Source organism: Taudactylus pleione, unplaced genomic scaffold (assembly GCF_031769625.1).
Source record: "Taudactylus pleione unplaced genomic scaffold, aTauple2 ptg000906l, whole genome shotgun sequence".
Taxonomy (NCBI): domain Eukaryota; kingdom Metazoa; phylum Chordata; class Amphibia; order Anura; family Myobatrachidae; genus Taudactylus; species Taudactylus pleione.
In genome coordinates, this window is record NW_028285307.1 from 2,054,470 (window position 1) to 2,198,648 (window position 144,179).

Below are 144,179 nucleotides of genomic sequence, written 5' to 3' on the forward strand. Positions count from 1 at the left end.
TCCCTCTATCTCGCACTGCTCCCTGTCTCTCTCTCGCACTGCTCCCTGTCTCTCTTTCTCTCGCACTGCTCCCTTTCTCTCTTTCTCTCGCACTGCTCCTTGTCTCTCTTTCTCTCGCACTGCTCCCTGTCTCTCTCTCGCACTGCTCCCTGGCTCTCTCTCTCTCTCTCTCGCACTGCTCCCTGTCTCTCTTTCTCTCGTACTGCTCCGTCTCTCTCTCGCACTGCTCCCTGTCTCTCTCTCGCACTGCTCCCTGTCTCTCTCTCTTGCACTGCTCCCTGTCTCTCTCTCTCTCGCACTGCTCCCTGTCTCTCGCACTGCTCCCTGTCTCTCTCTCGCACTGCTCCCTGTCTCTCTCTCGCACTGCTCCCTGTCTCTCTCTCTCGCACTGCTCCCTGTCTCTCTCTCTCTCGCACTGCTCCCTGTCTCCCTCTCTTTCGCACTGCTCCATGTCTCCCTCTCTTTCGCACTGCTCCGTGTCTCTCTCTCTCTCGCACTGCTCCCTGTCTCTCTCGCACTGCTCCCTGTCTCTCTCTCGCACTGCTCCCTGTCTCTCTCTCTCACACTGCTCCCTGTCTCTCTCTCTCTCGCACTGCTCCGTCTCTCTCTCTCGCACTGCTCCCTGTCTCTCTCTCGCACTGCTCCCTGTCTCTCTCTTTCGCACTGCTCCCTGTCTCTCTCTCTCTCGCACTGCTCCCTGTCTCTCTCTTTCGCACTGCTCCCTGTCTCTTTCTCTCGCACTGCTCCCTGTCTTTCTCCATACTCACCTTTCAGTCCTCCAGCATCTCATGGTACCCATCTCTTCCTTTATTGAATATTGACTTTATAGCCACTACATGATGATGACATGATGGCTTTATTCCTACACAAACAGGCGGCTTCCAGACCATGTGCTCTCCTGCATGAGCAGTGAATACCGACTCAAGACGCTGCCTGTCCAGAAAGGATCAATTTCTTCAGAGGCTCCCCATTGCAGAGCAATCATATAGGTAAGAAAATACTCATTCACAATGCATGCTTGCTTGGAAGCACATAGCCACGCCCCTTGCCACAAAACCACGCCCCCTTTTTTGGCGCGCGCCTTAGGCGCGCGCATATAGAGCCACTTTTGGGAAATTTTCCTTGGCCACTCTAAGTTCCCAATCCGCCCCTGAATATGAGATATATAGATAGATAGATAGATAGATAGATAGATAGATAGATAGATAGATAGATAGATATGAGATAGATAGATAGATAGATAGATAGATAGATATGAGATAGATAGATAGATAGATAGATAGATATGAGATAGATAGATAGATAGATAGATAGATAGATAGATAGATAGATAGACAGATAGATAGATATAGATAGATATGAGATACGATAGATAGATACATATTAGATAGATAGATAGATAGATAGATAGATAGATAGATAGACAGATAGATATGAGATAGATAGATAGATATGAAATAGATAGATAGATAGATATGAGATACGATAGATAGATACATATTAGATAGATAGATAGATAGATAGATAGATATGAGATAGTTAGATAGATAGAGATATGATAGATAGATATGAGATAGATAGATAGATATGAAATAGATAGATAGATAGATAGATAGATAGATAGATAGATATGAGATACGATAGATAGATACATATTAGATAGATAGATAGATATGAGATAGTTAGATAGATAGATAGATAGATATGAGATAGATAGATACATATTAGATAGATAGATATGAGATAGATAGATATTAGATAGATAGATAGATAGATAGATAGATAGATAGATATGAGATACGATAGATAGATAGATAGATACATATTAGATAGATAGATATGAAATAGATAGATATGAGAAAGATAGATAGATAGATATGATATAGATAGATATGAGATAGATAGATAGATAGATAGATATGAGATAAATAGATATATAGATAGATATAAGATAGATAGATAGATAGATAGATAGATAGATAGATAGATAGATAGATAGATAGATAGATAGATATGAGATACGATAGATAGATACATATTAGATAGATAGATAGATAGATAGATAGATATGAGATAGTTAGATAGATAGATAGATAGATAGATATGAGATAGATAGATAGATACATATTAGATAGATAGATATGAGATAGATAGATATTAGATAGATAGATAGATAGATAGATAGATATGAGATACGATAGATAGATACATATTAGATAGATAGATATGAGATAGATAGATATGAGAAAGATAGATAGATAGATAGATAGATATGATATAGATAGATAGATAGATAGATAGATATAAGATAAATAGATATATAGATAGATATAAGATAGATAGATAGATAGATAGATAGATAGATATGAGATACGATAGATAGATACATATTAGATAGATAAATATGAGATAGATAGATATGAGATAGATAGATAGATAGATAGATAGATAGATAGATATGAGATAGATAGATAGATAGATAGATAGATATGAGATAGATAGATAGATAGATAGATAGATAGATAGATAGATAGATAGATAGATAGATAGATATGAGATAGATAGATATGAGATAGATAGATAGATAGATAGATAGATAGATAGATAGATAGATAGATAGATATGAGAGATAGATAGATAGATAGATAGATAGATAGATAGATAGATAGATAGATAGATAGATAGATAGATAGATGGATGGATGGATGGATGGGATGGGATATACACCGTGGGCCTGATTCAGAGGTGGAAGTAGCAGCAATGTTGGACAGAGAATTGCAGATCCCTTTGGGTGTATGCAGAACAAATGTGGACATTGGGAGAGGCAATGTCAGTAGGCGTCCTGGGTGGTAACGGGGGATAACGGGTAGTGCCCAGCCAGATGTTTGCATGTTGCGAGCGTGTTATGGTCAGTGACTGTGGCTTTCTCCGCAGTTGCACTGATTCCCGTGACTGCGCTCAGACGGACATCCTGCTCCCCCATAGATCTGGTGCAATGTCCGATGCTGCATCTTTGCACGCAAAGCGGCGGATTAGCACCACAATTGGTGGCGTCTCTGCACGAATCCCATTGGCTGCTGCATTAGCCTAAAGGCGCAGTCGCGGCGTCATTATCTTCCACCACTGAATCAGGCCCTTTGTGTGAAATACTGATGGATAATTCAGGAAGGTTTATGCCACATCTGATTACATTACACAGCAGCTTGGGGTCAGATACAGCAGGTTACGTGGATGAGCCATTATGTGGTGCCTCGTGCCTCAGACAATGGCACCTGATGAAATGTTATGATAGTTTATCTTGTGCTGTGCACTTGATGGGCGACATAAAGTCTGTATTGCTATAAGAACATGTACCTATAGAGCTGTCACACGCTGTGATTTAGGGTGAGTGGCCCTTTAATGCAGTAAGTGAGTGGAGAGACCCTGCGGGGTGACTGTCTTAGTGATGCTGCGTCTGGATGTTACCTGTCACCCTCTCTATTATATTTCCTTGGTTACTTTCCCTTGTGTGTTCCCCGTCTCTACAACCCCATAATCATCTCATCTCATCTCCGCCATCTCCCTGCTCTCTCTTTCCGACTGTTCCTCCTGGGGGCCGGGCCTAGCAAGTTCCTCTTTATTAGGGGCAGATCGAGCAGCTCTCAGTAATGTGACAGTCACAGAGCACGGAGAGAGCAAGGAGGTGAGCTGGTGATAGAAGGCTGGACCCTTACAGGCAAGACGCACAGGGTGGGGAGGCGATGAGCTCCCCCCCATCCACCTCTAGAGGTAAGCCCCAAAAAACAGCCGCCACAACATTGTATTTGGTAGGGTGCAGCTGAGAGTGCAACAATGTAACAGTAATCATTGTATTTCTATATAGAGCTCTTCTCACTAAGGACTCAGATGCTTTACACACTAACAGATATATCTGTCCAATCTGTCAGGTGGAAAGGAAAATCTGGTCTGTCTTCCAGGGTTTTGGAGCAAATTTCTATTGGTATTTGCTCCCATACATTACCAGATTTTCCTTCCCACCAGACAGATTGGACAGATATATCTGTCAGTGTGTACCCAGCTTTACAGAAACCATGAACAATAGCAGAGAGTGCAAATGTAACAAATGTGGAGGGTTGGAGAGAATTCAATTCAGCGCAATGGGCAGAAAGTACGACCGGGATGGTAGAGGAGAGGAAAATTCACAGATCATAATATAGCTCATTCTCCCTCAGTCACCATAGGGGTGCGCAGGATACTTAGCGGAGTTTGGCTGCCATAGTAAGCGATAATGAGCGCAGACGTACATTGCGGTGCCACATTGCACTTAAATTCTGCCCTTATAATAACTTCAATGCACCGATCTCAGCACCAGCTAGAACACAATCACAGGAGTTTATTATGTATAAAAGTTTTGCTTGTTTTTTTCATTTATTTGTTTCCTATTAGTGCCGGGTTATTATATCAGGTTATTTTACTGGGCTATTATATCAGGTTATTATACTGGGTTATTATATCAGGTTATTTTACTGGGCTATTATATCAGGTTATTATACTGGGTTATTATATCAGGTTATTATACTGGGTTATTATATCAGGTTATTATACTGGGTTATTATATCAGGTTATTATACTAGGTTATTATATCAGGTTATTATACTGGGTTATTATATCAGGTTATTATACTAGGTTATTATATCAGGTTATTATACTGGGTTATTATATCAGGTTATTATACTGGGTTATTATATCAGGTTATTATACTGGGTTATTATATCAGGTTATTATACTGGGTTATTATACTTACAGTTACATGTTTGCAACAAAACAGCTGCCAAATTTAAACAATATAAGGCAAGGCATGCTGAGAATTGTTGTTCAGCAACTGTTGAAGAGAATATTGATACTAGCAAGGCATGACTGGACTTGTAGTTCAACAACAGATTGCGGGACACAGATTGCTTATTTATGCTGCATTATTTGAAAGGTGATACTAAGATATACATATTACTGGGCTGAATAACCTGAATATCCTGCAGATTATTATTATTATTATTATAATTATTATTATATCTCCATCATACATTGTAGCACTTTACAGTTGGCATCAGTTATATCCAGGTGCCCAGATTGGCAGGCGCGCTGGTCTCACTACTAAAACGGATAATTATTAAGAAAACCGTCTTTGTCATCAATGACTGAATAGAGTAAATGAGACAATTATTTGGCACAATCTATACTGTACGTGTGAAACGTTGATTCTGCAATTAATTTCTGCATTGAAATGTCTGACCACCAATTAGCCCCTATATAATATGTGACCTCGTCATAGTATTTTATTATTAATCTCTGGTTTTCCGGAGACTGATGAACTACAACTCCCAGAATGCTCTGCTCCAGAGTGGTTCAATTATATTTTTTAGGGAATTGATCATGTTCATGTAATATATACATTTGATGGGTATGGAGCCATGGTCTTGTCTGGTGCTAATATCAAGCTAAAGTGGTTTCTTCAATGTAAGAATAAATGGGATAAGTACTGCACCAGGGGCCCCTTATTGCTGCTATAACGCCTATGGCTCATTATAACTGCCTAGTGCATTATAGAGCGCTCCCACATAACGGCAGATTATAGTTATAGGTTATAGGGGAGATCCAGGAATTCTGTCTGCATGATAAACCACTGGGGTCGTATTACAGTCTGTGCTGCTGGTGTTATATTAATATAATACTCTGGAAAGAGGGAGGGGATCGGGGACATTTCTTTAAAAAGTGGAAGACCCCTGTAATACCATTTGCTGGCTGATAACGTGATCGCCAGCTAAAGTGCGCAGTCAATTCTAAAGTGCTGTGAATTCCTGTGAGTAACTGCGACTGGCAATAATTTGATTAACAAATTTTGTAAGTACATATGACGCAGGGGATGGCACACTAAGCGTTTACTTTGTCCCCATTGCAGTTACATAATTATCTAAGCAAATATATATTTACAGGTATCTCAGACAGACAGATATGTATGTATGTGTGTATATATATATATATATATATATATATATATATATATATATATACAGTATATGTAGATAAATGTGAATTAGATATATCTCAGATAGATAATAGATGGATAGATGTGAAATAGTTATTTAATATGTAATAGATTTTAGGTATATACCAGACAGATATTATATGGGATAGACTGATATAAATATATGATATAGATACATAGATAAATATGAGCTACATATTATATATGAGAGATAGATAGATAGATAGATAGATAGATAGATAGATAGATAGATAGATAGATAGATAGATAGATATGAGATAGATAGACAGATAGATAGATAGATAAATAGATAGATAGATAGATAGATATGAGATAGATAGATAGATATTAGATAGATAGATAGATAGATAGATAGATAGATAGATAGATAGATAGATAGATATGAGATAGATAGATATGAGATAGATAGATATGAGATAGATAGATAGATAGATAGATAGATAGATAGATAGATAGATAGATAGATAGATAGATATGAGATAGATAGATAGATAGATAGATATTAGATAGATAGATATTAGATAGATAGATAGATAGATAGATAGATAGATAGATATGAGATAGATAGATAGATAGATAGATAGATAGATATGAGATAGATAGATAGATAGATAGATAGATAGATAGATAATGAGAGATAGATAGATAATGAGAGATAGATAGATATGAGCTACATATTATATATGAGATATATACATAGATAGATATGAGCTACATATTATATATGAGATATATACATAGATAGATATGAGATAGATAGATAATAGCTACATATTATATATGAGAGATATATACATAGATAGATATGAGATAGATAGATAGATAGATAGATAGATAGATAGATAGATAGATATGAGATAGATAGATAGATAGATAGATAGATAGATAGATAGATAGATAGATATGAGATAGATAGATACATAGATAGATATGAGCTACATATATATGAGAGATATATACATAGATAGAATCATTCCGTCCAGCAATGATGGCGTGTGTAGCCGGAGGGGGTGTCACTCAATCACGCAGCAGAACGTGTAATGTGGATTTCCCAAAACATTGAGTCACAGGCGGGGATTCCTCTCCACGCTTCAGTGACAGCCGCTGCCCGTCGCCCCCACACTGCGCCCCTCCCCCCTTCACTACGTAGTGACACCGTGAGCGACAAGTCAGGGAGAAATGAAACCCTCATATCACAGAGGCAGCTGTGACACGGGAGCCTGAGCTGCAGTCACATTGTGTCAGGGCTGGGGAGTGGCTGGCTGGTTCCCCTGCTCACACTGCCGCTTACATGCATGGGGGCTGACGCTGGGGTGACAGCAGGAACTGTGTACCCGGCCAGACCATGCTGCACTGCGGGGGGAAATACATGTATTACGTTTGCATGCAGGGTAATTACTGGCTGCTTCTGCATGTACAGGAGCCCACAAATGCTGCACAACTTTAGTTTTGCACTACAATTTAGATTTCAGCATGGACACGTCCTTCCCAAATCTAAATCTCCTCAATCTCTCAGCATGTGTTACACGCCCCCCTCCCCGCAGTGCAGCATGAATCGCCCCTATAGTCTCACACATAGATCACAGCTGTCATTTGGTTTTATCACTCAGCATTCATGTAGTATTAATCCAGAACAAAGCAGCTTGTATAATATGTCTGTATAACGCACGTATGTGTGTTTTTTGCTTTAATAGCATTTGTGTGCGAGGCCTCACAATATAGCATGCAACACGTTTGTAACAAAAACGTGAGGTCTCTGCCCCCCCTGACCTCACCATACCTGCTCCGGGGACAGTGGCGGGTGGGGAGTGTGACTTGGGCTGTACACCTGTCAAACCGTAATGCAGGTGTCCTAAGATGAGCTCAGGGAGGGCAGAGACCTCCCATGGAGCAGATGGGCCCTTCTGCTCTACAGATTTCTGCCCCCCCCCCCTCGAGCTCGTCTTCCCAATATCTACAGTTTTGCACACATCCAATCATTATCCCACTGTAGTGTCTGCCTTAAAGTGAGTGGTAGGATCCAAGTGTTAGGAGGGTACTAGGACTAAGGTTAATTAGAAGGCTACTAATGGGACATGAAATAACGTAGGTCACCTTAAGTGGGGGTGAAGAAGGCTTGTAAAAACTTTTGGCTTCATGAGGCTGAAATAGGTGATATTCAGTAGTGCAAACAGAAGGGAAAGACTTCTACCTCTAAATCCATTGTCTGTACACTCATAACATAAACGTATTACAGCATTGTCTCATTATTGTACCAGTATTGTACCAGTATTATATCAATATAATACAAAATTTACTGCTTGGTGCTTTGTAGAAAATTTACTGCTTGGTGCTATTGTAGAAAATTTACTGCTTGGTGCTGTTGTAGAAAATTTGCTGCTTGGTGCTATTGTAGAAAATGTACTGCTTGGTGCTTTTGTAGAAAGAACAATGATCCTGCCGGACCTGCTCCCAATGTAATGATAGAGGAGACTGTGATTGCAGTGATAACATGGGCTAGCGCATTTCATTCCTTACTGCAATTTAGATAACCATACACACTGGCCCGGGACATCACAGCAACTGCCCCCACAACTGCATGAACAGCTATTGGTAGCCCAGACCGTTGGCAAGGGAATTGTGACCTCACCTGCCACATCTGTTTGTAACGCCTTATCCAACATTGATTCATCCTTAAAAATGTAAAGAGCTGTTTCCTGGCAGGTAGAGGGTGTATTCACCAAACACTCACTACGGTCCTCTTCATGATGTCATTGGTTTGTGCTCTGTGGTTACACCTTGTCAGCCTTAGACCAGAAATTGAGTCATTGACCCTGGCAGCGGGCGTGTAATCACAGTGATCAGTCACCGTGCAGCGTAATTTACATTGCGTGAAAATGAAAACTCTCAGATCTGCCATGCAAATGACATGGTTGATCATTTATATGAAATGGTGGTTAATTGAATGATTAATGATGCCAAAATGCTGAATGTTACAGTGCTATAGGGAATAAACCCTTCCTACCCAATATATTATGTGGCACAGCTGCTACAGTATTATAAGTATTCTTTGTCTTATTCTGATAAATCTTCCCATAACTAATTACACAGGTTTAGCCTGTCCGTATGACCAGGGGATCCACCTGACTCTCATGCATGAAAGTTCTACACTCAGAACCCACGGGAAGGTAACTGCTGCACTCTCCAACACAGAACTCGACAGAAATCTGTACAGTACTTCTGATTCATTCTTCCTAATACTAGCGGCCCGCTCCGGCTTCGCACAGGAACAATTTGTTTCATTCTTCCTAATACTAGCGACCCGCCCCGGCTTTGCATAGGAACAATTTTGAATTTACGGCAATAGTCTTTATTAACCGAGGTCTTATAAGATTCCCTTGTAGACGACATTAGTTGTTTTTTCTCATGACGTCAAATTGATTTAGCTTTGAGTTACGTAACACACGAAAGGTTGTCCATGACCAAAACAGTCTCCAGTTAGGTCAACTCCAGCCACGCTAAGGGTCTGTCTTCTTTATTTATGGTCATGCCAAAGCCGACTCTTACCGAGAATTGGGCTAGTTTGAATTAAATAATCATTTTTTAACAGAAATGAAATCGGATCGGTAATAAGGTAATAAAGAGGAAAAGCTGAAATTTAGTAGCAGTACACAGGGCTTACTGTACATCACTTTTTCTGGAGGAACCAGTTAATGCATATAAATCTCTACATTGTATAACATAAAGTCCACTGTTGTGATATATCTTTAATGGTTTAGGCAGCGAAAGCCAAGAAAACGCTGGGACGTCTGTTTATTTCTTTGACTTGCTTCACTAAAATCGGCACTGCTCGGCTCCCTTCTCTCATACGCTATGTAGACAAAAGTGATTGGACAGCCCCACGTGAGAAGCATTCCATGCACACGAGTTCCAATTGGCCACTAATGTGGCGGTTTTGACAAGATCACCTGATAAGGAGGCCCATGCACTTGTAGTTCTACGGAAATAATTAATATTTTTATCAGGACGACAATGGCACCTGTCATGTTTCCAGGGCGACGCTGGACTGGTATACAGAAAATTCGGTAACCCGGATGGGCTGGCCAAATCAGAGTCCAGATCTCAACTCCATTGAGAACCTCTGGGATGAATTGGAGCGAAGGGTTGTTCTAGGCCGACTCCACCTTCCTCAGTGTCACAGTGGTCACTGTACATAAGGCGGAATAATGGCAGAACATACCGCCTGCTGCTGTTATCCAGGAACTTGTGGCCAGTTTGCCAAGAAGGGCGTCTGCAGTAATCACTGCACGTGGTGACCTACACAGTACTGACGGCGATAACATCTATTTGCTGTCAGTGTCCAGTAACTTTTGTCTACATAGTGTAGATAACAAAATTATTCAATACAATATAAAAAAAAATAATATTCCCCAATATTGGAAGATATTTTGTAATTTTTTTGTAAGTTTGTTATCAGTAATTGAAAGTGTTATATGTTGTAGTGATATATTGTTGTGATATATTATAGTGATATGTTGTAGTGATATATTGTAGTGAATTTATATTATAGTGATATGTTGTAGTGATATATTATAGTGATATATTGTAGTGATATGTTGTAGTGATATATTATAGTGATAAATTGTAGTGATATGTTGTAGTGATATGTTGTAGTGATATGTTGTAGTGATATGTTGTAGTGATATATTGTAGTGATATGTTGTAGTGTTATATTATAGTGATAAATTGTAGTGATATGTTGTAGTGATATGTTGTAGTGATATGTTGTAGTGATATGTTGTAGTGATATATTGTAGTGATATGTTGTAGTGATATATTGTAGTGATATGTTGTAGTGATATATTGTAGTGATATGTTGTAGTGATATATTGTAGTGATATGTTGTAGTGATATATTGTAGTGATATGTTGTAGTGATATATTGTAGTGATATATTGTAGTGATATGTTGTAGTGATATATTGTAGTGATATGTTGTAGTGATATATTATAGTGATAAATTGTAGTGATATGTTGTAGTGATATGTTGTAGTGATATGTTGTAGTGATATGCTGTAGTCAGGGCCGTCTCTTCCATTGGGCTTAATGGGCAGTTGCCCAAGGGCCCTAAACTTCAAAGGGCCCGCCAGCCCCCCTGCTGCCACGGCCACTTGGTAAATGTTATTTTTTTAGCACTGTGTCCCGATCCGCCAGCTCCCCCCAACCCCCCCTCCGTGACGAGTGACACCACAACCGGCCCCGCGGTTGACGAGTACTCACCACCAGGGACGGATTGGGCCCCCTGTGTGGCCGCCCTTCATTCCCCACTGCTCTTCTCCGCCGGCCTGGCTGGCCGCTGCTGCGATCAGAGTTTAGCTCCGATCGAGCAGCGTACTGTAGTTAAAGAAAAATGGCCGACGGGGGAGCTGCTCCGCATGCACACCTGCAGCAGCTCCTCCCATAAGCCTTTGCGGAGCCGTCAGTCACCACTGACGGCTCCGCCTCCAGTCCATCCGCAGCCCGCCTCCATCACCCTCTTCATCTGCAGTGCAGCCCAGCCTTCCCTGCACGCACAGCAGCAGCAGGGGTAGCCGGCAGCCCACGGTGTACACAGAAGGAGGAGCAGGAGCCAGCGCCGGCCAGTAAGTAAACTTTAACAAATCTGCCTGTCCGACTAGTGTCAAAGGGGGGTGAGGGGGGGTGTTGGATACACAAGGGGCTAGGAAAATCTGGGGAATGGTGAGGATGGGGGATGGAGAGGCTAAGAGACACGGGGCTGCGGAAGGTGCTGAGGGGGGAGAGGATGGTGGTGAGGGGGAGAGGATGGTGGTGAGGGGGAGAGGAAGGTGCTGAGGGGGAGAGGATGGTGGTGAGGGGGAGAGGATGGTGGTGAGGGGGAGAGGATGGTGGTGAGGGGGAGAGGAAGGTGCTGAGGGGGAGAGGATGGTGGTGAGGGGGAGAGGATGGTGGTGAGGGGGAGAGGATGGTGGTGAGGGGCTGAGGAGCAGAGGATGGTTGTGAGTTTACAAGGGCTTAGGGCGGTGCTCAGTGCCTGGGGGGAATCAATGTTTGTGATGTTTATTGTTTTCCCTGTGAGGGCAGTCATTGAATCAATGTCTTATTTATTGCTGTGTAGGACAATGTGTGTGGTTTGGGGGCTGTTGTGTGTATTTTTTTTTTCCGCATGGGGGCCAATCTTTTTTCTTGTCGGGGGCCATTGTGTTTTATTTTTTCCTAAGGGGGAATGGATGTTACATTCTCCACTCCCACTAAAAAATAAAAAAGGGCAATAAATACCACCAGGCTAGAATAGAATAGGTGGGTAGGGGCCCCAGTGCATTGCTTTGCCCAGGGCCCACACTGCTGTTAAGACAGCTCTGGCTGTAGTGATATATTATAGTGATATGTTATAGTGATATATTGTAGTGATATGTTGTAGTGATATATTGTAGTGATATATTATAGTGATATGTTGTAGTGATATGTTGTAGTGATATATTGTAGTGATATGTTGTAGTGATATATTGTAGTGATATGTTATAGTGATATGTTGTAGTGATATGTTGTAGTGATATGTTGTAGTGATATATTGTAGTGATATGTTGTAGTGATATATTGTAGTGATATATTGTAGTGATATGTTGTAGTGATATATTGTAGTGATATATTATAGTGATATGTTGTAGTGATATGTTGTAGTGATATATTGTAGTGATATGTTGTAGTGATATATTGTAGTGATATGTTGTAGTGATATATTTTAGTGATATGTTGTAGTGATATGTTGTAGTGATATGTTCTAGTGATATGTCGTAGTGATATGTTGTAGTGATATATTGTAGTGAATTTATATTGTAGTGATATGTTGTAGTAATATGTTGCAGTGATATATTGTAGTGATATATTGTAGTGATATGTTGTAGTGATATATTGTAGTGATATGTTGTAGTGATATATTGTAGTGATATATTGTAGTGATATGTTGTAGTGATATATTGTAGTGATATGTTGTAGTGATATGTTGTAGTGATATATTATAGTGATATTTTAGTGATCTGTTGTAGTGATATATTGTAGTGATATGTTGTAGTGATATACTGTAGTGATATATTGTAGTGATATGTTGTAGTGATATATTGTAATGATATGTTGTAGTGATATGTTGTAGTGATATGTTGTAGTGATATATTGTAGTGATATATTATAGTGATATGTTGTAGTGATATGTTGTAGTGATATATTGTAGTGATATATTACAGTTATATATTGTAGTGATATATTGTAGTGATATATTGTAGTGATATGTTGTAGTGATATATTGTAGTGATATGTTGTAGTGATATATTTTAGTGATATGTTGTAGTGATATGTTGTAGTGATATGTTTTAGTGATATATTGTAGTGATATGTTCTAGTGATATGTCGTAGTGATATGTTGTAGTGATATATTGTAGTGAATTTATATTGTAGTGATATGTTGTAGTAATATGTTGTAGTGATATATTGTAGTGATATATTGTAGTGATATGTTGTAGTGATATATTGTAGTGATATGTTGTAGTGATATGTTGTAGTGATATATTATAGTGATATTTTAGTGATCTGTTGTAGTGATATATTGTAGTGATATGTTGTAGTGATATATTGTAGTGATATATTGTAGTGATATGTTGTAGTGATATGTTGTAGTGATATGTTGTAGTGATATATTGTAGTGATATGTTGAAGTGATATGTTGAAGTGATATGTTGTAGTGATATATTGTAGTGATATATTGTAGTGATATATTGTAGTGAATTTATATAGTAGTGATATGTTGTAGTGATATATTGTAGTGATATATTGTAGTGATATGTTGTAGTGATATGTTGTAGTGATATGTTGTAGTGATATGTTGTAGTGATATGTTATGTAATGAGTAGGGTGCTGGGCATAGTGCCATCTGGTAATGACCTTAGTACCCACATTCAGTTTCCAGAGCTTGATGAAAGGATGGAAGGCCTGATTCAGAGATGGAGGTAAAGGCGATTGCGCACGCAATGGAACTATTGTTTGCAATTGTGCATTTGTATAAGCTGCACTGTGCGTGTGCAATGATCGCATTGCAATTACGGATGCACAGAGGATCCCATGACAGAGTGAGTGACAGGTTGCTGGCATTTGGGGGTGGAGACGGGGTGGTTAGAAAAATGCAGGGTTGCCTGTCCGTCTGAGCGCTGTTACACAGACGCACATAAATTAGTCACTGCGAGTAAATACGCAGCCCTGTGTGTCTGAAGAGCTCCCAAGGCTGCGGCAGGTCAGACCTGCAAAAGGGTAAGATGGCTGCCGATATGCATCAATGTTACTGTTATTTTTTCATCGTTGTGCGCAGGTAAGAAAGCCGCAGTGGGCGTCTCTATGCTATGGGTGATCTTTGCTAACATTAGAATATTTTCACAGCTGCTTTCCGTAAGAAATCGCAGCTGCAATTGCATTATGAATCAGCCCCAGGATCCATATCGGACGCCAATGATGACTGGAGACCAGTGATGCCATGTGTATAACGGCCCCATTCACCTTACAGAATAGGCCCCTAATGTCTCAAAACCATCAACTCATTTAAATATTAGTGTAGATTATTATGTGTCTGGGGCCATACACGTCACACAAATCATTAATATATATTTAATTTCATAAAAATAACATGTCATATGTGTATAATATGTATAATAGTAAGATGTCATATGTGTATAATATGTATAATAGTAAGATGTCATATGTGTATAATATGTATAATAGTAAGATGTCATATGTGTATAATATGTATAATAGTAAGATGTCATATGTGTATAATATGTACAATAGTAAGATGTCATATGTGTATAATATGTATAATAGTAAGATGTCATATGTGTATAATATGTACAATAGTAAGATGTCATATGTGTATAATATGTATAATAGTAAGATGTCATATGTGTATAATATGTATAATAGTAAGATGTCATATGTGTATAATATGTACAATAGTAAGATGTCATATGTGTATAATATGTATAATAGTAAGATGTCATATGTGTATAATATGTACAATAGTAAGATGTCATATGTGTATAATATGTACAATAGTAAGATGTCATATGTGTATAATATGTATAATAGTAAGATGTCATATGTGTATAATATGTACAATAGTAAGATGTATACTGTTAATGTCAGTGACTGGGAATGGTCAGTTGTTATCAGTATGTTGAAGTTTGCCCAGAGCTCGGCAATATGTGCAATGTTCAATTTTTATTAATGTGGAATATTTCCAGCAGCTTCTATGATCCATCGTCTCTCTGCCTCCATCTGATTACAGGACATTGTCTCAGTGTATTGTGCTTATTGTCACAGATTGCAGGTCCTACTGTTCCCCTCCTCAGACGGTGAAAAAGCTCCTGGAGCAGAAGCGGCAGCACAGCACAAGCCAGGTACGTGTCTAATCCTCAGGGGCACTCGCCGGTACTCAGCTGCTCCCAGGTCTTACTCAGCAATCCCTCGCCTATACATGTATCACAGCCAGAGAGGGGGGATGGGGGTGGGAATAGGAGCTCCCAGGCCTTACTCAGCAATCCCTCGCCTATACATGTATCACAGCCAGAGAGGGGGGACGGGGGTGGGAATAGGAGCTCCCAGGCCTTACTCAGCAATCCCTCGCCTATACATGTATCACAGCCAGAGAGGGGGGACGGGGGTGGGAATGGGACCTCCCAGGCCTTACTCAGCAATTCCTCACCTATACATGTATCACAGCCAGAGAGGGGGGATGGGGGTGGGAATGGGAGCTCCCAGGCCTTACTCAGCAATCCCTCGCCTATACATGTATCACAGCCAGAGAGGGGGGACGGGGGTGGGAATGGGACCTCCCAGGCCTTACTCAGCAATTCCTCACCTATACATGTATCACAGCCAGAGAGGGGGGATGGGGGTGGGAATGGGAGCTCCCAGGCCTTACTCAGCAATCCCTCGCCTATACATGTATCACAGCCAGAGAGGGGGGACAGGGTGGGAATGGGAGCTGTCAGGCCTTATTCAGCAATCCCTCGCCTATACATGTATCACAGCCAGAGAGGGGGGACGGGGGTGGGAATAGGATCTCCCAGGCCTTACTCAGCAATTCCTCACCTATATATGTATCACAGCCAGAGAGGGGGGATGGGGGTGGGAATGGGAGCTCCCAGGCCTTACTCAGCAATCCCTCGCCTATACATGTATCACAGCCAGAGAGGGGGGACGGGGGTGGGAATGGGAGCTGTGAGGCCTTATTCAGCAATCCCTCGCCTATACATGTATCACAGCCAGAGAGGGGGGATTGGGGTGGGAATGGGAGCTCCCAGGCCTTACTCAGCAATCTCTCGCCTATACATGTATCACAGCCAGAGAGGGGGGATGGGGGTGGGAATGGAAGCACCCAGGCCTTACTCAGCAATCCCTCGCCTATACATGTATCACAGCCAGAGAGGGGGGATTGGGGTGGGAATGGGAGCACCCGGGCCTTACTCAACAATCCCTCGCCTATACATGTATCACAGCCAGAGAGGGGGGACGGGGTGGGAATGGAAGCACCCAGGCCTTACTCAGCAATCCCTCACCTATACATGTATCACAGCCAGAGAGGGGGGACGGGGGTGGGAATGGGATTTCCCAGGGCTTACTCAGCAATCTCTCGCCTATACATGTATCACAGCCAGAGAGGGGGGATGGGGGTGGGAATGGCAGCTCCCAGGCCTTACTCAGCAATCCCTCGCCTATACATGTATCACAGCCAGAGAGGGGGGACGGGGTGGGAATGGGATCTCCCAGGCCTTACTCAGCAATCTCTCGCCTATACATGTATCACAGCCAGAGAGGGGGGACGGGGGTGGGAATGGGAGCTCCCAGGGCTTACTCAGCAATCCCTCACCTATACATATATCACAGCCAGAGAGGGGGGACGTGGTGGGAATGGGAGCTCCCAGGCCATACTCAGCAATCTCTCGCCTATACATGTATCACAGCCAGAGAGGGGGGACGGGGGTGGGAATGGGAGCTCCCAGGGCTTACTCAGCAATCCCTCGCCTATACATGTATCACAGCCAGAGAGGGGGGACGGGGGTGGGAATGGGAGCTCCCAGGCCATACTCAGCAATCCCTCGCCTATACATGTATCACAGCCAGAGAGGGGGGACGGGGGTGGGAATGGGAGCTCCCAGGCCATACTCAGCAATCCCTCACCTATACATGTATCACAGCCAGAGAGGGGGAACGGGGGTGGGAATGGGAGCTGACAGATGAGGTTCTGACAGATGATGATGATGATGGCGACAAACACCGCCTTCACTTCTACGCCTTTTCCATTAACCTGGATTTTTATTATGTTTTCAATAGAAATAAAAAGTCTATAAAGTGAAGAATTTGTCTAAATTGAGTTTTAAAATTAACCTCACCCACCTATAGCCTCCGGCCAGGAAGCTGCCGCCCGGATACTGGTGTGTGGTGCAGGGAGATCGGCACAGCGTACGGTATCCCATGGTCAGGGGGAATGACACCGCAGAGGAAGTGAAGAGCAATATGTCTACTAATAGTAAATGTCACTGACAGTCACCTGAAGCAGATGGGGGAAGGGGGGCGGAATCAGAGGGGGACACACATTTATACTAATTCCTACTGGGACATCCGCTGGCCGTGGCACTATTCCGTTGCTGTGCGCATTAATACGCACCATTGGTCGCACCATCAGAGATTGCACCAACCCCATGGCTGGTGCTATTTCTCTGTCTATCTGTCTAATCATGGCTGCTGGGGTCAGTGCTGTCGCTGACAGTGACACGCCCACGTCTGGCTAGCCACCCCCCTGGTACCATCCTGAAACGCATAACCGAAATGGCATCTATCTGCGTGCAATTCCAACTGTAAGGTGCAGCGGAATATACTGGTGCTATATTAGAAACTGATAATAATAATAATATATAATGATTTACATCTCCATTCTTGTGCAATAATCATCAGGCGCGTGCACAGACAGGAAACCTTACTACATCCAACATCACCGCTGCACCCCCCTCTGACTGAGACTGAGGCACTGACATACTGAGGCACTGACAGACAGAGGCTCTGACAGACAGAGGCTCCGACAGACAGACTGAGGCACTGACAGACAGATAGAGGCTCTGACAGACAGACTGAGACTCTTACAGACAGACCGAGGCTCTGACAGACAGACCGAGGCACTGACAGACAAACTGAGGCTCTGACAGACAGACCGAGGCACTGAAAGACATACTGAGGCACTGACAGACAGACTGAGGCTCTGACAGACAGACTGAGGCTCTGAAAGACATACTGAGGCACTGACAGACAAACAGAGGCTCTGACAGAAAGACAGAGGCACTGACAGACATACTGAGGCACTGGCAGACAGACTGAGGCTCTGACAGACAGACTGTGGTGCTGACAGACAGTCTGAGACTCTTACAGACAGACTGAGGCTCTGACAGACATACTGAGGTGCTGACAGACAGACAGAGACTAAGACAGACAGACTGAGGCACTGACAGACAGAATGAGGTGATGACAGACAGACTGTGGATCTCACAGACATATAGAGGCACTGACAGACAGACTAAGGCTCTGACAGACAAACTGAGGCACTGACAGACAGACTGAGGCACTGACAGACAGACTGAGGAACTGACAGACAGACAGAGGCTCTGACATAAAGACCGAGGCACTGACAGACAGACTGAGACTCTTACAGAGAGACTGAGGTATTGACAGACAGACTGAGGCACTGGCATACAGACTGAGGGACTGACAGACAGACTGATCCACTGACAGAAAGACTGAGGTGATGACAGACAGACTGAGGCTCTGATAAACAGACTGAGGCTCCGACAGACAGACTGAGGCTCTGACAGAAAGACTGAGGCACTGACAGAAAGACTGTGGTGCTGACAGACATATAGAGGCACTTGCAGACAGACAGAGGCTCTCACAGACAAAATGAGGCACTGACAGACAGACTGAGGCTCTGACAGACATACTGAGGTGCTGACAGACATATAGAGGCACTGATAGACTGAGGCTCTCACAGACAAACTGAGGCACTGACAGACAGACTGAGGCACTGACAGACAGACTGAGGTGATGACAGACAGACTGAGGCTCTGACAGATAGACTGAGGCACTGACAGACAGACTGAGGCTCTGATAGACAGACTGAGGCACTGACAGACAAACTGAGGCACTGACAGACAGACTGAGGCTCTGATAGACGGACTGAGGCTATGACTGACAGGCTGGGGCTCTGAAAGACATACTAAGGCACTGACAGACAGAGGCTCTGACAGAAAGACTGAGGAACTGACAGACATACTGAGGCTCTGACAGACAGACTGAGGCTCTTACAGACAGACTGAGGCTCTGACAGACAGACAGACTGTGGTGCTGACAGACAGACTGAGACTCTTACAGACAGACTGAGGCTCTGACAGACAAACTGAGACACTGACAGACAGACTGAGGCTCAGACAGACAGACTGTGGTGCTGACAGACAGACTGAGGCTCTGACAGACTGACAGAGACTCAGATAGACAGACTGAGGCACTGACAGACAGACTGAGGTGATGACAGACAGACTGAGGCTCTCACAGACAGACTAAGGCTCTGACAGACAGACTGAGGCACTGACAGACAGACTGAGGCACTGACAGACAGAGGCTCTGACATAAAGACTGAGGCACTGACAGACAGACTGAGACTCTTACAGACAGACTGAGGTATTGACAGACAGACTGAGGCACTGGCATACAGACTGAGGGACTGACAGACACACTGAGGCACTGACAGACACACTGAGGCACTGACAGACAGACTGATCCACTGACAGAAAGACTGAGGTGATGACAGACAGACTGAGGCTCTGATAAACAGACTGAGGCTCCGACAGACAGACTGAGGCTCTGACAGAAAGACTGAGGCACTGACAGAAAGACTGTGGTACTGACAGACATATAGAGGCACTTGCAGACAGACAGAGGCTCTCACAGACAAACTGAGGCACTGACAGACAGACTGAGGCTCTGACAGACATACTGAGGCTCTGACAGACATATAGAGGCACTGATAGACAGACTGAGGCTCTCACAGACAAACTGAGGCACTGACAGACAGACTGAGGCACTGACAGACAGACTGAGGTGATGACAGACAGACTGAGGCTCTGACAGATAGACTGAGGCACTGACAGACAGACTGAGGCTCTGATAGACAGACTGAGGCACTGACAGACAAACTGAGGCACTGACAGACAGACTGAGGCTCTGATAGACGGACTGAGGCTATGACTGACAGGCTGGGGCTCTGAAAGACATACTGAGGCACTGACAGACAGAGGCTCTGACAGAAAGACTGAGGAACTGACAGACATACTGAGGCTCTGACAGACAGACTGAGGCTCTTACAGACAGACTGAGGCTCTGACAGACAGACAGACTGTGGTGCTGACAGACAGACTGAGACTCTTACAGACAGACTGAGACTCTTACAGACAGACTGAGGCTCTGACAGACAAACTGAGACACTGACAGACAGACTGAGGCTCAGACAGACAGACTGTGGTGCTGACAGACAGACTGAGGCTCTGACAGACTGACAGAGACTCAGATAGACAGACTGAGGCACTGACAGACAGACTGAGGCACTGACAGACAGACTGAGGTGATGACAGACAGACTGAGGCTCTCACAGACAGACTAAGGCTCTGACAGACAGACTGAGGCACTGACAGACAGACTGAGGCACTGACAGACAGAGGCTCTGACATAAAGACTGAGGCACTGACAGACAGACTGAGACTCTAACAGACAGACTGAGGTATTGACAGACAGACTGAGCAACTGGCATACAGACTGAGGCACTGACAGACACACTGAGGCACTGACAGACACACTGAGGCACTGACAAACAGACTGATCCACTGACAGAAAGACTGAGGTGATGACAGACAGACTGAGGCTCTGATAGACAGACTGAGGCTCCGACAGAGACAGAGGCACTGACAGACAGAGGCTCTGACAGATAGACTGAGGCTCTGAAAGACATACAGAGGCACTGACAAACAGACAGAGGCTCTGACAGAAATACTGAGGCACTGACAGACATACTGAGGCTCTGACAGAAAGACTGAGGCTCTGACAGACAGACTGAGGTGCTGACAGACATTTAGAGGCACTGACAGACAGACTGAGGCTCTCACAGACAAACTGAGGCACTTACAGACAGACTGAGGCACTGACAGACAGACTGAGGTGATGACAGGCAGACTGAGGCTCTGACAGATACACTGAGGCACTGACAGACAGACTGTGGCTCTGATAGACAGACTGAGGCACTGACAGACAAACTGAGGCTCTGACAGACAAACTGAGGCTCTGAAAGACATACTGAGGAACTGACAGACAGAGGCACTGACAGACATACTGAGGCTCTGACAGACAGACTGAGGTGCTGACAGTCATATAGAGGCACTTGCAGACAGACTGAGGCTCTCACAGACAAAACTGAGGCACTTACAGACAGACTGAGTCACTGACAGACAGACTGAGGTGATGACAGGCAGACTGAGGCTCTGACAGATACACTGAGGCACTGACAGACAGACTGAGGCTCTGATAGACAAACTGTGGCACTGACAGACAAACTGAGGCTCTGACAGACAAACTGAGGCTCTGACAGACAGACTGTGGTGCTGACAGACAGACTGAGGTGCTGACAGACAGACTGAGGCTCTCACAGACAGACTAAGTCTCTGACAGACAAACTGAGGCACTGACAGACAGACTGAAGCACTGACAGACAGAGGCTCTGACATAAAGACTGAGGCACTGACAGACAGACTGAGACTCTTACAGACAGACTGAGATATTGACAGACAGACTGAGCCACTGTCATATAGACAGAGGCACTGACAGACACACTGAGGCACTGACAGACACACTGAGGCACTGACAGACAGACTGATCCTCTGACAGAAAGACTGAGGTGATGACAGACAGACTGAGGCTCCGACAGACAGACTGAGGCACTGACAGACAGAGGCTCTGACAGACAGACTGAGGCTCTGAAAGACATACTGAGGCACTGACAAACAGACAGAGACTCAGACAGAAAGACTGAGGCACTGACAGACAGACTGAGGTGCTGACAGACATTTAGAGGCACTTGCAGACAGACTGAGGCTCTCAAAGACAAACTGAGGCACTTACAGACAGACTGAGGCACTGACAGACTGAGGCTCTGACAGATACACAGAGGCACTGACAGACAGACTGAGGCTCTGATAGACAGACTGAGGCACTGACAGACAATCTGAGGCACTGACAGACAGACTGATCCTCTGACAGAAAGACTGAGGTGCTGACAGACAGACTGAGGCTCTGATAGACAGACTGAGGCTCCGACAGACTGAGGCACTGACAGACAGAGGCTCTGACAGACAGACTGAGGCTCTGAAAGACATACTGAGGCACTGACAGACAGAGGCTCTGACAGAAAGACTGAGGCACTGACAGACAGACTGAGGCACTGACAGACAGACTGAGGCACTGACAGACAGACTGAGGTGATGACAGACAGACTGAGGCTCTGATAGACAGACTGAGGCTCCGACAGACAGACTGAGGCACTGACAGACAGAGGAGATGACAGACAGACTGAGGCTCTGAAAGACATACTGCGGCACTGACAGACAGACAGAGGCTCTGACAGACAGACTGAGGCTCTCACAGACAAACTGAGGCACTGACAGACAGACTGAGATGATGACAAACAGACTGAGGCTCTCACAGACATATAGAGGCACTGACAGACAGACTGAGGCACTGACAGACATACTGAGGCGCTGACAGACAGACTGAGGCACTGACAGACAGACTGAGGCACTGACAGACAGACTGTGGTGATGACAGACAGACTGAGGCACTGACAGACAGAGGCTCTGACATAAAGACTGAGGCACTGACAGACAGACTGAGACTCTTACAGACAGACTGAGGCACTGACAGACAGAGGCTCTGACAGACAGAATGAGGCACTGAAAGACATACTGAGGCACTGACAAACAGACAGAGTCTCTGACAGAAAGACTGAGGCTCTGACAGAAAGACTGAGGCAATGACAGACATACTGACGCTCTGACAGAAAGACTGAGGGTCTGACAGACAGACTGAGGTGCTGACAGACATTTAGAGGCACTTGCAGACAGACTGAGGCTCTCACAGACAAACTGAGGCACTTACAGACAGACTGAGGCACTGACAGACAGACTGAGTTGATGACAGGCAGACTGAGGCTCTGACAGATACACTGAGGCACTGACAGACCGACTGAGGCTCTGATAGACAGACTGAGGCTCTGACAGACAAATTGAGGCTCTGACAGACAAACTGAGGCACTGACTGACAGACTGAGGCTCTGACAGACAGACTGTGGTGCTGACAGACAGACTGAGGTGCTGACAGGCAGACTGAGGCTCTGATAGATGGACTGAGGCTCTGACTGACAGATTGAGGCTCTGAAAGACATACTGAGGCACTGACAGACAGAGGCACTGACAGACATACTGAGGCACTGACAGACAGACTGAGGCTCTGACAGACAGACTGAGGCTCTGACAGACATACACTGACAGACAGACTGAGGCTCTGACAGACAGACTGTGGTGCTGACAGACAGACTGAGACTCATACAGACAGACTGAGGCTCTGACAGACAGACTGAGGTGCTGACAGACAGACTGAGGCTCTCACAGACAGACTAAGGCTCTGACAGACAAACTGAGTCACTGACAGACAGACTGAGGCACTGACATAAAGAATGAGGCACTGACAGACAGACTGAGACTCTTACAGACAGACTGAGGTATTGACAGACAGACTGAGGCACTGGCATACAGACTGAGGCACTGACAGACACACTGAGGCACTGACAGACACACTGAGGCACTGAGAGACAGACTGATCCTCTGACAGAAAGACTGAGGTGATGACAGACAGACTGAGGCTCTGATAGACAGACTGAGGCTCCGACAGACAGACTGAGGCACTGACAGGCAGAGGCTCTGACAGACAGACTGAGGCTCTGAAAGACATACTGAGGCACTGACAGACAGACAGAGGCTCTGACAGAAAGACTGAGGCACTGACAGACATACTGAGGCTCTGACAGAAAGACTGAGGTGCTGACAGACATATAGAGGCACTTGCAGACAGACTGAGGCACTGACAGACAGACTGAGGTGATGACAGACAGATGAGGCACTGACAGACAGAGGCTCTGACATAAAGAGTGAGGCACTGACAGACAGACTGAGGTGATGACAGGCAGACTGAGGCTCTGACAGACATACTGAGGCACTGACAGACAGACTGAGGCTCTGACAGACATACTGAGGCACTGACAGACAGACTGAGGCTCTGACAGACAGACTGTGGTGTTGACAGACAGACTGAGACTCTTACAGACAGACTGAGGCTCCGACAGACAGACTGAGGCACTGACAGACAGAGGTGATTACAGACAGACTGAGGCTCTGAAAGACATACTGAGGCACTGACAGACAGACAGAGGCTCTGACAGACAGACTGAGGCTCTCACAGACAAACTGAGGCACTGACAGACAGACTGAGGCACTGACAGACAGACTAAGGTGATGACAAACAGACTGAGGCTCTCACAGACATATAGAGGCACTGACAGACAGACTGAGGCACTGACAGACAGACTGAGGCACTGACAGACAGACTGAGGCACTGACAGACTTACTGAGGCACTGACAGACTGGCTCCATCAGCCACATGATGACGTCCCAGAAAGCGCACACAGGCCTGTACGATGCCACATTCGGAGCGCTAATGTGACTATATGTATGTACTAATGCATACACACTTCATTCTGTCCGCTAGCATTGCCATCATCACTAGTCTCAGCAGTTACACCCACCCCATGCTGGGGGCAATAGGAACATCTGAAACAGGCGTCTCCTCAGGCTACGCAGGACTCGGCGATAAATAGGCGAGATCCGCCTGGCTCAGAACGGCACAGAGATACACAATGACAATGGCGCAGTTTGCAAAAACTCGGCAGATGCACCCACGTTTGGACCTGTGTACGACTGTCCCTTACAGATGGACCCTATCAGCCTATGGGGCATATGTATCAAAGCTTAATGTGAGCTATATATCACCAACCAATCAGCTTCTAACTTACATTTTGCAGGCTGTGTTTAAGAAATGATAGTTTGGAGCTGATTGGTTGGTGATATATATTTCACAATTTTATCTCACATCCAGCTTTGATACATAGGCCCCTATGTGTGCTGTCACCCACTGGAAAATCTCCTTTGTAAAGCACAGGAGGATGGCGGATGTGGTAGTGACTGCAGTCTATGGCCTGGATACTGAGCCAGATAGATATTCTACCCTCTCAGTATTATCCGGCCTCGCTCTGTATTCAGTAACCAAGAATCGCTCCAAGAATCGATATAACGCAAATGATAAAATGTCATCTTTGTGTACAGATGCCATGATCATTATACGCTGTTTTCTTTGTGTGTTTTTCTAGATTACTCCATCCCTGGTGGAATATAAGGAAGATTCAGGTGTGTGATTGTCAGTCCTCTGTCACTGCTCTCTCATCCTCTGTCACTGCTCTCTCCTCCTCTCTCACAGCTCTCTCCTCCTCTCTCACTGCTCTCTCCTCCTCTCTCACTGCTCTCTCCTCCTCTGCTCTCTCCTCCTCTGTCACTGCTCTCTCCTCCTCTGTCACTGCTCTCTCCTCCTCTGCTCTCTCCTCCTCTGTCACTGCTCTCTCCTCCTCTGCTCTCTCCTCCTCTGTCACTGCTCTCTCCTCCTCTGCTCTCTCCTCCTCTGTCACTGCTCTCTCCTCCTCTGCTCTCTCCTCCTCTGTCACTGCTCTCTCCTCCTCTGTCACTGCTCTCTCCTCCTCTGCTCTCTCCTTCTCTGTCACTGCTCTCTCCTCCTCTCTTACTGCTCTCTCCTCCTCTGTCACTGCTCTCTCCTCCTCTGCTCTCTCCTCCTCTCTCACTGCTCTCTCCTCCTCTGTCACTGCTCTCTCCTCCTCTCTCACTGCTCTCTCCTCCTCTGTCACTGCTCTCTCCTCCTCTGTCACTGCTTTCCCCTCCTCTGCTCTCTCCTCCTCTGTCACTGCTCTCTCCTCCTCTGCTCTCTCCTCCTCTGTCACTGCTCTCTCCTCCTCTGTCACTGCTCTCTCCTCCTCTCTCACTGCTCTCTCCTCCTCTGTCACTGCTCTCTCCTCCTCTCTCACTGCTCTCTCCTCCTCTGTCACTGCTCTCTCCTCCTCTGTCACTGCTCTCTCCTTCTCTGTCACTGCTCTCTCCTCCTCTGTAACTGCTCTCTCCTCTGCTCTCTCCTCCTCTGCTCTCTCCTCCTCTCTCACTGCTCTCTCCTCCTCTGTCACTGCTCTCTCCTCCTCTCTCATTGCTCTCTCCTCTTCTGTCACTGCTCTCTCCTCCTCTGTCACTGCTTTCTCCTCCTCTGCTCTCTCCTCCTCTGTCACTGCTCTCTTCTCCTCTGCTCTCTCCTCCTCTGCTCTCTCCTCCTCTCTCACTGCTCTCTCCTCCTCTGTCACTGCTCTCTCCTCCTCTGCTCTCTCCTCCTCTGTCACTGCTCTCTCCTCCTCTGCTCTCTCCTCCTCTGTCACTGCTCTCTCCTCCTCTGCTCTCTCCTCCTCTGTCACTGCTCTCTCCTCCTCTGCTCTCTCCTCCTCTGTCACTGCTCTCTCCTCCTCTGTCACTGCTCTCTCCTCCTCTGCTCTCTCCTTCTTTGTCACTGCTCTCTCCTCCTCTGTCACTGCTCTCTCCTCCTCTCTTACTGCTCTCTCCTCCTCTGTCACTGCTCTCTCCTCCTCTGCTCTCTCCTCCTCTGCTCTCTCCTCCTCTGTCACTGCTTTCTCCTCCTCTGCTCTCTCCTCCTCTGTCACTGCTCTCTCCTCCTCTCTCACTGCTCTCTCCTCCTCTGTCACTGCTCTCTCCTCCTCTGTCACTGCTCTCTCCTCCTCTCTCACTGCTCTTTCACTGCTCTCTCCTCCTCTGTCACTGCTCTCTCCTCCTCTCTCACTGCTCTCTCACTGCTCTCTCCTCCTCTGTCACTGCTCTCTCCTCCTTTGTCACTGCTCTCTCCTCCTCTGCTCTCTCCTCCTCTGTCACTGCTCTCTCCTCCTCTGTCACTGCTCTCTCCTGCTCTAACACTGCTCTCTCCTCCTCTGTCACTGCTCTCTCCTCCTTTGTCACTGCTCTCTCCTCCTCTGCTCTCTCCTTCTCTGTCACTGCTCTCTCCTCCTCTGTCACTGCTCTCTCCTCCTCTGCTCTCTCCTCCTCTGCTCTCTCCTCTCTCACTGCTCTCTCCTCCTCTGTCACTGCTCTCTCCTCCTCTGCTCTCTCCTCCTCTGTCACTGCTCTCTCCTCCTCTGTCACTGCTCTCTCCTCCTCTGTCTCTGCTCTCTCCTCCTCTGTCACTGCTCTCTCCTCCTCTGCTCTCTCCTCTCTCACTGCTCTCTCCTCCTCTGTCACTGCTCTCTCCTCCTCTGTCACTGCTCTCTCATTGCTCTCTCCTCCTCTGCTCTCTCCTCCTCTGTCACTGCTCTCTCCTCCTCTGCTCTCTCCTGCTCTCTCACTGCTCTCTCCTCTCTCACTGCTCTCTCCTCCTCTCTCACTGCTCTCTCCTCCTCTGCTCTCTCCTCTGCTCTCTCCTCTGTCACTGCTCTCTCCTCCTCTCTCACTGCTCTCTCCTCCTCCTCTGCTCTCTCCTCCTCTGTCACTGCTCTCTCCTCCTCTGTCACTGCTCTCGCCTCCTCTGTTCTCTCTTTGGCCTTTGCCTGTTCCTCTCTCTCTGTGACTACATTTCGGGGTGGAGGTGAATAATTACACAATCAGTGTTAATACTACAGTACGGTCGGCTGGAAGTGTCTTTTGCGCAATGTCTGTGTAGCTATTTATCTATCTATATAGTTCAACAATATTCTGCAGCAGTTGTACAATTACAGAGATGTGCGAGTCCGGTTTTATTTTTGTTCTTTTCACCAAATTAGCACAAGTTCGGATTAGCTGAGATTTATATTGGCAATCCAAATCACGTGACAGCCAGATAGCCAATAGGATGACGTTTTTTGAGATTCAAACATAACCAAGTAAAAGTGAATAAAACCGAACCCGCTCATCTCTAATATATGGTATATGTATACTGTGTGTATATATATATATATATCTATATATATATATAGTAAATGTGGTAATGCTGAATATGAGCCCTCTTCTCCCGTGTAGGCACAGTCAGTAGTGCTCCATTCGGCCACCACAGCCCCAGCCAGAGAGAGGATGACTCCCTTTTGTACCAAAGGCCGACCCCTCTCTATGCCTACTCCTCGCTGCCGGACCTATACGCTTCGAGGCCTGGCCCAGTGTACAGCCATGAGGGAAGATACGAGATGGGGAGGAGCGATTCTCAATCCCTGGAGACGGACATAGGGGTGAGACACAGTAAAGATCTATGTATACAGTAACTGATGAAGTGACCGCCATGATGGAGCGCAATGTAACGCTCTTTATAACAGCATTTTATCACGTGGACATTGAGGTTACAAAGCAAATAAACCCAACAGGGAGGATGGCGCACGCACACAAGAGAGCAAAGGCTCTGGCTCAGTGCTAGGGTCTTTGGGGCTGATTCAGATCCACTCGCAAGCGCTATGCGCTCACATTTAGGTCGATGTTCACCCCCTGCGCATGCGCCACCTCCGGCGTGCGCATGCGCGAGACCCGGCCGACGACGGGTGCTCCGTCGCTACGGGTCTCGCACCAAAACGGGGCAGCTGTCGATTGTGATTGACAGCTCACCCCGTTTTGGAGGCAGGCAGGGGGGGGTGGCTGGACAAACGGAGGCGTTCCCGAGGGAACACCTTCCGTTTGTGGGCGGTCCTTCTACTGACATCACTAGTAATGTCAGTAGATGGACATCCTGCTCTATTAGAGCAGGAAGTCCACTGGGGCATGCGATGAACGAGACCCTACCACAAGGGTCTCATCGCAAGCCCGATGGTCACGATGGTCTTAGCGAGCGGCCAGGAGGCTGGCTCAAAAAAAAAATGCCGCTCTGATTCAGAGCAAGCGCTCTAAAAGAGCGTCTGGCTCTGAATCAGGGCCTTTGTCTTCACTGCACGGTGCCATCTTCCGGACTATCACTGGGAAAATGGAGGAGAGACCCTATTGCCGGTATATGGTAAGTATATTATGGGTGCAGGGTGTACAGTGCGTGGCCCCCCTGGACACAGGGGCCCATGTGCATGGCACACCCTGCCCCCATTGTAAATACGCCTATGGCTGAGAACAGAATGGCCGGCTCACCCCCACCATATGTGTGTGTGTGGTCCACTTCATATTCAGAGACTATATCGTTAGAAGGGGGAGATGTATCAAACCTTGGAGGGATATAAAGTGGGAAAAGTTGCCAATGGCAACTAAACAGCTTTTAACTGTCATTTAATAGACTGTGCTAGATAAATAAGAGCTGGAAGCTGATTGGTTGATTTGGGCAACTTCTCCACTTTGTCTCTCTCCAAGTCTTGATACATTTTCCCCCAAGTGCAGTCAGTTTAAGAGACAAAGGGGTCAGTTCATTTAGTGGCTGAATTGCGGGAGATTCCTGAGATGAGCCTTTTCTACGGCATTGGAACCCTGAATCGTGCCGATTTCACACCAAATGTTCCCATAGTTGCTCATTTTCATTTGCAGCCCCATAGGAGTGTGTATTATAATATGTGGTGTAGGGGCTACTGTACTGTATGTGCCGCATAGGATGGCACTGACTGAACTGACCCCAAAGCTTTAGATTATGCTCTGCCCTCTAGTGGTAAATTAAAGTATTACCACATACATCTAAAGCCTCCACCATAGAGGTCGCTGCCTCTACATAAGACATACATGAGAACAGTTCTTTATATAAGAATATTGAAACATTATATATAAATAATAGATGCAGTGACTATAATTATTATTATTATTTTATAAGGCTGCATCTGCATCACACGGTTCCTACTTACCCGCTTTTACCCATGATTCCTCCTGGCTGGGACACGGCTCCGCATCCTGTTCAGCCTCTGGAGCGGAGTCCTTTCTGAGGATGGCGGGCTCCGTGGTTCCAGATATGATGCCTATGGACTTGGAGGAAGCCCGAGCACAGATTCTGGGCCTCAGCCCGGAGCAGCTGCTGCACCGTGATGAGGATGGGGACACGTGAGTGGTTTGGGGGTTATAGAAAATGTATATGTTTGTTTTCTTGTTGCTTTCTCTTAGGGAAGGGACATTAAGGGCCCAGCATCAATGTTACCATCGCCGTGTGACCATCAAAACCATGAGCCCATTGTCTGCTGAGAACATCGGCTCCTGTTACTAGACACTTTACCACACAGGGGGTCATTCAGACCCGCTCGCGAGCAAAGGACGCTCGCAAGTGGGTCGATGTTGCCCCACTGCGCATGCGCACGATGGAGGGAGCTCAGTCGAGCGCATGCGCAAGACCCGGATAGCGACGGGCTTTCCGTCACTCCGGGTCTCGCACCAAAGGGGTCGTGCTGTCGATGTTGATTGACAGCACGCCCCCTTTGGTGGGCGTGCCGGGGGCGTGGCTGCCAGACGGAGGCGTTCCCATGGGAACGCCTACCGTCTGAAGCCGGCCCCACTGACATCACTAGTGATGTCAGTGGGAGTGATTTTGGCTCTAATAGAGCCAAAATCACTCCAGGGCTTGCGGCAGTGAGACCCTACCGCAGAGTCTCCGTCGCAAGCCCGATGGTCGCGATGGTCTTGACCATCGCGACCATCATCATGGGCGCTCGCATAAGCTGTGGGTGGTCCTCCACAGCTATGCGAGCGTCCAGAAGGACGATCCATTTTCATGGAGGAGGGCCCTGATTCAGAGCGAGCGTTCTGCTCTGAATCAGGCGCACATTCCCCTCACTGCCATTTCTGGCTCATCTACTACCAGCACCGCACCCACACACTAATGTACTAAGCCTGGGGGAGAGATAAAGTGGATAGAGATAGGTACTAGGCTCTGGAAAGTGATAAATTGGAGAGTGACAAACTACCAACCAGTCAGCTCCTACAGACCCATACACACTGGGCGATGTGTGTACAGGGCGATGTCGTCAGCGGCGGGGGTGCCAGCATCGTTAAGTACATCCACACTTGCCGATGCCGGCAACAATGACTATCAGGGGGGGGCGGGGTCATGCTGTGTTTGGTGGCGTGGTATCTCTAACGATATCCCCAGATTGAGCCATTAACGATCCGCAGGAGCGCGCATCATTTGTTGGAGAGCGCATACATGCTGGGCGATATGAACGATATATCGTTCAACGATATCGTTATCGTTCATATCATTCATTGTGTACGTGCCTGTCATTTATTAAATATAGCCTGTAACATGGCAGTTAGGAGCTGATTGGTTGGGACTTAGGGCCTGATTCAGACCCACTCGCGAGCGGCTGTCCGCTCGCAAGTGGGTCGATGTTATGGACTGAGCATGCGCACGACGGAGGGAGCTCCGTCGTGCGCATGCGCCAGACGCGACGAGCGAAGGAAAGTCCTTCGCTCGTTGTGTCCGATCAAAGGGGGCGTGCTGTCAATGTTGATTGACAGCACGCCCCCATTGGTGGGCGTGCCGGGGGCGCGCCTCTCTGACGGGGGCGTTCCCACGGGAACGCCTCCCGTCAGAAGCCGGCCCACTGACATCACTAGTGATATCAGTGGGAGTGATTTGGGCTCTGATAGAGCCAAAATCACTCCGGAGCTTGCGGTTGAAAACCTCAACCGCAGGCTCCGGCTCGCAAATTCGATGGTCGCGATGGTCTCGACCATCGCGACCATCACAATGCACGCTCGTATAGCCTGTGGGTGGTGACCCACAGCTATACGAGCGTCCAGGAGGACGCTCCATGAAAATGGAGCCCGGCCCTCATTCAGAGCGTGCGCTCTGCTCAGAGCGTACGGCTCTGAATGAGGGCCTTAATCTCCGTTCACTTTATCTCCGCCCAAGGCTTAGTAAATAGACCCGGCACCCTGTAACATGACAGTTAGGAGCTGAATGGCTGGTTGTTTATCACTCTCCAAGTTATCACTTTCCAGAGCTTAGTACATCAACCCCAAAGTACCAACCAATTAGCTCCTAACTGTCAAATTCTCATACACAGCCTGTAAAGTGACAGTTAGGAGCTGGTTAGTTGGTACTTTATCTCCAACCACTTTATCGCTCTCCAGGACTTAGTAAATAGACCCCTCAGTGGCGAAGGGGAAACATATCACCAATTAGGGTGTGCTAAAGCCCACTTATCGCAGCGACTTAGGATGTCTTCACTCGAGAGGTTAGATCTGTAGTCCCCTAGTGTCACATCAATGTACGGCTAGTGATAGCAGCATTAGGAAAAAGTCGCAGACGCAGCTATGGTGAAATACACCGCAGTGCTCGCGGCAGCGTGCTACACAGACTACTCCCAGGGGCTACTAGGCTGCGCTATATTTTGCTATTTGGCCAAAGTTAGTGCTATTCATAGGGGCAGTATACAGATTACTTTGCATTTATTTATTTATTCACATTAGTATCTAGCAGCCCCTGTTATAATGTAAGGGGGGCGTTAGACTGCAGTGCAGCGTGTGATACAATAACTCATTTATAGTATAGGGTGCGTCCACTGTACATCTACTTCCACAGCAATATTTATTTGCTAAGTTGTTATATGATATTTCTCTATAGGATTAGCCCATTAGATGAGAGTATGGATCTGTCACATCAATGTTCAGTATGTAACATGGAGGTTTCTATTCCATTATTGCAGAATCCTCCACCTGTACGCGGCGAGGGGCCTGCGGTGCCAGACGTATGCCGTGGCCGAGCGCTACCTGCAGTACGGTCAGCTGGACGCCAAGGAGCATCATGGGAAGGTACACGCCTCTCAGCCCATATACATGTATGTCATCTAGTGCAGAGCTAAGTGACATCATCTGTATAGGAAGGGATGAATCCGCACTACAGATGTGACATCATACAAGCTGAGGGATGAGATCTCTAAATACAATCTCATGGGAAAAGGGAAATCTGGGCCTGATTCAGACCTGCTCGCGAGTGCATAGCGCTCGCAAGCGGGTCGATGGTGGGGTACTGCGCACGCTCGCCGCGCGCATGTGCAAGCCCCTGAGTGAGAGAGAAATTCTCTTGTTCCGGGACTCACTACAAAAGGGGCGGCTGTCGATGTTGATCGACAGCTCGCCCTGTTTTGTAGGCGGGGCAGGGGGAGTGGCTACACAAACGGAGGCGTTCCAGAAGAAACGCCTGCCGTTTGTGGGAGGCACCACTGACATCACCAGTGATGTCAGTGGAGAGCTTCCTGCTCTTTTAGAGCAGGAAGCTCTCTTGGGCTTGCGACAGACGAGACCCTACCACAAGGGTCTCGTCGCAAACCCCAATGGTCGCGACCATCTCGACCATCACCTGGTCACCCACAGCTTAGCGAGCCACCGGGAGGCCGCAACCAAAAAACAAAAAAACGCCCTGATTCAGAGCGAGCACTCTTAAAGAGCGTCCTGCTCTGAATCAGGCCCTCTGTGCTGTTACCAATGGCAACCAACATATATAAGCTCTGTCCAGTAGTATACAGATACGAAAGGGGAGTGTGTAAGATAATAAACCAATCACAGGTAGGTGGGAAAATAAAATAAATATCTTTGTTTGCCATAGAGACTAATACCACCACTGCCCCCTTATATCATACTGCACTGTGGCCCTGATTCAGTAAGGAACGCACGCTAGCAGACGCATGCACCCAGCCGCTGCGAGGATATGCTAATCAATGCATACGCACAGACGGCAGCACATGATACAGACGCCCATCCCCCTTTACTCTCAGCCTGATCAGTACGCAAGATAGCGCTAACATCGGTAACATCGACAACCATCGACCACATTTGCATAATAGTGATTGACCAGACCTCGCACAGGATCTTGGCAACTTCCTGTGTGAGTCTCATCACTGCGTCCATCGCCGCACTGCTTAATTATGGACGCCCCTAAAACAGCATCCCAACACACAGGCACGCTTGCGTTCGCCCGACCACCCCCCGTCACCACCCACAAACAGCAATTTCTGTCATTCAATATCGGAGGGGGTCCGCATGCTCGCTGCGTGTAGTCTGCGCATGCTTGCCAGACCGCACCGTATAGTTCGCGTACGCAGTATGGAAATATCGGCCAAGTGTATTCATGCGTTCTCTCCTGTGCGTTCTCTCCTCTGCGTTCTCTCCTCTGCGTTCTCTCCTCTGCGTTCTCTCCTCTGCGTTCTCTCCTGCGCGTTCTCTCCTGCGCGTTCTCTCCTGTGCGTTCTCTCCTGCGTGTTCTCTCCTCTGCGTTCTCTCCTCTGCGTTCTCTCCTGTGCGTTCTCTCCTGTGCGTACTCTCCTGTGCGTTCTCTCCTCTGCGTTCTCTCCTCTGCGTTCTCTCCTCTGCGTTCTCTCCTGTGCGTTCTCTCCTCTGCGTTCTCTCCTCTGTGTTCTCTCCTCTGCGTTCTCTCCTGTGCATTCTCTCCTCTGTGTTCTCTCCTCTGCGTTCTCTCCTGTGCGTTCTCTCCTCTGCGTTCTCTCCTGTGCGTTCTCTCCTGCGTGTTCCTTGCTGAATCCGGCCCTGTGATTCTATACCCTGATCTGTGATAGTGTAATATGCTCAGAGCACTCTGATATAACTTTATTCTCCTGCACATATATGAGCAATGTCTTCATCGTTCTCCCCTCCGTAGTCTCCTCTACTTGTTGCTGTAGCAGCCAATCAGCCCGAGATCGTCTATGACCTCATCACACTCGGCGCAGATATCAACGCTTCAGACTGCAAAGGACAGACGGCCCTACATGTCGCTGGGACCTACGGACTGTCTGACGTGCTCAGGGTAAGTTGACTCTCTACCTGTTTCCGGGTCTTGAGACATCTCCCCTATAAGGAGATCCTGTGTGTGTGCCGGTCTCCTCCATCTAATCATGATATAATTGCAGGTGTTCCTAGCTGTCCAGCACCAAAAGAACATTGACGTGGAGATGAGAAACTATGAAGGTGAGAGGAAGTTCCCCTGCCCTGTACTCCAGCAAAGGGCTTAGTGTAACCCATGGGCGACAGACTACTGTACCTATTACCCTCTGGATCCTGCACCCAACCTTATGGCCCTGATGCTTAGTGTAACCCATGGGCGACAGATTACTGTACCTATTGCCCTCTGGATCCTGCACCCAACCTTATGGCCCTGATGCTTAGTGTAACCCATGGGCGACAGATTACTGTACCTATTGCCCTCCGGATCCTGCACCCAACCTTATGGCCCTGATGCTTAGTGTAACCCATGGGCGACAGATTACTGTACCTATTGCCCTCTGGATCCTGCACCCACCCTTATGGCCCTGATGCTTAGTAAACCAGCCATGCAGAATCACACAGAGCTTGGGACGGGGAGAATAGTTTGCCGATGTCCAGTTAGCAGGGTTTTGCGTTGTTATTTACACACAGTATTTATAACAGCCACTGAAAGCAGCAATCCACATAGAAGAATTTATCTTTAAATAGCAAGTGAAGTCGATTTTTTGTAGCATGCATCATTTTCTGAGCCGGCCTCCTATTATCCATTATCTCCTTTCAAAACCTCTCTGGAAGAAAAAAAAAAAAAAGAGTATGACTGCCAGACACACACACAGTCTCACAGCTCTCAGCATGTCACATGATGACAGAAGAGGGAGGATGTTACAGAGTAGTTAGAGCTCAGATTGGGATTCTAAAGCTTCTCTGCTCGCTACATCATGTGCCATGTGACTGTGGTTGCCATGGTAGTCACATTACATTTTGCAGACTTATAAATATGAAATAGCAACCTGGAAAAAAATGAATAGTAAATATGAATATTTCTTCAATAGCCTACCACAGATACCTACAGTATAAGTCTTTTCACCAATATACTCCTCTGGAGTAATTATGGGTGAAATGTATCAAACCTTCTAAAGAGTAGAGAAGTGGACAAGTGGAGAAGTTGCCCATAGCTACCAATCAGTTTTGAGGTAGAATTTATCAAGTACATTCTATAAAATGATAGTTATAGTAGAAGCTGATTGGTTGCTATGGGAAACTTCATCACTACCCCATTCTTTAAGTTTGATACATTGCCCCCAATGTTTGCTTCTTGCCCTTCAGGTCTGTCCCCTCTTCACTGTGCTGTCATATCGCAGAACAGCGCTTACAAAAACAAGACGAGTCCGAGCAGCACAGACGCCCTGCAACGGGACCGCGAGACCCTGTCATGTATCCATCTCCTGCTCCAAATGGGGGCCAGCTGTGTCAGTCAGGTACAAGATGCAAACACCCCCATATATATACTGATACACGGGTTCCCGGCACATGCCTCACTCACCGGTACTGATTAAAGTATGGAGACTTTTACATACAGGTGGTGAATGTTTGACATATAATGGAGGGAAGACGGAACCGCCGATCCGCTAGTCGGAAACGCCGATCGGCAGCTATCGATGATTACCGATCAGTTGGGGAAAGTCTTCATGTTAAAAATATCTGATTTTCTGATCCCGATCATATTTTGGTCGGGATCGGAAAATCAGGGAAATCTAACATGTTGAATCGATGCCCCGATCCTGGCATATGGGGCCATTAGTCTGGTGAAGCCTTCTCCCCTCAGGAAGATGCTGATTGCTCCTGATAATGTCATTAATATTCTATTTGGTCATAACTTGGAGCATGGATTCAGTGAAGTTCTGTTCATTATGCATAGAAAATCTGCATTAATAACAATCACAATTATGTGGGTAAAAATAGCATGAACTATTCATAAAAGCTCTTTGAGATGGTTGGTTGGTTGGTTGGTTAGTTGGTTGGTTGGTTGGTTGGTTGGTTGGTTGGTTTGGATGGTTTATCTTTTCCTATGCATGGCAGACTTCCTGCCAGTAATCCTATCAGATCATACAATACTTCAAAGAGCTTTTCTGAGCCTTCCATAACTGATTAATTACTTAATAACAGCTCTTTTATTTTCTCAAACAGGACATCAAGAGCAATAAGACTGTCCTCCATCTGGCTGTACAGGCCGGAAACATCCCTCTAGTCAAATATTTCCTAGAAATATCTCACGCTGACCATCCTGGACTCATCAACATGAAGGTGAACATTGCCAACATTTTATTTGCTCAGGGCCGTAGGTTGAAAACTTTTCTGGTTTTCAATGTAATAATTATTGTCATATGGTAACTTCTCTCTGCCTCCCCAGGTCCTGTCTCCATCCCATCTCACTGTATCATCCTTGTCTCTGTCCATCCGATAAATTCATACCTCATGTATCTTCATGTCTCTGTCCCACTTACAATATTCTCAGTGTCTCTGTCCAACCATGTGATCCATCCTCACTGCCTCCAACCCACCTAACAGTATTCTCTCATTGTCTCCATCCCACCCGTTGTAATCTCCTAGTCTCCATCCCACTTGGTGGTATCCTCATTGTGTTCATCCCACCTGATGGTATCCTCATTGTCTCTGTACCACCTGATGGTATCCTCATTGTCTCTGTACCACCTGATGGTATCCTCATTGTCTCTGTCCCACCTGATGATGTTCTCATTGTCTCTGTACCACCTGATGGTATCCTCATTGCCTCTGCCCCACCTGATGGTATCCTCATTGTCTCTGTACCACCTGATGGTATCCTCATTGTCTATGTCCCACCTGATGGTATCCTCATTGTCTATGTCCCACCTGATGGTATCCTCATTGTCTCTGTCCCACCTGATGATATTCTCATTGTCTCTGTCCCACCTGATGATATTCTCATTGTCTCTGTCCCACCTGATGGTATCATTGTCTCTGTACCACCTGGCAGTATCCTCATTGTCTCTATCCCACCTGATGATATTCTCATTGTCTATGTCCCACCTGATGGTATCCTCATTGTCTCTGTCCCAACTGATGGTATCCTCATTGTCTCTGTCCCACCTGATGGTATCCTCATTGTCTTTGTACCACCTGGTGGTATCCTCATTGTCTCTGTCCCACCTGCCGGTATCCTCATTATTTCTTTCCCACCTGATCGTATCCTCGTTGTCTCTGTCCCACTTTGCCGGTATCCTCATTGTCTCTTTCCCACCTGATCATAACCTCATTATCTCTGTCCCACCTGATGGTATCTTCATTGTCTCTGTACCACCTGGTGGTATCCTCATTGACTCTGTCCCACCTGCCGGTATCCTCATTGTCTCTGTCCCACCTGGTGGTATCCTCATTTTCTCGGTCACACCTGGTGGTATTCTCATTGTCTTCATCCCACCTGGTGGTATCCTCATTGTCTGTCACCTGGTGGTATCCTCATGGTCTGTCACCTGGTGGTATCCTCATGGTCTGTCACCTGGTGGTATCCTCATGGTCTCTTGCCCAGCTGACGGTAATGTCCTCCTCTCTCTATGGCAGGCTCATGGTAACACGGCTTTGCACATGGCGGCAGCTCTACCTCCTAATCACTCTACAGAGTATCTGATCAAGCTCCTTCTATTCTATGGGGGGGATCCAAGCACCCGCAATCTAGAGAATGAACAGCCGGCCCATTTGGTTCCTCCTGGGGAGATCTCCGAGCAGGTAATGTTCTGACAACCCATGTATTGTCTCCTACACAGAGTGTATCATCTATTCCTATATATAACAAACATTTGGGGGCATTTATAAAAAATGTGTAGTGAGAACTGATGGAGTGAGAATGTCCTAAATGTCTAAAATGTACATTGACTATCTGTATAAATGTCTCCCGCATGCACTTGGCCCATGCAATGTCTGACCTGGCATAGGAATAGTTCTTTAATAGTTGTAGATTTTCTTTGCCCGCCCTACTTACCTGCCATAAATATGAAGCCATGGTCCAACCATTCAGCTCCATTTCCTGTTCTATAATGAGACTACTAAGTCCTTAGTAGCTCATTCAGACCCGCTCGCTAGATGCGTTCACTCGCAGCCTGCGTATGCAAATCCAACGCACGCCCAGCAAGGCATTAGCACTCCCACTACAGTATGTCTTGGCGTGCGATCACTTTGTGTATGCAGATGCCCACCAGTCATTCATAAGACGCCCACTTGCGCACGTCATCTCCTGGAAGTACATGAAAACATTGGTAAATCGGGCACCATCGGATGCGATCAGGTTGACTATACCCAGCCGCAAGCACTGCGATCACTTCAGATTGAAATCCCACCAAGTGACGTGTACAATGAAGCTGCCTGTTAATTATGCACGCCTCTGAAACGGCATTGGAACACTCAGGTACGCCTGCGTTCTCACCTCCACTCCCCGTTTCTAGTATCCTGACCCTGGGCCTGATTCAGAGCCGCTCGTAAGCTCTGAGCGATGTTCGCACAACTGCACATGCATATGGGTCGTAATGTGCATGCGCCAACCAGTCATTGCGGTCGGAAATCGAGTGCTCACAAAATAGCGAGTGGCTGCTAATTTGAGTGACAGAATGAGGCGTTTGTGGGTGGTAACAGGGGAAGGTGCTTGAAAACGGGGAGTGGTGATCCGAACGCAGGCGTGCCAAACGGTCAAAACGGGCGTTTTAAGGGTGTGCATAATTAATACAGCAGCGTCATTGACCACGTCACTTGGTTATTTCTTAGCCTGAACTGTTCGCATGATTGCGGTAGGAAAATCCAACCACAAGCACTGCGAGCAGTTCAGACGCCTTTCGATGTACTTGATTAATCAAATAAATAGCGGAGATGACGTAGGATGCGAGCGGCCAGGGGGCGTCTTTACAAAATAGCGAGCGCATGTTTCGTTCGCTCGCTCGCTCAGACATAGAGGCGTCAACAGACCGCAAAGAGCGAGCGCTCAATTTAAATAGCCGGCCCCTTTTTCTGAACGAGCGAGCGCAAATAGCGTCCGGCTCTGAATCAGGCTCCCTGTTACCACCCACAAACGGCTTCTCCTGTCACTCATTCAACTGGGCTGTCTATGCACAACGAGCGAACTCATTCTGATCTTTCGCAGTGGTTTGTGCACGCGCATTGCGTTGTATACGCATGTGCAGATCGGAACTATCGGTCAGCTACGAGCGTTCGCATCCTAGCGAGCGGGTCTGAATCAGCTGCTTCGTTTTCAATACCCCAAGATACTGTAGGTGTAACGTAGAGGGAGTATATTGCTCTGATACCACTTCTTGGTTGGTTCTTCTCCACTACAAGCACTGAATACAGATGTATCACTTGTCCAATAGAAACCCACTTCAACAACTCGGAAAACTTGACTCACAGTGGGCGTGTCCTGCATGGACCAGGGCGGAGTATAAATGAACATTTGGCCCCATATTTCCTTTAAAAATATTGGGTGTCTGTATCCTATACTAAGTAGACGCCAAACTCCATCTGATTTCCTTGCTGTTAGTAACCTCCCGGTTGCCATATGCTTTTCTCCCCAGATTAAGCTGTTGCTGAAAAGGAGACGTGTGATGTCATCGACCCGCAACCAATCAGCACATTCCTTATAGGAATCGCACAAATCAGGACTTGTTTTTTAGCCCCAGAGTCGAGATCCTTCCGCTGACGGGGGAACAATGTATCTCCAGGCGAAGCAGTTTGTCCCAGTGACACAGATTAACCCAATACTCTCATAAGTGATTTTTAGTAAGCTACATAAAGGGGGGATATAATATTATTACTGTCACCATCTGCACTATATATACGTTCTGGTTTCTGTGAAACTGTTAACCCCCTCACAGCTGGAGACTAATAGGTAACCAGGTTGGGGTGTAGACGATGCCACATAATTTATATTCCACAGCGAATCTGCAAATAACTGTTTCACGGATGTAGATCATCACAGTATTTTAGGAAATTGGTAATTATATTAGCGGCGAAGGGTTAACTCATTATTGTCCCAGTTTCTTGAACAAGAAATTATTTCGAAATCTGCAAGAACAATATCTTAGTTACCAGATTAGAGTCCTGATCTTATCCCGCCCTTCATACTGTGAGTCCTGAGTTTACAGATTCCCGTGTAGAAGGATTTCTCTTTATAACAGTACAGAGAGCTGTTCTGTGTGTGAATCTCTGGCTTATGGAGCATACACACGGTCAGATCTGTCAGATGAACGATTTGAACTATTGAACGATTTTTGACTGCATTAAAATGAATGGAATCGTCCAAGTCTGACTGCAAACACATCAGATGTCAGATATCGTTATCTGACCATCGGGAACGCGCATCGTTCAAATCGTTCATCTGACAGATATGTCAGATTTTCCTTCAGATATGAACGATTTTTTTAATCGTTATCGTTCAGATCTGAAGAAAAATCTGACCGTGTGTATGCACCATTACTGACCACCTAGCAAAGGGCCGCCCCAATCTGCGCAGCTCCTCCCAACAGAGAATGCTAAATCTTGCACCCTCACTGACTCCAAGCACTAGGGCAGAGAAATCCTTGGGCTGCCTTATTAAATCCACCACTAAACGGCATTTGTAGAGCAGCTCTGAAGCTGCACACACACACAACGATTTTGTTACCAACGATTTTATGAACGATTTTTATGAATGATTTTCTGTCAGATTATCTGTCAGATTTTTTAAAGTGTAATGAACGATTTTTATGAACCACAAACGATTTTTGCATATTCCCTTAATGAAAATCGTTAAGTTGACAAGTCTAATGGTGCATACACACGGTCAGATTTTTCCTTCAGATATGAACGATAACGATTTAAAAATCGTTCAGTCGTTCATATCTGAAGGAAAATCGTTCATATCTGACATGCCTGAACGATGGACGATCAACGATGCGCGTTCCCGTTTGTCAGATAACGATATCTGACATCTGATGGGTTTGCAGTCAGACTTGGACGATTCCATTCATTTTAATGCAGTCAAAAATCGTTCAAATCGTTCAAATCGTTTAGTCGTTCAGTCGTTCATCTGACAAATCTGACAAGTCTGACAAATCTGACCGTGTGTACGCTCCATTACTGAACTACAAACTACAAACGTGAACGCGCATGAACGATAATCGTTCATTGTTTGACTCAGAAAGTGAACGATTTTTCAAACGATTATCGTCACACAATATCGTTTAACGATAATCGTTCAAAAATCGTTGTGTGTGTATGCAGCTTAAGAAATGACTTGGAAATTGGAAGCCGCTCATGTTCTATGAACATGCAAATGAATACTTCCAGCCCAGTCAATGTGTCTTCCACGAAAACTGTTCAGTATTTAATTTGCAATATTTTAGGCATCCTTAAATAGTTTAACGCACTGAAGATGAAGTAATATGGAAATATGTTGCATTACAAAATACTATTAAGTTTTCCAGGTAATATAACTCTTGAAATGTGCTGGCGACAGCTTCTGGTTCACCAAACGATCCCACTAAGTACCATTACCATTGTAATGATAACCAGCGCAGACACATTCTGCATAGAATGGGGGGCAATGTCATTCTCACACTATTATTTGGCCTGCTGTCCCATCTGTTCTTGTCGGCTGGTGATGGCTTTGAAAGAACGAGCTCCAATCTTTATCGTTTCTGTGAAATGAATCATATATTATGGCCCATATTGGGCCACCGTAAGAAGACCAAACAGTGCCTGACTGGCTGCTTGTAGCCAATGACTGGCGAGATACAAGCTCGATATACAAATCTTAGCAGAGCAACCTGAAATAATAGGTCAGATTGTCTGTCTGATGAGAACTGTCCTTGAAGAGCTTCACTGGAATTTGCTGTTCAGCGTAACCCCATGCAATTCATTTTCTTCCTTTTCACAATGAGATCACTATTTGACACTATTATCAGAGTTGCCGATCTTAGAGGGACGAGTGCTGTGACCAACAGTCCTGAGGGATGCTGAAGATTTAGGGGTATATGCACTAAGCCTTGGAGAGAGAGTGTTAAAGTACCAACCAATCAGCTCCTAACTGTCATTTTTGAAACAGGCCCGTCCGTATTCAATTAGCCACAAAAAGTCGGAATCTGCTAAAAAGTATCGCCGATTGCAACTTTTCACCAGGTGGAAACTTATCTCCGTGTTCAATGGTAAACAGTTTTCGGGTACGCGAAAACGCAATGCAATAGACAAAAAAGATTCGCCTCTGAATAGGCGTCGAAAAAAAATGCAAAATCGCTATTTTGGGGTGCAAAGATGGGGAAACCACTCAGCACCCTTGGGACAGCCCTCCAAAGGATAACTGCGTCAAAAAAAACTAAAAAGCACTTTGAAAATGGGGGCAAAAAAGTGTTAAGTGGGGATACAAACTTAAAAAGTAGCAAGATAGACTTGTGGGGGGTCGGCATATATGGGGGAGGTGGTTTTTGGATTGCAGGTGATTGCTTCAGGTGCGTTTTTTAAGTTGTTTGAAACTTTACTTTATCCACTTTAAACCATACTTGCACCCATTTTCATGTACCCCAAATATGACACGAGTACTTATTTTCACCATTAAAAACTGCTTAATGCTATTCTTCACCACTTGTGCAAAGACGCTAATTAAAAGATATTGACACATCCTTAAGTACCCCAAATAGCTTTATTAGGGCTAATCGGGGGCACGTACATTGATCCCCAAAGTTAGTGCATCTTTTAGGGGGTATCAGGCTGTTCTCCCCAATTCTGATAGTACTTTTCGCCTGTTTGGCCAGCTTACATTCTCGATAAGTTTCCGCAGGTAAAATATGCGATGTCGGCGAAAAGTCCGGCATGCGAAAAAGTATCGCGGGTGCGAAACTAATTGAATACGGTCCACAGCCAGTAAACTGACAGGAGTTGATTGGTTGGTACTTTATCACTCTCCCAGGATTAGCACATAGATACCCGTAGAGAGTTATTAACTCTGGTGGAAGAAGAAAATCTGCAATAAAAGGCTGACAACCAATCAGAACATTTCGTTTTCATTGTCTAACTTGCAGTAGACAAATAAAGCTAATTGCTGATTGGTTCCTACAGCTTTACGCTAGATGCCGGCGGATTTGCAAACGATAGCATTGAGTCACTACCGTCTCCTGCGCATGTGCCGAAGATTATTCAGGAATATAGCCATATCATCGAAGACATCAATAGGAAATGTTACCGGTCGCTGCCCGATCTGGGTCTTTGTTCTGGGGTGAAGGGTGTGCAGTGTGGGTCCACCTTGACTCTGGGGTCTGTGTTCACTGCACCCCTTATTGATACACCCCTGATTAAGACGTCCATATACTCTAATGAGATCCTGATATTACACTGACACTCCGGTTAGAGGGGATCTCTACGTTATTACTGTGCTCTCAGTCCACAGCTCCACCTAGAGGAGAATTGGAGTAGTGCAACTATCACTGAATGTCCACAATTTTTTGCATCAAAATGTTATTTATTGTAGAATTAAGCTACAGAAACTGAGAGAATAGGGATGTGTGTAGTTTGAACAAAGGATGTGTGAACTTTGTACACATTTATATTGCCTTGTATCAACTATTGTCGCATACTGACATGTATTAATTTGGGATATTCCCAGGGGTGCAAGTAAAATAATGTTAACTCCTACATCTACTGATTATTAGATCTTTTTCATTTCCCTGTTGCAGTGTTAATATACACAGATTATTACTTTATTAACCCTGTAGATGCCTGCAGACTATTCTTCTAATATCTACTGTACTTTATATTACTAAGGATTCATTATGAGCCTTTAATAGATGGACAGTTTTGGATTGAAGAGGAAAAAATCTGTTTCTCTAAATAATTTCTTATAGTAGCGTTCCTGTGCCACAGAGGTGTCCCCAGGCACACTGACCAACCTAAGTGTAATATGAAAAGGGACATCTGTAGCTGTTGTAATGTAGAATTGTAAAATGTGGACGAAAAGCCTGAACCAAAGATGAAACATTCCAACCAGTTTTATGTAATGTGCTAAATGCAGACATATATTCTGTAAGCCATCGGAACCAATCAGATGATCTTACTTTTATTTTAAAGTTTTTACTAGGAAGTTAATACCAGAATCTGATTGGTTAACATGGAATTTGCATGTATTGACTGCACTGTGTTGTCAGCGAGGTAATTGGAAAAATCCTATTTTTATAATTATTTAAAATACTATTTAAACTGAACACATTTTATTTGCAAGTTTTATTTATTGTAGCAATGTTTTTTTAATTTATCATCATGTCACTATGAATGTAATAGGATTATCTCCTGTTTGGAATATTTGGTTTATGCTAAATTAACACAAATAAGCTGTTTATAAAGAATTGAAAAAAAAAAAAAATAAAGTCATTTTTTTTTCTCAGATCTGTATTAAAAAATAATTAAAGGAAGTGAAATCAACTTTAATAACAATGTATAATGTGGAATATGTATTTTTCCTATGACAAGGCTGCCATCTAGTGGCCACTATGATGATTGCAGAACAGGCATTTGTCTTTCCTGTATAATGCTATATTATGTATATCATAGCAATCCACTATGGATAAACAGCACACACACATCTTTCTACTACTTGCAGACAATACTTAATCATAAACTCCTACATTTTAACCACACAAGAGATAAGTGAAGACAACATTATAATGATGATGTTTTTGTTTTTAAGGTTTTATTGTAAAATAAGTTGTAGGCATTCTAGACAATTGTGTCCCAAACGTGTTTAGTGGTCATAACAGAAAAATATAATTACTGCAAATCCATGTAAGAGACCTCTATCCTTGTATTTGTCCGGGTGACGTGTATTTTAAGAACTCTTTTTTATTTACTAAAATGGGCAAACTCTTTGCCATGGGAGCAGCATTTAGTTGTCAGGGTGATAAATCGGGAAAGCTGGTGACCTTTAAGTAATGGCCGAAATATAAATAGAGGGAAGAAAAAGACAAAAGGACAGTGCAAGTACATACCCAGGTAACATACCAAACTGCTTATCCATACAACTGATTTGCGATTGGAGATAGGGGCCTATTCATCATCACTTAAATGGCCCATACAAATGCTAGTTTCTGCATAGTTTATGTAACGGGCCATTCATTATCAGGGGTCTGATTGGGCCGCATAATATTCAGTAAATATTAAGTATTGGGAGTTTGCTCGCAAGAACAAACGCCATCTTCAGATGACACCGGTTCTCGGAGCAAAGAGCGATCCGAGCTGTGACCCTCCGATCAGACATGTGAAGAAGTTGGCAATGGGGGTGGTAAGTAGCAGTGTTACTAATCGCGAGGATAGCTGCTTTTCAGAGCAGCTTTCCTTGCACCGGAGCAATGCTGAATTGTTAATTATCCCCCATGGCGAGTTGAATACTTAATTATCCGGCCCTCGATGATGACTAGGCCCCTAAATATCCAGATTATGTTAGGTGCAATCACCTTTATAAACCAGTGGGTAATATAAAACCGTCAACATGAATCCCACAATCTCAGCTGGTTGGCTGCCATGATGTGTACTCAGTGGCGCCGAGAGGAGGGGGGGGGTACTGCAGGCCCGGGCTTGCTGGAGGGACGCAGTACAGCTGTCGGCGTGCCTGTATGTACTGACACTATAGACAATTTTATTATAGCAAATATTTTGTGCCAATGTTCTTTTAGCAAAAACATAAGATGGAAAATGTTAGCAGTAAATATAAAGTCTTCTTTATCGTATATTTCTGCCAACTACTTGTTGTAAGTACAGTAAGTTACTTGGGATATGTGACTCTTATGGAGATATGGCAGCATTCAGTGAGCAACTTATTCAATGATTTCCTGTGTATACTGAGCTGTTGTTACAAAAACGTAAGATACTACAATTTCATTTGTAATACTACATATCCAACCTATTACTTAGACTTAAGGGAGTTTTTAAGCAAAAAGTACTAGTGCCAAGTTTAGGGCAATTCATGTCATTGTGGAGGGGTTCCCCATCTTTGTTTTATAAATGGCAGCTATAGTAAGGGATCTGAGAACCAGGGAGTGGATTTAGGAGTCAGGGGGCAGTATCCCCAGCTCACACTAAGTGTCCCTGTCCCCCATATGGCACTTCATAGGCTGCAGATAACGGTTCTGGTTCATCGTATACCCTGTCTGGCTCCTGGAACCTCTCCCATGGACGGTCCCCTCTCTCTCCGTCCTGCGGAGACAAAGAGGGAGGAGCTATGATTGGGCACCATGACTACATAAAAGCATTGATTTTCCTGAATGTTGAAATCATGTGACTCACCATGATGCCGTGAGGCCATTTTGTTCTGGAGAATGGCGGGTAACCTCCTTGGACTTCCTCATATTCATGGGCATCGGAAACGCCGTACCAATCTTCGTATCCGCCCTCTGTAAGGAAGACATAACCAGTGGGATTACGAGAACTGTGATTGGTTGGATGCGCTAAAGCTCATTTGTAAAAGTGGTGTTTACTCTTCAAACAGTGTTCAGGTTACCTCATTTATATCTTACATCGTTCATGAGAATGAGGGGACAGCGGGTCGGTCTTTAATTGTGATATTCTGTAACTCTACTGTAACATCGCAACAACTTTATTACAGTATACATGGATTTATTGGGTCTCTATAGACTGACGATAAGACTGAAGAGAGGTAATGACTTTCAAAGCTCCAGAAAAATAATTATTGTCTCTGGCACTTTGAATGTCTACAGACAGAAGACAATATAACCTAGATCAGATGTTGATTGTCAGGGTAGAAAAATGGGTAGGCCAAGGACCCCCCATAAACTGGCCCGGGCAGTCACTGGCCAACTGAGAAGCAGAATGGACTTCAGCATGGTCAGAAGTACAATGTGATTGATATGGATCCAAACTGCCCTGTTCTAGCAATCAAGGCAAATGACCAAATCTGTGCATGTGGTCACATTGTTCCCAAATCCAGCCATTCAGTGATCTAAGGTCAGGGCAGGCAGCAGTGGAGCAAAGTAAGGAAGCTTAGCTGAGGTCCTGATCCAAGGAACCACAAGGAAATGTTTCAGCAGAGAACCTGTGGATGGTCTCCAAGACTACTGCCCAGTGACAGAAAGACTACTCCATAGACATAGGATCTATTTGAGTCTAGTTCCACCTTGGATGGAATACTTTGGAATATATTGCATGGGTGGGAGTTGGCACTTACCGGCCCAGCTCTGGAGTCCACAGTCCCCCCTCTCGGCACTCTCATACTGAGGAGAGAGAGTTGGCTGGTAATCCCGGGTTGGATAGTAGTATAGTCCAGACTCAGAGGCGCTGTCCTAATTAAGCAGAAAATATGGAACAAACTGAGGTCTATCCCCAAGTCACTTCTCAGCCCTGAGGGCTTCCTACACCCCTGAGGGCCTCCTTCACCCCTGAGGGCCTTCTCCATCACTAGGGCCTCCTCTTACCCCCATGTCCTTCTCACCTGGTTAACACTGGAGCTCAAGTCTGAGCCGCTGTCTATCAGCAGAGTCTTCTTGGCTTGTGCGTTGATCAGTTCTCCATCTCCATACTCGTTGAGGGCACCGTGGGGCGTGCTGTATGGGTTAAAACGTAGCATTATAAGGATAGAAGAGTACCACCTGATGTACAGAGATGGGAAAGGGGACAGATTGAACCTCTGCTCTCTTGGCCGCTCTTCTTCCCACGACCTTCCAGCTTCATTTCCTGTGGTCAGTGCATTATTTATGCAGCCACCACCTAAGCAGCATTCACTTACAGGAGATGCCCAAATACCTTCACTAAGTATACACCTGGCTGCTGTCAGATCACTGCGGCCTGAGGAAGGCACCGGGCAGAAGCGTTTCACAGAGGCCAAATGAAGTCAGGAAGCCGGGTCTATATCTAATTTAGTTCACCACTTCGGTTACATCGTATGTGGCACAGTCGGACAATGATAGCACCCATAACTCTATCACCGTCATTCTCTCTACTCATTTTCTGTCAGTCCTGATCGACATCGGACGGACTCCAATAAATGTTGTTCTGGATCAGTGGTGACTTTGTGGCCATACACATTACGATTTGAGACCATTTAGGTCTAAAACTATCCATCGGGATCACAGGATACTATGCGAAGTTTACCAGCAGAAAGGGGTGAAGGTTCCGATACAGATCTTAAGCCCTTTACCTCCCAAGAGAGTCAGGTTCAGGACTTCAGATATCATAAAGAGACGCATCCCCTATTCACAAGGCCAGTTTATATTATACTGTATGTCTTTAACAAGAAGGGGATCGCGGACTGAAAGTAGTGGGCTCATTGCTGCGCTGAACGCTATGTGACGTTTAGCCGTCGGAGGCGGTCACACTTTTACTGATCCTTATTTTTTTCTTACTAACAGAAAAAATTTTAACTTTTTTTTACTGACTATTTGTTACTTTACTGACGGTTGGCAACAATAACAGCTACAAAATGATAAATAGGCCAGCAGGGACAGTAGATTGGGCAGGGAACACGCTCTAAGTTTGTGAGTTGTAGCACCCAATCAGATAACAGCATCTATAAATTCAGCACTAGACTGACCAAAGGAGATATGCGATTGGTTGAAATGCTTTCCCTCTTTCATCCATGTTAGGGAGTATTATAAACATATAGAAATGTGCCGCTAGCGCCCTCACCTGTCGTCTTTCTTTACTGCATCGTCTGCGGGGAGGGAGAAATAAACATAGATTTAAATCTCAAGAATAACGACTACACCAACAAGTAGTTCTATATAAACCAATTAATAATAACAATAAGGGGCTGAATCGGAGTTGTACGCAATTCGCGCCCCACGTACATCCGCAATGCGCGCACGAATATAAATGGGGATCTTTGCACGGATGCAGAGTGTTTATATTCACACCTTTCGCCCTGATCCTGTATCGTCTCACCAGGCAGCAGACCAGCCCTGCGTTACATATAAGGACAAAGGCCCCTCCCGCGCCTATTGCAGCGTACAGGTACGGGGTCCACACCAAGGAGTCTGGGTGAGAAAAGACAAAGAGATTTTCTGTTATCATCAGTAGCCGGCTGTAGCCTGGGGCAACATCTCCACTTCTACAAACCCGCACGTTAGTAAATACACCCCCTAATCTTAGCTCCATATGTCCATTAGGGCAACTGGATCTTGTCCTTAGAACATTCATGGTGCAAATACATCAGAGAGATGTATTTGCACCAAATACATAGAGACGTGTGCCGACACAATTATTTTGTTTTTGGTTTTGGATCTGTATTTTTAATAAATAAATAAAACCGCTAAAATAATTTTGATCTGTTTACATGCAATCCATAACCTGAACCATGGGAAAATCCGAACCAGGACTCGGTTCAAATTGGTACCCCAAAGTGATTCCCAACTCGGGCTCAGGGCCTGATTCAGAGACGGACACTCTGAACGAGCGCTCGCTCTGAATCAGGGCGTTTTTTTTTTTTTTTTGTTCGGCCTCCTGGCCGCTCGCATAGCTGTGGGTGACCACCCACAGCTATTGCAAGCAGCCAGGTTGATGGTCACGATGGTCAAGACCATCGCGACCATCGAGCTTGCGACGAGACCCTTGTGGTAGGGTCTCGTGGCCGCAAGCCCCAGAGAGCTTCTGGCTCTAATAGAGCCGGAATCTCTCCCACTGACATCACTGGTGATGTCAGTGGGGCCGCCTCCAAATGGCAGGCCTTCCTTTGGGAACGCCTCCGTTTGGCCAGCCACCCCCCCTGCCTGCCTACCAAACGGGGCGAGCTGTCAATCACAATCCACAGCTCGCCCCCTTTGGTGCGAGACCCGGAGCGACGGAGCACCCGTCGCTAGCTGGGTCTCGCGTATGTGCACGATGGAGCCAGCTCCGACGTGCGCATGCCCAGTGGGCAAACATCGACCCGGTTGCAAGCGCTCAGCTCTTGCGACCGGGTCTGAATCAGGCCCTCAGTTCAACTGAAAGCCCCTAAATTCGGTTCATCTCTACTAATGACCTTGAACTAGAGATGGACATCTGCTTCCTGATGTTTCACAACCATCAATGTTTTCCTTTCAATGACAGTGTTTCCACCATTTGATGGCGGCTTTCCTATGGTAGCTGCAGTCGAAGGGTGTGGAAGCGATGGCCATCCGATGTTAATATACACCTGAATTCAGCTGCTTATTAACATCAGGAACGGTCGTGGAGTTCTACTGCGCATGCGCTAATCATATCAATGTTTTTTTTCCATAGAATTCTTTTGATGCGATGGTTAGTTACCAACACATCGAAAGTTTCAATGGCGGATGCCCAGCCATCATTTGATGGTGGGCCTCCGATTTCCATCCCTACCTTAAACTTAGTCACTGACCCCCCACTGGTCACTTGATTTGTTACATCTTCCCTCCGCATCTCACCTGGTTTTGGAACAGCAGCAGTTGGCTCTCCGGGTTTTGGAATGTCCACGTGGGTGTCCCCTGGAACAACATTTCCCAAAAATGAAAATGAGGAGAAATGGGGCTCATACAGTGACCACGCCTTACCCCCTACCCACATCTGCCAGCACTTCCTAAGGGTAAACATGTTTCAATAAAATCTCTTTTTGTACAGTAGCAATGGACTAAACATGCATAGGACTTATAAAGAAGACCTGGCACACAAAGCCACCGGTCCCAAGCCAAAGGTCCATCTCTCACTGGGCATCACCACTGCTGCCACCCCTGCTGACTCAGTAGTGAAGACGAAAAAGAGTTTGGGAAGTAGTGATGCTTTGTCTGCTACTGCTTTACTGGCTGCTTCAGTGTATGCCAGCAGGAGCACCAAAAACAGTTCCGTTCTCGCTATGGTACTTTTGGCATAACCATGACCGATTTATAGATCACCGTGGTGGCTCTCGCTTAACAGGTGGAATAAACAGACAAATACAGTACATTCAGGTAACCTTGTGTGATGACAGTGATCACAGCCCCTCCATCTGCATAGTTGCTGTCTCCCAGCATGTTGATGGCGTTCACCGAGAAGTTATAGGCCGTACTGCCCTTCAGCCCAGTGATCGTGAACACAGTGGACTGTGGTGGGAAGACATCGACGTACATGAAGCTCTCAGAATCACTCCACCGGTACCTACAAAAAAACAGTGCAGTATTATTACTTCACCACAAGATGGCACCAAAGGACAAGAGAATTAGGATATTGCAGTAAATTAAAATTGAATGCACAGACACAGTTGCTATAAAGCTGTTTCTTTCTTTTTTTAGAAAATAGTTGAGCCAAAATAATATATTATTGATATATGTTAATTAAATATTAATTATAATTTATATATATATATATATATGTATATATATATACATATGTCCCTGTTATATGATGAATCAGAAATGGTCTGCAAAGCCAAATTACCTATTCTATTACTTCTATTACTTCAATTTGATCCGACAGCTGAGATTAATAAACATTTTTAAACAATTAAGTTGCTCAGTAAAAACACAAAGATTACGGGAAATCTATTCATGGACAAACCTAGGAGAGGCCACTAACCTGACACGAAACTTCTGCTCCAGTCCCCCATCGAACCCCACGCTCCATCCCAGGGTCACCGAATTATGTGTGAAGCTGAGGACTTTCAGATTGGATGGAGGATCAGGGCGACCTTGAGCACCACAGGGGAAGGAAAATAAGTTTTACTTTAATATAATAATATGTAAGTAAACCATGCCATATTACCTACATTTATTTAAGCACGGTAACAAAAAAAAAGACAATTAAACTAATATAAAATTAACAATATTTTCTGGCCATTCATAAACTTCTTGGCAGTGAGTTTGCTATTTCTATCCTTGTCTGCCATATTGGAAGGTTATAGGTATATCGATGACTAGTAGAGTGATGAAGTCTTACTTGTGCTGACCAGATGGATGGAGAAGCTGTCCAACCCAAGAGCATTGGTGGCTGTGCAGGTGAAGATGGCATAATCGTGCACTGCGCTCACATTCGCGATGACTAATGTGCTGGTGTGAATCCATAACTCATGAAAGGTCTGCACAGAGTACCTGAGAGCGCCCATGAATGGAGATAAGGAATTAGTAGGCAAGTGGTGGCAGGAGGTGATCTAGGAGGTTCCTATATGAACATCACAATGGAAAAATTAGTTACCTGGGGTTCTTGAAATCCATCGTCACGCCGTTCTTTGCCCAGCTGAAGGCCACGCTTGGGATTCCCTCTGCTTTACAGACAAGACCGGTTGAGCTTTTCCCATCGCCAGGTACAGCTACCTTACTCAGGTGCACCCCTTTCTGTATTTCTGGCTTAACTGCAAGGACATGGAATGCAACAATGTAGATCTGCCCATTTCTCACACACATCCCAAATTCTGATCCATTTTTCGTAGATTCTGTCAGTTCCCTTCTGTGTCTCTGCTCTCAGCTTGCTTCAATGTGGTCACTGATTTTGAGGAGTTCTGCTGATCTCCTGTGCAATCCCCAAACGGGTCCCTCATGTTCTGCTAATGGTAAGTCTAATACTGCTCCTTGGCTACAGAACTAGGGAGGGGCTGAGGCCATCGCAATTTCATTGAAGGATCCATTTGCCATTTTACCCCTATTATGCAAGTTCAAAGGCAAGGAGCTGCCACTTGCTTCCCCTCCATGTCAACGGCTGGTGCTTGGTGTGCTGACACCAGGGGTAAATATAAAGACACTGAATGAGTGTCATTATAATCAGGCTTAGTGGACATGCAGGATTGGGTATTGTAGTCCAACGGGAGCGTACCAGGTGCACATAAGATGCCTCAAAACTCACTACAAGAAACCCCATCCCCATAGCTACTGGTATTAGCAGTGATGTTCCTCATACTACAACTCCAGCCAAAGCCACCAAGAGATCGGCTGGGCCCCAGTACTAGGCCACGTTTGGGGTTCTGAGTGTGCATGGCCATGCCATATTGTAGGAGGCGTTACGTTCTCCTGACAGGACCCCGGGTACTTTCCAACCACCATATTTAGTACATGTCCCATGACCTTCTTCCTTCTTCTAGTTTATATTCTATGGCAGGCAGCCTTCTCTGTACAAGACTTGAATGTAACATATAATGATCTTTCTGCACCGCACTGAATACTGGCGTTGGTGTGACCAATCTTTAAAGACTTTCTAGTGATATTATTACATTAATTATAACCAGCAGTATGTATTATCATAACTCAACAGATACGGGACAAGGTAATAAGGGAATATACAGTATATTATAGCGCTAGAAATGGTGTTTTTTCACTTACAACGCACAATCAAACGGGCATCAGCTTTGATGGGGGGAGGGATTCTGTTATCCACGGTACACTCATAGCGCCCCGCGTCTGTCCTCTTTGTCTCATTTATGATCAGACGTCCGGTGAGGCCATTTACTTCCCGCTCCAAACTGGACAGATCCCTCTCCTCGTCACCCTGTCGTCAGGCATAAAGGGTCACTTACAAGTCGCCACAAAATATACTGTATTTGCATAAATGCAGCTATTTTGACATTGAAGCACATCTCGGGGGTACATCGAATTTCCTGGAATTCAGGATAAAGGGGGGATGCGCCTAATTTGGGATCACATACACACGCTGTTTCTGCATTGCAATTGGTGCGCCCAATCTTCCCGATTCCCCTCACCGTAATCAGGCACAAACTCAGGTGCAGGGGGAGACTGCAGGACTCACACCTTTGTGGTTTTGTTCATTACTTTTAGGGAGTGTTTCTCCACGATGTACCACTACCATGTTTGGCTACACACATCCCAGAGAATTATAGTTGCCACCGACCGCTCATTTTCATATGTACTGCTATGGGGTGGGAGAGAAAATTGGTAACGTTGGTGACTGCAGGCGTTCCAACCAAATCAACGGCATTCTGACCACACAGACATTAACGAGAATCAAGTCTCACACCTTTAGGGCCTGATTCAGAGGTTCACGCCGTTTCAATGCCATGCGCTTGCGGACGATGTTTTCAGTCTGCACTTGCGTCTGAGTTGCACTGTGCCTGCATCTCGATGATTACCGTCGGGAGCCGCAGGAAGAGGCAGTTTCAGTGGGTGCGTCTGGGTGGTAACAAGTGGGTGTGTCTGTGGCTAGCAAGACACGGGCGTGTCGCCATCAGCGAGTGCATCTTTTGGCGCAGTTGCACTGAGTTTGGCGACAATGTTCAGACGGGGATTCTGCACCTATGGTGCGACTGATATGCATCCAATGGTGCTTCTTAATACGCACAGTGGCAGATCTGTATACAGATACAGTCACGACTGCGTTAGCGCACACATCACTGAATCAGGCCCTTCGCTCTTATTCACCTAGGCCCTCATTCAGAGCCGTTCGCTATTTGCGGTCATTCGTTCAAAAACAAGGGGTGGCTATTCAAATGATCCGTTCGCACATTGCAGTCTGTTCACACCTCTAAGTCTGAACGAGCGAGCAAAACATACGCTCGTTTATTTGATAAAAACGCCCCCTGGCCGCTCGCACCATACGTCATGTCCGCTATTTATTAGATTAATCGAGTACATCGTACAGCGTATGAACTGCTCGCTATTCTTGTGGTTGTTTTTTTCAAACGCTATTTTGCGAGCAGTTCTGAGTTTAAAAAAACCCAGTGACGTGGTCAATGACGCTGCTGGATTAATTATGCACACCCTTAAAACGCCCGTTTTGACCTTTAAGCACGCCTGCGTTCGAATTCCACTCCCCCGTTTTCAAGCACCTTCCCCTGTTACCACCCACATACGCCTCATTCTGTCACTCAAAATAGCAGGCACTCACTATATAGCGTACAAACGATTTTCGGCCGCACTGCCTGGTTCGCGCATACGTACTAAAAACCGTACGCATGCGCAGATGTGCGAACATCGCTCGGAACGAGTGTACTGCCGCTAACGAGCGGCTCTGAATGAGGGCCTTAGTTTTAAAGCCCTAATGGATTCATCAGATAAAATTAGATCTTATCAGTTTTTCTGGGTGTTTGAAAGTTAAATACTGACGTCCCATCGCCTAATAATGTTATTAAGAAATGAGTATATGTCTGTACATGGCAGAGTATTCTAATGAAGCCTGATGACCCACCAGCATCTATAAAACACCAGCGTGGGGATCAATGCAGAAGCGCAAGATTCAGGGCCTGCTCAACGCATGTTTGACCAGTGCGGTCAAACAGAGGCGCCACTCCATAGAAGGCGCACCCCTACCAACATTCCAATTTCAGCGGGACAGCACCATCCCGCTGTTCCACCCATGGGCTGACGTGTCCTGTGGATGGCGTGGTCGGGAGGTTGGGCACCCCCACAGACGCAGCTGTGCGGCGGTGCCGGACCCCAGAGTAGCTGAATGGATGCTGCGTGCATGCGCGTGGCCTCCATTCAGTGCCAGGAGAGGGCTGGGGGAAGCCCAGCTAGCGACGGAGGGCTGGGCTCGCCCCCAGCCTGATGTTACACGGAAGGCGTGCCATGAGGGCACACCCCCAAATAACGTCATTTAGGGGGCGTGACCTATGGTAATTAGGCCATGCCCCCATTTTTGGTCGCGCGCTGGGTGCAAAGACTACCGATGCGGCACAGGACGCGGCTACCCCTGGAGCTGGCCCTGGCAAGATTTTCACTGTAAAGTTCCATCCTCAAGATCCAACAGAAATGTAACAATCAGGCAAAAAGCAACGACCAATAACACATTTCCTACCAGCCACCTCCACTGGAACATCGTATCTGTAGCAGGATTGGCATCGGCCGTACACACGATTTCTGCTCTTGCCCCCAGATCCACCTCTGTGGGGTCGCTAAGGCTGCGAATGGATGGAGAGTCTGCGTGGGTGGAATAAAGGCGTTATTTAGGAAGGGTCCAACTAGTGGTATCTTACGTCTGTACATAACTGTGAGCTCTACTAAAAATATCATATTAGACAACACTTGCCTAGGCTCCCGAAAATCGAGTAGTGCTCCCGGGCCGCCCAGCTGAGCATGCAAGTCTCCAGGCCGGCCGCCTACCCCTGACCCCTCCCCCCACAATTGCGTCATCGTGGCCCCGCCCCCTGCTTCACATTTCCGGCAATCTTGGCATTGTGTAGCTGGGGGTGGCCAAGATGACGCGATGGCGCGGTCATGCCCCTAGAACAAAGCATGCTGGGTAAATACTGACTGCACATGATTACAATTTGCTTTGGGGGGCACTCTAACTGAATATTATGATGATATGATTAATGGATATGAAAGGAAATAGAAAACTTCACTTTCAATAAAGAACCCTTGTATAAAATGAGTGATAACAAATACAGGGCGGGATGTGCTAAGCATCGAAATCGCAATGCGGTCCATCCCCCCCTGACTTGGGTACATACCGCGGCTCATTACTGCAGTATGTACCAAGTATATCGCAAAGGACGGCTCTCCCGATAAGAACTGTCCTTTGTGATGGCCCCGGACAGATTGACTTCCAGGTAACACCCGAAGGTCCATCTGGCGTCTTTCTGCACACGGCAGAAGGCCACGGGGTGTGATGGGAGGGATCCGATTGGATCCCTCCCAGCCTGGAGCGTCCCGGTAAGAAGCCCATAGGCTTCTATTGGGTAACGTCACCGGGACAAAGTGATGCAATCCGGTGCTTAGTACATTTGCGGAATGCAGTAAAACCCCCGAAAACAGCATTTTCGGGGGTTTTACGTCAGTTTCGCTGTTAGTACATCTCGGCCACGCTCTTTGCACGATAAAAGTGTGTCAAATCACATGATAATTGCATGAACGAAAAATGATTTGGTCACTGACCTAACGCGATACAGACAGACACCCACTAACCATGTCCTAGCTTCAGCCTTTCTTTGTTTGCAAATTGTAATCACACAAATATCATGAGATCACCACCAACATAGGGCCTGATTCAGAGCTGAACGCTCGCTCTGAATCAGGGCACTCCTACCTTTTTTTGGAGCGTCCTCATGGGCAAGCGTCCATGATGATGGTCGCGATGGTCTTGACCATCGCGACCATCGGGCTTGCGATGGAGACCCTGCGGAAGGGTCTCGCTGCCACAAGCCCTGGAGTGATTTTGGCTCTATCAGAGCCAAAATCACTCCCACTGACATCACTAGTGATGTCAGTGGGGCCGGCTTGAGACGGTAGGCGTTCCCATGGGAACGCCTCCGTCTGGCAGGCACGCCCACCAAAGGGGGCGTGCTGTCAATCAACATCTACAGCACGCCCCCTTTGGTGCGAGACCTGGAGCGATGGAGAGCCCGTCGCTCGCCGGGTCTCGCGCATGCGCACGACGGAGCTCCCTCCGTCGTGCGCATGCGCAGTGGGGGAACACCGACCCGCTTGCGAGCGTACTGCTGCTCACGAGCGGGTCTGAATGACCCCCCTAGTGTCATCTAGGGTTTACCCAGCCATAGACCATTACGTTGGTGTTAGTGAAAGATAATGACTTTCTGGCAATGTTACTTGTGTGGACTCGCTGTCTATAATACTAAATACCGGCTGCTTCTGCATATAGCCAACAAATGCTGGACAGCTTTATACTCACACTGCAATTCAGATTTCAGTTTGGACACCCCCTCCCACATTTAAATCTCATGTTGGATCTGTACCCCCCCTCACACACACACCCCCCACACCAGCAGTGCAACATGGTTTTACCAAGGTGTAAAGTTACTTCTTTCTAGCTTTGCTCCCACCTCTGAATCCTCCCCATTGTATTTTGGGGGGGGGAGTAGGATATATATATTCATGGCTGCTTAATCTTCTATAATAAATAACACTGACATATAAAGACATTGGTGCATTTTGAGACGCTTGGGTACGTAGCGATTTCCCTACTTTCAGATATATAGCATCTTATTCACATCATGGTCACATACAAAGTCGCTGACAGTGTACCAGGCACGCTATATTAGTACTCTGCCCGCCGTCTCAAGGGCTCTCCGTTCTGGTTCATAATTTTATATAGAAATGCTGTTCCCCAGTTGCTCTCCTTCTTTGAGATTAGGCACCACGGGGCTTATTCAGAGCTGACCGCAAGTGGGCGCTGAGGACACAACTTGTCTATTTTCCCACTACGCATGCTCCCGTGTACACTGGGCCTGATTCAGACCCAGACTCTATGCTGCGCTCGCTCACATGGAGCAATTTTTCGCAATCTGCGCATGCGTATAAGTCGCAATGAACGTGCGCGAACCAGTCATTGCGATGGGAAAGTGCTCGCCCATAGCCCGCAGTCGGGCCGTTATTTTCAGTGACAGATAGCGCCATTTGTGGGTGGTAACAGGGGAAGGTGCTTGTAAACGGGGGAGTGGATGTGTGAACGCAGGCGTGCCCGACCGTCAGAACGGCGTATAATGGGCGTGCATAATTAGCAAAGTAGCGTCATTACACACGTGACTGGGTTGTATTTTAGCCTGAACTGCTCGCAATGTTGTGGTGGGAAAAGGCTACCACAAGCGCTGCGAGCTGCTCCGATGGCTCTCGATGTTACCGATTAATCCTACAACTGCCGGAGATGACGTGTGTTGCGAGTGGCAAAGGGGCGTCTTTATACAGGTGCGAGCGCATAGTGCGGCCGCTTGCTATTACTTAGTGGGCGGCTTTACGCGACGCAGTGAGAGCGCATGATTTAAATAGCCGGCCCCTTTTAGCCAGCGTGCGGCCGCAAATAGCGTCCGGGTCTGAATCAGGCCCAGTGTACGCAACTCAGCAGCATCTGCACTTGGGTGGTAAGGAAGGATTCGCGTGCAGGCTAAGGTCAGAGAGGGCATGTCCTGGGAATTGCAGCCTACGCAGTATATGCATATGTGTAAATGCGCCTTATTTCAGACATACACTTTGCACCAGAGGTCAGGGTTGATGTGAGGACGCACTGATAATGATGACAGCTATGAAATGAAGCTTGCAGATAGAGGCAGATTGACCGCACAGGTGAGAGAAATTATTTATACTGTTTTTTATATATATATATATATATATATAATTCTTTGTTGGTGTATGGATGTTGATGAGGTCTTACAATGCACGTCCAGTTTCACCAAAGTGCTGTTTGTCCCCTCTACGTTCACGCAGGATACGTTATAGACCCCAGAGTCAGCTCGGCTAACGTTCCAAATCTCCAGAGCGCCAGCTCCTTGTAAGTGATGTCTGTAAGCGCCATCTAGATACATAACACACAGCCAGGTCCATGAATATGAGTTCTCAACACATGACATAGATAACAATGACAATAAACATAGGAGAAAATAATATCATTATCGAAAGCTTTTATTTTACCGGTTTGCTCATTTTCAATTTAACTAGATGTAGTACATCCTCTTGGCCACAAGATGTCCCTCTTGTAATTGCTATGTATAGATTAGAAGCTGTCGCTGCTGTATGTACATATAATGCCATTGATACTAGTTTGCATTTGGCAGACATTCAGGTCTTTCTATACTGGGCACTGGAAATACTGTATGTGATTTACAATAAACATTCACATTTTACATCACACAACAATGATATTTTAATTCTGTTACATATGTTTAGACAACACTATAATGCCCATTTTGCAAATACCTAAAAAGTACACTGATGCCAATGCTTGGCACAGCCTCTATGACACTGGTGGCAGGAACATCCGGAGGGGGGGAGTGGGTACTAATTACATGGGTCTAGATTTGTTGGAGGGCATCGTGCACGCTAGCAAAACATCACTCATCTACAGGAACATCATCATAGCGTCCATCTGTGAATTGGCCCTTTAATCATTAAAAGGAAAGAGATGATTAAAACCCCAATGGCAGAAACATGTTGGCTGGGGGGAAAATCTGCTATTTTGGGGCTCTGTAAACCCTGGTCCATTACATCTGGGCGATATTAATCTGCCGCTGACCTCCGGGTTGAGCTGACCAATGTTCATTCAATTAGTTGATGTGAAACAAGATTTTTAAATTAATTATTCAGTTAGGCCCAGGTCAACTTAATCATAAAGTCTGTGCTACGTTCTGGAGCGGGCAAATATCTCTCAGGTGAGCGGGTTGCGGGGACACGTCTGTGGTAGGCGGCGATAAATTGTGATGTGGGTAAAGGTTCTGTTTTCATAGGTTTCTCATTTGTGGCACTTTGTGCTTATAAACCATTTTTCTTCAAATCTGGCAGCAAGTGGAAAACATAAACCTTTGGATCTCATTCAGAGCCGCTCGCAAGTGCTCAGCGCTCGCAAGCGGCTCGATGGTGCTCCACTGCGCATGCGCCGCGTCCAGCGTGCTCGCTACAAGACGGGGTGGCTGTCGATGGTGAGTGACAGCTCACCCCGTTTTGTAGGCGGGGAGGGGGGGTGGCTGCACAAACGCAGGCGTTATCTTAGGAACGCCTGGCATTTGTGTGAAGCCGTACTGACATCACTCGTGATGTCAGTAGTGGACTTCCTGCTCTATTACCACAGAGTCTCGTCGCATGGCCGATGGTCAAGATTATCGCGACGGCCTCCTGTCCGCTCGCACAAGCTGTGTGGAGGTCTCCCACAGCTTTGCGAGCGGCCAGAAAAAAAAAATGTCCGCAGACCCTGCGAGCTGCCTGCAGCAGCGAGCGGGTCTGAATCAGGCCTTTGTCCCATTTATGTGGTGACTGATTTAGGGCTTAACGTTGATGAGTTGTTTGGCCAAAAGTACAGATATCGGCATCTACTCTTTAGTACGTGAACTTTGTTTGCTCATGAATTACACCCTTTGCTTCTTGTTGGTTGTAAAGTACAACATATCAGTGTAAGGAATCTGTACCCGACTAATAACCGTGGATGGAGTAGGATTGGAAATACCAGAATGCAACATAGTGAAGCTCATCCTTCCTATTAAGAAGCACCCATCCCATACTTAAGATAACCCAAATAAGACAAAGCGTGTAGAAGCCTTATTTCCCGGTCACCCTCAGCTGACATGACAGTTGTACAGAGTCATTGGAGCCCCTATAATTGACAAGTACCCAGTTTTCATAATAATGCAAAAGTGTCCCAGCTCACCATGTGTAGGCTCTGTCTACACCTAAATAAATATATTTAACATTTCATCCATTCATTACTTATTGTTCCATTGTTTTTTTTTTACCTGTTTACCCTCTCCCCTCACCTTTGTTCAGTTTCTGCCCTCGTAGGCTCCACGTGTAGTTAACCGCGGTAGGGTTGGCGCGTATATGTACCGGAATGAGAGCTGCGCCGTGCTCCACGGCGTGCACAATCTTCGGCTGTTCGTCTGTGAACTCTGGTGGGACTAAAACATGAAGAAACATGGAAAGGACCTGCAAAGATTTACCAGCTCTCCGGCAAAGCGCATCACCAAGCCGACGACACACGGCCAGAGCCGGTTGGGTCTTTTTCATCAAGATGGCGATTTATGGCACCATCACAGTTGATCTCTCTGAACAACCAAAAGCTAAGTGAATTGGTTCTGGCAGAACGGAAATATCTAATTTGCAGAAATGCTGGAGATACTCACATAGGACTTCCAGCTTGTACAAGGTGTTGACACCCTCATTCAAGACGCTGCTGTAGGCCTCACAGGAGACCCGTTTTCCGTGGTCTGCAGATGACACCGTCAGCGTGACACTACCGGAGGTGGACCTCCCGCCATATTCTGCAGCCTTGGCGCCCAAGTTCCTTCCCTTTAAACTGGAAACAAAGTCTGCGTCATTAGTTAGTTGTTGGTCCAATCGCTGTCACTGATAAAGTCATCTTTCTCCACAGCTGAAGGATAAGCTGGACTTATATAACCAAAGTAAAATAAAATGGCTTCCACTGGTCATAAGCAGACCCCGCGGAGCCTCAGCAGATCAAGGCGGGGGACATGGGAGGGTGGGCTGCATTGCTGGGGTCCCCTTACCTTTCACCGTGGGGCCCCGGATAGGGAAATATATAACACGCCGCATTATATGCTTAGGATACTCAGTGCCTAATTCAAAGATGGAGGCAAAGTCGATGTCTGACACAGTGAAACGATTTTTGACTACTGCGCAAGCGTGGCGATGGATTAGCGATGGTGGTCACAGAGAGGATTTGTCCGCAAAGTGAGTGACAGGTAGACTGGGGGAGGTAACAGGGGGGTCTTTAGAAAAGTGCAGGCGCGACAGGACCGTTTCGTGACCGTACCCCAGTAAGTTTCTGCGAATGCGCTCGCAGCTAGAGAGACCCGAGAGCCGCTCTGTCTGACACAGCAAAGGCTTACTCAGAAGTTCCATGTGTGACCCAAGTTTTACATGTTTCCGCTTTTGTACATAAGCTGCGGATGAGGGACGTCGGATGTGGGCGTACGGGTTCGCAGCTGCGACAGCATTTGCGTCATCTCTGAATCAGGCCGCCTGCCCGGTATAACTCACATGACTCCGTCCTTCACCCACGTTATGGCGGCCTCGGGGTTACTGCTGCCGGTCCTACACTCCAGAGTGACGGTGCTCCCACGTTTATACAGCTTCTTCTGGTTAATGATTTTAACATCTATCGGCGGGACTAAATAAGAGATAAGAGAAACAGGGTAAGAGCAGAGGCCTCCACACCGACCGGAGGCTGCGGGGGCCCCGTAATATGCTTGAAGATAGAGTATTTCAGTGCTGCAGTCAGCAAAAGTTGACAGACTGCACCCTCTCGGCTTCAGTGGGGCCAGTCATCACCGGTGGGTGTTCAGCATCCAGAGCTGACTATAAGTTCCACCAATATGGAAGACATACTGCTCATGGCAGCTCCTCACTGGGCCTCATCTAGTGTTGAGCATATGTACATTTTTGTAGTGTACATATACACATGCATACAGTATATAAAAATGTTCTCTCATGTAGATTTGTGGGTATCTCAGAGTTGCCTTCCTTAAGCCTGGAGAAGCGAAACGCGTAGGGACGAGTGTTAGAGGATTACAGTGAGGGAGAGTTAACATAAGAGCAGCAACATAATTACAGTTTTGTGCATCCCTAGATAAGCCTCATAGGGGGGAATTTAATTGAGTGCGATGTGCTGCCGGGCGCAGAGCACATATCGGCCAGTTATGGCAATGACGACTACGCCAAGTTTTCCCTAGCACCTCATAGAGGTAAAGGTACATCACATCCTTCATGCACAATTGGATTTCCCCCATAGAAGCAGGTCTATAGCACGTTGGTCTGGTGTTAAGATATTGGATGATGATGATGATGATGATGATCAGCACTATCTGACCGCTCCTGATTGGCTGCTTACATACTCTTCCCTTCAGCTGCTCCTGATTGGCTGCTTACATACTCTTCCCTTCAGCTGCTCCTGATTGGCTGCTTACATACTCTTCCCTTCAGCTGCTCCTGATTGGCTGCTTACATACTCATCCCCCCAGCTGCTCCTGATTGGCTGCCTACATACTCATCCCCCCCAGCTGCTCCTGATTGGCTGCTTACATACTCATCCCCCCAGCTGATAGGACATGATTCATTAGTGTCCATCTTGGCTACTGCTGGAGAGCAGTTTGGCTTTAACCTTTGGTGAACTAGCTGGGGTGTGGCGTACCCCAGCAAGATTTAAATTCACGTGCTTAAAAGTACGTGTGGGCATCTCATACCCCACCTGGTGCGGCACCAGCCTTCAGGTCAGCCCGGAGTGATCTCATTGAAGACTGAGTTTATTTTAATTATTTCTAATTCTTCACAATTATAATTTTTACTAACGACTCAAACGTGTTCCAAAGATCTTTTAAAAAAAAAATCGTTGCTACTAGAAGACTTATAAGGTTAGTTCGTACAAAAAATAGGTTTATTTTGTTTTTTGTTTTAAAATAATAAAGAATTTTATTACTTTCTTTTATTTTTATACCTTTAGGGACAAGAATCGATGTTATATGACAGTCAGAATTACTTTCGCAGTAAATGAATATACTTATGGTGAAGTATAGCATGGCGTATGAGATACCCCGCAAGGATCGCCATGTTGATTTTTTCCACCTGGTTTATGGAAGGTTAAATCAGTAATCACCAGGTGTCAATGTCTAAATGTACTTTACAGGTTCCTCGGTTATGTAAATGGTTTATCCATAGACCACCCCCCACCACCATCGATGTTTGCAGACCTAATTGGTGAATATGAGATGAAGTTTGCAGAGACAGTACTGGGCTCCTCTCAGCCCCCTGCTCAGATTCCCTATGGGACAGACTTACAGATAAAATCATCTCATTGACTTGGTCACATGATCGACCAGGGAATCCCTCAACACAGAGCCCTCTACACTTTTGTTGTTACGATATCAGAGCCCCCACTCACACTGAATATGAAGCTTGGTCATGTCGCTCAGTATTTTCTTCCCATCGTTGGTGGAGTTGCAGCGGTATACGGCCTGGTTGTCGCTCGGAGTCGTCTCCAGAATGATCTCCCTTGAGACGATCTTTCCCGCGGTGACCACCCTCCCGTCTGACACCGTCCTCTTATCCTACCGAGCGAAAAACAGGTTCTTAATGGGTAGATGTACTGAGCCTTGGTGAGAAATACAGCGGGGAGAGATAAAGCACAAACCAATCAGCTCCTAACTGTCATTTTTTAAACACAGCGTGAAACGTGACAGTTATACCCCTTTCACATCGCAAATGCCAGGTCGCACCCGGCATTGGTACATGCGTCCATCCCGGGTGCGACTTGGCTGAGACCCCTTTCAGACTGGCGGCCTGACGTCACTGTAATGGCGATGATGTCACGGCCATTACTGCTGAGCCGCCGCTTGGAAATGGGATCATCTTCCAAGCGCCGGCTCTTCCTATGCAGTGAACGGGACCCTGGTCATCTCGACCCTGGTTACCCATTCACACTGCACCACGAGCCGGGTTGAACTCGTCTCCAACCCTGCCCGTTACCCGAGTTGAAATGCCGGGTTGCTCGACGCAGGTTATACTATTTCACCTGGGCCCTTTCACACTGCGCAGTAACCCGGGTTGCTGTGCGGTCATGTACGATAACCCGGGTTTTTTGCTGGCAGTGTGAAAGTGCTATTAGGAGCTGAATGCTTGGTACTTTATCTCTGTCCAAGCTTTGATACATCTCCCCCTCGTGTCTCTAAGCTCCATTCTGCAGAAATACCATTTTAACTACATTTTTCTATGTGTGTGTTTGTGCATTTATGTGACATTTGCTCATCACAGGATCGCAGTAGTACTGTAGGTTATTTTGGGTTAGTAGCCTAAATTCTTTGCTCTGCCGGGGTCCAGGGTGGTCTCCTCTTTCATTCTTGCATTTACCAAAGCATAACGGTAACCCTTAGAAACATGCACTAAACATAAACAAAAGACTTTGAAGACTAATGAATATATTCATTGATTCATTCATTCGATCAGTCTACTGTATCAGTGCATTAGGGAATTAGAGGGAAGCTTGGAAACATACAGGTCTGGATTTGTGCCCTCAGAACTGGTTATATATTTCAGATTTTATTACCACTGTATGTACTAAGCATCGCATCCGCCTTGCGGTACATCCCGTCTGTCTTTGGGCACATACCGCGGTTGATTACCACGGTATGTACATAGAATATCGCAAATGACAGCTCTCCCGATAAGAGACCTCTGAGCAGAAGACGTGGGCCACGGGGGGTGATGGGAGGGATTCGATTTGATCCCTCCCAGGTCAGGAGTCCCGAAAAGAAGTCTATAGGCTTCTATTGGCTAACGCCACCTGAACATGGCGTTACCCATCAGTACATATGGGGAGAGCGGAAAAACCCAAAAACTGCTCTTTCAGGGGTTTTACCGCATTTTCTCCTTTAGTACATCTCGCCCTCTATACATACATTAGCTGTAATGCCTTTTATTTATTTGGTTTTTTTTTTCTTTCCGCCTCGACTCCTCTTTCTCTCGATCTCTCTTTCTCTCCCCCCCCCTGACACTTTCTCCCCTCATCTCTCTGTCTCTCCTCACCCCCCTTTTCCGTCTCCCCTACCCCAACACTTTCTCCGCACCTCTCCATCTCCCTGCCCCACTGTCTCTCTCTCTCTGTCACCGCCCCCTCACTCTCTCCTGTGCATAACTGACACAAGTGGGAGGGGCCAAAGGTTAGACTAACTGTCACCACATTCCAACGTGATGACATTATTTTATCAGCATTCGATTTTACTATATAGATTAATACTTATATTGATTATCTGCAGTAAACGTATTGAAAATATAGATTTGCTATTTTGTGCATCTTAAATAAGTTCTAAAGATGTATGTACAATAGTTTATTGTGCTCAGTGTCTCCTACAGCCGCTCCTGATTAATTAATATTAATGTTGCTTATGGCTGCCTGGGGTTATGATGACCTACAGTAGGTTGGCACACCCTCAGCGATGGGTGTATTCTTCTGAAGACAAAAAACATCTTCCTGACTGATTTAAAAATATTTTTCCATTGGAGAAAAGTCGCCGATACCTTTAGCCAGATGAGCCGAGGCGCTGGGTGTCCGCCACTGGAGAAACAGGTCATTTTCACGCGGCTCCCAGCACGAAAACGCTTGTCCTGCGGGGGTGCCTCTATCCAGATTCTCTGCGGAGGATCTAAAGAACAAGTTGTAACAACGACATTCAGTCTTATTTGCTAACAGCGAATTTATGTGCAAAATTGTAACTAAACCCCAACAACCAGCCAGGACCTTAATTTCCTTGTTTAGCGTTCCCAAGGCTGTGATCTAAATGATAGCGCCAATCCCCCCAGGAGAGAGTAGCATCAACTACTCGACATGCAACATAAGGGCCCACCCACATCCTCCAGCGGAGCGCAATGACACAGATTGCGCTGTCGATACATCGATTTCCAGGCTGTCAGGATTCTGGGAGATCTTCCACCATTCCCGGAAGTCTCTGGTTAGATTTACTAAAGCTTCTAAAACAGACAAGTGGAGCGGTTACCCATAACAACCAATCAGCTTCTGTCTATCGTTTCCTAGAATGCACTAGAGAAATGATAGATAAAATCTGATTGGTTACTATGGGCTCCAGTTTATTTTTGGAAGCTTTAGTAAATCTACCCTATGAGAGAGTCAACAAGTATGAACCATGAGCAATGTAACCATATTGGAAAACAAGATGAATTTTCCTATACAAACTATTACTAAGCCATATATGACACACTATTAGATTTAAGTAGTTAAATATGAATTGAATAATTACACATGTATTCAGAGGGTAGTTGGGGGGGGATTGTAAACTCTGTGGAAGTTTTTGTGGATTAATTTGCCAAACATTGTCAGCTAACAATAACCCAAACCCTAATGCTAACGCAATCATTAACCCTAATAGTAACCCTAAGCCTCCCTAATAGTAATCATACCCCTAATGGTAACCTTAATGCTAACCCTACCAGTAACCATACCCCTAATGATAACCCTAATGCTAATCCTAGCCCTAACATTATCCCTAACAATAACCCGAACCCTAATGGTATCGCTAACATTAACCCTAAACCATACCCCAATGGCAACCCTAATGCTAACCCTAACCCTACCAGTAACCATACCCCTAATGGTTACCCTAACGCTGACCTTAATCCTAAACCTAACGCTAACAATAACCCTAATCCTACCAGTATCCCAAACCCTAATGGTAACCCGAACCCTAATGGTAACCCTAACCCTAACATTAACCCTAATAGTAACCCGAACCCTAATGGTAATCCTAACCCTAACATTAACCCTAATAGTAACCCGAACCCTAATGGTAATCCTAACCCTAACATTAACCCTAATAGTAACCCGAAACCCTAATGGTAATCCTAACCCTAACATTAACCCTAATAGTAACCCGAACCCTAATGGTAACCCAAACGCTAATCCTAAAGCTAACATTATCCCTACCAGTAACCTGAACCCTAATGGTAATCCTAACCCTAACATTAACCCTAATAGTAACCCGAACCCTAATGGTAATCCTAACCCTAACATTAACCCTAATAGTAACCCGAACCCTAATGGTAATCCTAACCCTAACATTAACCCTAATAGTAACCCGAACCCTAATGGTAATCCTAACCCTAACATTAACCCTAATAGTAACCTGAACCCTAATGGTAATCCTAACCCTAACATTAACCCTAATAGTAACCCGAACCCTAATGGCAATCCTAACCCTAACATTAACCCTAATAGTAACCCGAACCCTAATGGTAATCCTAACCCTAACGTTAACCCTAATAGTAACCTGAACCCTAATGGTAATCCTAACCCTAACATTAACCCTAATAGTAACCCGAACCCTAATGGTAATCCTAACCCTAACATTAACCCTAATAGTAACCCGAACCCTAATGGTAACCATAAACGCTAATCCTAAAGCTAACATTATCCCTACCAGTAACCTGAACCCTAATGGTAATCCTAACGCTAACTGTAATAGTAACCCTAGCCCTAAATGATGACATTATGACAATGTCAAAATTTCATATGTCGACATTCTAGCAATAGCGATAATTTCAAGGTGTCGATATTGATGATGTCGTCATTTAACCCATATGAACACCATGATTGTTGACCTTCTGGTGTTGACAATCTTAATATCGACATTTGACTGGTGCCTTAATGGCTGCGTACCTATCTACAGTGTCAGGGTAGTTGGGTCAAACCACCACCGTGAATCGTGCCACCCTGACCTTGGATCAGCCCCACTTCTAACACCATGGGGGAGAATTGCAGACTCTATATGGGGGGATTCTGAGATATACATTCTGGGAGAGTCGGCTTGTATTTATACCTTACCCATAAACATTTCAATTTAGTAATTCTCTACTATCTCTAGGTATTGTCACAGAATGCAGGCTTTGACACATACAGTATATGTGGACACATCCATACATACCATGTATGTTTGTGCGTTTTACATAGCGTTACTATTAGCTTCCCTCAATCAAGATTTCACCCCAGCTATCACTTCCCGTGGGCCCGTTGCGGCCCGTTTCCATTACCCACGTTGCACGCTGAGCTTTACGAAGTTCGCTTTGGAGTATAGAAGAGCCTCGTTGAAAGCCTCGCAGGTCAGCTGCACCTCGTTATGGTCCCTCTGAATCACTGTGGTTATATTAGACATTGTCATCTTCCCCCCATGATCTGCCTAGAAAGAAAATCAATATAATAAAATAAATAAGATATTTCCTATCACCGGACGCAAATAGCAGCCAATATTATTGATGACACCACAGAATACTGGCATAAAAATTGATATACAGTATTTTCTAAGTATATAATGTCCCGAAAGGAAAAATACATAATTACATATATACGAAAATCAGAGATTTACATAAAAGATTGAACCAAATAAAATAAACAAAATTAACCAATCTGATTGGTTCATTTTGTTGGAAATTCTAGATAATTATTTAAGGCTTCAAAATTGTCTCCTATAGCTCAGCAGACAACGATCATCTTCTGATTATGAGAATGTTCAGTTAAGCATATAGAGCTGTATCTATGGATCAGAGTTAGGGGACCGTGACTATAGGGGAACTACATGTCCCAGGATAACAACCTCTGCAAGATGGTATGCTTTTATGGGGTCCGGGCCCTACACCTGACCCTGGTGATATTTGGGAACGGTTTCCAAGAGTTGTTGTGGAAGAAAACAATCTCACGTCTGTTATGGTGACATTGGCATCTGGCAGCTCCACGGCACCCAGCCACCAGCGGATATGCACGGGGGGATTGCTGGACGAAGTAAAGCAGGAAAAGGAGAGAGACGTATTTTCTGGGCCTCCGGGGGAGCCGAGAATTGTTACTTTACTGGGAGGAACTGAAAAAGACAGGATAAAGAAAAACACTTAAAAACTCCATAAAAGAGACACAAGTATGGCTGCGCGGCTACAAATATGTCTCAGAACCGTTATAGCTGTGACATTCGGTTGTATCAGACATTGGTGCTCACAAGGTCATTTATCAAGTGATCTGTGGTGTGGGGTGAACTTTACAAAAATATGGTAGCATGCGGTGAGCAACTTGGTCCTCTAAAAATAATGTTTTAATGTTTAGTTCCACTTCAAAAGCGTGTTTATTATGGACTCTAGCATTTGTTTCTTGGAGGACATTTCTTAAGGATGTTGCATCGATGTTCATCTAGTAAAAAACAAAATAATATCTGCAGCGCTGATAGAGAGGTAAGTATTGTGAATGGGTGCATTGTGTGGGACCCATGGGTACTGCACACCCTGCACCATACCTGCCTACTCTCCCAGAAGGTGCAGGAGACTCCCATTTTTTCGGGCAGTCCCCAGCACCCCCTGAAGAGTGTGTGGATCTCCCGCATAGTGCATATTTCCTTGTGACGTGGGCAGGATGGGGAGATAATATTGGGAATCGTCGGTCCGCAGGGAGGGGGCGGGGTTAAAATTTCATAAAGGGCCCGGCCCCTCCCCCAAAGTGATCAGCTGACTCTCAGGGCTTCTGCCGGAGAGGAGGAGATATTAGCAGGCAAGTATGCTGCCCTGCACCCATTATAGATACTCCCATGACTGGAGGCCATACTCTGACTGACTGAGATTCGCACCTAGCGTGGTGCTTCCGATGATTGTGACTGCAGTCGTACACAGTAGGCGTTCCAGCACCTGCGTATTCAGACGCGCACTTGTGCACCAGGGGAAGGGCTTTTACTAGCATTAGCAGAAGGTCGCAGACGCCACTATGGTAAAAGATGCTACAGTGATTCCGGCCTATTTTATTCAGATTTGTAATTCTGGAATACCAGCAGCTGCGTGTGCCCCTACTCAGTGTGGAGGCAGCAATTGTGAGGACTCATCCGAGTGTGAGATAGAACTGCACCACGTTACACTCCATAAAACCTATGGGGGGAGATACACCAAGCTTTGGAGAGAGATAAAGTTGAAAAGTTGCCTGAAAACAGCCAATCAGCTTCTTCATACCATCTTTTTCTCTCACATATACCACGTGGTCACGCAGAACGAGACTGCACTGATTAATCTGATGTGCGACACTTGTACACGCGAGTGCGAATGAGTCTGAATCTGTGTACAAAATGCTACCTTGCAGCGCTGTTGCTTTTTTTCACGCCAAATCCCGTTGTGCTTCATCTGCGACTCTGTACATATTTAAAACTAATTCTGGTGCGGTTAAAGTCACAGCACGGCGTCTCGGGGAGTCTCACTGCATCTGCGGTCCCGAATAAGTCGCAAAATTAAAGAAAAGGACGCTGCGCTGCACCGCTCTGCGTGGTTCACTGGCGCCACATGGCGTATTGAGGCTAGGTGTAGGATTACTGGAGCTGTCATGTATGTAGCACGGTCTATGAAATGACAGAAGCCATTTTATCTCTCTCCAAGGCTTGACACATCTCCCCCATAATGAGCAGGGCTCACTCCATGACGTTGTGCTTACAGCTAGCAAATCTGGTAACGCTCAGATGAGGGTACTCACACAGGACGCTGAGTGTGATGCTGGCGCGTAGGACCTCGGGTGACACGTGATTGGCAGCCTCGCAGTTTATCACAGCCAGGTTATATTCCGGTTTGAGGTTTATGGTCAGGTGACTTTTAGAGTGCCTCTTTGTGGCGTCGGTCTCCCAACGCGTGTAGATCACCTCATCATTCTGCAGGGGAGGGAGAAGAGTACAAGGAGTCTCCTTTATTTTCTATATTGGGATCTGCGCGCTAAGCCTTGGAGAGAGATAAAGTGGATGGAGGTAAAAGTACCAACCAATCAGCTCCTAAATGTCACTTTTCAAACACAGCCTGTAACATGACAGTTAGGAGCTGATTGGTTGGTACTTTATATCCATCCAAGGCTTAGTACATAGACGCCTTAATCAGACAAGGACAATTATACAGTATCTTAGTTGCTATCACCTCCCTCCTACCACAGACCCCAAATCCCCTCCACCCTCTCTAGCTTCCTTTCTTAATCTTCCGGCTTCACATCATCGTCTTCACTCTCTCGTCTCCTCGTTACCGATGTATTACTTCTTCATGTCTTTATTACCTCTTGCCCCTGCTGACCCCACATTTCCCTGTCTCTTTTATTTTATCCACTAGCTTAAACATTATTCGTCACCTCTCATAACACCCACTTCCTGTGTCACCTCTCATAACGCCCACTTCCTGTGTCACCTCTCATAACACCCACTTCCTGTGTCACCTCTCATAACGCCCACTTCCTGTGTCACCTCTCATAACGCCCACTTCCTGTGTCACCTCTCATAACACCCACTTCCTGTGTCACCTCTCATAACACCCACTTCCTGTGTCACCTCTCATAACGCCCACTTCCTGTGTCACCTCTCATAACGCCCACTTCCTGTGTCACCTCTCATAACACCCACTTCCTGTGTCACCTCTCATAACACCCACTTCCTGTGTCACCTCTCATAACGCCCACATCCTGTGTCACCTCTCATAACGCCCACTTCCTGTGTCACCTCTCAAAACACCCACTTCCTGTGTCCCCTCTCATAACACCCACTTCCTGTGTCCCCTCTCATAACGCCCACTTCCTGTGTCACCTCTCATAACACCCACTTCCTGTGTCACCTCTCATAACACCCACTTCCTGTGTCACCTCTCATAACGCCCACTTCCTGTCACCTCTCATAACGCCCACTTCCTGTGTCACCTCTCATAACGCCCACTTCCTGTGTCACCTCTCATAACGCCCACTTCCTGTGTCCCCTCTCATAACGCCCACTTCCTGTGTCCCCTCTCATAACACCCACTTCCTGTGTCCCCTCTCATAACACCTACTTCCTGTGTCCCCTCTCATAACACCCACTTCCTGTGTCACCTCTCATAACACCCACTTAATGTCACCTCTCATAACGCCCACTTCCTGTGTCACCTCTCATAACGCCCACTTCCTGTGTCCCCTCTCATAACACCCACTTCCTGTGTCACCTCTCATAACACCCACTTCCTGTGTCACCTCTCATAACACCCACTTCCTGTGTCACCTCTCATAACACCCACTTCCTGTGTCACCTCTCATAACACCCACTTCCTGTGTCACCTCTCATAACGCCCACTTCCTGTGTCACCTCTCATAACGCCCACTTCCTGTGTCACCTCTCATAACACCCACTTCCTGTGTCACCTCTCATAACGCCCACTTCCTGTGTCACCTCTCATAACGCCCACTTCCTGTGTCACCTCTCATAACACCCACTTCCTGTGTCACCTCTCATAACACCCACTTCCTGTGTCACCTCTCATAACGCCCACTTCCTGTGTCACCTCTCATAACGCCCACTTCCTGTGTCACCTCTCATAACACCCACTTCCTGTGTCACCTCTCATAACACCCACTTCCTGTGTCACCTCTCATAACGCCCACTTCCTGTGTCACCTCTCATAACGCCCACTTCCTGTGTCACCTCTCAAAACACCCACTTCCTGTGTCCCCTCTCATAACACCCACTTCCTGTGTCCCCTCTCATAACGCCCACTTCCTGTGTCACCTCTCATAACACCCACTTCCTGTGTCACCTCTCATAACACCCACTTCCTGTGTCACCTCTCATAACGCCCACTTCCTGTCACCTCTCATAACGCCCACTTCCTGTGTCACCTCTCATAACGCCCACTTCCTGTGTCACCTCTCATAACGCCCACTTCCTGTGTCCCCTCTCATAACGCCCACTTCCTGTGTCCCCTCTCATAACACCCACTTCCTGTGTCCCCTCTCATAACACCTACTTCCTGTGTCCCCTCTCATAACACCCACTTCCTGTGTCACCTCTCATAACACCCACTTAATGTCACCTCTCATAACGCCCACTTCCTGTGTCACCTCTCATAACGCCCACTTCCTGTGTCCCCTCTCATAACACCCACTTCCTGTGTCACCTCTCATAACACCCACTTCCTGTGTCACCTCTCATAACACCCACTTCCTGTGTCACCTCTCATAACACCCACTTCCTGTGCCCCTATAGCAAAGCTGGTCGCCACGTTTGCTTGGGAGGCTATAATTGTTGACGGTGGGTGGCGATATTTCCTGGGCTGTCACTGGGATAGATGTACTAAGCCTTGGAAAGAGATAAAGTGCAGAGAGATAAAGTACCAACCAATCAGCTCCTAACTTGCATGTTACAGGCGGTGTTTGAAAAATGACAGTTAGGAGCTGATTGGTTGGCACTTTATCTCTCTTCATTTTATCCCCATCCAAAAACCATATTCATCATCACAGAGGCCCCCATTTATCAAAGAAGCATAACCCCTTGCGCACTCGCTATAGGGGGTTATGCCACCATTTCTGGATTTAACAAACAGCAGTAATCTAAGATCAGCGTTGTTTGTGTGATATCACAGCTCTTTTAGATAGCGAGAGCAATGCGGTCCTCTTTCCAGGCACTGCCGGGTCCCCGTGTCATGCACATGCGCAGAGGGGCCGTCACTCCAGCGGAGCCCCTCGCAGAGGAGGAGGAGGACTTTGCGGGACCTCGCCAGAGGGCTAAGCATTGGTAAATAAATACTAGTGGATTTTTAGTTTGTATCATGGTGATACTAAATGAAAACTTCCACTGGTATTTGGCTTCGTTGATAAATGGACGCCTTAATTTCCACAAAAGCAGATGGAAATGAAAATTTGTTTTACCTACTTTATTAGAAATGAAGCATTGGGGCCTTTCCTCATACAGGTAACGCAGGAGATATCACATATATCTCCTGCTTACCTCTCTCTCCCATTCTGGCTAGGTGTCCTCGTCAGGGGCGCCGAGAGGGGGGCGGGTACAGATTACCCGGGCTTCCTGAGGGGCCCGGCGGGGGCCCGGGTCCAGCACCGCTCCCCCTCTCACAGCAGCCCAGCACACAGCGTGTGCTGAGCTGCAGTTGGAGACTGCTCGTGGCTACTGAGCAGCAGCCTCAGCAGTCTCCTATGCCTGTGCGGGGGAGCGATCACACTGATCGCGTCCCCCCTGGCTTTGCGCCGGGCTGAGGGGGCTCAGAGCGCCCCCCTCCCCAGCGCGCAGTGCCGCTTTGCGGCGCTGCAAATCTTTTTTTTTTACTCGCCAAGGGGGCGTGGCCACGCCTCCAGCGATTAGACCATGCCCCCTATTACTGGGGCCCGCCACAGCTCTTGGCGGGCCTGGTCCTCATACTCTAGTATGAGGACCTAATTTCATCAAGCACCGAAAATACAATATTTTTGGTGCTTGACTGTGAGAACATCCTCCATCTTCAGAAGAAGTCCCAGGTTGCAAAGACGGATCCTCTCGGATCTCTCCGCCCCTGTCCGGCTCCGTCTGCCGGACGCTGGGGCTTAGTTCATGAATATTAGTCAGGAATCATGAATATTAGTCAGACCACATGAATATTAGTCAGAGTACAGGAATATTAGTCAGACGTCATGAATATTAGTCAGGAATCATGAATATTAGTCAGACGTCATGAATATTAGTCAGGCCATATGAATCTTAGTCAGGCCACATGAATCTTAGGGGGTCATTCAGACCCACTCGCAAGCGGCAGTACACTCGCAAGTGGGTCGATGTTCCCCACTGCGCATGCGCACGACGGAGGGTGTTCCGTCGTGCGCATGCGCAAGACCCAGACTGCGACAGCCAAGCTGTCGCTCCGGGTCTCGCACCAAAGGGGGCGTGCTGTCGATGGTGACTGACAGCACGCCCCCTTTGGTGGGCGTGCCGGGGCGTGCCTGCCAGACGGAGGCGTTGCCATGGGAACGCCTACCATCTGAAGCCGGCCCCACTGACATCACTAGTGATGTCAGTGGGAATGATTTTGGCTCTGATAGAGCCAAAATCACTCCAGGGCTTGTGGCTGGGAAACCCTACCGCAGGGTTTCCGTCGCAAGTCCGATGGTCGCGATGGTCAAGACCATCGCGACCATCTTTTTGGACGCTCGTATATGCTGTGGGTGGTGACCCACAGCTATATCAGCGTCCCGGAGGACGCTCCATTTTAATGGAGGAGGGCCCTGATTCAGAGCGAGCGCTCTGGTCAGAGCGTCCGTCTCTGAATCAGGGCCTTAGTCAGGCCACATGAATATAAACCAGGCCTCATGAATATAAACCAAGCCTTCTGAATGATAGTCAGGCACTGTATCAGTGATGTCACTAGTAAAAAAAAAAATGGATAGGCTGCATAGCGGTTGGGCTCACAAAATGGCTGCCCTATGCACAGGTCACAGGTCAGCAGCTTAGTCAAGCACTGGTTAAATCTCAGACCTAAAAACCCACCTTTAGCCATTGCAGAGAAGCCAGGGGATTCCCCATTTTGGAAGTACAGGTCAGTTTCAGGACTTCATCAGCTTTTACATCAGGTTGTTCGTAACCTTCAATAGTTGGGGTGTCAGGGGGAACTATGGAGACATGTGAGATATAAATGAGAATGAGGACGAAGCAGTGAGTACAGGAAGCAAAACTAAATTATTTGCAATGTCCCCATTGACTGCACAGAGTGGAGGCGGCCATTTTGCCTCTACTATATTGATATGTTGCATTCTCGCAAACATTGGTTAAGGGCATAACATGGCTGCCTCTACTCTGCCTAGGCAACATGTGTACTGTAACAGGGATACCAGACAGCTATGTACTAAGCCTTGGAAAGAGGTAAAGTGGATGGAGATAAAGTACCAACCAATAAGCTCCTAACTGTCATTTTTCAAAAACAGCCTGTAAAGTGAGTTAGGAGCTGATTGGTTGGTACTTTATCTTCATCTACCTTATCTCTCTCCAAGGCTTAGTACATAGACCCGTGGGTATCATAATTCTTTAAATAATATTGGTGCAACAACTGAGTTTGGCTAAAGATTTGCATGCGGGTTGGGGGGGGTATAGCAGTAAGTGACAGAGAAATGTACATATGTTGTTTTGTTTTTAGGGGGCTTTAGCTCAGATCAGAGCGCTTGTAGTGTTAGCTATCCAAGGGGGGGGGGTATCAAGCCTTGGAGAGACATGAGGTGGAGATGTTACCAAATGCAACCAATCAGATTCTGCCATTTAATAGACTGTGCTGGGTAAATGACAGTTAGATGCTGATTGGTCGCTTTGGGCGGGAAAGAGAGAACCCTGCAGCCAATCAGAGCATTAGAATGTGAAGCGCACCACAGAGAACGATCGCTACTTCCTTGCTAGCTCATGTGTTTGGGGGAGATGTTAATGATACTGTATAGCATTGTCTCACACAGCACATTCATGGTGAAGCTCACGGTGAGAGGTGTCTGAAGGGCCGGGTTCAGCGCGGAGCAGATGATTAGGTTTCCGTCATCTGTGCTCTGTGGAATGACCCTGTAAGAGAGGAAGATACTCAGACCGTGGTCATACGAAAAGTGACCCTTCCCCATCAGATTCGGCTGTTTGACCAAAGAAGGTGATTTGTGGCCAATGTGGCTGCAATGGTAAGTGGCCAAATCTGGTCTCACAGCCCAATCGCCCCGTGAGGCCCAGCTAGTGTGATCTGACGATGACCCCACACACCACGTATAGTGTTCTGCACTCCCCACCAGTCTCAATCATCCTCTAACGATTCTACAATAACATGTTGATTGGGATCTGTGGCCAACTTGATCTAAGATAGTCTCATTGGCCGTCTAAAACCCAGCATGCGTTGGGGTAGCAGTCAGACCCCCGTCCCCCCCTTCCTCCCCCATGTTGTTCTCCACTCTCACTTTGCAGATACTTCTGTATTCTCCAGTTTGTCTTTGGATCCAGGACTATTGCTGGAATCTGCAGGAGCTTCCACCCCACCTGGACATAAAGAGGACATCAGAGACTTAATACATTTCTGTGGGCACACAAACCCCCAACGCAGCTTCTAACCATGTGGTAGAGTATTCTGCAGATGACTGTGGGCAAAACCCCAGAGTGTCAATAATACACCTCTTGTCCCCGCCAGCCAAGTCCACTGATCTACCTAAGGTGTTGCAGATGATTCCCTCCAGCCTAAGCTAAAATATTTCCCACCCCTTAATTACAAACAAGTCATCCAATAACTGATCACCAGTGGCAGAAGATATAACGGCAGAAGGTTGGACTGCATCACCGCCTCCCCCCTCACCCAATTGTTGCCACTATGGTAATGTTCTGAAAGAGCTAATACCCCAACCACAATTATCTGCATCTGCAATGCTTTCTCTTTATTTCCCCTCAGCCCATGTTATCATAAACTAGTCCACAAAGAGCTTCATTTTAATTACAGGGACATTACCCAAGAGAAGCCTAGAAACCAGACTTAGATGGGTTGAAAGGGGTTGGGTACGAGATGCCGGTGCTCGGGATCCCGATGCCCTAACAGGGTTAGGATACCGACATCTGTCAGTATGTATCCTAACCCTAACCCTACCCCTCCCTCTCTGCACCCTACATCTAACCTCCCCCCCTAGTGTCTAAACCTAACCCTCCCCCCTAGTGCCTAACCCTAACTCCCCCACTAGTCCTTACTTTCCTAGAGATTCCTACCCTGGGCTGAGCAATCTAGGACTGGCTGACATTATGGCAGGGGTTCTCCATGCTGTGTGTCTGTCTCCCTGCTATAGTGTCACCAGTTGGCTCAGCCTAGTGCTGGTTAGTGAAATATAGGGAGGACCCATCGTCATTTGTCCGGTATGCAGTTATGAGACTGGCGGACGCATCGCCGCCGGTCTCAATACCGACAGCATAATCCCGGCAAAGGATCTAACATAGGTGTTGAAATGCGACGCCTATGTTAATCCCGACGCCGGGACCCCGACAGGACACCGGACCAATTGTCCAACGCCGGGGCTAAGTATGTATGTAGCCGAGGATGGGGGGGGTTAGGTTTAGGCACTAGGGGAGGAGGTTAGGGTTAGGCCGCCCCGGGAGGGTTAGGTTTAGGGTTTAGGGTGCGGGAAAGGGGGGTTAGATTTAGGCACTTACGAGGGAGGGTTAGGCACTATGGGGGGAGGTTAGGGTTAGGCACCCCTAACGGAGGGTTAGGGGGAGGAGGGTTAGAAATACTTAACCTACCTCCGCTGTCGGGATCTTGTGCATCGGGCTGCCGGCATCAGGATTTGAACAGCCAGACGTCAAACATACCCATTCCCATTTGTCCACCCTATTTTTTACTACCAGCCTTGGCTATATAACCCAGAACACAAAAAAGCCCTATGGCTGGTTATGCAATGGGGGATCTAACTGGACACAAACCCGCCACTTAGTAAATTTAGCCCCAAGTGTTGGCAGCTTATGTTTTCCAAATGTTTTTTAAAATTTTTGGATTTCCTCATTGGAGGAAAGAAGAATTACATCTAGGGGTCTGTAGCCCTCCCAAGACCCCGAGGGCTGAGATAGACAAGCTTCTCTGATCCTGCTCATGTCTCCCGTCCAGGGGTGCACCAGATGCCGCCCATCCCTGGTTCTAATACTCACTCTTGGTGATGGTCAGTACAGCAGCTGGTTTGGCATTGAGGGCGCTACAGGTTACTGAGTACTCTTCCCCGTAGACCCACGTGACGGAACTGCCCGCTACATGATCCTTAAATACAGGAGCTTCAGGGGGTACTGGTAGAAGAGAGACAAAGTGACCATATTAAAAATTGTTGGGAGATAGAAAACTGACAGATAGTCAATAAGAATCCAACTATGACCTTAGAGGTACACACAATTTGCAGAGGGCCAAGCAGCACAGGGGCCTCGTTCCAGGGGGAAAAATGGACATTAAACTACAGCTGGAGACAGAGACTAGACAGGCGTGGGCAGCCACATGGATGGGTAAATGGTCAGCACATGGCCTGCACAATCCATAACATTAACGATACAACTTAAATCGGGAAGACATGAGACGGAGCACACAAGGGTGAAGGTAGTGAGACCCCCGTGGCACTTACATAGGATGGTCAGCAAGGCTGTCCTCGATATGATTCCCAGGCTGACCTCTGACCTTCCCACCTGGCAGACGTACTCGGTGTCATCCGACAGCTCACACCGCTCAATGCGCAGGTTGTGCTCCCCTGCGGGGTTCATACATAAACAGATCTGGTTAGAGAACGTAATGATTATACACTGAACGCCGGTGCGAGTCCCTGTGGTTACTCAAGCAGGATTGTCGGAATACCCTACATTATCACCTTCCTTGTTATCTAGCTGAATTGCACCAGTTATACTGGTGTCACCACCTGGGGGGCGTAATAATACATTAGCCAATCAATCCAGCACTGTGAGCCGAAACTCTTTTTCCTAATTCTAGAAATAGAAGGAACAAAAATAACTTTTTGATAAAATGTTGCACATCCTGTGACTTTAATTATTATTATTATTATTACTATTATTATTATTATCCTTTTATATATATGGAAAAAAATAAGAGAAACAGTTATTAATAGTACAAACAATGCAGGAAAAGGACTTGGGGCCTGATTCAGAGGTGCACACTATTTGCGTGCGCTCGCTCTGAATCAGGGCGTACTTTTTTTTTTTTTACCCGGCCTCCAGGCCTGCTCGCACAGCTGTGGGCGACCATCGGGCTTGCGGCGAGACCCTGCGAGAGGGTCTCAGCTCCCGCAAGCCCGAGTGGACTTCCTGCTCTAATAGAGCAGGAAGTCCACTACTGACATCATGAGTGATGTCAGTAGGTCCTCCCTCAAACGCCAGGCGTTCCTAAGGGAACGCCTGCGTTTGTGCAGCCAACCCCCCTCCCCGCCTACAAAACGGGGCAAGCTGTCATGTTCTAACCCAATGGTCTTGTAGTGAGCCCCGGAGCAACGGAGCTGCCGTCGCTCGCTGGGGCTCGCAAATGCATACGCCGAAGGTGTCGCATGCGCAGGGGCCAAACATCGACCCGCTTGCGAGTGCAATGCGCTCGCGAGCGGGTCTGAACCAGGCCCTTGGTTTATAAACATGAAATAAGTGGCAGAGTGTCAGCACCCAAGTGTTTTTAATAAGCAGAGTCCTGTTTTCCATCTCTACTAGCCCTAAAGTGTACCATAGAGTGTACCATAGAGTGTACAATAGACTGTACCATAGAGTGTACCATAGAGTAGCATTCCTCCCAACTATCCTGTCTATCGGGACTGTCCGGCCATCTTGCAGATCATGGGGTATATACCAGCAATGACGGCAGAACTTCCTGTTTCCAGAGAACCAAGTTGCCCGATGCCCGCGCTCCGTTCCCTTGCGTGCCAGCACATAAGCAGCACTGGGGGTTATGTAATGAACAGCGATTTGTCAAATTGCAGATTTTTGCCAATTCTTTCCCAGGGGGTTTAGAGCAGCAGCATTTTTAATGGCAATCCCTGCCTCTTTCATTACATTCTGCTGCAAGAATAATAATTAGGACTCCTGTAATTTGGGAGATGATGGTGCCCATCAGTGGCACTCTGTAGCTGCAAGTGCTGTCAGTGTCGAAGGGGTATTTTCGGATATTGGCAGCGTCCCATTACTTTGGAAGCGTTGTGCACCCTCCTGGGGGTCAGGCGATGGACACTGGGAAGAATATTCCTGAGAACCTCCTCTGCTTTGGCTTAGTCAGGGTCGGGCAGCAATGTGAAGACCTGACACAGATCTTTCCGCAGGTGGATGGGGAAACCTAGGTCATGTTCTAACCCAATGGAAGAGCAATGATTTATAGGGCGGCTTCCTTATTTTTTGGAAAGGCTTATTTGAATATTTTTTCCAAGGAGCACTGTCTGGTTTTTCCTGCTGCTCCTCATTGTTTTACTGTGCTTTACTAATATTACTGGTGTAAGAATTAACATAATTATCATAATATCATCATCATCATTATTAAAGGGATGGCCATCGAATGGTTTTGGATAGCCAATAAAATAAATCCGAACTAATCCGAACTTGAGCTAATTTTGGCGTAAAGAAACGAGTAAATCCGAGTAAAACCGAACCCGCTCATCTCTAGTTTAAATCAATGGCAGGAAACGATCATCACTGAGTGTTCACACCACCGATGGCCACTCTACCAGGCATGGTCTCTGACTGAGTGTAAGGTGGGGCATGGTGGTTGGCCAATCAGGGAGGGTGGGAATATACACAATGCCCCATGCGCCATGCATAGAAAAACATTGCCACACTCCCTACCATCGATGGTGGAGAACCATCAGACCTTCGTCTTCAATGGCAAAACCATCAACCCTTGGTGGCAAGCCACCAATGGTTGCTAACCATCGATGGTTGATGAGCATCCCTACATCGTCATTATGAAATCAGCAGGTTTTGCAGAAGCAGCCCCATCTAATTCCTACCTTTCTTGGGGTCTCCAGCCATACTGTAACGGGGGAACCCTGGTATTTTCCTGTCAGGTCCCAGCAGGAGCCCGTTTTTTACCCACTGCACCATCCCCGATACATGTTCCACCTCGCAGACCAGCACCTGCGTAGATCCCTGCAGAGCGGTGACGTTATCTGGCTGGACGCGGAAGGCCTGCTGTGTGGCGACAACACCTGAGGAGAGATAGGTACAACCCCCACAGTCATTATTAACCATAACGTTCTTTAGTGTTAATCCTCCTAGCCATCTGTGTGACGCTTCTCTACAACTATACGGATGAATGCTGCAGAGTTGTGTCACTTATGGGAGCTCGCTACACGCTAATGGTGCATACACACAGGACGATGTGCTGTATGAACGATATTGGTGAACGATTTCCCTTGATCTTTCTGTAGTACAGGATAAACGATATTGGGTGAGCACTAAAGGCCTCATTTATCAACCACTGACATTTTTGTTATCACTTGTTAATAATCTTAAATGGTGCTCTCTGACCAATCAGCTCCTAACTGTCATGTGTTTGAAAAATAACAGGAGCTGATTGGTTGACGCACCATCTAAGATAAGTAACAAGTGATAACAAGAATATCACTCATGGAGCACTGCATACACCATCGGACCCCAGAGCACTACATACACCATCGGACCCCGGAGCACTACATACACCATCGGACCCCAGAGCACTACATACACCATCGTGTCCTGTTTGCAGAATTTTATTAGAACTTAAGATTTAGCTTTTCCAATAGATACTATGACCCTCAATTCAGAGGCGGTCGCAAGAAGCGATCGCTCTCTCTGAATGAGGGCGGCCGCTTCATTTTTGAAGTGCGGCCTCCTGGTCGTTAGTTAAGCTGTGAGTTACCACCCACAGGTTGACGGTCGCGATGGTAAACATCATCGCGACCATCGGGGCTTGCGACGAGACCCTAAGGTTGGGCCTCGGCAGCCGCAAGCCACAGGGAGCTTCCTGCTCTGATCGAACGGGAAGCTCCCCACTGACATCACTGCTGATGTCAGTGCGGCCGCCCACAAAACAGTAGGCGTTCCTTAAGGAACGCCTTCCGTTTTGGAAAACCACCCCCTGGCCCGCCTACAAAACGGGGCAAGCTGTCGATCAACTTCGACAGCCGCCCCTTTTGTAGTGAACTCCGGAGCGAGAGAGTTTCTCTCTCACTCCGGGGCTTGCGTACGCGCAGTGCGGCCGCAGCACGTGCACAGGGCTAACTATCGACCCGGTTGCGAGCACATTGGTGCTTGCGACCGGGTCTGAATGAGACCCTATGATTTTAACTTATAAAGCCAGGATAATCAGGCTAAGCACTAAGCTATGCAGAAACGTCACATTCTATAGTGTAATTGCTCAAGATTTAAAACAAAATAGGGTCCAGTGATAGAAGATAAATCATGGGACAAATCGTTAAACCTGGGACTGTACTTTGTAATTAGGGACAGGCCCTGCCATACATACCTCCCAACATACAGAGACAGCAGCTGAGGACGGCAGTGACGGAACCCATGTCACAGGGTAGGGATTGCACCTGGAAAACTCAGGAGTTACGTGTCCTCCGCCCTGTAATGACACAGATTAGAGATGATATGTTACATGAGTGTTAAGCTATCAGGGGTCGCTTACCATAAGCTGCAATGGGGCAGGGCCACACCTTACAATAGTCCCTGTCTGATGGTAACATTTCTTTAGGAGTCTCCAATGCTTCAAAGTTCATGCACCACAGATTACCCAGGTCATAAGGTGTTATCTTGTGTATGAGCTGTCCCGTAAATGAAGGGACAATTTTGCAGCTACAGATACATTGTATAGTTTAATTAATGCTCTTTGATCCCTATAATTTACAGGCCTCCCTTCAGTTTATAACGGCTGATTTGGTCACACTTATGTAATCTACTAATGGTGCATACACACGGTCAGATCTGTCAGATGAACGATTGAACGATTTCAGACAGTATTAAAATGAATGGAATCGTCCAAATCTGACTGCAAACCCATCAGATGTCAGATACCGTTATCTGACAGGCGGGAACCCGCATCGTTCATCGTTACAGGGACACATGTCAGATTTTCATTCAGATATGAACGGTTGAACGATTTTTAAAATCGTTATCGTTCATATCTGACAACAAATCTGACCATGTATATACACCATAAGCTTAATGGCTCATTTTGCTCTTCACTAATAGTAATAAATACATTGTATCACTTTCATCAACTGGAGACATAAATCCCCCCAACTCCAAGTATTTCACTAATACCCCTTTCAGACATACAACCCGGGAAATTTCCTGCTCAGACCCGGGAATTTCTCCTGTGCAAATTCCCGGGTATTTGGTCGAGACCCCCCTTTCACACTACAGTGTCTACCCGGGAAATTCCCAGGTAGACCCCTTTCAGAGGGAACCGGTATGAAATACCGCCGGCCGCAGCAGCCCAACATCAGCAGAGTTCCGAGCAGCGGAAGCCCGACAGCGCTGGAAATCCCGATCGTGGATAGGTAAGTATTGTCTAACCTAACCCCCCTAACCCTCCCCCCCAAGTGCCAAACACTAATCCCCCCTCTAAGTGCCTAACCCTAACCACCCCCTTCCCCGCTTCCTACACCTAAGTTCCCTGGGGGGGTGCCTAACCCTAAGTCCCCCCCGGGAGCCCTAAACCTAACCCTCCCCCCCCCCGTGGCTGTCCGCTCGTGGCGCCCGGCATCACTACGATCGGGATGCTGGGCGCCAGTCTCCCAGCGTCGGGGAAATGCCGGGCGTCTACATCTAGACGCCCGGCATTTCACCCTTGCCGGGATATGACAGTCGGGAAGCCGGCTGCCGGTATTTAGGCAGTCGGCTTACCGATTGCATACTTTTCAGACAAGAGCAGGGTTTTTCTGCTTACCTGCCTCTTCTCTGCCGTCTGCTCCTCCTAGCCTATCCCCTCTCTGGCTGTTGATGATGATGTCATCATTCAGCAGCCAAAAGCCGGCCAATCGTAATGCAGTTTTTTTTTTTTTTATTATAATTTTTTTAACATTTATTTTAATTCCCTGGTGGTCCAGCGGGAGTGCGGGCGGCCCGCTGTGGCACAGCCGGCCGGTGCTGGGGGTGGTGAGCAGAAGCGCTGAGCATCCTATAGGACGCTCTGCTCTGTCAGCTACATGCAAAAGCTGCTTGGTGCTGCCCGGGAGTAGTAAATTCCCGGGTAGCACCATTCAGACAGAAGCAGGGTAACCCTGGTCGACTGCATGTCACACAGACATGAGACCCGGGAATTTTGGCCGAGGCAGGCCAAAATCCCGGGAATCTCAGTATGTCTGAAAGGGGTATAAGAGGTTACGCATCGCACTTCTTATATAGAGGCACCAGTAACTTCACAATATATACATGACAAACATTATTATTATATACAGTAATAGTATTATATATAGTAATATTATTATTATATATGTGGGAGACAAACATTATTATTATATACAGTAATATTATTATATACAGTAATATTATTATATACAGTAATATTATTATTATTATTATTATTATTATATATGAGGGAGACAAACAGACGGCTTTGGTTGCAGACTGTACATCTGACCTATACAGATCTATGCAGCAGCTCACACACAGGTACAGAGTACAGAGTTAGTTTAGTGATGGGGATGTGAATATATACAGGGATCCATCAGTAAACGTCAGCGGTTACATTGAGTCTATGATGAGATATAAGACACAGGTGAGTGCAATGAGCACATTGATGCATTACTGATAACAGAGAGTAATGGGGATGACTGAGAGATGACAGGGGACAGTGCAAGATCTGGGGAAATCAGAGTGAGGGGCTGTAAGGTTAGAATACAGGAGAGGGGTGGAGGTTTGGGAAAGTGAAGATGGGGATACATATAAATAATACTACAATTGGGTTTGATCATGAAATAAAGGACTTACCCGCTGTGTACAGGAGGATTGTGTGCTCTTCTGTCACTGGGCAGATATCTGTCACACTTCACAGCGTCTAACTCTCTCACAGTCACTCGCAGCTGTCTCTCCTCCCTCCCTCTCTCTCTCTCAGAGGTGGTGGGAGTCAGTATATTCAGCATTTGTGATGTTTATCCCAATATCCTGTGACAGACCCCCACACACACTCTCCGCCCTAGATATGAACGCTTTCAAAACTGTTCCACAAAATATTCTCCTGGTTCCTTATTGCGGGGCGGAACCCCACATTAATCTGACAGTGTTTCGCCCTCAGCGTTCCGATATCCATTTTGTTCTGCCCGGATTTCTTCCTTATTACAGCCCAACCGGGTCACAGCGGAGACTGAGATGACACCTTCGCCGTCTCAGGTCTCTATGCGAAGTAGTATTTTCGTCGGCAGTCAATATATGTCAGCAGTCAGTATGTGGAAAAGACAATGCCGACAGCATATGCCAAAGCAGGATGTAAATGCAATGCAAAACACATGAGATCCATTTTTTAAATCCGAACATGGCAAGAAGACCTGAACCAGGACCCCAAAGTTCTGGTTTGTTCAGTTTCCAGCAAATCCCAACCGCTCATCCCTACAGAAAAAATTAAAGATAAGCAATTCGACTTTGTTGAAAACTTTGGGGTTCCGAGTAGAACCAAGTCCCGGCTCAGATCACTTTTGGGGTTCCGAGTAGAACCAAGTCCCGACTCAGATCACTTTTGGGGTTCCAAGTAGAACCAAATCCCGACTCAGATCAATTTTGAGGTTCTGAATAGAACCAAATCCCGACTCAGATCAATTTTGAGGTTCCGAGTAGAACCAAATCCTGACTCAGATCAATTTTGAAGTTCCGAGTAGAACAAAGTCCCGGCTTAGATCACTTTTGGGGTTCCGAGTAGAACTGAGTCCCGGCTCACATCGCTTTTGGGGTTCCAAGTAGAAATAAGTCCCGGCTCAGATCACTGTTGGGGTTCTGACTCCGAGTAGAACCAAGTCCCGGCTCACATAGCTGTTGGGGTTCTGAGTAGAAAAAAGTCCCGGCTCAGATCACTTTTGGGGTTCCGAGTAGAACCAAGTCCTGGCTCAGATTGCTTTTGGGGTTCAGAGTAGAACCAAGTACCGGCTCATATCACTTTTGGGGTTCAGAGTAGAACCAAGACCCAGCTCAGATCACAATTGGGGTTGCGAGTAGAACCAAGTCCGGACTCAGATCAATTTTGAGATTCTGATAAGAACCAAGTCCCGGCTCAGATCACTTTTGGGGCTTCGAGTAGAACCAAGTCCCAGCTCAGATCACTTTTGGGGTTCCGAGTAGAACCAAGTCCCGGCTCAGATCACTTTTGGGGTTCAGAGTAGAACCAATTCCAGGCTCACATCGCTTTTGGGGTTCCAAGTACAAATAAGTCCCAGCTCAGATCACTGTTGGGGTTCTGACTCCGAGTAGACCCAAGTCCCGGCTCACATAGCTGTTGGGGTTCTGAGTAGAAAAAAGTCCCGGCTCAGATCACTTTTGGGGTTCCGAGTAGAATCAAGTCCTGGCTCAGATCAATTTTGAGGTTCTGATAAGAACCAAGTCCCGGCTCAGATCACTTTTGGGGTTCCGAGTAGAACCAAGTCCCGGCTCAGATCGCTTTTAGGGTTCCGAGTAGAACTGAGTTCCGCCTCAGGACTTCCTGTAAGTTCAGCACTTGGATATAAAAGACGGACCACGGGTTCCGGATTGCATGTAAACAGATCCAAATGACATGATTTTAGCTGTTTTTATCAATTTTAAAGAAATCCAAAACTAAAACTGAACCAAACACTTGAGGGTGGTTTTTGCCAAACCCAAAAAAATTCAGAGTGGTTTTATCAAAGCAAAAAAACGGGGGTCCATGCAAAAATGTCCCATACCACCAACTAAACGCTAAAATACCTCTTTTTCTCCACTTTAGATGCAGTTCCTGGCGTCCATTACTCTCTACACTTTATAAGCTAATGTTTGTTTAGGAACAGTAGTTAAAATAAAAAATGACATTATAATGAAATAAAGGCAACATGCCATTCTGGGATTTGTAGTACCCTGACTCAGAAGAATGGAAATGGAAGTGACTTTAGTAGGTTTTAGAAACTCGCTTTTCATGTTACAGGCTTCACGGCACGATACCACATACATGACCAGATATGACATGTATTACAAACATGCATATACCGCTACACATACATAATCAACACATCTGGGCTAATGTAATAGCTGATGATTTGGCAAAAGTGAAGATTTTTAAAGCAAAAAAACTGTTTATAACCAGATAACTGGCGTAGTCGCATGGGTGTAACCGTGCCGCACTGCTCCACATCATGTTCCTTCTCATCTGGCCCCCGGGGACTGATATAGAGGTCAGGGCCCGGAGTCTACTGAGCATGCACAGAACACCGGGAAAATGACCGCGGCGGCCCATTTTGTGTAGCGTCTCTCCAGCCGATGTGCGACTGAGAGGTAACTATTAAAAAGTATGGGTGCAGGGTGTGCGGTGTGGGGCCCCCCCTGGACCCAGGGGCCCGTGGGATCCATTATAGATACGCCCCTGAGTAGAGTGCTCTGCGCTGTCTCCTCTGATGCAGCCGGACCCTATACTGCCGGAGTCACGTCACAGCGCAACTTTCAACCCGTCCAGCCTGGATGCGCTGCTGCTCATGTGCGCCGTGCCTACGCATCTACCAGCTCTGTCCTCCATTTGGACGTGCCTCTGAGTGTCTCCTGAACGGGGACTGTGAGAGATACCACAAATACCACTGTACCACTACCACTAGTTCGTACTTCCATATACTCTACTCCACCTGCGGTAACCTGCGGTAACCCCCACACGTTCCTGGCTGGATCTGTAGAACCTACTACATTGTGTACCTACTGCATTAACCCTGTGTTTTCCTGCAACTCATTCTACAATACCTGGTTAATAAACCACATCTTGGTTATTCATCGCGTGGACTGACCTCCATCACACTCCAATGGCACCTATATCAACACCTATAGGCTCTGCCGGTAATGGAGGCTCTGCCAGTACCCAACTCTGGCTGTGCTCCCTATACCTCTACCGCCCAGCGTCACAGTTTTGCATGGTCACATTTTTCCTTGCCAATGCCCAGAGACGGTGCTCAGATCTCACCGTGATGCTTACCAGCAAAGACGGCAAAATATTGAGTCCTACAGTTCTGATCCCCAAGTATCAGAGTTAGGGAGAGAGGCTTGTTCCTTGTCAGGATGTTTTCTAGCCAGCAGGTGTCAGTGTTGCTTCTTCTGCCAATGAAGGAGTTTTGTCAGTGTCCAAAAAGCTCTCAGCCCAAACGGGAGCTGATTATTACTCCTGGGAGCGTAAAAGACCCCGGATATCATTATTATCGGCAGAGAAGTCTAGAAATAAAATAAACAGCTTAAAATGATTTCTTGAAGTGTTGCTGTGAGATCTATTTTTTAACCGATTGAGGGTGAAATGTGGTAAAAACACAGCATATCCCCGGTTTCAGCGTTTTGTACGGATTTCCATATGTATTAAGCTCCTGAATACGATGCATTCCGGAGCTTGGACAAGATGGCGGTACCCAATAGAAGCCTATGGCCTTCTTTCCGCAATTCCACCTGAGAGGAATCCAATAGGATCCCTCCCAGCAGCCCCCATGGCGTGCGCATCCTTCTGTGCATCCGCAGAAGGACGCCAGAGGGACTTATGGGCCATAAACCAGAGGTCCCTCTCGCCAAGGACAGCTCTTATCGGTCGTGCTGTCCTTTGCCATTTTCTAGGTACATACCGGTGATATTATTGCCGGTATGTACCTGATAAGTGGCGGAAAGTACAGCACCGTGAAAGCGATGCTTAGTACATACCTCAACTATAGCCCCGTACACACGGGACGATGGGTGTACGGAGCGATGTCGGATGTGGCGGGCCGAGAGGGGTGCCGCCATCAGCATGTGCATACACACTTGCTGATGCCGGCAACGACCAACGACGGCAAAGGGGGGGGAGCGGAGCCATGCTTCATTCGGCAGCATGGCATCACTAACGATATCCCCAGATTGGGCTGCATGTGCAGACGGCTGGGGATATCGTTCATAACGGGAGGGCGCATCGTTCATCGGTAAGTGCATACACAACACTGGATGATTTGAACAATATATCGTTCAAATATATCATTATCGTTCATATCGTTCAAATAGATCGTCAAGTGTGTATGGGGCTTTAGTCCAGTCCTTGGGAACCCCTAACAGTGCATGTTTTCCAGATGGCCTCAGTGTCACAAGTGAGATAATTAGCACCACCTGTGGATCTTTTAAAATGTGTCAGCCAGTTGAAATATTGAATATTGAATTTGAAATATTGTCTTCCTACACGTGAAGATTACTATTATACGCTTATCCTGGGGCCACAGGTTTTTTTAAAAATACTATTGTAGAGTGTATATACTATATACATATATACCATTGTATATCTCAGTGATGTCTGAAACAAGATGGTGTTTTATTGTATGTATCATGGATGGATTTATTAGATACTATATTATTATCATTACATTTTACATTTTTTATTAATAAATATACATACAGCAACTTACAGTGCACTAATTATTTTTTGGTGGTCAGTAATGAATGCACCTGTGCACCTACTAGGAGATCAGGAAAACATGCACTGTTAAGGGCCCCTTAAGACTGGAGTAGGAAACACTGGCAGAACTGATCTTACTATTTCCCCTTTACTGCAGTTTTTCCCAACTCCAGACATCAGGTTCCCTCTAACAGAGCATGTTTTCCAGGTCTCCCCACAGAATCGCAAGTGAACTAATTACTACCACCTGTGGCTCTTTTAAAATGTGTCAGTCAGTAATGAATACGCCTGTGCCCCAGCAGGGAGGTATGGAAAACATGTACTGTTAGGGTTCCTTCAGGACCGGAGTTGGGAGACTCTGTTTTACTGCATGAATAAAACCCACACAGAGGAGATAAGGCACAGCGCCCGCAAGCGGACCGATGTTTGGCCACTGCGCACGCGCCGCATCCGGCGTGCGCATGCGCGAGCCACGCCGAGTGACTGCAGTTTACTCGCTAAGGGGCTCGCTACAATACGGGGCGGCTGTCGATGGTGAGTGACAGCTCGCCCCGTTTTGTAGGCGGGTAGGGGGGGTGGCTGCACAAACGCAGGCGCTCCCTTAGGAACGCCTGGCGTTTGTGGGAGGACCTACTGACATCACTGCTGATGTCAGTAGTGGACTTCCTGCTCTATTGGAGCAGGAAGTCCACTCGACCTTGCGGCAGCCAAGACCCTACCACAGGGTTTTGTCGCAAGGCCGATGGTCGCGATAATCGCGACGGTCTCCGGGTCGCTCGCACAAGCTGTGGAAGATCTGCCACAGCTTTGCGAGCGGCAGGAGGACAAAAAAAAAAGCGGGTCTGAATCAGGGCCATGGTCAGTTATTATAGACATAGAGATGTGTATTTATTACCAGACGTTTTATGGTATAAGGAGCAGTGATTGCTGAGCCTGACTGATGGCCTACGCTAAGTGCTTCATACAGTCCTCTGCTGACACCACGGATCACACACTCAGCCATCTGGCAGGAGCAGGGAGTGACTCTCTCCCACATATCGCTGCATAATTACATGAAAACATCGGCACTATGCCTTCACTGACTCTGTAACCTGACAGTGGGCCTGATTCAGCAAGTATCACCATTCTGCTAATATGCACGCAACGTGGCTACTAATATCAGCGGTGATATGCAAATGTTTGCATTTGTATTGCGATCGCACCCTGACATAAGGACGCCCACTTCACCTTACTCACACCGGTATAATTTAGCAACATAGAGAAATAATCGGTAACATCGAGTAACATCGGACCTATTCGCACAATTAAGGCAGGGTCAGACCTCACTCAGGAATTGCTAACTTCTGCGCACGCTATGAGGTCTGAGGCAAGCCTGCGTTCGCCTGACCCCCCCATGTCACCACCCACAAACGGCACTTCCTGTCAATCACTCTGCGATGCGTCTGCGTCGCCACTGCGATCACAGTCCCGATCGCAATAGCTAGTTCGCGCACGCGCACCGCAAAGCATACGCACACACAGAACACAACAATCGGCCGACTGCGTGCATATTAGCAACTGCGATCCTTGCTGAGTCATGGCCAGTGACAGAAATCGGAAATAAACTCTTACAGCGCCGTCACCTGCCAACTTCAGGAACGCGCTCTTTCAGTGACGCCATCTTTGAGTTGCACTTTCGCGGGATACGTAGCGCGACATTTCACTCTGACGCTATTTTTTTTGCACATTCTCTAATACCATTGTCTTAATGCCTGAAGAAAAAAAAAAACCCAGATAATAATTTTAGTGACTGGATTATTTATAACGGTCTCACGTGGTTATTGGCTTGTCCAGCAAGGAATGTGCTGAGATTTCCGTTCCAGTCACTGACCGCCCGGTGACCCGGTAATTATTGGGCTGGTTGTATTACTCCAAAGGTGACGTTAAAAATGTGTTGTCAGAAACAAATTAGTGGTGAAATCAATGTTTGTTTTTTCTTTACTTCGGCCGGCTGACCCCGGAGCTCCCCACTCACCGCAGCCCACCCCCCAACCATCCTCAGGGGCCTACACATGGAAAGTATTATTTTTTTTTTTTAAATAAAATGGCCTTTTTGTCCAGCAGCAGGAATCCTGCGTCTCCGGACAGTTCCTCATACTAGCAGCAAAAGATGTCCAACGAGCTGCTGGGTAATCTAGGCTTCGGTCTAAGGGCCTGATTCAGAGCCGGACGCTCTGACAGAGCGCTCGCTCTGAATCAGGGCCGGCCTTCTTGTTTTTTTAGAGTGGCCTCCTGGCCGCTCGCATAGCTGTGGGTGACCACCCACAGCTATAGCGAGCGGCCAGGAAGATGGTCGCGATGGTCTAGACCATCGTGACCATCGGGCTTGCGACGAGACCCTTGTGGTAGGGTCTCGTTGCCGCAAGCCCCAGAGAGATTTCGGCTCTAACAGAGCCGAAATCTCTCCCACTGGCATCACTCGTGATGTCAGTGGGGCCGCCCCCAAACGGAGGCGTTCACATGGGAACGCCTCCGTTTGGGCAGCCACTCCCCTGGCCCGCCCACCAAAGGGGGCGAGCTGTCACTCAACATCGACAGCACGCCCCCTTTGTTGCGAGACCCGGAGTGACGTCGCTATCCGGGTCTCGCGCATGCGCACGATGGAGCCGGCTCCGTCGTGCGCATACGCACTGGCCCACCATCGACCCAGTTGCGACCGGGTCTGAATCAGGCCCTAAGGCCATGTAGCACCCACAGCAGGTCCAGATTAATCTGACTCTTCTTCATGTTTACAGATGTTGTTTTTATACCGAGGGGCTCGATTTGCTCTAAACTGTTTTTACAATTTGCAGGGTTTTTTCATTGACGGACTGAGGGGGCAGAAGGCGGCCAAAACTAGCACCTCGTCCAGGGCGCCATAGGATTATAATCTGGAACTAATGAATCTACATGTGAGGCTCTAGCCGGAGGTAAGGCGCTCCAAGAGATCCTATGTTATAAGAAGTCCCTAGCCGCTAGTCGCTGTCTTATAACTACTGGGAACTTGACTTCTGGGGATACGTGAGGTAAAAAAAAATTGTGTTTTTACATTATTTATGCTACTTCAAAATGTTGCCCATATTAGCAGAGTTTTCCAATTTAGCTCCTACCCTATTAGGACGCTCCCGGCCCCATAACCCATCGGCAGAGTGCGGATTTGCACGATGTTGCAGATTTGGGTACTGGGCAATTTCCCCTTGGCAGAGTGGGCATATGGCCCTAGGAGCACTGCATGCTGGGATTGCGTAGCTGATGTGTGGCTGTTAGTCCACGCAAGAGGCAATTTAATCATGTTTTAGATTTATTAACCAGGGAGAATAGAGGTGGCTTTAGACACATGGTTAAACAGGTTCTTACTATGCTGAGTGCAGCCTGGAACGATTGGGTATGCTGGGTGCTGTAGTGCGCCAGGTAATAGCTTACCATACACCATGGTGTTATGTAGTGGTGCGCTCCCCAATACAAGCAATGGTGGTACAGGATAACTGGGGGAGCCTTGTATGGCAGTAACTGTGGAGAGAGTCTCAGAGGGAATGTCCATGCAGGGTGAGGACGCCAATGGAGAAAGACGCGCTGAGAATCCGCGTATGCGCAGCGGCGTATGTCATAGGTCAGACCTCCTGACAGAGCCGCAGTGGGTCATAGAGATCACTGGCTCTACCTAATATGGATAAACGGCGGATGTGGTATGACTGGTCGACAGCTTGAAGGTCGACATGGTCATTAGGTCGGTCACCAATGCGTAGACATGTATGTATGTCTATATAATTAAATGGTCGTCACATTCAGAATGTCGATCTGTTTATCATGGACAAGTCGGCTGGATACCTCCTACAGTCTTCATCTGAATCTACACTACAACATTTTTTAAGTTTGTAACTTGTATTTTGATACAATTATGCTACTTATGATCTCTCCCCATTATTTGAGGTTGTTCTTTGATCTAAGGCTCAGCTGTAATATATTTTGCAATTTAAACTCTATTATTGTTTGTGCAATAAACATTACCCACAACACTTTGGGCCTGATTCAGACCCGGACGCTAAGCTGCAATCGCTCGCGGTCAAAAGGGGCCGGGTATGATGATGCAGATTTTACGATCTCTATGTCTTAGAGAGCGGCGGCAGGGTGAGCGCACACCGGTGTATAAAGACGCCCACTTTTCTTTCTTAACACACGTCATCTCCAGGAAGTGTATGATTAATCGGTAACATCGAGAGCCATCGGAGCTGCACGCAGCACTTGAGTTAGACCCTACCCCACCGCAAGCACTGCGGTCACTGCAGGCTGAAATACAACCAAGTGACGTGTACAATGACGCCTCCATGCTAATTATGCACGCCCTTCAAACGCCGTTTTGACGCCCAGACACGCCTGCGTTCGCACCACCACTCCCCCGTTCACAAACACCTTCCCCTGTTACCACCCACAAACGGCGCTATCTGTCACTCAAGGTAGCGCTCAGTCTGTGTACTAAGAGCACACGATTCCCGATCGCAGTAACTGGCTCGCACACGCTCCCGGCGATGCGTACGCATGCGCGCAATGCAAACCATCGCCAGCTTCTGAGCGTCTGGGTTTTTGAATCAGGCCCTTTGATCAATGAGCTGGGGCGCAGGATAGACATTCACAGATATATGGCTATGGAAACAGCCACTTTGAAGTTGGGGGCGGTGCAAGACCAAACACCCTCTGCAGAGATTGCGCGGCATTTTTTATGTTCTGAACGGTTTTTTTTCGTCCGCTTCATCAGCCTCCGCCTTCTGCGCATGCTCAGTGCGGATCATACGATCATACGATCCTGCTCCTTCATTACTCAGAATAAGAAATGAGTCACCAGGTGACAACAGGGAGAGAGGAACAGGATAAAAATAAATCTACCTTGTGTTAACGTGCTAATATATGCCGGCAGTATACAGTACTATCTTTATCTTATTATTACACACCTCTATTTATAATGTGCCGATGTGTTATTCTCTCTTAGCACCAGGAGTCAGTAGACACTGAAATTATTTTAGTGCTTATTTATTACGATGCAGGATAAATGCTCCTAGTAGAACTGTACCCTTGGGGAGGGACATCACCGGACCCCTGCCCAAATTTTTCTATGGGGCCCAGAGAAAATAGGATGACACCTGGGACCCTCCCCATGGCATGAGGAGGGGTGTGGCAGCGTACACCAATAAGGTCCTCAGGGGTCTCAAAGAACTGGCACCCCCTCTCCATGCCTCTGATTCAGAGGTGGGCGCTAAAGCAGCTGCGAATGCGCCTTTTTCCCGCAGATGGGATTTGCACAGAGACGCCAAACGGCTGCGGCACTAATCCGGCGCTGTGCGTATTAAGAAGCACCATCGGCTGCACGCCTGTCACACCATCGGACGTTGCACCACCCCTATGGAGACGCAGATTATCCGTCTGAACATGGCTGCCGAAGTCCGCGCCACTGCGGAAACAGATGCAGCTGCTGACCGCGACACGTCCGCGTCTGGCTAGCCGCCCCCGTTACCTCTCAGGAACTCCCACCGAAATTTCATTCAGCGGTAACCATCGGGATGTATGCGCGGTACAACGTGGGCGCATGCGCAGACTTAAAACATTGCCCGCTGGCATCCAGCATTGACGCTGCGTCCACCAATCAGCTTCTGTCATTTCAAAAACTGTGATAGATAAATGACAGTTAGGGGCGGATTGGCGGCTTTGGGCAACTTCTGCACTTTATCTCTCTCCACGGCTGGATCCATCTCGTCCCCTCGCGGTGCGTACGGGGCCGATAAGTCGCCTTACGCACAGGATCTCTGACACCCAACTGGCTGACAAGCTGTGAGACCGCTCTTACCGATGTTGCCAGGGAGCTGAGCGGTGACTTTTTTGTGTTCTATAGGCTACAGGGTGGGAGGGTGTCCATCAGTCACTGAGGCTGTATATGTAAACTGAAAACACTGAGGGGTCTATTTACTAAGCAGTGTTAGGAGACAGAGTGAAAAGTGATAAGAAAGTGATAAGGTGCCAGCCAATCAGCTCCCAACTGTCATCTCACAGGCTGGGTTTGAAAAATGACAGTTGGGAGCTGATTGGCTGGTACCTTATCACAGACTTATCACTTTTCACTCTGTCTCCTAATGGAGCATACACATGGCCAGATTTGGGAAGGTTTCTGGACTGCACACCCTGAATATATATAATGGGAGCTGCTACCTGATGAGACTAATTGTAGGCACAAAAACAGACAAATCTCAGGTGCACAACTCCAAATTATTAATAATATCTAAATGCAATACAATTTTGCAATCCATAGAGGTTTTTGGCATAATCTTGGCCAAGGTTATGGGCCTACCCACCATATCCAGGTAACCTCTGTACGGTCAGATTTCTCAGATCTGTCAGATGAACGATTTAACGATTTGAATGATTTTTGACTGCATTAAAATTAATGGAATTGTCCAAGTCTGACTGCAAACACATCAGATGTCAGATATCGTTATCTGACCATCGGGAACGCGCATCGTTCAAAACGTTCATCTGACAGATTTTGACAGATATGTCAGATTTTCCTTTAGATATGAACGATTAAACGATTTTTTTAAATCGTTATCGTTCAGATCTGAAGCAAAATCTGACCGTGTGTATGCACCATAACACTGCTTAGTAAATAGACCCCTGAGGCTCTTTCTGGTCCCACTGGGCTGTGGGTCCTTGGGATAACTAACTACATTGGGACCCCTGAATCGTCTTCTTTGCCACCCTAAGACGCATTTATTACAGTCATTTATATAGCGCACACATATTCCGTAGTGTTTACAGGAAATATTTGGTTCTTTACATCGGTCCCTGCCCCAGTGGAGCTTACAATCTATTTGATACACGGACACACATATACACATACACTAGGGTTAATTTGTTACCAGAAGCCAATTAACCTACCAGTATGTTTTTGGAATGTGGGAGGAAATTGCAGCACCCTGGCAAAACCTGCACAAACACAGGGAGAACATACAAACTCTACACAGATAGGGCCTTGGTGGGAAATGGACCCAAGAAATGCTAATGCTAAACATTACGCCAACCGTGCTGGGTGTCCGGTCAGAACGTCGACATAATGCTCATATTGTTGACACCACCATGTCATTCTCAGAGTGTTGACCTGTTCACAATGTAGACATCGGAAACTGTCTCCGTGGGAAATATCGACAAGCTGAGGATGCCGACAGTCAGGGTTAGGCGCCGCCGGGAGGGTTAGGCTGCGGGGGGGAGGTTTGAGATTAGTGTGTGGGATAAGGGGAGAAATACTTACCGGTATGGCGGAGCATTACAGAAACGCACTGCAAGTGAATGTCACATGGTCGTCGCAGCCCTGGGCAATGTACAGTGTGATCTGTGCTACATTGTAGCAGCCAGCGCTGGTATTAAGGGGTCTATTTACTAAGCAGTGTTAGGAGACAGAGTGAATAGTGATTAGGTACCAGCCAATCAGCTCCCAACTGTCATTTTTCAAACACAGCCTGTGAGATGGCAGTTAGGAGCTGATTGGCTGGTACCTTATCACTTTTCACTCTGTCTCCTCCTAACACTGCTTAGTAAATAGACCCCTTAGTGTGTAATCCCAGCGCCGGAAGTCCAGCAGGCCGGTGAGATGTGTCCCCAGCGGGAAACACAAGTGACCGGCATGCCGGTCATGGAGCAGCGGTGGGTGACATTTGGCACTGGCCGAGAGCTGGGTGCAGTGCGCGGACCGGCGACCATTGGAGATCGGCGGCAATTTGAATGTGGCGCCAGCGAGAAGCCACAGTTCGTGGAGCGGAGGCCTATAGAAAGTGGCCACAGTGAGCCAATCGCGGTGAGCCACAGCATGGCTGGCCCTGCCCATCGTGTCTGACGACAGTTGCGGCTGAGCAGAAGAGCCAGTGTGGCGGCGGCGGTCCGAATAGGAGGACCACGCGTGAATAGCTCCGGGGGCCGCGGAAGAAGCCAGAAGACGCCGGTCTCAAGAGAGAAGAGCTCCGGCACCGCTGGCCAGCGGCAGAAGAATGCGGAGAGTGCTGTAATGGTGGAAAAGTAAAAGAGCGAAGTTCCCACGGCACTCTCTCCCACCGGACAGAGCAGACGCCATTTTATTAAGCCCCGCCCACCTCATGGCAAAATCAGTTGGAGGCGGAGCCTATATGATGCAATTCCCTTAATATTGTCCCATCTTGCCCCGCCCTTTTCCGATTGACCTGCGGGGGGCGGGGATTAGTAACATGGTGCCTTCCTGCCAGGTCCTGTCCCAATCCCATCCACAACATGCAGTCTGCAGGTGCTGCAAGGTAAGTGTGAGTGTGTGTGTGTGCATGTGTGTAGGTGTGTGTGACGTGTGTGTAGGTGTGTGTGACTTGTGTGTGTAGGTGTGTGTGTGTATGTGTGTGTGACGTGTGTAGGTGTGTGTGACGTGTGTGGGTGTGTGCATTTGTGTAGGTGTGTGTGATGTGTGTGTGATGTGTGTTTGTAGGTGTGTGTGATGTGTGTGTGTGTAGGTGTGTGTGACTTGTGTGTGTGGGTGTGTGCATTTGTGTAGGTGTGTGTGACGTGTGTGTGTGTGTGACGTAGGTGTGTGTGTGTAGGTGTGTGTGACGTGTAGGTGTGCAGTGGCAAACGCAGGATTTCTACAGGGGGGTTTCCAAATGCCTGATTTTAGAGTGAGTGTGGCCAGTCCATGAAGAGGGCAAAATTAGCACTTATCCAGCTTTAATAAGCGTCATACAAAGTGTATTGTGTGTCATAATTCCAGCATATACAGGTCCAGTGATCACAGTAACCCATTATATGTGTCATACATAGTGTATTGTGTGTCATAATCCCAGCATATACAGGACCAGCTGTCACAGTGACCCATTAGATGCAGCAGTATGGCCATCCTGCCTGAGCCGAATGTTTTTATTTCAGATGTGGGCACCATTCCAGATCATTAGAGCAAGTCCGGGAGTCTGGGGGAGCAGCAGAGGAACCTAGCACTGCCCTGGACATACAATATATGTACATATTGGGCTCTATAGCAGTGCATGTTTTCCAGATCTCCTAGTTGGTGCACAAGTTATTTATTACTGATACATGTTAAAAGATCCACAGGTGGCGCTAATTATTTAATTTGTGATACTGTGAAGAACATGTAGCACTAGAAAAATTCTATTCTATTACTATATCTATTGTGGTCATGGTGTGAGCTGGGGAGGGGGGTTTCCAGGCAGACGGAAACCCCCCCTGCTTTTGCCTATGGTGTGTGACGTGTGTGTAGGTGTGTGACGTGTGTGTGTAGGTGTGTGTGTGTAGGTGTATGTGACTTGTGTGTGTGTAGAAGTGTGTGACATGTGTGTAGGTGTGTGTGATGTGTGTGTGACTTGTGTGTGTGTCGAAGTGTGTGACATGTGTGTAGGTGTGTGTGATGTGTGTGTGACTTGTGTGTGTGGGTGTGTGCATTTGTGTAGGTGTGTGTGGGTGTGTGCATTTGTGTAGGTGTGTGTGTAGGTGTGTGTGACATGTGTGTGTGACGTGTAGGTGTGTGACGTGTGTGTAGGTGTGTGTGACTTGTGTGTGTGTGTAGAAGTGTGTGACGTGTGTGAAGGTGTGTGTGTAGAACTGTGTGACGTGTGTGTGTGTGATGTGTGTGTGTAGGTGTGTGTGACTTGTGTGTATTTGTGTAGGTGTGTGTGTGTATATGGAATCTACAAGCACATCCACTCCCTGTCCTGCCTGCCCATGGAGCATCCCTTCATAAATATAACATACACATACACATACACATATATATATATAACAAGACAAGGGGGCGCTGATAGTGTAGTATTTTTAGAATTTCAAAGGAATAAATGTAAGTAATGTGCGTACATTTGATATAAATACTAAGCTTATCTCAGTGTAGTTTTGCTTGGAGGATGACAATTCAGAACCGACTCTTCATTTGGTTCAACAACTTCAGAGTGTAGCCCAGCCCCAGGGACAAACAGAAAATACTCAGAGGGTAGTATATAAAAAAAATTCTTTATCTCAAATATAGATTAAAAACTCGTACATTAAAAATTCCTGACTTTAGCCCATCAATCAAAAGAAAGTCACCCAACCCGGGATCTGATCCTGTCCAACCAGAGTGGTACCAACTCCAGGGAACTCTCATCAGCCGTAGTGTTTCCTCGGTGGGTGTAGTTCAGAGGTTCTCAAACTCGGTCCTCAGAACCCCACACAGTACATGTTTTACAGGTAACCTAGCAGATGCACAGGTGTATTCATTACTCACTGACACATTTTAAAAGATCCACAGATGGAGCTGATTATTTCACCTGTGATTCTGTGAGGAGACCTGGAAAACGTGCACTGTGTGGGGTCCTGAGGACCAAGTTTGAGAACCTGCGGTGTAGTTGATGGATAGCCTACAGGAACCTTCATATGTATATATTTTATCCTATTATATTGATAGGGGCCCCCACAAGGTTGTAGCCCCAGGGCCCCCACAATCCTTAATCTGACCCTGCCTAGACCACCAGGTTGTTGGGCAGTAGGCCCATGTGGTTAATCAGGCCTTAGGCCTGTGGCACTGATAGGCGAGCATTAGGCCCGTGCTCCTGTGAGTGACCCAGGGCAATAGGCCGGGGTCACATAAGTTGGGGGGGTGCCGTTTTTTTCAATTTGCCCTGGCCGCCAAAACCCCTAGTAACACCCCTGCTGACGGGACCCGTAAGGAGATGCTGGAGCCGCCACTGCCGCTGGGAGAAGGTAAGTGACCACTGGGCCACCACGGACGGTTTCTCATCACGGTTCAACATGTTGACTTGTCATCCATTCAGACATTTTGAATATCGACATGATCACTGCGAACGAATCACACCACACCCACCGCGCTGCACATGAGAAGCTTATATTCAATTAAAAGCACTTCCTGTGTGTTCAGCACTTAAATATAACATTTTATAAAGTGTTTCGTCTCCAACTATTGTAGTCCAAAAAACTAAAAAGAATCCCCCCCCCCAAAAAAAAAGAAATCACCACACAGGACAGAAGACCAATGGAAAAAGATACTGTACCCCATTACCCACTTCTCTTCCCACCAATCAGAAGTGTTTTCCCAGCTTGTGTCAGTCACTCATAGGACCTCATTCAGAGTCGGTCGTTGCGGCCGCACAGTCGTACGCCACCGATGTTCGCTAAACTGTGCATGCGTAAAGTTCGCAATGCGCGTGCGCAAACTAGCTGTTACGATATGAAATTTCTCTCTCCTTGAACTTGGCCAGGTCGTTAGTTTGAGTGACAGAATGAGGCGTTTGTGGGTGGTAACAGGGGAAGCTGCTTGAAAACAGGGGAGTGGAGATCCGAACGCAGGCGTGCCTAATTATGCGAACGGCGTTTTATGGGAGTGCATAATTAACAAAGTAGCGTCATGGCACATGTGACATGGGAGGTTTTTACACTGACTTGATCGTAGTGCTTAAGAGAGGGTATGGTCAGCCTTAAGCTCTACGACCAGCTCCGATGGTTCCCGATGCTCGCGATTAATCCTTATATCCCAGGAGATGACGTGTGATGTGAATGAGAAGGGGCCGTGCTTCTTACCCTCGGTCATTCAGCTAACGATCTCATCTTAGGACCGTAACTTGTGATCGCTTCATTCGCATATCCGGCCCCTTTCCTCAACGACCGTGCGGCCGCAACGACCGACTCTGAATGAGATCCATAATGTGGATAGTTTTATGGCGATATATATCTGGCTAATCCGCACTCACTTTATAAGAGAAATAATCGCTGGGGTGCAGTATTCAACTGTGGTCTAGGTGAAACCACAAACCACTAGTATAGAAAATATTTTCGGGGTGCACTCACCAGACTTCAATCCAAGTTTAGTATAACAACTTTATTCCATGGAAGATTCTTCCATGGAATAAAGTTGTTATACTAAACTTGGATTGAAGTCTGGTGAGTGCACCCCGAAAATATTTTCTATATATATTTTATATATATATAATTTAATTTGTTTTATTTATTTTTTTTGTTTAATTCAGACATTTTTTTCTTTACAATAATAATGCGGTAATACAAAGGTTTCAGGAGTTCTTTTCCTTTAATGTTTATATGAAGCTTGTCCACTAGGTGGAGCGAATGTCCAGGTTCTGGCAGTGTAAGGATGGCACGCCGGCACGCTGGCACGCTGACTCTGCCGAAGAGCGACATTTCCATCACTGCTCCGCCAAAAATATTTGCTTCACTCTCCCACAAAATGTTGCAGGTACCGCAGGTGGCATTTGGCTCTAATTGTTCCCAATGCACAGCACTGCAAAACGAATGAAATCTCGCCATCCCTGCGCAATTCCTAAGATAAATCCGCAAAATGGGAATTTACAAACACAGCAATGGAATGGCGTAGCAAGCGCAGAACTAGAATATTGGAAGGGCTAGAATGTGGCGCCATTAACACATAACAATGTAGGTCACACGGGATTGGCACAGGAAGGTCAATTCAACTTTAAGGAAAACACTGTTAAGATCAGTTATAATGACATCACTAGACGTTACCCCCCCCCGTAACGCGCACACTTCAGTGCGCCACTGTATTACTAGGGCCTGTGCAGAGGTGTAGCGTGTAGCCAGTGCGCCCGGAGCAGGCACTCCGCCTTTACTGCCCTCCCTACACCCCTGGGCCTGTGTAACCTGGAATGGATAGTATGTGACGTGTTACTTAGTTATCACTGGATCACATAAGCACAGAACAGAAATAGCAGACACAAGCATAATACTGGTCAACATATAACGCCCAGATTATCCCCGGGGATGTGCAACTAAGCATCAGTGATAGAGATCAAACACATTTCATCTATATATTATTTATTACCAGTTATTTATATATTCCGCAGCGATGTACAGAGAGTCATTCTCATCAGTCCTGCCCCATATACACACATATAGTGCAGCACTGTACAGAGAGTATGTCACCCATTCTCATCAGTCCTGCCCCATATATACACACATATAGTGCAGCGCTGTACAGAGAGTATGTCACTCATTCTCATCAGTCCTGCCCCATATACACATATAGTGCAGCGCTGTACAGAGAGTATGTCACTCATTCTCATCAGTCCTGTCCCATATATACACATATAGTGCAGCGCTGTACAGAGAGTATATCACTCATTCTCATCAGTCCTGCCCCATATATATACATATAGTGCAGCGCTGTACAGAGAGTATATCACTCATTCTCATCAGTCCTGCCCCATATATATACATATAGTGCAGCGCTGTACAGAGAGTATATCACTCATTCTCATCAGTCCTGCCCCATATATTATACACACATATAGTGCAGCGCTGTACAGAGAGTATGTCACTCATTCTCATCAGTCCTGCCCCATATATACACATATAGTGCAGCGCTGTACAGAGAGTATGTCACTCATTCTCATCAGTCCTGCCCCATATATACACATATAGTGCAGCGCTGTACAGAGAGTATGTCACTCATTCTCATCAGTCCTGCCCCATATATACACATATAGTGCAGCACTGTACAGAGAGTATGTCACTCATTCTCATCAGTCCTGCCCCATATATATACATATAGTGCAGCGCTGTACAGAGAGTGTCACTCATTCTCATCAGTCCTGTCCCATATATACACATATAGTGCAGCGCTGTACAGAGAGTATGTCACTCATTCTCATCAGTCCTGCCCCATATATATACATATAGTGCAGCGCTGTACAGAGAGTATATCACTCATTCTCATCAGTCCTGCCCCATATATATACATATAGTGCAGCGCTGTACAGAGAGTGTCACTCATTCTCATCAGTCCTGTCCCATATATACACATATAGTGCAGCGCTGTACAGAGAGTGTCACTCATTCTCATCAGTCCTGCCCCATATATATACATATAGTGCAGCGCTGTACAGAGAGTATATCACTCATTCTCATCAGTCCTGCCCCATATATATTAGGGATGAGCGGGTTCGGTTCCCTGAGAACCGAACCCACCCGAACTTCGGGGATCCGGGGCGATCCGAGCCCAAGCTCGGATCTCCCTGTCTGCCCCGGATCCCTCTCCCGAGGCAAAACCTCGAGATCTGCTGTCGGATCTCGAGGTTTTGCCTCGAGCGGCCATTTAAAAAAAAATGCCTTTGCCTTTAATGGGCAAAGTGCTGATTGGCTGACAGAGCCGTCTGTCACGGCTCTCAGCCAATCAGCATTATGGTGCTCATTTGCATGTAGCACGGACTCGTGAGATCCGTGCTACATGCATCTGTGTGATTGACAGTGACACAGAGCACAGATGGGTCAGTGAGACCCGTCTGTGCTGCTGTGTATTTCAATGACACAGATGCACGCACGGACCAGGAGATCCGTGCTACTTGCATCTGTGTCATTGACACAGAGCACTAACGGGTCCGTGAGACCCGTCTGTGCTGCTGTGGTAAATAAAAAAAAAAAAACCTGTGTAAAAAGAGAAAAAAATGGCGTCCTCCCCCCCAAAAAAAGAGCAACCAGCCCCGGGCATTAGTGACCCAGTGCTGGGTGTGCTTAAATACAGGGGACAAACGACATAGGGGTCCCCTGTACTTAAACACAACCAGCACCGGGCTAGTCAGAACCAGAGCTGGTTGCCAAAATACGGGGGACAAACGACGTAGGGGTCCCCCGTATTCTGCGCAACCAGCTCTGGGCTCTGATCCGGTCCTGGTTCTGGAAATACAGGGGAAAAAAATGAGTAGGGTTCCCCTGTATGTTCCAGAACCAGCACTGGACTTTTTCTAGCGGGGGGCTGATGCCACAGCCAGGGGAGCCCTTTCACCGGGCCCCCCAGCCGCAGCATCAGCCCTGACCGCTAGTCAGCCCAGGCCGGGGATCCCTGGAGAGCTGGGGACCCCCCCAATAAAGGGCTCACCCTCTCCAGGGCACCCCAGGCCCAGGCTGATAGCCCGGGGCTATCCCCGCCACCCCTGGTGGCGGTGGGTGGCGGGTTGATTGTGTGGTGTGGTGTAAATAAAGAATATCAAACATTGTCTTTACAAGTAGAACTGCAAGTCCCAGCAAGCCTGCCCCGCATGCTGGTACTTGGAGAACCACAAGTACCAGCATGCAGGGCATTAAGGGCCCACTAGTACCTGTAGTTCACCTGTAAAAAAATGTTTCAAAAAAACACAGGACACACACACCGTGACAGTATAAGTTTATTAAACATACATACACACACACACACACACACACATGTACACATACTCACCTATGTAACCCTGTAGCATCGGTCCACTTGTCCGGTAAAGTATCCATAGGGGACCTGTGAAAAAAAACATACTCACCATCTCCTATGCGAGGTTCTGTCCTCTTCGTTCCAAAGTAGGCATCCCCGGACTTGGCAAAAAAAAAAAAAACGAAAACGCGATCCACGAACTTAGTACCGTTCTATAGAACGGTACTTCCCGAATGAGAGCTTAGCGGCGGGGTATCACCATGGAAACCCCGCTGCTAAGCGTTCATTGGCTGAGAGAGGCCATCTCCCGTCTCTCTCAGCCAATGAACGGCTCCCTCCATTGTAGTCAATGCTGGGAGCCGCAAGGTTATTAAAGTTTACCCTGCGGTTCCCACCATTGACTACAATGGAGGGAGCCGTTCATTGGCTGAGAGACGGGAGATGACCTCTCTCAGCCAATGAACGCTTAGCAGCGGGGTTTCCATGGTGATACCCCGCCGCTAAGCTCTCATTCGGGAAGTACCGTTCTATAGAACGGTACTAAGTTCGTGGATCGCGTTTTCGTTTTTTTTTTTTGCCAAGTCCGGGGATGCCTACTTTGGAACGAAGAGGACAGAACCTCGCATAGGAGATGGTGAGTATGTTTTTTTTCACAGGTCCCCTAGGGATACTTTACCGGACAAGTGGACCGATGCTACAGGTTACATAGGTGAGTATGTGTACATGTGTGTGTGTGTATGTATGTTTAATAAACTTATACTGTCACGGTGTGTGTGTCCTGTGTTTTTTTAAACATTTTTTTTACAGGTGAACTACAGGTACTAGTGGGCCCTTAATGCCCTGCATGCTGGTACTTGTGGTTCTCCAAGTACCAGCATGCGGGGCAGGCTAGCTGGGACTTGCAGTTCTACTTGTAAAGACAATGTTTGATATTCTTTATTTACACCACACCACACAATCAACCCGCCACCCACCGCCACCAGGGGTGGCGGGGATAGCCCCGGGCTATCAGCCTGGGCCTGGGGTGCCCTGGAGAGGGTGACCCCTTTATTGGGGGGGTCCCCAGCTCTCCAGGGATCCCCGGCCTGGGCTGACTAGCGGTCAGGGTTGATGCTGCGGCTGGGGGGCCCGGTGAAAGGGCTCCCCTGGCTGTGGCATCAGCCCCCCGCTAGAAAAAGTCCAGTGCTGGTTCTGGAACATACAAGGGAACCCTACTCATTTTTTGTCCCCTATATTTCCAGAACCAGGACCGGATCAGAGCCCAGAGCTGGTTGCGCAGAATACAGGGGACCCCTACGTCGTTTGTCCCCCGTATTTTGGCAACCAGCGCTGGTTCTGACTAGCCCGGTGCTGGTTGTGCTTAAGTACAGGGGACCCCTACGTCGTTTGTCCCCTGTATTTAAGCACACCCAGCACTGGGTTACTAATGCCCGGGGCTGGTTGCTCTTTTTTGGGGGGGTGCACGCCATTTTTTTCTTTTTTTACACAGGTTTTTTTTTTTTTTTTTACCACAGCAGCACAGACGGGTCTCACGGACCTGTCATTGCTCTGTGCCAATCACACAGATGCATGTAGCACGGATCTCCCGGGTTCGTGCTACATGCAAATGGGCACCATAACGCTGATTGGCTTCCTGTCTGCCACTGCAGTGCCACTCCTAGATGGGCCACGTGTTTGTGCCGCCCCCTTGTGTCGCTTAGCATAGTCATCCAGCTTCCTCGGTACAACCTTTTGGCCTAAAAACAATATTGTGAGGTGTGAGGTGTTCAGAATAGAGTGGAAATGAGTGGAAATTAATGTTATTGGGGTTATTAATAGCGTAGGAACAAAAAAAGGCCCATTTATGTGATTTTAGCGTTTTTTTTTTATTTTTTAAGAAAAAATCCAGATCCAAAACACAAAACCCAGAACCCAAAACACGGAAGGGTGGTTTTGGCAAAACCAATCCAGATCCAAAACACGAAGAAAGATCCAGATCCAAAACCAAAACACAAAACACGAAAAGTGTCCGGTGCACACCCCTAATATATATACATATAGTGCAGCGCTGTACAGAGAGTGTCACTCATTCTCATCAGTCCTGTCCCATATATACACATATAGTGCAGCGCTGTACAGAGAGTGTCACTCATTCTCATCAGTCCTGCCCCATATATATACATATAGTGCAGCGCTGTACAGAGAGTATATCACTCATTCTCATCAGTCCTGCCCCATATATATACATATAGTGCAGCGCTGTACAGAGAGTATGTCACTCATTCTCATCAGTCCTGCCCCATATATACACATATAGTGCAGCGCTGTACAGAGAGTATGTCACTCATTCTCATCAGTCCTGCCCCATATACACACATATAGTGCAGCGCTGTACAGAGAGTATATCACTCATTCTCATCAGTCCTGCCCCATATATATACATATAGTGCAGCGCTGTACAGAGAGTATATCACTCATTCTCATCAGTCCTGCCCCATATATATACATATAGTGCAGCGCTGTACAGAGAGTATATCACTCATTCTCATCAGTCCTGCCCCATATATACACATATAGTGCAGCGCTGTACAGAGAGTATGTCACTCATTCTCATCAGTCCTGCCCCATATATACACATATAGTGCAGCACTGTACAGAGAGTATGTCACTCATTCTCATCAGTCCTGCCCCATATATATACATATAGTGCAGCGCTGTACAGAGAGTGTCACTCATTCTCATCAGTCCTGTCCCATATATACACATATAGTGCAGCGCTGTACAGAGAGTATGTCACTCATTCTCATCAGTCCTGCCCCATATATATACATATAGTGCAGCGCTGTACAGAGAGTATATCACTCATTCTCATCAGTCCTGCCCCATATATATACATATAGTGCAGCGCTGTACAGAGAGTGTCACTCATTCTCATCAGTCCTGTCCCATATATACACATATAGTGCAGCGCTGTACAGAGAGTGTCACTCATTCTCATCAGTCCTGCCCCATATATATACATATAGTGCAGCGCTGTACAGAGAGTATATCACTCATTCTCATCAGTCCTGCCCCATATATATACATATAGTGCAGCGCTGTACAGAGAGTGTCACTCATTCTCATCAGTCCTGTCCCATATATACACATATAGTGCAGCGCTGTACAGAGAGTGTCACTCATTCTCATCAGTCCTGCCCCATATATATACATATAGTGCAGCGCTGTACAGAGAGTATATCACTCATTCTCATCAGTCCTGCCCCATATATATACATATAGTGCAGCGCTGTACAGAGAGTATGTCACTCATTCTCATCAGTCCTGCCCCATATATACACATATAGTGCAGCACTGTACAGAGAGTATGTCACTCATTCTCATCAGTCCTGCCCCATATATATACATATAGTGCAGCGCTGTACAGAGAGTGTCACTCATTCTCATCAGTCCTGTCCCATATATACACATATAGTGCAGCGCTGTACAGAGAGTATGTCACTCATTCTCATCAGTCCTGCCCCATATATATACATATAGTGCAGCGCTGTACAGAGAGTATATCACTCATTCTCATCAGTCCTGCCCCATATATATACATATAGTGCAGCGCTGTACAGAGAGTGTCACTCATTCTCATCAGTCCTGTCCCATATATACACATATAGTGCAGCGCTGTACAGAGAGTGTCACTCATTCTCATCAGTCCTGCCCCATATATATACATATAGTGCAGCGCTGTACAGAGAGTATATCACTCATTCTCATCAGTCCTGCCCCATATATATACATATAGTGCAGCGCTGTACAGAGAGTGTCACTCATTCTCATCAGTCCTGTCCCATATATACACATATAGTGCAGCGCTGTACAGAGAGTGTCACTCATTCTCATCAGTCCTGCCCCATATATATACATATAGTGCAGCGCTGTACAGAGAGTATATCACTCATTCTCATCAGTCCTGCCCCATATATATACATATAGTGCAGCGCTGTACAGAGAGTATGTCACTCATTCTCATCAGTCCTGCCCCATATATACACATATAGTGCAGCGCTGTACAGAGAGTATGTCACTCATTCTCATCAGTCCTGCCCCATATACACACATATAGTGCAGCGCTGTACAGAGAGTATATCACTCATTCTCATCAGTCCTGCCCCATATATATACATATAGTGCAGCGCTGTACAGAGAGTATATCACTCATTCTCATCAGTCCTGCCCCATATATATACATATAGTGCAGCGCTGTACAGAGAGTATATCACTCATTCTCATCAGTCCTGCCCCATATATTATACACACATATAGTGCAGCGCTGTACAGAGAGTATGTCACTCATTCTCTTCAGTACTCCCCCATATACATTATATATACACATATAGTGCAGCGCTGTACAGAGAGTATGTCACTCATTCCCATCAGTCCTGCCCCATATATACAAACATATAGTGCAGCGCTGTACAGAGAGTATATCACTCATTCTCATCAGTCCTGCCCCATATACACATATAGTGCAGCGCTGTACAGAGAGTATATCACTCATACTCATCAGTCCTGCCCCATATATACACACATATAGTGCAGCGCTGTACAGAGAGTATGTCACTCATTCCCATCAGTCCTGCCCCATATATACACATATAGTGCAGCGCTGTACAGAGAGTATGTCACTCATTCTCATCAGTCCTGCCCCATATACACACACATATAGTGCAGCGCTGTACAGAGAGTATATCACTCATACTCATCAGTCCTGCCCCATATATACACATATAGTGCAGCACTGTACAGAGAGTATATCACTCATTCTCATCAGTCCTGCCCCATATACACACACATATAGTGCAGCGCTGTACAGAGAGTATATCACTCATACTCATCAGTCCTGCCCCATATATACACACATATAGTGCAGCGCTGTACAGAGAGTATATCACTCATTCTCATCAGTCCTGCCCCATATATATACATATAGTGCAGCGCTGTACAGAGAGTATATCACTCATTCTCATCTGTCCTGCCCCATATATACATTATATATACACATATAGTGCAGCGCTGTACAGAGAGTATATCACTCATTCTCATCAGTCCTGCCCCATATATACACATATAGTGCAGCGCTGTACAGAGAGTATGTCACTCATTCTCATCAGTCCTGCCCCATATATACACACATATAGTGCAGCGCTGTACAGAGAGTATGTCACTCATTCTCATCAGTCCTGCCCCATATATACACTAGGGGTGAGCGGGTTCGGATTTCTGAAATCCGAACCCCCCCGAGCCCCCCCGATCCGAGTCCGATCCGAGTCAGGCTCGACTTTTCCCGCCTGACTCGGATCTGACATCGAGGCAAAACATCATCATCCCGCCTTCCGAGTCTCGCGGGTTTTGGATCCTATATAAGGTACCCGCGTCGGCGCCATTTTCTCACTCGGCTGTGGACAGTGAAGAGGGAGGGTGGGAGTTAGTGCTGTGTAGTGTAGTGTAGTGTAGTGCTGCTGTTGTCCACTACTTCAAAGTCCATAGGGGCTGGCTGTGTTGTGCTGTGCTGCTGTTGTTAATAGGGGCTGTGTCCACTACTTCAAAGTCCATAGGGGCTGGCTGGACTGTGTTGTGCAGTCAGTTCTCCATAGGGGCTGTGTCCACTCCAAAGTCCTGTGCAGTGTCCCAGTCCTAAAGGGGTGCTGTAGTGTTGTCCAGGGGGTGCTCTGTCCATCAGGGGTGCTCCCCCCAAGTGCTAAAAAAATAATATATTTTCTGTGTTTGTGAATTGTGTGCGCAGTAGCCGCACGTGCATCAACAAAGTAGTGCCAAGCGTGCGCCTGTGTCATAAGTAAAGGGCCGGCTGGCTTGACCGTTAAAGGGTGCTGTAACCCCCGAAAGTACACTCCAGTCCAAACCAAAAAAAAATTATTTTCTGTGTTTGTGAATTGTGTGCGCAGTAGCCGCACGTGCATCAACAAAGTAGTGCCAAGCGTGCGCCTGTGTCATAAGTAAAGGGCCGGCTGGCTTGACCGTTAAGGGTGCTGTAACCCCCGAAAGTACACTCCAGTCCAAACCAAAAAAAAAATTATTTTCTGTGTTTGTGAATTGTGTGCGCAGTAGCCGCACGTGCATCAACAAAGTAGTGCCAAGCGTGCGCCTGTGTCATAAGTAAAGGGCCGGCTGGCTTGACCGTTAAGGGTGCTGTAACCCCCGAAAGTACACTCCAGTCCAAACCAAAAAAAAAATTATTTTCTGTGTTTGTGAATTGTGTGCGCAGTAGCCGCACGTGCATCAACAAAGTAGTGCCAAACGTGCGCCTGTGTCATAAGTAAAGGGCCGGCTGGCTTGACCGTTAAGGGTGCTGTAACCCCCGAAAGTACACTCCAGTCCAAACCAAAAAAAAAATTATTTTCTGTGTTTGTGAATTGTGTGCGCAGTAGCCGCACGTGCATCAACAAAGTAGTGCCAAGCGTGCGCCTGTGTCATAAGTAAAGGGCCGGCTGGCTTGACCGTTAAGGGTGCTGTAACCCCCGAAAGTACACTCCAGTCCAAACCAAAAAAAAAATTATTTTCTGTGTTTGTGAATTGTGTGCGCAGTAGCCGCACGTGCATCAACAAAGTAGTGCCAAGCGTGCGCCTGTGTCATAAGTAAAGGGCCGGCTGGCTTGACCGTTAAGGGTGCTGTAACCCCCGAAAGTACACTCCAGTCCAAACCTAAAAAAAAATTATTTTCTGTGTTTGTGAATTGTGTGCGCAGTAGCCGCACGTGCATCAACAAAGTAGTGCCAAGCGTGCGCCTGTGTCATAAGTAAAGGGCCGGCTGGCTTGACCGTTAAAGGGTGCTGTAACCCCCAAAGTACACTCCAGTCCAAACCAAAAAAAAATTATTTTCTGTGTTTGTGAATTGTGTGCGCAGTAGCCGCACGTGCATCAACAAAGTAGTGCCAAGCGTGCGCCTGTGTCATAAGTAAAGGGCCGGCTGGCTTGACCGTTAAGGGTGCTGTAACCCCCGAAAGTACACTCCAGTCCAAACCTAAAAAAAAAATATTTTCTGTGTTTGTGAATTGTGTGCGCAGTAGCCGCACGTGCATCAACAAAGTAGTGCCAAGAGTGCGCCTGTGTCATAAGTAAAGGGCCGGCTGGCTTGACCGTTAAAGGGTGCTGTAACCCCCGAAAGTACACTCCAGTCCAAACCAAAAAAAAATTATTTTCTGTGTTTGTGAATTGTGTGCGCAGTAGCCGCACGTGCATCAACAAAGTAGTGCCAAGCGTGCGCCTGTGTCATAAGTAAAGGGCCGGCTGGCTTGACCGTTAAAGGGTGCTGTAACCCCTGAAAGTACACTCCAGTCCAAACCAAAAAAAAATTATTTTCTGTGTTTGTGAATTGTGTGCGCAGTAGCCGCACGTGCATCAACAAAGTAGTGCCAAGCGTGTGCCTGTGTCATAAGTAAAGGGCCGGCTGGCTTGACCGTTAAGGGTGCTGTAACCCCCGAAAGTACACTCCAGTCCAAACCAAAAAAAAAATTATTTTCTGTGTTTGTGAATTGTGTGCGCAGTAGCCGCACGTGCATCAACAAAGTAGTGCCAAGCGTGCGCCTGTGTCATAAGTAAAGGGCCGGCTGGCTTGACCGTTAAGGGTGCTGTAACCCCCGAAAGTACACTCCAGTCCAAACCTAAAAAAAAATTATTTTCTGTGTTTGTGAATTGTGTGCGCAGTAGTCGCATGTGCATCAACAAAGTAGTGCCAAGCGTGCGCCTGTGTCATAAGTAAAGGGCCGGCTGGCTTGACCGTTAAGGGTGCTGTAACCCCCGAAAGTACACTCCAGTCCAAACCTAAAAAAAAATTATTTTCTGTGTTTGTGAATTGTGTGCGCAGTAGCCGCACGTACATCAACAAAGTAGTGCCAAGAGTGCGCCTGTGTCATAAGTAAAGGGCCGGCTGGCTTGACCGTTAAAGGGTGCTGTAACCCCCGAAAGTACACTCCAGTCCAAACCAAAAAAAAATTATTTTCTGTGTTTGTGAATTGTGTGCGCAGTAGCCGCACGTGCATCAACAAAGTAGTGCCAAGCGTGCGCCTGTGTCATAAGTAAAGGGCCGGCTGGCTTGACCGTTAAAGGGTGCTGTAACCCCTGAAAGTACACTCCAGTCCAAACCAAAAAAAAATTATTTTCTGTGTTTGTGAATTGTGTGCGCAGTAGCCGCACGTGCATCAACAAAGTAGTGCCAAGCGTGCGCCTGTGTCATAAGTAAAGGGCCGGCTGGCTTGACCGTTAAGGGTGCTGTAACCCCCGAAAGTACACTCCAGTCCAAACCAAAAAAAAAATTATTTTCTGTGTTTGTGAATTGTGTGCGCAGTAGCCGCACGTGCATCAACAAAGTAGTGCCAAGCGTGCGCCTGTGTCATAAGTAAAGGGCCGGCTGGCTTGACCGTTAAGGGTGCTGTAACCCCCGAAAGTACACTCCAGTCCAAACCAAAAAAAAAATTATTTTCTGTGTTTGTGAATTGTGTGCGCAGTAGCCGCACGTGCATCAACAAAGTAGTGCCAAGTGTGCGCCTGTGTCATAAGTAAAGGGCCGGCTGGCTTGACCGTTAAGGGTGCTGTAACCCCCGAAAGTACACTCCAGTCCAAACCTAAAAAAAAATTATTTTCTGTGTTTGTGAATTGTGTGCGCAGTAGCCGCACGTGCATCAACAAAGTAGTGCCAAGCGTGCGCCTGTGTCATAAGTAAAGGGCCGGCTGGCTTGACCGTTAAAGGGTGCTGTAACCCCCGAAAGTACACTCCAGTCCAAACCAAAAAAAAATTATTTTCTGTGTTTGTGAATTGTATGCGCAGTAGCCGCACGTGCATCAACAAAGTAGTGCCAAGCGTGCGCCTGTGTCATAAGTAAAGGGCCGGCTGGCTTGACCGTTAAAGGGTGCTGTAACCCCCAAAGTACACTCCAGTCCAAACCAAAAAAAAATTATTTTCTGTGTTTGTGAATTGTGTGCGCAGTAGCCGCACGTGCATCAACAAAGTAGTGCCAAGAGTGCGCCTGTGTCATAAGTAAAGGGCCGGCTGGCTTGACCGTTAAAGGGTGCTGTAACCCACAAAGTACACTCCAGTCCAAACCAAAAAAAAAATTATTTTCTGTGTTTGTGAATTGTGTGCGCAGTAGCCGCACGTGCATCAACAAAGTAGTGCCAAGCGTGCGCCTGTGTCATAAGTAAAGGGCCGGCTGGCTTGACCGTTAAAGGGTGCTGTAACCCCTGAAAGTACACTCCAGTCCAAACCAAAAAAAAATTATTTTCTGTGTTTGTGAATTGTGTGCGCAGTAGCCGCACGTGCATCAACAAAGTAGTGCCAAGCGTGCGCCTGTGTCATAAGTAAAGGGCCGGTTGGCTTGACCGTTAAGGGTGCTGTAACCCCCGAAAGTACACTCCAGTCCAAACCAAAAAAAAAATTATTTTCTGTGTTTGTGAATTGTGTGCGCAGTAGCCGCACGTGCATCAACAAAGTAGTGCCAAGCGTGCGCCTGTGTCATAAGTAAAGGGCCGGCTGGCTTGACCGTTAAGGGTGCTGTAACCCCCGAAAGTACACTCCAGTCCAAACCAAAAAAAAAATTATTTTCTGTGTTTGTGAATTGTGTGCGCAGTAGCCGCACGTGCATCAACAAAGTAGTGCCAAGCGTGCGCCTGTGTCATAAGTAAAGGGCCGGCTGGCTTGACCGTTAAGGGTGCTGTAACCCCCGAAAGTACACTCCAGTCCAAACCTAAAAAAAAATTATTTTCTGTGTTTGTGAATTGTGTGCGCAGTAGCCGCACGTGCATCAACAAAGTAGTGCCAAGCGTGCGCCTGTGTCATAAGTAAAGGGCCGGCTGGCTTGACCGTTAAAGGGTGCTGTAACCCCCGAAAGTACACTCCAGTCCAAACCAAAAAAAAATTATTTTCTGTGTTTGTGAATTGTATGCGCAGTAGCCGCACGTGCATCAACAAAGTAGTGCCAAGCGTGCGCCTGTGTCATAAGTAAAGGGCCGGCTGGCTTGACCGTTAAAGGGTGCTGTAACCCCCAAAGTACACTCCAGTCCAAACCAAAAAAAAATTATTTTCTGTGTTTGTGAATTGTGTGCGCAGTAGCCGCACGTGCATCAACAAAGTAGTGCCAAGAGTGCGCCTGTGTCATAAGTAAAGGGCCGGCTGGCTTGACCGTTAAAGGGTGCTGTAACCCACAAAGTACACTCCAGTCCAAACCAAAAAAAAAATTATTTTCTGTGTTTAGCCGCACGTATATATCAAATCGATATAACATAAATGGAGGACCAAACTTTCTCCGATAAAAATAAAATAGAGAAAGATCAAGAACCACTTCCTCCTAGTGCTGAAGCTGCTGCCACTAGTCATGACATAGACGATAACATGCCATCAACGTCGTCTGCCAAGGCCGATGCCCAATGTCATAGTAGAGGGCACATACAATCCCAAATGGCAAAGTTCAGGAAAATGACCTTGAAAAAGACATTTAAATCAGCTGAAGAGAAACGTAAACTTGCCAATATGCCATTTACGACACGGAGTGGCAAGGAACGGCTAAGGTCGATCCCTAGTATGTTCATGACTAGTGGTTCAGCTTCACATGACGATGGAAGCACTCCTCCCACTAAAAAAATCAAAAGAGTTAAGCTGGCAAAAGCACAGCGAAGAACTGTGCTTTCTAAGAAGATATCACAAATCCCCAAGGAGAGTCCAAGTGTGGTGGTGGTTGCGATGCCTGACCTTCCCAGAACTGGACGGGAAGAGGTGGCTCTTTCCACCATTTGCACGCCCCCTGCAAGTGCTGAAAGGAGCACCCACAGTCCACTTGCTGATATGCAAATTGAAGATGTCACTGTTGAAGTACAACAGGATGAGGATACTGGTGTAGCTGGCGCTGAGGAGGAAGTTGGCGAGGAGGATTCTGATGGTGATGTGGTTTGTTTAAATCAGGCTCCGGGGGAGACAGTTGTTGTCCGTGGGATGAAAAAGCCCATCACGGTCATGCCTGGGCAGAAGACCAAACATTCCACCTCTTTGGTCTGGCAATATTTCTATCCAAATCCGGACAACAACTGTCTTGCCATATGTACCATATGTAAAGGTGAAATAAGTAGGGGTAGGGACGTCAACCACCTAGGAACATCATCCCTTATACGGCACCTGCAGCGCGTTCATAAAAAGTTACTGTCAAGTTCAGAAACTTTGGCTCAGACCGTAAGCAGTCCAGGGACACCTAAATCCCGTTGTCCTGTTGTATCCAAGCGCCTGCAAACCACACCGTCAACTCCCTCCTCGTCAATTTCCTCCTTAGTCAGGATCGGAAGTAGTCCTGCAGGCCATATCACTGGCATGACTGACTCTCCTATCCGGGATTCCTCCGGAGGATCCTGCATTGCTACGCCTACTGCTGCCGCTGCTGCTGTTGCTGCTGCTGCTGGGAGTCGTTCATCATCCCAGAGAGGAAGTAGGAACACCACTACTTTTACTAAACAATTGACCCTCCAACAGTCCTTAGCGAGGAGGATGAAGTACGACAGCAGTCATCCTGAAGCAAAACGTATAACTGAGGCCTTGACTGCTATGTTGGTGTTAGACGTGCGTCCGGTATCCGCCATTAGTGCAGTGGGATTTAGACAATTGATGGAGGTAGTGTGTCCCCGGTTCCAAATCCCGTCTAGATTCCACTTCACTAGGCAGGCGATACCGAGACTGTACAGAAACGTCAGAAAAAGTGTCCTCAGTGTCCTGAAAAATGCAGTTGTACACAATGTCCACTTAACCACGGACATGTGGACAAGTGGAACAGGGCAGACTAAGGACTATATGACTGTGACAGCCCACTGGGTAGATGTATCACCTTACGCAGCAACAGCAGCAGCGTCACCAGTAGCAGCATCTCAGAAACGCCAGCTCGTTACAAGGCAGGCTACGCTGTGTATCACCGGTTTCAGTAAGAGGCACACCGCCGACAACCTCTTAGAGAAACTGAGGGAAATCATCGCCCAGTGGCTTACCCCACTTAGACTCTCCTGGGGATTTGTGATATCTGACAACGCCACCAATATTGTGCGGGCATTACATCTGGGCAAATTCCAGCACGTCCCATGTTTTGCTCACACAATAAACTTGGTGGTGCAGAATTTTCTGAAAAGCGACAGGGGCGTGCAGGAGACGCTTTGGGTGGCCCGAAAAATTTCTGGCCACTTTCGCCATTCAGCGACTGCGTGCCGAAGACTGGAGCGCCAGCAAACACTCTTGAACCTGCCCCGCCATCACCTGAAGCAAGAGGTTGTGACGCGGTGGAACTCAACCCTCTATATGCTTCAGAGGATGGAGGAGCAGCAAAAGGCCATACAAGCCTATACATCCACCTATGACATAGGCAAAGGAGGGGGTATGCACCTGACTCAAGCGCAGTGGAGAATGATTTCCGTGTTGTGCAAGGTTCTTCAGCCCTTCGAACTTGCCACACGTGAAGTCAGTTCAGACACTGCCAGCTTGAGTCAGGTCATTCCCCTCATCAGGCTTTTGCAGAAGCAGCTGGAGAAAGTGAAGGAGGAGCTAAGACGGAGCGATTCCGCTCGGCATGTGGGACTTGTGGATGAAGCCCTTCATTCGCTTTGCCAGGATTCCAGGGTGGTCAATCTGTTGAAATCAGACCACTACATTTTGGCCACCGTGCTCGATCCTAGGTTTAAAGCCTATGTGGTGTCTCTCTTTCCGGCCGACACAAGCCTGCAGAGGTGCAAAGACCTGCTGGTGAACACACTGTCAGCTGAAGCGGAACGTGACACGTCAACGGCTCCTTCTTCATTTTCTCCCGCAACTGGGGCTGCCAGGAAAAAACTTAGGTATCCTAAGCAACCCGCTGGCGGTGATGCAGGGCAGGCAGGACCAAGTTTGGACATCTGGTCCGGACTGAAGGACCTGGCAACAATTTCTGACATGTCTACTGTCACTGCATATGATACTGTCACCATTGACAGAATGGTGGAGGATTACATCGGTGACAGCATCCAAGTAGGCATGTCAGACAGTCCATACCTGTACTGGCAGGAAAAAGAGGCAATTTGGAGGCCCCTGTACAAACTGGCTCTATTTTACCTGAGTTGCCCCCCCTCCAGTGTGTACTCCGAAAGAGTGTTTAGTGCAGCCGGGAACCTTGTCAGCGAAAGGCGTAGGAGGTTGCTTCCACAGAATGTGGAGAAGATGATGTTCATCAAAATGAATTATCAGCTCTTCCAGGGAGACCAGCCTCCAGAAGGTACAGAGGGACCTGTGGTGGTGGATTCAAGTGGGGACGAGTTAATACTTTGTGAGGATGAGGATGTACACACTGAAGAGGGTGAGGAATCGGTGGATGAGGAGGATGAGGATGACATCTTGCCTCCGTAGAGACAGTTTGTGCAGGGACACATTAATTGCCAGCTTGTTTTGTGGGGGCCCTAACGAACCAATCATTTCAGCCACAGTTGTGTGGCAGACCCTGGCGCTGAAATGATTGATTTGTTAAAGTGTGCATGTCCTGTTTATACAACATAAGGGTGGGTGGGAGGGCCCAAGGACAATTCCATCTTGCACCTCTTTTTTTCTTTGCATTATGTACAGTTTGGGGCCTAGTTTTTCTAACTGCCATCCTGTCTGCCACTGCAGTGTCACTCCTAGATGGGTCACGTGTTTGTGCCGCCCACTCGTGTCGCTTAGCATAGTCATCCAGCTACCTCGGTGCAACCTTTTGGACATAAAAACACTATTGTGAGGTGTGAGGTGTTCAGAATAGACTGGAAATGAGTGGAAATTAAGGTTATTGAGGTTAATAATAGCATAGGAGCAGAAAAACCTACAAATTCTGTGATTTTAGCTGTTTTTATGCTTTTTTTCAAAAAAATACAGATCCAAAACACAAAACCCAGAACCCAAAACACGGAAGGGTGGTTTTGGCAAAACCAATCCAGATCCAAAACACGAAGAAAGATCCAGATCCAAAACCAAAACACAAAACACGAAAAGTGGCCGGTGCACACCCCTAATATACACACATATAGTGCAGCGCTGTACAGAGAGTATGTCACTCATTCCCATCAGTCCTGCCCCATATACACATATAGTGCAGCGCTGTACAGAGAGTATGTCACTCATTCTCATCAGTCCTGCCCCATATATACACACATATAGTGCAGCGCTGTACAGAGAGTATGTCACTCATTCTCATCAGTCCTGCCCCATATATATACACATATAGTGCAGCGCTGTACAGAGAGTATGTCACTCATTCTCATCAGTCCTGCCCCATATATACATTATATATACACATATAGTGCAGCGCTGTACAGAGAGTATGTCACTCATTCTCATCAGTCCTGCCCCATATATATACACATATAGTGCAGCGCTGTACAGAGAGTATATCACTCATTCTCTTCAGTACTCCCCCATATACATTATATATACTAGGGGTGTGCACCGGCCACTTTTCGTGTTTTGTGTTTTGGTTTTGGATCTGGATCTTTCTTCGTGTTTTGGATCTGGATTGGTTTTGCCAAAACCACCCTTCCGTGTTTTGGGTTCTGGGTTTTGTGTTTTGGATCTGTATTTTTTTTTAAAAAAGCATAAAAACAGCTAAAATCACAGAATTTGTTGGTTTCTCTGCTCCTATGCTATTATTAACCTCAATAACCTTAATTTCCACTCATTTCCAGTCTATTCTGAACACCTCACACCTCACAATAGTGTTTTCATGTCCAAAAGGTTGCACCGAGGTAGCTGGATGACTATGCTAAGCGACACGAGTGGGCGGCACAAACACGTGACCCATCTAGGAGTGACACTGCAGTGGCAGACAGGATGGCAGTTAGAAAAACTAGGCCCCAAACTGTACATAATGCAAAGAAAAAAAAGAAGTGCAAGATGGAATTGTCCTTGGGCCCTCCCACCCACCCTTATGTTGTATAAACAGGACATGCACACTTTAACAAATCAATCATTTCAGCGCCAGGGTCTGCCACACAACTGTGGCTGAAATGATTGGTTCGTTTGGGCCCCCACAAAACAAGCTGGCAATTAATGTGTCCCTGCACAAACTGGCTCTACGGAGGCAAGATGTCATCCTCATCCTCCTCATCCACCGATTCCTCACCCTCTTCAGTGTGTACATCCTCATCCTCACAAAGTATTAACTCGTCCCCACTTGAATCCACCACCACAGGTCCCTCTGTACCTTCTGGAGGCTGGTCTCCCTGGAAGAGCTGATAATTCATTTTGATGAACATCATCTTCTCCACATTCTGTGGAAGCAACCTCCTACGCCTTTCGCTGACAAGGTTCCCGGCTGCACTAAACACTCTTTCGGAATACACACTGGAGGGGGGGCAACTCAGGTAAAATAGAGCCAGCTTGTACAGGGGCCTCCAAATTGCCTCTTTTTCCTGCCAGTACAGGTATGGACTGTCTGACATGCCTACTTGGATGCTGTCACCGATGTAATCCTCCACCATTCTGTCAATGGTGACAGTATCATATGCAGTGACAGTAGACATGTCAGAAATTGTTGCCAGGTCCTTCAGTCCGGACCAGATGTCCAAACTTGGTCCTGCCTGCCCTGCATCACCGCCAGCGGGTTGCTTAGGATACCTAAGTTTTTTCCTGGCAGCCCCAGTTGCGGGAGAAAATGAAGAAGGAGCCGTTGACGTGTCACGTTCCGCTTCAGCTGACAGTGTGTTCACCAGCAGGTCTTTGCACCTCTGCAGGCTTGTGTCGGCCGGAAAGAGAGACACCACATAGGCTTTAAACCTAGGATCAAGCACGGTGGCCAAAATGTAGTGGTCTGATTTCAACAGATTGACCACCCTGGAATCCTGGCAAAGCGAATGAAGGGCTTCATCCACAAGTCCCACATGCCGAGCGGAATCGCTCCGTCTTAGCTCCTCCTTCACTTTCTCCAGCTGCTTCTGCAAAAGCCTGATGAGGGGAATGACCTGACTCAAGCTGGCTGTGTCTGAACTGACTTCACGTGTGGCAAGTTCGAAGGGCTGGAGAACCTTGCACAACACGGAAATCATTCTCCACTGTGCTTGAGTCAGGTGCATACCCCCTCCTTTGCCTATGTCATAGGTGGATGTATAGGCTTGTATGGCCTTTTGCTGCTCCTCCATCCTCTGAAGCATATAGAGGGTTGAGTTCCACCGCGTCACAACCTCTTGCTTCAGGTGATGGCGGGGTAGGTTCAAGAGTGTTTGCTGGCGCTCCAGTCTTCGGCACGCAGTCGCTGAATGGCGAAAGTGGCCAGAAATTTTTCGGGCCACCCAAAGCGTCTCCTGCACGCCCCTGTCGCTTTTCAGAAAATTCTGCACCACCAAGTTTATTGTGTGAGCAAAACATGGGACGTGCTGGAATTTGCCCAGATGTAATGCCCGCACAATATTGGTGGCGTTGTCAGATATCACAAATCCCCAGGAGAGTCTAAGTGGGGTAAGCCACTGGGCGATGATTTCCCTCAGTTTCTCTAAGAGGTTGTCGGCGGTGTGCCTCTTACTGAAACCGGTGATACACAGCGTAGCCTGCCTTGTAACGAGCTGGCGTTTCTGAGATGCTGCTACTGGTGACGCTGCTGCTGTTGCTGCGTAAGGTGATACATCTACCCAGTGGGCTGTCACAGTCATATAGTCCTTAGTCTGCCCTGTTCCACTTGTCCACATGTCCGTGGTTAAGTGGACATTGTGTACAACGGCATTTTTCAGGACACTGAGGACACTTTTTCTGACGTTTCTGTACAGTCTCGGTATCGCCTGCCTAGTGAAGTGGAATCTAGACGGGATTTGGAACCGGGGACACACTACCTCCATCAATTGTCTAAATCCCACTGCACTAATGGCGGATACCGGACGCACGTCTAACACCAACATAGCAGTCAAGGCCTCAGTTATACGTTTTGCTTCAGGATGACTGCTGTCGTACTTCATCCTCCTCGCTAAGGACTGTTGGAGGGTCAATTGTTTAGTAAAAGTAGTGGTGTTCCTACTTCCTCTCTGGGATGATGAACGACTCCCAGCAGCAGCAACAGCAGCAGCGGCAGCAGTAGGCGTAGCAATGCAGGATCCTCCAGAGGAATCCCGGATAGGAGAGTCAGTCATGCCAGTGACATGGCCTGCAGGACTACTTCCGATCCTGACTAAGGAGGAAATTGACGAGGAGGGAGTTGACGGTGTGGTTTGCAGGCGCTTGGATACAACAGGACAACGGGATTTAGGTGTCCCTGGACTGCTTACGGTCTTAGCCAAAGTTTCTGAACTTGACAGTAACTTTTTATGAACGCGCTGCAGGTGCCGTATAAGGGAGGATGTTCCTAGGTGGTTGACGTCCCTACCCCTACTTATTTCACCTTTACATATGGTACATATGGCAAGACAGTTGTTGTCCGGATTTGGATAGAAATATTGCCAGACCAAAGAGGTGGAATGTTTGGTCTTCTGCCCAGGCATGACCGTGATGGGCTTTTTCATCCCACGGACAACAACTGTCTCCCCCGGAGCCTGATTTAAACAAACCACATCACCATCAGAATCCTCCTCGCCAACTTCCTCCTCAGCGCCAGCTACACCAGTATCCTCATCCTGTTGTACTTCAACAGTGACATCTTCAATTTGCATATCAGCAAGTGGACTGTGGGTGCTCCTTTCAGCACTTGCAGGGGGCGTGCAAATGGTGGAAAGAGCCACCTCTTCCCGTCCAGTGCTGGGAAGGTCAGGCATCGCAACCACCACCACACTTGGACTCTCCTTGGGGATTTGTGATATCTTCTTAGAAAGCACAGTTCTTCGCTGTGCTTTTGCCAGCTTAACTCTTTTGATTTTTTTAGTGGGAGGAGGGCTTCCATCGTCATGTGAAGCTGAACCACTAGTCATGAACATACTAGGGATCGACCTTAACCGTTCCTTGCCACTCCGTGTCGTAAATGGCATATTGGCAAGTTTACGTTTCTCTTCAGCTGATTTAAATGTCTTTTTCAAGGTCATTTTCCTGAACTTTGCCATTTGGGATTGTATGTGCCCTCTACTATGACATTGGGCATCGGCCTTGGCAGACGACGTTGATGGCATGTTATCGTCTATGTCATGACTAGTGGCAGCAGCTTCAGCACTAGGAGGAAGTGGTTCTTGATCTTTCTCTATTTTATTTTTATCGGAGAAAGTTTGGTCCTCCATTTATGTTATATCGATTTGATATATACGTGCGGCTAAACACAGAAAATAATTTTTTTTTTGGTTTGGACTGGAGTGTACTTTCAGGGGTTACAGCACCCTTTAACGGTCAAGCCAGCCGGCCCTTTACTTATGACACAGGCGCACGCTTGGCACTACTTTGTTGATGCACGTGCGGCTACTGCGCACACAATTCACAAACACAGAAAATAATTTTTTTTTTGGTTTGGACTGGAGTGTACTTTGGGGGTTACAGCACCCTTTAACGGTCAAGCCAGCCGGCCCTTTACTTATGACACAGGCGCACTCTTGGCACTACTTTGTTGATGCACGTGCGGCTACTGCGCACACAATTCACAAACACAGAAAATAATTTTTTTTTTGGTTTGGACTGGAGTGTACTTTGGGGGTTACAGCACCCTTTAACGGTCAAGCCAGCTGGCCCTTTACTTATGACACAGGCGCACTCTTGGCACTACTTTGTTGATGCACGTGCGGCTACTGCGCACACAATTCACAAACACAGAAAATAATTTTTTTTTTGGTTTGGACTGGAGTGTACTTTCGGGGGTTACAGCACCCTTTAACGGTCAAGCCAGCCGGCCCTTTACTTATGACACAGGCGCACGCTTGGCACTACTTTGTTGATGCACGTGCGGCTACTGCGCACACAATTCACAAACACAGAAAATAATTTTTTTTTTGGTTTGGACTGGAGTGTACTTTGGGGGTTACAGCACCCTTTAACGGTCAAGCCAGCCGGCCCTTTACTTATGACACAGGCGCACTCTTGGCACTACTTTGTTGATGCACGTGCGGCTACTGCGCACACAATTCACAAACACAGAAAATAATTTTTTTTTTGGTTTGGACTGGAGTGTACTTTCGGGGGTTACAGCACCCTTAACGGTCAAGCCAGCCGGCCCTTTACTTATGACACAGGCGCACGCTTGGCACTACTTTGTTGATGCACGTGCGGCTACTGCGCACACAATTCACAAACACAGAAAATAATTTTTTTTTTGGTTTGGACTGGAGTGTACTTTGGGGGTTACAGCACCCTTTAATGGTCAAGCCAGCCGGCCCTTTACTTATGACACAGGCGCACGCTTGGCACTACTTTGTTGATGCACGTGCGGCTACTGCGCACACAATTCACAAACACAGAAAATAATTTTTTTTTTGGTTTGGACTGGAGTGTACTTTCGGGGGTTACAGCACCCTTTAATGGTCAAGCCAGCCGGCCCTTTACTTATGACACAGGCGCACGCTTGGCACTACTTTGTTGATGCACGTGCGGCTACTGCGCACACAATTCACAAACACAGAAAATAATTTTTTTTTTGGTTTGGACTGGAGTGTACTTTCGGGGGTTACAGCACCCTTAACGGTCAAGCCAGCCGGCCCTTTACTTATGACACAGGCGCACGCTTGGCACTACTTTGTTGATGCACGTGCGGCTACTGCGCACACAATTCACAAACACAGAAAATAATTTTTTTTTTTGTTTGGACTGGAGTGTACTTTCGGGGGTTACAGCACCCTTAACGGTCAAGCCAGCCGGCCCTTTACTTATGACACAGGCGCACGCTTGGCACTACTTTGTTGATGCACGTGCGGCTACTGCGCACACAATTCACAAACACAGAAAATAATTTTTTTTTGGTTTGGACTGGAGTGTACTTTCGGGGGTTACAGCACCCTTTAACGGTCAAGCCAGCCGGCCCTTTACTTATGACACAGGCGCACGCTTGGCACTACTTTGTTGATGCACGTGCGGCTACTGCGCACACAATTCACAAACACAGAAAATATATTATTTTTTTAGCACTTGGGGGGAGCACCCCTGATGGACAGAGCACCCCCTGGACAACACTACAGCACTCCTTTAGGACTGGGACACTGCACAGGACTTTGGAGTGGACACAGCCCCTATGGAGAACTGACTGCACAACACAGTCCAGCCAGCCCCTATGGACTTTGAAGTAGTGGACACAGCCCCTATTAACAACAGCAGCACAGCACAACACAGCCAGCCCCTATGGACTTTGAAGTAGTGGACAACAGCAGCACTACACTACACTACACTACACAGCCCTAACTCCCACCCTCCCTCTTCACTGTCCACAGCCGAGTGAGAAAATGGCGCCGACGCGGGTACCTTATATAGGATCCAAAACCCGCGAGACTCGGAAGGCGGGATGATGACGTTTTGCCTCGATTTCAGATCCGAGTCAGGCGGGAAAAGTCGAGCCTGACTCGGATCAGACTCGGATCGGGGGGGTTCGGGGGGGTTCGGATTTCAGAAATCCGAACCCGCTCACCCCTAATATATACACATATATAGTGCAGCGCTGTACAGAGAGTATATCACTCATTCTCATCAGTCCTGCCCCATATATACACATATAGTGCAGCGCTGTACAGAGAGAGTGTCACTCATTCTCATCAGTCCTGCCCCATATATACACATATAGTGCAGCGCTGTACAGAGAGTGTGTCACTCATTCCCATCAGTCCTGCCCCATATACACACACATATAGTGCAGCGCTGTACAGAGAGTATATCACTCATACTCATCAGTCCTGCCCCATATATACACACATATAGTGCAGCGCTGTACAGAGAGTATGTCACTCATTCTCATCAGACCTGCCCCAAATATACATTATATATACACATATAGTGCAGCGCTGTACAGAGAGTATATCACTCATACTCATCAGTCCTGCCCCATATATACACACATATAGTGCAGCGCTGTACAGAGAGTATGTCTCTCATTCTCATCAGTCCTGCCCCATATATATACATATAGTGCAGCGCTGTACAGAGAGTATATCACTCATTCTCATCAGTCCTGCCCCATATATACATTATATATACACATATAGTGCAGCGCTGTACAGAGAGTATATCACTCATTCTCATCAGTCCTGCCCCATATATACACACATATAGTGCAGCACTGTACAGAGAGTATGTCTCTCATTCTCATCAGTCCTGCCCCATATATACACATATAGTGCAGCGCTGTACAGAGAGTATGTCACTCATTCTCATCAGTCCTGCCCCATATATACACACATATAGTGCAGCGCTGTACAGAGAGTATGTCACTCATTCTCATCAGTCCTGCCCCATATATACACACATATAGTGCAGCGCTGTACAGAGAGTATGTCACTCATTCTCATCAGTCCTGCCCCATATATACACATATAGTGCAGCGCTGTACAGAGAGTATATCACTCATTCTCATCAGTCCTGTCCCATATATACACATATAGTGCAGCACTGTACAGAGAGTATGTCACTCATTCCCATCAGTCCTGCCCCATATATACATACACATATAGTGCAGCGCTGTACAGAGAGTATATCACTCATTCTCATCAGTCCTGCCCCATATATACACATATAGTGCAGCGCTGTACAGAGAGTATATCACTCATTCTCATCAGTCCTGCCCCATATACACATATAGTGCAGCACTGTACAGAGAGTATATCACTCATTCTCATCAGTCCTGCCCCATATATACACATATAGTGCAGCGCTGTACAGAGAGTGTGTCACTCATTCTCATCAGTCCTGCCCCATATATACACATATAGTGCAGCGCTGTACAGAGAGTATGTCGCTCATTCTCATCAGTCCTGCCCCATATATACATTATATATACACATATAGTGCAGCGCTGTACAGAGTATGTCACTCATTCTCATCAGTCCTGCCCCATATATACACACATATAGTGCAGCGCTGTACAGAGAGTATATCACTCATACTCATCAGTCCTGCCCCATATATACACATATAGTGCAGCGCTGTACAGAGAGTATGTCACTCATTCCCATCAGTCCTGCCCCATATATACACATATAGTGCAGCGCTGTACAGAGAGTATGTCACTCATTCTCATCAGTCCTGCCCCATATATATACATATAGTGCAGCGCTGTACAGAGAGTATGTCACTCATTCTCATCAGTCCTGCCCCATATATACATTATATATACACATATAGTGCAGCGCTGTACAGAGAGTATATCACTCATTCTCATCAGTCCTGCCCCATATATATACATATAGTGCAGCGCTGTACAGAGTATGTCACTCATTCTCATCAGTCCTGCCCCATATACACACATATAGTGCAGCGCTGTACAGAGAGTATATCACTCATTCTCATCAGTCCTGTCCCATATATACACATATAGTGCAGCGCTGTACAGAGAGTATGTCACTCATTCTCATCAGTCCTGCCCCATATACACATACACATATAGTGCAGCGCTGTACAGAGAGTATGTCACTCATTCTCATCAGTCCTGCCCCATATATTATACACATATAGTGCAGCGCTGTACAGAGTATGTCACTCATTCTCATCAGTCCTGTCCCATATATACACATATAGTGCAGCGCTGTACAGAGAGTATATCACTCATTCTCATCAGTCCTGCCCCATATATACACATATAGTGCAGCGCTGTACAGAGAGTATATCACTCATTCTCATCAGTCCTGCCCCATATATACACACATATAGTGCAGCGCTGTACAGAGAGTATATCACTCATACTCATCAGTCCTGCCCCATATATACACACATATAGTGCAGCGCTGTACAGAGAGTATGTCACTCATTCTCATCAGTCCTGCCCCATATATATACACATATAGTGCAGCGCTGTACAGAGAGTATATCACTCATTCTCATCAGTCCTGTCCCATATATACACATATAGTGCAGCGCTGTACAGAGAGTATAGCACTCATTCTCATCAGTCCTGTCCCATATATACACATATAGTGAGGGCTGTACAGAGAGTATGTCACTCATTCTCATCAGTCCCTGTACATTATGGGGGTACTGCTGTTCTGCAGTATTATAGTCCTATACATTATGGGGGTACTGCTGTACTGCAGTATTATAGTCCTATACATTATGGGGGTACTGCTTTACTGCAGTATTATAGTCCTATACATTATGGGGGTACTGCTGTATTATAGTCATATACATTATGGGGGTACTGCAGTATTATAGTCCTATACATTATGCGGGTACTGCTGTTCTGCAGTATTATAGTCCTATACATTATGGGGGTACTGCAGTATTATAGTCCTATACATTATGGGGGTACTGCTGTACTGCAGTATTATAGTCCTATACATTATGGGGGTACTGCTTTACTGCAGTATTATAGTCCTATACATTATGGGGGTACTGCTGTATTATAGTCATATACATTATGGGGGTACTGCAGTATTATAGTCCTATACATTATAGAGGTACTGCTGTATTATACATTGTATCGGTACTGCACTATTTTTGGAGAAGATTGAAAATGTCATTTTAGTGAAAGAGGTAATAGTAAAGTGGTAGGAAGCCCCGGCCTCCTGGAAAGAAATACCTGACCCCCAGCTCGCCTGCTCCTCCAGACTCTCACTTTCTAATTAATTTAGTGACCTCTAGAGAGGGGTAAAGCCTTTCCTAATGAGATAACAGGATAATCGCCTGCTCCTTCAGCAGGGCTCTGCATCTGCCCCAGGACACTACGTCTGAGGGGGACATTCCTATCTGTATAATCGACCGTCTGAGGGGACATTCCTATCTGTATAAGTGACCGTCTGAGGAGGACATTCCTATCTGTATAAGTGACCATCTGAGGGGGACATTCCTATCTGTATAAGTGGCCGTCTGAGGGGGACATTCCTATCTGTATAAGTGGCCGTCTGAGGGGGACATTCCTATCTGTATAAGTGGCCATCTGAGGGGGACATTCCTATCTGTATAAGTGGCCGTCTGAGGGGGACATTCCTATCTGTATAAGTGACCGTCTGAGGGGGACATTCCTATCTGTATAAGTGACCGTCTGAGGGGGACATTCCTATTTGTGTAAGTGACCGTCTGAGGGGGACATTCCTATCTGTATAAGTGACCGTCTGAGGGGGACATTCCTATCTGTATAAGTGACCGTCTGAGGGGGATATTCCTATCTGTGTAAGTGACTGTCTGAGGGGGACATTCCTATCTGTATAAGTGACCATCTGAGGGGGACATTCCTATCTGTATAATCGACCGTCTGAGGGGGACATTCCTATCTGTATAAGTGACCGTCTGAGGGGGACATTCCTATCTGTATAAGTGACCGTCTGAGGGGGACATTCCTATCTGTATAAGTGGCCGTCTGAGGGGGACATTCCTGTCTGTATAAGTGACCGTCTGAGGGGGACATTCCTATCTGTATAAGTGACCGTCTGAGGGGGACATTCCTATCTGTATAAGTGACCGTTTGAGGGGGACATTCCTATCTGTATAAGTGACCGTTTGAGGGGGACATTCCTATCTGTATAAGTGACCATCTGAGGGGGACATTCCTATCTGTATAAGTGACCGTCTGAGGGGGATATTCCTATCTGTGTAAGTGACTGTCTGAGGGGGACATTCCTATCTGTATAAGTGACCATCTGAGGGGGACATTCCTATCTATATAATCGACCGTCTGAGGGGGACATTCCTATCTGTATAAGTGACCATCTGAGGGGGACATTCCTATCTGTATAAGTGGCCGTCTGAGGGGGACATTCCTATCTGTATAAGTGACTGTCTGAGGGGGACATTCCTATCTGTGTAAGTGACCGTCTGAGGGGGACATTCCTATCTGTATAAGTGGCCGTCTGAGGGGGACATTCCTATCTGTGTAAGTGACCGTCTGAGGGGGACATTCCTATCTGTATAAGTGGCCGTCTGAGGGGGACATTCCTATCTGTATAAGTGGCCGTCTGAGGGGGACATTCCTATCTGTATAAGTGGCCGTCTGAGGGGGACATTCCTATCTGTGTAAGTGGCCGTCTGAGGGGGACATTCCTATCTGTATAAGTGACCGTCTGAGGGGGACATTCCTATCTGTATAAGTGGCCGTCTGAGGGGGACATTCCTATCTGTATAAGTGACTGTCTGAGGGGGACATTCCTATCTGTATAAGTGGCCGTCTGAGGGGGACATTCCTATCTGTATAAGTGGCCGGAGGGAGAGGATCTGTCACCCAGTAACTGTGGCTGGGACAGAGGATACCACGTCTGGGTCTGCGGCATGTCCCATATTCTGCTTTGTTTTATAATCTGATTCATCTACAACATTAATTATACCTCAGATTATTTCCTATGCTTAGTGCATTCATGTCTCATTTGCATCATTTCAGCCCTAACCATAGATACATATAGATACATTCAATATTGTGTCCCCCAAACATGTATCACCAGCTCTCTGCTCTAAGCAGATACAAAGATAGATCTGCCGCAGACTGAGACAGGCCGGAAATGATCAGAAAACATTTAAATTCTATTGTTAACACTGACAAATAATACATGTAACTAATACTATATACATCTCAGGGAACGGGATCAGCTACAAAGACCAGGAGAATACAGAGCGGGGGGGAGTACTGGGCAATACTGTGAGATAGATAGATAGATAGATAGATAGATAGATAGATAGATAGATAGATAGATAGATAGATAGATATGAGATAGATAGATAGATAGATAGATAGATAGATAGATAGATATGAGATAGATAGATAGATATGAGATAGATAGATAGATAGATAGATAGATAGATATGAGATAGATAGATAGATAGATATGAGATAGATAGATGTGAGATAGATAGATGTGAGAAAGATAGATAGATAGATAGATAGATAGATATATAGATGTGAGATAGATAGATAGATATGAGATAGATAGATATGAGATAGATAGATAGATGTGAGATAGATAGATGTGAGAAAGATAGATAGATAGATATATAGATGTGAGATAGATAGATATGAGATAGATAGATATGAGATAGATAGATATGAGATAGATAGATAGATAGATAGATAGATATGAGATAGATAGATAGATAGATATGCAAGGGATAGATAGATAGATAGATATGCGATAGATAGATAGAGATGATAGATAGATAAATATGAGATAGATAGATAGATAAATATGAGATAGATAGATAGATAGATAGATAATCATTTTGGCTGATAATATGTTTCAGCCCTGGGGTGATGATTAGTGGGTCCGGGGTTCTGGCAGAGACTGCTCCTCCTATATACATACATTTACCAGACCCAGCAGTTTGGTAATTGTTGTCTATCTGACCCTGGGACCTGGCACAGTCAGAGGTTATCAGGGCTGTATAAACTCCCACCAGGGGGACAGGAGATCCAGGACTATGAGTATATAGTACATAGAGTACTAATCCTAAGTATATAATGAAAACACAGCTCCACGTTAAAGGTAAAACAGAGAGATTCAGTTTGGCAGCTGGAAGGGTTACAATATAGGGCCAAAACTAGGATTTTTGTCTCCCAGGAAAAGGACATAATTTGGCGCCCCCCCCAAAAAATAAAAAATAAAACATATAGAGTTGTCCTAAGGGTGTGTGATTTTGTGACAAAGTAATGCCACTTATAACACGTTATGCCACAGTGATGCCCCTTACAACACATTATGCCACACAGTAATATCCCTCATAACACATTATGCAACACAGTAATGCCCCTTATACATTTATACACCAGTAATACCCCATATACATTATGCCACAGTAATGCCCCATACACATTATGCCACAGTAATGCCCCTTATACATTTATACCACAGTAATGCCCCTTACATATTATACCACAGTAAGGCCCCTTATACATTTATACCATAGTAATGCCCCATATACATTATGCCACAGTAATGCCCCTTATACATTTATACCACAGTAATGCCCCATATACATTATGCCACAGTAATGCCGTTTATACATTTATACCACAGTAATGCCCCATATACATTATGCCACAGTAATGCCCCTTTTACATTTATACCACAGTAATGCCCCATATACATTATGCCACAGTAATGCCGCTTATACAGTTATACCACAGTAATGGCCCATATACGTTATGCCACAGTAAGGCTCCTTACACATTATGGACCTCATTCAGAGTCGGTCGAAGCGGTCGTACGACACCGATGTTCGCTATACTGCGCATGCGTAAAGTTCGCAGTGCGCGTGCGCAAACTAGCCATTACGGTCAGAAATTTCTCTCTCCTTGAACACAGCCAGGTCGGTAGTTTGAGTGACAGGATGAGGCGTTTGTGGGTGGTAACAGGGGAAGGTGCTGGAAAACGGGGGAGTGAGATCCGAACGCAGGCGTGCCTCATTATGCGAACGGCGTTTTATGGGAGTGCATACGAATTATGGGAGTGCATAATTAACAAAGTAGTGTCATGGCACATGTGACCTGGGAGGTTTTTACACTGACATGATCGTAGTGCTTAAGAGAGGGTATGGTCAACCTTAAGCTCTACGACCAGTGCCTTTGGTTCCCGATGGTCTCGATTAATCCTTATATGCTCGGAGATGACGTGCAAAGCGTACGAGAAGGGGGCGTATTTTTTAGTCTTCCGACCGCTTCCTCCCCTTGGTCAGCCAACTACCGATCCAAACTTAGGGACGCAACTTGCGAGGGAATCATTTGAATATCCGGCCCCTTTTTCCGTACGACCGTGCGGCCGCTTCGGCCGACTCTGAATGAGGTCCCATATCACAGTAATGCCTCCTACACATAATGTCACAGTAATGCCCCTTACACATTATGCCACAGTAATGCCCCTTACACATAATGTCACAGTAATGCCCCTTACACATTATGCCACAGTAATGCCTCTTACACATTATGCCACAGTAATGCCCCTTACACATTATGTCACAGTAATGCCTCTTACACATTATGCCACAGTAATGCCCCTTACACATTATGCCACAGTAATGCCCCTTACACATTATACCACAGTAATACCCCTTACACATTATGTCACAGTAAGGCCCCTTACACATTATACCACAGTAATGCTCCTTACACATTATGTCACAGTAATGCCCCTTACACATTATGTCACAGTAATGCCCCTTACACATTATGTCCTTACACATTATACCACAGTAATGCCCCTTACACATTATGTCACAGTAATGCCCCTTACACATTATGTCACAGTAATGCCCCTTACACATTATGTCACAGTAATGCCCCTTACACATTATGTCACAGTAATGCCCCTTACACATTATGCCACAGTAATGCCCCTTACACAATATGCCACAGTAATGCCCCTTACACATTATGTCACAGTAATGCTCCTTACACATTATGTCACAGTAATGCCCCTTAACATTATGTCACAGTAATGCCCCTTACACATTATGCCACAGTAATGCCCCTTACACATTGTCACAGTAATGCCCCTTACACATTATGCCACTGTAATGCCCCTTACACATTATGCCACAGTAATGCCCCTTACACATTATGTCACAGTAATGCCCCTTACACATTGTCACAGTAATGCCCCTTACACATTATACCACAGTAATGCCCCTTACACATTATGTCACAGTAATGCCCCTTACACATTATACCACAGTAATGCCCCTTACACATTATGCCACAGTAATGCCCCTTACACATTATGCCACAGTAATGCCCCTTACACATTATGTCACAGTAATGACCCTTACACATTATGTCACAGTAATGCCCCTTACACATTATGCCACAGTAATGCCCCTTACACATTATGCCACAGTAATGCCCCTTACACATTATGCCACAGTAATGCCCCTTACACATTATGTCACAGTAATGCCCCTTACACATTATACCACAGTAATGCCCCTTACACATTATGTCACAGTAATGCCCCTTACACATCACAGGGCTCAACCCTGCTCCGATCTCACTGCATCACAGGGCTCAACCCTGCTCCGACCTGACCGCATCACAGGGCTCAACCCTGCTCCGATCTCACTGCATCACTGGGCTCAACCCTGCTCTGATCTCACTGCATTACAGGGCTCAACCCTGCTCCGATCTCACAGCATTAAAGGTATCAACCATGCTCCGATCTCACTGCATCACAGGGCTCAACCCTGCTCCGATCTCACCACATCACAGGGCTCAACCCTGCTCCGATCTCACTGCATCACAGCGTTCAACCCTGCTCCGGATTCTAGTTACACCGCAGGGCTCAGTAATGCCCCTTACACATTATGCCACAGTAATGCCTCTTACACATTATGTCACAGTAATGCCCCTTACACATTATGCCACAGTAATGCTCCTTACACATTATGCCACAGTAATGCCCCTTACACATTGTCACAGTAATGCCCCTTACACATTATGTCACAGTAATGCCACTTACACATTTTACCACAGTAATGCCCCTTACACATTATGTCACAGTAATGCCCCTTACACATTATGTCACAGTAATGCCCCTTACACATTATGCCACAGTAATGCCCCTTACACATTATGCCACAGTAATGCCCCTTACACATTATGTCACAGTAATGCCCCTTACACATTATGCCACAGTAATGCCCCTTACACATTATGCCACAGTAATGCCCCTTACACATTATGCCACAGTAATGCTCCTTACACATTATGCCACAGTAATGCCCCTTACACATTGTCACAGTAATGCCCCTTACACATTATGTCACAGTAATGCCACTTACACATTTTACCACAGTAATACCCCTTACACATTATACCACAGTAATGCCCCTTACACATTATGTCACAGTAATGCCCCTTACACATTATACCACAGTAATGCCCCTTACACATTATGTCACAGTAATGCCCCTTACACATTATGCCACAGTAATGCCCCTTACACATTATGTCACAGTAATGCCCCTTACACATTATGTCACAGTAATGCCCCTTACACATTATGCCACAGTAATGCCCCTTACACATTATGTCACAGTAATGCCCCTTACACATTATGTCACAGTAATGCCCCTTACACATTATGCCACAGTAATGCCCCTTACACATTATACCACAGTAATGCCCCTTACACATTATGTCACAGTAATGCCCCTTACACATTATGTCACAGTAATGCCCCTTACACATTATACATAGGGATTCTTATATAGCCTTAAGGGTATGTAGTCAGGCTTCCCGACAGTGAATTCGCGGCATGGCACTATTGATAAGCGTCTAAATACTGACACCTATCATTAGCCCCACGCCGAAATCCCGACACCGGGCATACCGATCGTAGCTAAGCCGGTCATCGGGAGTGGAAATCCACGGGGAGGGAGGGTTAGGTTTAGGGTCTCTCGGGGGGACTTATGGTTAGGCACCCCCCTGGGAGGGTTATGGTTTGGCATGGGGAAGTGGGTTTAGGGTCAGGCACCCCCGGGGGGAGGTTAGGGTTAGGCACCCCCCTGGGAGGGTTAGATTTAAGGTGCGGGGAGGTGGGGTTACTTTTAGGCTCCCCTGGGAGAGGTTTGGGTTAAACACTGGGGGGGTTAGGGTAAGGCACCACTAAGGGAGGGTTAGAGGGGGGAGAGGGTTAGGGATAGCCTACTTACCTCACCTGTCGTGATCTTCATCCGCCGGGCAGACTTCCGGCACTGTAACATACCGATTCTGCCTTAAGCCTATGCAGCTCTCGTCTCTTCATAAGTGAGGGTCATATATGTAGATGCCAGATCCCTCAGATCACTCAGATCACTCAGATCACTCGCAAGTCACTAATATCAATAAACTGTCCTGTTAGCAATTTGTGTTATTATAATAAATGTAAAATAGAGACCTTATCAAACATATACTGTATACTGTATACTGCGTACTGCATACTGTATACTGCGTACTGCATACTGCATACTGCATACTGCATACTGTATACTGTATACTGCTTTGTCTGCGTGCACAATGACAACATAATGACAATATGCATAAATCTCCAATCTCTGCACTCAGATCATTTACTGTACAAGTTCCCATAGTCTGCGCCACCTGAGCTGCGTCCACCCGCCCGGTATACGCCTGATTCTGCGTCACACGTACTGTACTGCAATGCGGTCACAATTCCAGACATCTATAGCGATTGTGCGACTAACTCCTATGCCACTATCCGTCTGTATTCTGCATCTAAGCGACCGGCGGAGAGTCTGCCAGAATACGGACGGGAGACTAGCCGTCCTCACTAGTAATGCTACGTACACCTAGTACCCAGTGCTTGATGCAGGAGCTATGACTGAAAATGGTGGACTAATGGCATCACTGAGGCATGAGGCACTAGGTACCTCAAGACTCGGTCATAACAGTCTCTCCTAGTACACTGTTAGACGTTAGTGGTTTAACGCCTCTACATATACTGTACAGTGTATGTCAGGATTGCCTTTAGCCTATACCAGTCATCAGGATGCTGTAACATTTCCTGCTGAGTCAGTATTCTGGGGGAGAGAGAGGGACGTCTTCTGGGTTTTATTCAACCACTTTATTAATTGTAAGATGATTTAAAACCTGTTGTTTGCTTTATAGAATTCCTGCCCCTGGGTGAGTCAGTGCTGAAATCTCTAACACTGGGAGGTATATTGGGCGGTTACATGTATAATGATAAATGCTCCTATAGAATATACAGACAGGAAGCAGCAGCCAGCGCTGGGCAGAGGGGACCTACAGATAACAAGGTGCCCTTGTTGCGATAGCTGCAATCCGCACAACAGATGTAACAGTCCAGCGCTCGGATTAAATCCACTGAACTGAAAACAGACCTGGATTACAAAAACCCTGAAAATCCCAATTAAACTCTGGATAAAGCAGGACAAGCAATGAACTCTGGGATACATACGGTACAGAACCTGAGACCTGGAAACAGAGACAGAAAGGAGGGAAGGGGAGGAAAACTGCGACAGGGGAAGTGCAGGGACCCCTGGATAGAGACAGAGCAATAACCCTGGGACACATAAACAGCCAAAGAATGAGGGGGAGATGCAGATACCCCAATATACAGACTGAAACACATTCAAAAGCTCCCAGGACAAAGAGAAAGCAGAGATCAAAGATGTCAGGAACAGTACAGAAGCAGATACAGGACAGCGCTAGGGTAGAGACCTATGGAGAGAGGCAGATCCAGGACAGCGCTAGGGTAGAGACCTATGGAGAGAGGCAGATCCAGAACAGCGCTAAGGTAGAGACCTATGGAGAGAGGCAGATCCAGAACAGCGCTAGGGTAGAGACCTATGGAGAGGGACAGATCCAGGACAGCGCTAGGGTAGAGACCTATGGAGAGAGGCAGATCCAGAACAGCGTTAGGGTAGAGACCTATGGAGAGAGGCAGATACAGGACAGCACTAGGGTAGAGACCTATGGAGAGAGGCAGATCCAGAACAGCGCTAGGGTAGAGACCTATGGAGAGAGGCAGATCCAGAACAGCTCTAGGGTAGAGACCTATGGAGAGAGGCAGATCCAAAACAGCGATAGGGTAGAGACCTATGGAAAGAGGCAGATCCAGAACAGCGCTAGGGTAGAGACCTATGGAGAGAGGCAGATCCAAAACAGCGATAGGGTAGAGACCTATGGAGAGAGGCAGATCCAGAACAGTGCTAGGGTAGAGACCTATGGAGAGGGACAGATCCAGGACAGCGCTAGGGTAGAGACCTATGGAGAGAGGCAGATCCAGAACAGCGTTAGGGTAGAGACCTATGGAGAGAGGCAGATCCAGAACAGCGTTAGGGTAGAGACCTATGGAGAGGGACAGATCCAGGACAGCGCTAGGGTAGAGACCTATGGAGAGAGGCAGATCCAGAACAGCGTTAGGGTAGAGACCTATGGAGAGGGACAGATCCAGGACAGCGCTAGGGTAGAGACCTATGGAGAGAGGCAGATCCAGAACAGCGTTAGAGTAGAGACCTATGGAGAGAGGCAGATCCAGGACAGCGCTAGGGTAGAGACCTATGGAGAGAGGCAGATCCAGAACAGCGTTAGGGTAGAGACCTATGGAGAGAGGCAGATCCAGGACAGCGCTAGGGTAGAGACCTATGGAGTGAGGCAGATCCAGAACAACGCTATTGTAGAAACCTATGGAGGGAGGCAGATCCAGGACAGCGCTAGGGTAGAGACCTATGGAGAGAGGCATATCCAGGACAGCGCTAGGGTAGAAACCTATGGAGGGAGGCAGATACAGAAGAGCGCTAGGGTAGAGACCTATGGAAGGAGGCAGATCCAGAACAGCACTAGGGTAGAAACCTATGCAAAGAGGCAGATCCAAACCAATGCTAGGGTAGAGACCTAGATCCAGAAGAGCGCTAGAGTAGAGACCTATGGAGAGAGGCAGATCCAAAACAGCGATAGGGTAGAGACCTATGGAAAGAGGCAGATCCAGAACAGCGCTAGGGTAGAGACCTATGGAGAGAGGCAGATCCAAAACAGCGATAGGGTAGAGACCTATGGAGAGAGGCAGATCCAGAACAGTGCTAGGGTAGAGACCTATGGAGAGGGACAGATCCAGGACAGCGCTAGGGTAGAGACCTATGGAGAGAGGCAGATCCAGAACAGCGTTAGGGTAGAGACCTATGGAGAGAGGCAGATCCAGAACAGCGTTAGGGTAGAGACCTATGGAGAGGGACAGATCCAGGACAGCGCTAGGGTAGAGACCTATGGAGAGAGGCAGATCCAGAACAGCGTTAGGGTAGAGACCTATGGAGAGGGACAGATCCAGGACAGCGCTAGGGTAGAGACCTATGGAGAGAGGCAGATCCAGAACAGCGTTAGAGTAGAGACCTATGGAGAGAGGCAGATCCAGGACAGCGCTAGGGTAGAGACCTATGGAGAGAGGCAGATCCAGAACAGCGTTAGGGTAGAGACCTATGGAGAGAGGCAGATCCAGGACAGCGCTAGGGTAGAGACCTATGGAGTGAGGCAGATCCAGAACAACGCTATTGTAGAAACCTATGGAGGGAGGCAGATCCAGGACAGCGCTAGGGTAGAGACCTATGGAGAGAGGCATATCCAGGACAGCGCTAGGGTAGAAACCTATGGAGGGAGGCAGATACAGAAGAGCGCTAGGGTAGAGACCTATGGAAGGAGGCAGATCCAGAACAGCACTAGGGTAGAAACCTATGCAAAGAGGCAGATCCAAACCAATGCTAGGGTAGAGACCTAGATCCAGAAGAGCGCTAGAGTAGAGACCTATGGAGAGAGGCAGATCCAGAACAGCGCTAGGGTAGAGACCTAAGGAGAGAGTCAGATCCAGAAGAGCACTAGGGTAGAGACCTATGGAGAGAGGCATATCCAGAACAACGCCAGGGTAGAGACCTATGGAGAGAGGCAGATCCAGAACAGTGCCAGGGTAGAGACCTATGGAGAGAGACAGATCCAGAACAGTGCCAGGGTAGAGACCTATGGAGGGAGGCAGATCCAGAAGAGCACTAGGGTAGAGACCTATGGAGAGAGGCATATCCAGAACGCCAGGGTAGAGACCTATGGAGAGAGGCAGATCCAGAACAGCGTTAGGGTAGAGACCTATGGAGAGAGGCAGATCCAGGACAGCGCTAGGGTAGAGACCTATGGAGTGAGGCAGATCCAGAACAACGCTATTGTAGAAACCTATGGAGGGAGGCAGATCCAGGACAGCGCTAGGGTAGAGACCTATGGAGAGAGGCATATCCAGGACAGCGCTAGGGTAGAAACCTATGGAGGGAGGCAGATACAGAATAGCACTAGGGTAGAGACCTATGGAAGGAGGCAGATCCAGAACAGCACTAGGGTAGAAACCTATGGAGAGACAGATCCAGGACAGCACCAGGGTAGAGACCTATGGAAAGAGGCAGATCCAAACCAATGCTAGGGTAGAGACCTAGATCCAGAAGAGCGCTAGAGTAGAGACCTATGGAGAGAGGCAGATCCAGAACAGCGCTAGGGTAGAGACCTATGGAGAGTCAGATCCAGAAGAGCACTAGGGTAGAGACCTATGGAGAGAGGCATATCCAGAACAACGCCAGGGTAGAGACCTATGGAGAGAGGCAGATCCAGAACAGTGCGAGGGTAGAGACCTATGGAGAGAGACAGATCCAGAACAGTGCCAGGGTAGAGACCTATGGAGGGAGGCAGATCCAGAAGTGCACTAGGGTAGAGACCTATGGAGGGAGGCAGATCCAGAAGAGCACTAGGGTAGAGACCTATGGAGAGAGGCATATACAGAACAACGCCAGGGTAGAGACCTATGGAGAGAGACAGATCCAGAACAGTGCAGGGTAGAGACCTATGGAGGGAGGCAGATCCAGAACAGCGCTAGGGTAGAGACCTATGGAGGGAGGCAGATCCAGAACAGCACCAGGGTAGAGACCTATGTAGAGATTCGGGAGAGACAGACACAGATTATGGAATGCATATCATCTATCCTGGGGCAGAGATGGATCACATATTTTGAGACAGACTGATCAGAGAGACCATAATAAAGAGACAGTGTAGAGACCATGCTTGCCGACATTTGGCTCCCTCCTTCCGGGAGGGAGCTGTCGGGCTTACAGGGCTGGGGGCGTGATGCGGCCAAAGGGGGTGGGGTCCGGCACATGACGCAGCATTGGGGGCAGAGCATGGGGGCGTGACAGCGTGATCGCGTCATCATGGCTCCGCCCCCTCTTCACAATGCCGTAATTAATGGCATTGTGCAGCCGGGGGTGGAGCCACGATGACGCGATTTAGCACGAATCGCGTCACCGGCCCCACTGCTGCCGGGGTTTGTACTTAAAGGCCCGGGGGGTGCGGACACATCGCCGGGGCCGGGAGGATTGCCTGCCTTCCCGGGAGGTCGGGAGCGGCACCCGATTTTCGGGAGGCTCCCGACCAAATTGGGAGGGTAGGCAAGTATGATAGAGACTTTGAGTCAGAGACCATAAGAAAGAGATACAGCATATAACTCATGAGCAGGGCAGAGATACTGAGACAGATCAGAAAGACCCTAGGAAAGAGACATTACAGATTTCCTGAGACAGACAGGGGAGATACTCTGAGACAGAGACAGATCAGAGAGACCCTAGGAAAGAGACACAGCAAATATCATGTGACAGATATAGGGCAGAGACTCTGAGACAGAGACTGGACAGAGGATTTGGGAAAGAAAAAGACAAATCAGATATCCTGAGAGACAGGACAGAGACAGATTAGAGAGGGCCTAGGAAAGAGACACAGCAGATATCCTGAGAGACAGGACAGAGACAGATCAGAGAGGGCCTAGGAAAGAGACACAGCAGATATCCTGAGAGACAGGACAGAGACAGATTAGAGAGGGCCTAGGAAAGAGACACAGCAGATATCCTGAGAGACAGGACAGAGACAGATTAGAGAGGGCCTAGGAAAGAGACACAGTAGATATCCTGAGAGACAGGACAGAGACAGATCAGAGAGGGCCTAGGAAAGAGACACAGCAGATATCCTGAGAGACAGGACAGAGACAGATTAGAGAGGGCCTAGGAAAGAGACACAGTAGATATCCTGAGAGACAGGACAGAGACAGATCAGAGAGGGCCTAGGAAAGAGACACAGTAGATATCCTGAGAGACAGGACAGAGACAGATTAGAGAGGGCCTAGGAAAGAGACACAGTAGATATCCTGAGAGACAGGACAGAGACAGATCAGAGAGGGCCTAGGAAAGAGACACAGTAGATATCCTGAGAGACAGGACAGAGACAGATTAGAGAGGGCCTAGGAAAGAGACACAGCAGATATCCTGAGAGACAGGACAGAGACAGATTAGAGAGGGCCTAGGAAAGAGACACAGCAGATATCCTGAGAGACAGGACAGAGACAGATTAGAGAGGGCCTAGGAAAGAGACACAGCAGATATCCTGAGAGACAGGACAGAGACAGATTAGAGAGGGCCTAGGAAAGAGACACAGCAGATATCCTGAGAGACAGGACAGAGACAGATTAGAGAGGGCCTAGGAAAGAGACACAGCAGATATCCTGAGAGACAGGACAGAGACAGATTAGAGAGGGCCTAGGAAAGAGACACAGCAGATATCCTGAGAGACAGGACAGAGACAGATTAGAGAGGGCCTAGGAAAGAGACACAGTAGATATCCTGAGAGACAGGACAGAGCCAGATTAGAGAGGGCCTAGGAAAGAGACACAGTAGATATCCTGAGAGACAGGACAGAGCCAGATTAGAGAGGGCCTAGGAAAGAGACACAGTAGATATCCTGAGAGACAGGACAGAGACAGATTA

The 144,179-nt window shown here is 46.8% G+C and overlaps 2 protein-coding genes across 3 annotated transcripts; one reads left to right on the forward strand and one right to left on the reverse strand.

Moving 5' to 3' along the window:
- The first annotated feature begins 3,722 nt into the window (after positions 1-3,722).
- On the forward strand, positions 3,723-40,665 carry NFKBID (NFKB inhibitor delta). The gene is made up of 12 exons (XM_088459364.1): positions 3,723-3,768; positions 15,399-15,475; positions 25,645-25,681; positions 28,385-28,587; positions 30,126-30,349; positions 32,950-33,055; positions 34,899-35,045; positions 35,149-35,206; positions 36,329-36,480; positions 37,190-37,306; positions 38,603-38,767; positions 40,597-40,665. Exons 1-12 carry the CDS (start codon positions 3,741-3,743, stop codon positions 40,663-40,665), a joined length of 1,383 nt encoding a protein of 460 aa, XP_088315490.1. The 5' UTR covers positions 3,723-3,740.
- A 5,050-nt stretch (positions 40,666-45,715) lies between these two features.
- NPHS1 (NPHS1 adhesion molecule, nephrin) lies at positions 45,716-84,657 on the reverse strand. Of its 2 annotated transcripts, none has more exons than XM_088459376.1 (29): positions 84,586-84,657; positions 83,090-83,287; positions 80,726-80,848; positions 80,268-80,399; positions 78,548-78,626; positions 78,064-78,167; positions 77,118-77,239; positions 72,347-72,518; positions 70,555-70,712; positions 69,896-70,037; positions 67,369-67,493; positions 65,237-65,402; positions 63,340-63,469; positions 62,463-62,635; positions 62,097-62,237; positions 60,008-60,148; positions 56,699-56,820; positions 54,271-54,436; positions 53,153-53,309; positions 52,898-53,049; positions 52,538-52,649; positions 51,939-52,120; positions 51,415-51,474; positions 49,909-50,028; positions 49,682-49,706; positions 48,489-48,600; positions 48,225-48,339; positions 47,327-47,433; positions 45,716-47,236 (listed from the first exon to the last, which is right to left on the reverse strand). In XM_088459376.1, exons 1-29 carry the CDS (start codon positions 84,632-84,634, stop codon positions 47,114-47,116), a joined length of 3,708 nt encoding a protein of 1,235 aa, XP_088315502.1. In that variant the 5' UTR covers positions 84,635-84,657; the 3' UTR covers positions 45,716-47,113. The 2 variants fall into 2 exon arrangements, with proteins under 2 accessions (XP_088315502.1, XP_088315503.1); XM_088459377.1 differs by having other exon boundaries at positions 45,716-47,229; positions 47,323-47,433.
- Between the last annotated feature and the right edge of the window lie 59,522 nt (positions 84,658-144,179).

Coding starts and splice junctions, on each gene's coding strand:
- NFKBID (XM_088459364.1), top strand. CDS start 3,741: ATGAGCTCCCCCCCATCCACCTCTAGAG. Junction 28,588..30,125: donor CCCTGGAGACGGACATAGGG/GTGAGACACAGT, acceptor TTATTTTATAAG/GCTGCATCTGCATCACACGG. Junction 30,350..32,949: donor CGTGATGAGGATGGGGACAC/GTGAGTGGTTTG, acceptor CCATTATTGCAG/AATCCTCCACCTGTACGCGG.
- NPHS1 (XM_088459376.1), bottom strand. CDS start 84,634: ATGGGTTCCGTCACTGCCGTCCTCAGCTGCTGTCTCTGTATGTTGGGA. Junction 62,636..63,339: donor TGGGTGAAGGACGGAGTCAT/GTGAGTTATACC, acceptor CTTTGTTTCCAG/TTTAAAGGGAAGGAACTTGG. Junction 47,434..48,224: donor TGGACTCCAGAGCTGGGCCG/GTAAGTGCCAAC, acceptor TCTTCCTTACAG/AGGGCGGATACGAAGATTGG.